The following is a 110,497-nucleotide window of genomic DNA, read 5'->3' as shown; positions in this document are numbered from 1 at the left end:
CACACCAGTAGGCCTTTACCAGCTTGCACATACCTTCCTTCCCAAGATGTGTCAGCCCATGGGCCGCCTCGGCTAGACTAGGAAGGTATGCTCTGGGGGCCACTGGTTTCCCCTGTCCATCTCTCCAAAGTCCGGTGGACTCTTGGCCACATCCCTTCGACTTCCATACTGCTCTTTCCTGTGGGGAACACAAATTCTGCATGTCTATCAGTTTGGATGTGGATACCATGTTCAGTGTACAAAGGTTGGTGGGATGGGTGAAAATATTTACAGGGCATGCGGCCCTTTTCGCTGCCTCATCAGCGCGGCTGTTACCAAGTGACACCGGGTCTTTCTCTGATGTGTGAGCTTTGCACTTGATAACAGCCACTCTGTCTGGAAGCTGGATAGCTCCCAGAAGTCTCCTAATGTACGTCGCATGCGCCACTGGTGTGCCAGCCGCCGTCATGAAATTTCGGAGGCGCCATAGGGCTCCAAAATCATGGACTACTCCGAAAGCATATCTGGAGTCGGTATATATGTTCACTGATTTCCCTTTAGCCAGTTCACATGCTCTGGTCAGTGCCACCAGTTCCGCTACTTGCGCTGAGTGAGGTGGTCCTAAGGGTTCAGCTTCCACAATACCTTCTCCATCTACTACTGCGTAGCCTGTGCAAAGCTCTCCTGTCTCCGTCTGTCTATGACAGCTACCATCTGTGAATAAGGTTATGTCTACCTCACTTAATGGGCTGTCGCTTATGTCAGGACGTGCTGTGAAGGTCTGATTCAGGTAGGTCATGCAATCATGTTTGTCCTCACTCTCACTAAACTCTGCTTTACCATATTCAGCAACATTTCCATCACCCTCCACCCTTTGTGCCTTGGAGGGCACATGAGGAAGAAATGTGGCTGGGTTTAGTGTGTTGCATCTTTTTATGGTAATATTTACTGGGGCCATCAGCGCCAGTTCACACTTAGTGAACCGTGCTGAGGACACATGACGTGTTTGGGCAGAATTTAGGAGAGCAGAGACAGCATGGGGAGCATGAACAGTTAAATCGTGTCCCAGCACTACGTCCTCACTCTTACTTACTAGTTGTGCTATTGCAGCCACACTTCGTAAGCAAGTTGGGAGTGAGCGTGCTACTGTGTCCAGCTGGCCACTGTAGTACGCTATTGGTCGGTTGGCATCACCATGTTTTTGTACAAGCACTCCTGCCGCACACCCACCTGATTCAGTTCCGTACAGTTCAAAGGGTTTCCCATAATCTGGCATTCCCAGTGCTGGGGCCTTTGTTAGGCTCACCTTTAGTTCCTCGAAAGCCAGCTCAGATTCCTCAGTATGAGAGACCCGATCAGGCTTAGTTGAGGAAACCATCTCTTGCAGTGGTAATGCCAGAATAGAGAATCCTGGGATCCAATTGCGACAGTATCCACACATGCCTAAGAACGTACGGATCTGATGTTGGGTCTGTGGCAGTACCATGTTCTGAATCGCTTGGATTCTGTCGTCGGTGAGGTGTCTCAGCCCTTGGGTAAGGCAGTGACCCAGATACTTAACCCTGATCTGGCATAATTGCAGTTTATCCTTTGATACTTTATGTCCTGTCTCTGAGAGATGCATCAGTAGCTGTCTAGTGTCATCCACTGATGACTCCAGTGACTCAGAACACAACAATAAGTCGTCGACATATTGTATCAGTATCGAACCGCTCATGGGTTGAAAGGATTGCAGACAATCATGCAAGGCCTGGGAGAAGATGCTGGGGCTGTCTATGAACCCTTGGGGGAGTCGTGTCCAGGTATACTGTACTCCTCTATAAGTAAAGGCGAACAGATACTGGCTGTCAGGATCAGAGGCGTAGGGAGGGCGGAGCCACCGGAGCTCATGCTCCGGGCGCCGATTGGTCAAATGGCGCCGCTGGCCCGCCCCCCCTCCGCAAATGATCCCCTGCACAAGTAAGTTAAAGCATCTACTAACGGGCAGTGTGCGCCGGCAGCTGCTCTCGGCGCCTGCCTCCTGCCCTGCTCGCCCGGTCCCTGCTGCCAAGTGTCACAGACGGTGAGGCCGGGCGGCGGGCTGACAGTGACACTCATATGTCCTCTCTCCTTGCTGCTGCTGCTCGGTCCGGCTTCCGTTCCGGGCAGCGCAGCGTAGTAGCTCTACAGACTCCTCCCAGATTCACCTGCCTGAGTCTGCTAGGTGTTCTGATGCCGCCCGTTATGCCAGTGGCGGAACATTGGCTTAGGGAACGGACTCAATGTGCCGCCAGCCCAGTGCCCCAATCCAACAAGCTCTTAGCCGGGTCGTGTGTCTGCTGCGCTGGATGTTACACTAGCAGCATGCCCCGCTCCTCATTTCATCTCTCTCTGCTGCTGTTTAGATGCCGGCTCCAGCGCTGTGTGCTGACGTCACACACAGTGCCGCACGAGCAGTCTGCCATGCAGGATCCTGGCTGCGCTGTGGCTGGCTACTGTGCCGGGCATCTGATGTTACGCTAGCAGCACACCCCGCTCCTCATCTCTCTCTGCTGCTGCTCAGACGCCGGCTCCAGCGCTGTGTGCGGAGGTGGTGACATCACCAACAGTGCCGCCATGGACATAAAATGAGGGGCTGTTGAAGCACACCAGAGAAAAAAGTCAGCTTTTCCCTGATTGGAGACTCACAGCCAAACTACAGTGCACTGGACTGGGGGGCGCAACAGCAGTGTGAGTAACCCAAAACACAGCTCATTCCCATTCTGTCACTGCAGGAAATTAAATAATATATCAAATGTATCCCTCAATTCACACCCAGTGGCATAACTAGAAATAATAGCGCAGCAGGTCCCGTTACAGCGTCTTATATAGCGCAGCAGGTCCCGTTACACCGTCTTATATAGCGCAGCAGATTCCGTTACAGTGTCTTATATAGCGCAGCAGATTCCGTTGCAGTGTCTTATATAGCGCAGCAGATTCTGTTACAGTGTCTTATATAGCGCAGCAGATTCCGTTACAGCGTCTTATATAGCACAGCAGATTCTGTTATAGTGTCTTATATAGCACAGCAGATTCCGTAAGTGTCTTATATAGCGCAGCAGATTCCGTTACAGTGTCTTATATAGCGCAGCAGATTCCGTTACAGTGTCTTATATAGCGCAGCAGATTCCGTTACAGTGTCTTATATAGTGCAGCAGATTCCGTTACAGTGTCTTATATAGTGCAGCAGATTCCGTTACAGTGTCTTATATAGCGCAGCAGATTCTGTTAGTGTCTTATATAGCTCAGCAGATTCCGTTATAGTGTCTTATATAGCGCAGCAGATTCCGTTACAGTGTCTTATATAGCGCAGCAGATTCTGTTATAGTGTCTTATATAGCGCAGCAGATTCCGTTACAGTGTCTTATATAGCGCAGCAGATTCTGTTATAGTGTCTTATATAGCGCAGCAGATTCTGCTACAGTGTCTTATATAGTGCAGCAGATTCCGTTATAGTGTCTTATATAGCGCAGCAGATTCTGTTACAGGGTCTTATAAAGCGCAGCAGATTCCGTTACAGTGTCTTATATAGCGCAACAGATTCCGTTACAGTGTCTTATATAGCGCAGCAGATTCCGTTATAGTGTCTTATATAGCGCAGCAGATTCCGTTACAGGGTCTTATATAGCGCAGCAGATTCCGTTACAGTGTCTTATATAGCGCAGCAGATTCTGTTACAGTGTCTTATATAGTGCAGCAGATTCCGTTACAGTGTCTTATATAGCGCAGCAGATTCTGTTACAGTGTCTTATATAGTGCAGCAGATTCCGTTATAGTGTCTTATATAGCGCAGCAGATTCCGTTATAGCATCTTATATAGCGCAGCAGATTCCGTTACATCGTCTTATATATTTCAAATGTAACATGCCAACACATGTTAGCCACGCCCCCAATTCATTCCCGGGGGGGGGGGGGGGGGGCGCGAAATATGGCCTTGCTCCGGGCATCATGGCACCTAGCTACACCGCTGGTCAGGATGCAAAGGGACGGAGAAGAATGCTGAACACAAGTCAATGACTGTGAAATGGGTACAGTGAGGTGGGATTTGCATGAGGATGACAGCTGGGTTTGGCACTACGGGGAATTGGCTCTCAACTACCTTGTTTACCCCTCTCAAATCCTGCACTAGTCTGTAGCCCCTCCCCCCGCTCTTTTTCACAGGAAAAATGGGACTATTGGCCGTGCTGGAAGTTCTAACTAGGATTTCCTGTTGGAGCAATCGTTGGATCACTGGAAATATTCCTAGCTCAACTTCAGGTTTTAAAGGGTATTGCGGTATTTTTGGGGCTATCCTGCCTTCTTTTAAGCGGATTTCTACTGGAGCTACATTTGCCATCAGCCCAGCATCCTGTCCATCTTTAGTCCAAAGGGAACTCGGTATTTGTGCTGTAATTTCAGCTACCCTAGATGGATTTGATTCTACAACAGTGGAACACAACATTAGCCTCTGAGGACTATCCAGCATATCTTGCACTTCTTGTGTAAGATTTCTAGGAGTGTCCAGAAATACCCCATCGGGGGTGCAATAGATGACACATCCCATTTTGCAAAGTAAATCTCTTCCCAGGAGGTTAGTCGGGGCCGCTGCAGCCAACAGAAAAGAGTGTTTGGTATGCAGAGGCCCGATTGTAACCTCCGCTGGTTTCGTCAGTGGGTAATGTTGTATTTTTCCTGTTACCCCAATTGCCGCTACTGATTGGTTAGTGAAACCCAAGTGAAGAGGAGTGTTGAGAACAGATCTGGCCGCCCCTGTATCAACCAAAAAGGTTTGTCTTACTCCAGCTATATCAACCTTCACCTGAGGTTCCTCTCCAAGGTGTTGTGTTAGTCTAACTGGCTGTAGGATACAGGTATGACCTGTTTCCTATGGTCTGACCTGGGTTGCCCTTAGCACAGTGTCAGCCATCAGATGGGGAGGAGGCATGTTGCGTGACCTGTCTGTCTCCTCCCATTGTCTAGGGGCTGGGTATCTCCGTGTCTCACCTTTGTGAGATTCCCATTCTCGCCTATGTGTTTGGTAACTCCTTGGGTTTCCTGACCTACATTGTGCTGCCATATGTCCCTCCTTATTGCAGTTGTAGCAAATAATGGGCTTTCTGCCTGTGTCCCTGGTGTTTCGTTGTTGGTATGCAACTTTGTTTGGGGCATTAGTAAGGGCTTGGATGCTAACCATCATCAGTTTCTCAGTTTGCAGTTCCTTGCGCTTTTTAATGTTGCGGTCGTGGTCCACAGCAGATTCCCGTAGGGCATCCACTGTCATTCCACGCCAATTTGGGAAAGAAGTTTGGACTCTGGTTCTCAGGTTTTCGCTAAGCCCTTCCACCAGCACAGAGACAATCAGCTCCCTCAGGTGGGGGTCGTCCTTAGGCTCAGAGACACCAGTGTACTTTGATACCGCCATCAAACCCCGGTTGAAATATTCGCTAGCTACTTCACCATCTTGTTGTTTGATAGTGAATATCTTGCTATATTCCACTGCTGCAGGAAAATACACTCCTAACTGTAAGTTAATCAGGCGTATATTTTCCTGGTTGATCTCATCATTTATCTCCTTGTCCACTTTCAATCCACTATCCTGAATGAATTTCGGGATGTCAATGTGAGTGGGGAGACAGGCCCTCAACATGATTCTCCAATCCTTGTTGGTGGGCTCATCAGAGTTTCCCAGATCCCTTACAAATTTCCGGCACAGAGCCAGATTTTTCCTAGGATCAGGGAAATCTGTAATGATGGACCGCAGCTCTAACCGTGTCCATGGGTTTAGCATGGTCATCTTTCTGGTAGGTATCACACCCTCTCTGTCTGCCTTACCATAGGGAACCTCCAGTGTGCGTACAGGGTATGTTTGTACCACATTCGCATTACTGGGACCTGCTTGGGAGTCATTTGTGTCTGTGCTGTGTGGTGCATCATTACCTGAGTCCAATACTATGCTGTTGGCATCAGCCGTCTCCTCCTCCTGTGCTGGGGCCTCAACAGCGGGTTGAGCTTTTCCCTCAATCATATTAATTGCATGAGAGACGGCCAGTGCCAACAGCTGCTCGTTTTCCTCTCGGGTTTCCTTGTAAGGGGATAAAACAGGGTACAAGTTAGTAACAGGTACATGATTACTTAGGTCTTTCTTATGAGACATTAACCCCTTCGGCACATATGGGGGTGGGGGAGCTGATTCTAGTGTGGCAGCGGTTGCATTTGCATTTTTATTGTGGCTGATTGCATCAGGTATTGCCAGACCTCTGGTTCCCCATTGTTCCTGTCCTTCCTTCTGCCACAATTTAAGAATATTTATATGCTTCACTCTCTCCTTACGACTGGAGAGTAGGCATATTTCATCTTTTACTGCCGATAAGATTTCTGGATCGAAGCTACCAACACTGGGAAATTCTAACTTGCTGCCTTGTGTCATTTTTCTCCATTTATTTTGGTAAACAACTGCGAGTTCACCGTGCTTCCTGCACATAATAAAAGCAGCCGATCCTCTTGGCCGGCTTGCTTCCTCCCTATCCTGCACGTTATCACAGCGTGACCCGTTATTACCCATAGTTACAGGAATAAACGTTCACAGCTTAATAGATAATCGGTGGGTTATTACTTATCTGAGAGCTCCCCAACCACTCACTTCTCCACACAGCGACACTTCAACGCAATCAAGCGAAAAGCCCACAATGCGAGGTAACTTACTCAATCACCAAGTCTTTCAACTAGCAGCGAACTTCTAGCCAACTTGCTTGATGCGGCACAATTTTTCCAGGGTATAACAAACTTGCTTTCCTATACCCCCAAAAATCGGATTTCTAAAGTAGTTAATCGGAAACAAGTGCGTTCCGATATATCTTCTTGTACCCTCCTAGCGGAATTAATTCCACTGAAGGGGCAGTTCCTATGGGCACGTCGTCACGTGAACCCGGTCCTAACTGGACTGTCCTACACTGGACTACACTGCGCTGAGTCGTGTCGTCACACACCCGTCCGCCTCAGTTATGTTTCACACTGGGCGCTAGTTACACCTTGGTCTTATGCTTATTTTTGAAATATTTCTGTACAGAAAATTTTCCCAGGCCGGTAGCTTTTCACTAGATTCTTATGCAGGTATAAATCCCTTATAATAAGCTATAGGAATCTATTAAAATAATGCTTGAGTTGCTTGCTTATGAAAAAAATGAACAAAAAGAAAAAACTTATTTTCTTTTATTAATCACCGCCTCATTTGCAGTATATTACTATACTGCTTAAATAAAGCTAGTGGTTTAATACTGTTCACCTTTTAGTTCCTATGTGTGCTGCGTGTGCAGTACCAATGAACAGCCACGTGTGTACGTGCGTTGTTCACAGGCCGCCGATGAATCGGCCACCCACGTGTTCTATAGTGTATTTGCAAGGTTGCGCTCGGGTTTCGCTATACGCAGTAATTGCGCCTAAATGTGGAATAAATCCCTTAACTCTGTCCGAGAGTTACGTATCAAGATGCGAAATAAATCCCGTACTTAATCCGTAAACCACGTACAAAGATGCGAAACTTTCCCGATGTGGGCACGTGCGCGCGCACCTTGCGTGATACACAATAGACGCTTTACGTTACTGCAAAAGGCCCAGGACTTGTCGCCACGTGGCGTAGTCCCTGTTTTTGCGGTAACTAACAATGAATAATTATAGTTTTGCACAGAGGGGATCCTCTATGTACTATAATAAACACAGATTCCACGTGTGCGAACCTTATCGCACGTGGTACATATACTATAATAAACAAGCAGCCCAAGACACTATACCCCGTTAAACTACTTGTGGCAGGCAGAAGTACAGTTTACTAAACACTTAGGTATGGTATGCTTTAAAACACGTGGTGGCTTTCACCTATTGTACTCCGGGTTCAGCGCTAGCACTTCCCGAACCCCGCACCGCCGTGGACTCGGCCTATCCAGCAATGGAAACAAATAAATACTTCCACCCTTTTGCTGGTATAGGTCGATCCGCACGCCTGGTACTGAGTTCTGGACTGTGGAGCGGACGGACGAGCCCTCAATTGTTAATGGTGATTAAATTATTACCAGAGATACAATATGTGAAAAGCGCAGGTTACGTAATGTGTCCGTAACCTGCTTACCCTTTATACCTAGCTACGTGCGAACAAAACGTAGCGCAGCGTAGCGTACCTTTTAATTGTATGTTATACACTTAAGAACCAATACCTTGATAAGAGATCCCTTCGCAGGACTTTGTCTCTAACTCTGCGAATATACTTTAAAGGACAGAGTCCGCAATGTACCTTATCGCTATAATGCGAATAACCAGACACGACCACTGAATAGAAGTAAGGAGGTTAGAACTCCATATAAAAGGTTGTATTAAAGTCCCTAATGGACAAAAGGGGGTTACAGAAATAAGAAACAAACAGGTATAACAAGTGATACAATATACTAACAATGAATGCTAACAAACTCTGCTAAGGGGAAAGAATACAATAATACAAGACACAACCAGCCAACAATACTACAAGGATAAATACCGTGAAATGCAACCGTTACCCGTCTCACTCTAGTATGCGAAGCGCCGTCCGGTCAGAGCTCACTATCGTTCAGGAATGAGCGATAGTCCGGTAGGAAGGTCCAGGGAAGTTAGTTGTGCCGAAGTGACCGAGCCTGCTCCGGGTCGCCTATCTTATAGGGTCAGAAAGGGGAGGTCAAAGGCCATTCTCATTGGTCAGAGATCATATGTCCGGTCCACTGTGATTGGAGGTTAGACGCTGTACCTGGTCTGACCAGGTGCAGGGGAGTGAACTTTAAGAGTCCTTTGTTCGGTGGTTTCGGCGTCAGCAAGGATAAGAACCGGTTTTATCTGGTTTCCTTTGTTAACTACTTACAACAGAAACTGTCTCTGGGATATGGAATATGTCCATAACTATCGGACAGTGTACATTGCGAAATATTCGCAATGACCGGAATACTTCGCATAATGAGCTGAACGGAACGGTACTAAACACGATATAGACAGGTGTGTGCAGGGCTAACTAAGCTATGTGTGGCGTTCTAAACCTTTTAACTATATTTCATTTCGTGTAAGTGTGTTATTATGAATTTATATGTGATAGTATGTCTACTCTTCCGGTCCACATTGTCACGCATACTCGGGTATGGAAACTTTATTTGCGCAACTCTGCGAACCAAAATGGCGGCCATACTATCAAAAAATGGCGTGTGTGTACCTAGACTTCCACAGGATTCACAGAAGTTCCAATAAAAGTATTCTTGTTGAACGCCCAGCAGTAGAACTGCAGATAACAGCGAATCCGGAGGCGCCATAAAAGTAAGGGAAAGTTAGCGTACACTCTGTGTCTCTGTACCACCGCAACAAATCAAAAAATAGCTGTAACATTACAATATCTGTGATTTAATTATTTTTATTGGTATTGCATGTTTATTTAAATGCACTTTTACACAGTAACACACCTTATTTATTTTTGTTTAAATATTACAGAGCCGCTTCGCAGAAATCCATTTTTACTATTTTTTATGGCAATAATGATGACTACACAAACCGGCTTTGCTCTTCTCCAACTGTGACTGTCCTGTAGTGACTGTCATTTCTTCTCCTGCTGTGATGAGAAGGCAGGGCAGGAGGCAGCCACAGAGTGCAGAGCAGATAAAACAGTGGGGCATGGGTGGACATGCAGAGCATCATATAGGGGGAAAGATGGACAGACAAATGGGAGGGGGCATAGACTGACAGATGGGAGGGGTAGGAGACATAGACAGACAGATAAAAAGACTGGGCATTATATGGGGGTGTAGATGGACAGAAGGGGGCATAAATAGATGGATGGGATGGGAGGGGGCACATATGGACAGAGAAGTGCCCGAACCCTCTAACTAGGAGTGTGCATCTGCTATGGGGCCTGATGGATTAGGGGGAGTCCCAAAAGAAATGTCACTACACCCTCTAAAAAAAATATTTTTATTTATTTTTTCTTTTTAATGACTGCTGCAGAACAGGGTTTGGGGCCCAGCAGCAGTCAGTAACAGTAATGAGTTGGTGAATTGAGAGGGGAAAAGGATGAGATAAAGTGGGCACAGGGAATGGTAGGTTGCGGGGGGCACAAGGAGGGGTGAAGTGGGCACAGAAAAAGCTAATGGTGGCACAGAAAGCTAATCGTGGCACAAGGAAGGCTAAGGGGGCTCTGGGGAGTGTCAGGTGGGGGTAAAGCTAACCATCACTGAGAACAATCAACCCCCACCCCCAGAATGAGGGGACACACCCTGGTGCCCCATCATGAACAGCAGCATCACCCCATGCACTACTGACCACTGTGCATTTTGAAGCTCAGACGATAGGGATGACCCCAGACCACCTCCAAGCAGGTAAAGACCTGCAGGACGCAGTGAATCGCGTTAGGTGAATCTGTACCCCCATCCCAGCCTCAGGACCCATTGTGAGACCTACTTCATTGTGGACACTTATCTTTTGCTGCTGATTGGAGACTATACTACTAGGCGGACACCGTGGTCCCAGACACCACTGGTCATCAACATCTACACCGGTGAGATCATCCCTGGGTCACGGAAGCCTACTCCCATACTCCTGGACATTGTAATGGTCATATCGCCACAACAACATTCCTCTGGTGTTGGAGACATATCCCATCTGTCTCACACCTCATCATAGAGGACCTATTCCATCTAGCGATCTCTGACCCCTCCAGCGGCACGACAAAATAGCCGCATTCATCGTGAGGACCTAATCAGCCCTGCACCATCATTTGTTCCACAAAGATCAAGAACTTCCAATTGGTAAAGTGCACTTACCTGTTTCTTCCACAAATCAAGTGATCACATCGTTTGCTCACCAATATATGTCCTTTGAGGCGGGATATTCCTATATTAACTTCATTTCCGTTAATTCCAGTTTACTTTTTTATTTCCCCACCTTCTCGATTTTAATTAGTTAATTATGTTTTTTGTTCATTACTGTATTAATATATATTGTGTATATATGCAATTTTAAACCAGTAAAATATTTTGTACCTTTACAAACAAATTTTGTTTCCATTCATTGACCCAAGCGCTGCCTAAACTCGCCTTGTGCGAGTATTTTCCTCTTTTTGTACCAGTGAGGAGTGACTACCCTCACACTCAGGCAGCAGCTTACATTGTAGAAACAGCTCATTGTTTAAGCGCCTGAATATTCCTAGTGAATATCTCTTTTTTCACCTCCAAGCAGTACCATCAGCATCACTAGCTTCTCCTCAGGCTGCAGTCCAACTACGCCCACTTGCTATCAGTGCTCGGGTTGCGCTGCCGGAAGTTCCCCCATCCTCCCTGCACAGCAATGAGCAACTGCTAGTCCTGGAGACAGTGCTTGGGAGGGGGCGGAGTTACAAAAGAGTCAGCCTGTAGGAGAGACCCAGCGGCAACGCTCTGCAGTTAGGCACACAGACGGAGCCCACAGAAGGGGGCGGCACGCACAATAGACGGCCGCGGCTGAGTAACACACAATAGCTATACAGCTTATAGGCGGGCCGCGGCTGGGCTCTGGGGCCCTTCAGATCGCCGGGGCCCGTCACACATGTCCCCCTTGACCCCCCCCTGTCGCCAGCCCTGCTGACACTGACAGCCTGCTGATTATTACAAGTTTAATGAGCAGGCTGGCAGAGGTGCAGGCAGCCGCAGTATAGGGGACTGGGCATCTCCAACGAAAAAAATAATTTCAAAATGGTGGCAGGGGTAGCAGGCCGGGGATCTGCAGAAAATTTTCAAGATGGCCACGGCCATCCTAGCAAAGTCATCACCCTGCCCCCTTGAGCTGCCCACCAGGAGACAGGGGGCAGGCAGTCCAACAGTGAAGGAGGAGCAGAGAAGAGCTTAAGACACTGCAAAAGCCCCCCAAACACCCCCCCCCCCCCCCCCGTTATAAATATCTTATTTTATATATTCATTTAATTTTTTTATTTATGTGTGTGGGACACTGTGGGTTGGCTGGGCGGTAGCGGGAGCTGTGCATCCCACTGCCAATTGTAAACTGAAGGAACGGAGGGGATACTGTCATTGGGTCACAAGCCTGTTGGTCGGCAGTCATTAGGTCAACACCATTAGGTCTACATGCATTTAGGTCGACATGCAGGAAGGTTGACATGAGTCTAGGTCGACATGGGTTAGGTTGACAGGTTAATTAGGTCGACATGGGTTAGGTCGAAAGTCAAAAGGTCGACATGGGGTTTTTCACATTCTTTTTGAGCCGACGTGTGGTATTTCATGCCCTACCATACACTAAGGTGTGGTGGGAGCATAAAATAGTGTGGCAAGCATAGCGAGGCACTATGTTTCAGTGTCCATGTTGACTGTGTCGACGTTCAGGACAATTTTACCCCATTACCACAATTTAAAACCCCATGTCGACCTTTCGACTGTCAACCTAACCAATGACAACCTTTTCACCCTGTCGACCTAGACTCATGTCGACCTTACTGCATGTCGACCTTGACTCATGTCAACCTAATAGTGTCGACCTAATGACTGTTGACCAGCATGCTGGTGACCTAATGATCCACACCCTCACTGAGACAAATGTGATAGGACAGCGGAACAGTCTGTCACACACTGACAGACTGATTCACTGTCCTGCTGCTCAGTGTCAGTCTGACACTGACAGCCTGCTAATTATTACAAGTTTGATGAGCAGGCTGGTAGAGGTGTGGGCAGCCGCGGTAGCTGGCTGTGAATCTCCAAAGAAAAATATTTTTTTATTCAAAATGGTGGCAGGGGTAGGTATGGCCATCGGTGCAGACGCCATCGATGGCGACTCTGCACCCAGCCATCAATAGAGGCAAACTATTTGATGGATAAACATCGATAGTTTTAGCTATCGATGGTCATCCATTATATTTGACTGAATGGCCTGTGGGCCAATCAGAACTCGGGGTGAGACTTCCGGGTGTCGGGGGCAGAGTTATGCTCCGTGTCCTGCCATCTTGAGGGGAAAAAAAGATGGCAAAAGTAGTCAACATCGGCCACAAACCATCAATGACTTTAAATCATTGATGGTCGATAGCCATCCCTAGGCAGGAGTAGCAGGCCGGGCATCTATAAAAAAATTTCAAGATGGCTGCGGTCATCCTAGCTACGTCAGAAGGGGGGACCCTTTTATTTGGGGGGGGGAGCCCCACCTCTCAAAAAACTCCTGGCCTGGGCTGACTAGTTTAGGGTGGGTAATGTTTTGGCAATGGAAACCCATCAAGCATGTCCCCTGGCTATAGCATTACACCCCCTGCTAGTGAAGCCTGGTGCTGGTTCTTAAAAGTACGGGGGACCCCTACTAATTTATTTTGTCCCCCGTATTTTAGGAATCAGGGCCAGCTCTAAAGGTGGTGGGCAGGTGTCAATGTGAGTGCCTCACCAGCCATCAACCTCACCTCACGTCACTGATGTCGATGTTGACCTTATCACCCATATCCTTATGAAATATGCAAAAAAATGTAACCTGCTCCCATTTTTGTAAATTTGCATTCCATTTATACAGTGTAGAATGTAATTTATATAGTTCCTCTTCCTCTTTGTGTCCCTTTCTGAAATGTGGTCTACTGGGTAGTACTGGTGTATGTGAAACTGAGGTGAAGTTCCACATTTGCAATAGTATTGGACGGTCCCTGTGGTATACTGTATAGAGCAACGGTAGACAACTGGTGGACCACGGTCCAACTCCGGACCGCGAAGTACAGGAAACCGGACCCTCTCTAGAATATAGAATAGTGCCACAGCGCTACAGTAGCATAGCAGTCGTGCTGTAATGATGCAGAGAGGCCACCGCATCCATCTTCCTTCCTCCACCATGGTGCCAGTAATATACCGATTGGTTAAATGAGTCACGTGAGCATGCTGACGCGGCGGCCCAGGAAGTGACTGATGTGGAGACTGAGGCTCTGAGTGCATCCCAGTCCTCCATGCACCGCAATGTGGAGGAGCCCCCAGGACCCAGCAAACAAATATAAAGGCACAGGAGATGGACTGAAATCAAGCTACTCAGCAGTGCAGCTCGTTTTAAAGTTTTAAGTCTCACGTTTTTATTTTGGTGCTGAAACTTATACTTAAATTTTAAGGAAAAATCACCTGTGGTAAAACACCTTACTTTTCAATTAACCAGTCCCACAAAGGTGAAGGCAATCCATAAATTAGGGATAGCCATCGAAGCATATTCCATCGATGGTTCCCATCGATGGCAGGTTATGCAGGAACCATCGATGGCTATAAACCATTCTATCGGGAACCATCGATGGTTCCCACCATCTTGTACTTGCGCATGCGCAGAGGAAGAACGGGGTAACTGCCGCCGCCGGGAGGTGCACGCATGCGCAATAGAGCTATACCTGACGCGATGAATAATAATGATTCTTCTGCGCATGCGCGCGCCGCACATGCACCCAGGATGGGTGCTTGCGCGGCACACGCATGCGCAGAAGAAATATTATTATCCAGCGCGTCAGGTTAGTTAGTTCTGTCGCGCATGCGCGCACCTCCCGGCCGGGCACATTCTTCCTCCTCTGCGCATGCTTCCTCCTCTGCATCCGTCCCGACTCCCAGTGCTGCATAATGTCACAGACAGTCGACTGGACTAGGACTCAGAGTAGCCGGGCAGCTGGCCAGCAGCCAGAAGGTAAAAAAATATATATATATATATATATATATATATCGACACAGAGGCGGAACTAGATATTCGTGGGCCCCATACCAAAAGTTTGTAAGGGCCCCCTATATATTAACTGATGGTGATAAATGTATGCAAACCATATTAGTTTGACAGCAAAGATGGGCCCCCTTCAGCTCTTGGCCCCATAGCAGCTGCACCCCTTGCACCTATGGTAGTTACGCCCCTGTATCGACATCGGATGCCATATATCGATGGCATCAAACTATTCGGCCCTCGACTATCAATTTCCAAAACATCGGGCACTAGGTCCCGACCATCGATGTTTTGGAAACATCGATAGCCGATGGCCATCCCTACCATAAATTAAGAGGAAAGTCCAGGATCAGAGCATTGTGTCCCTCTTGGCATGGGTCATGTTGGGAGGTATGTTGATTTTGTGGACCTCGATCAAAATAATTTGAGATATCCAGACTAAAAATTACTTGCCTAGAGGATGCTTTACGGATTACTTGTAACTATTTGAACTGTAGCTAATGTGCAGACACCGCTGGCAGAGGTGGCGGGGGCTGCGGGGACTGTGTATGTGAGTGTATTATGTTATTACAGTGTTATTATGAGCAGCAGCACGCTGCACAGCACAACCCTCCTCAGCCGCCTGCTGCATGTGTTGTGCTGTCTGTGGATCCTCCTCCCCTCTCTGCTCCTGCGCCGAGCAGCTGCTGGTCTACCGGAGAGCCGCTGATCTGCAGTCCAGGAGAGAGCAGGTGACAGCGGCAGGCAGACATCGCAGCACCGGCAGGTAGGGAGGCAAGGGGCGGGGAGGGTAGCGCTGGGTGGCCGGGTGCCGGGTGTGCAACTCATACAGGGACGTGACGGCGAGGTGTGAGTCTCTGACAGGCCGGATGTAGAAGAAAGACAACAGCCAGCGAGAGCTCAGCTGGGAGAGGCTGTGCCGCTGGGCGCTGTGTAAATCGACAGCAGGGATCAGCTGACAATAATTACCTTATACAGGGATGCATGTCACTAGCAGGCAGTCAGTAGTCAGTACTGTATAGTTTGTAGAATAGAAATATTGGGAATCTTAAGGCCCATACACATTAAGCGACTTTTAGCTAAAAGTTGCTCAAAACAGCCCAGTGTGTATGCCCCGGCAATCAGCAGCGAGAGCTGCTGCGCGCTTCCGCATCATCCCTGGGAAAGCCGTTCATCTGCTGGTATTGTCAGCAGATGAGTGGCTTTGAGGATGGCTTTGCATAGCTCTGCACTATGCAAAGTCGTCCTGCTGGCGCCGGGCAGGGGAAAGCCGCTCAGTGCGTATCTACTGAGCGGCTTTCCCTTCCAGCGATGAATGCGATCATCACTGTCCATACACGCTGGGCATAGTCGCCCGGTGTGTATGGACCTTTACATGTATGTGTAGCGAAATACAGTATGTATTCGTTTAACTGTCATTATCAAGTGTTACACATACTAGAGGCTGATGTGAATGTTCATCCTTCTATACTAACCTGCAGTCAGAGGTGCCCGAAATCCAGCAGTGTAACTAGATATTTGCAGGCTCCATAGTAAAAGTTTTTAAGGGCCCCTTTGGACTACACAATCACGAAAAATGTATGTGACAGTCAAGATGGGCCCATCAAAGTTCTGGGCCCCATAGCAACTGTATCCCTTGCACCTATGGTATTTATGCCCTTGTTGAAATCCCATTGTATGCAATGCAGCATTGTTGCCGCTATTGCTTTGTTACTGCCCAGATCAGCAAGTGTGTATACACTTTGCCAATGCTGCTTCCATGGCGGGTCCCCAGCTTAAGCTGGCTACACACTATACAATGTGTGAGAATGGCAGCAGATCCATGCTACATTCTCCATCGGTCTTGCATGTAGGAGGCAAACTTTACATGGGAAATAGGCACTATGCCTGGATTTTTGAAACACAGGATTTTTTGTAATGGCGAGAATTAATCTGGAAGTGAGATTGGAAGAAGGAAGCTTGGGTTTATTTATCAACGAGTGATAAAGCATTTTGCATATGATAAACGGTGATCCAGTCAGTGAGCTCCTATCTGTCCTCTATGTTTTGAAATATGACCTTTGGGAGTTGATGAGGCACTATATATCATGCATAACAAGTTTTGACATTCACAAGGAGTTTTATCCCTCTTTCATAAATAGGCCTTTTAATATTGAAGAACCTATTCATTATTACAATGCCATAACCCCAAACAATTGTTTGTCTGATTCACTGCAGGTTTCGTCTGCATACACGAAACTACCAGAGCAGTTGTCACCATGACATGGTTCCAGTTTATAGTAGGGATCGGCATCGACCATCGGTGATTTGAAATCATAGATGGTTCATGGCCGATGTCAAATACTTTTGCCATCGAAGGGGGAGAACCAGATGGTTTCCCTCCATCGATGGAACAGCAAAACGATGTTTTGCTTTTTTTTTTTCAAAGTGCCGGGGCACGGAGCATAGCTCCTCCCCCGACACCCATGAAGCCCCGCCCCGTGTTTTGATTGGCCCACAGGCCAATCAATTAAACGCAATGGATGACCATCGATATGTAAAAATATCGATGGTCATCCATTGCATAGTTTAGCACTATCGATGGCCAGTTGCAGAATTGCCATCGATGGCAACCATCGATGGCAATGGCAACGATGGCCATCCCTAGTTTATAGACTACAGTGTCTAAATCAGGCATGTTCAAACTATGGCCCACCAGCTGTTGTGAAACTACAAGTCCCATCATGCTTTGCCACAGTTTTGCTATTAGGGAATGCTAAAACGTTGGCAGGGCATGCTGGGATGTGTAGTTTCACAACATCTGGAGGGCCATAGTTTGGACATGCCTGGTCTTAATAGACAGTCAAAAGGTCAGTAAGAGTTTCTCACATTTTTTTTTTTGGGGGGGGGGTGGATTTTCATACTTTACCATTCATGAGGACTTCAGTTGAGAATGGTATAGTGTGCGAGCCATGCGCATGTGTGCATTACACTATTGAAACCTCAACCTTTTCAATGTGTTGACCATGTTGATTTTTGGACCATGTCAACCTATTGCATGTTGACATATTGACTGTCTATCTACACACTGTCTATGTAATAACCCACCCCCCAATTAGCTAATAGGCTCCAATAAAAGTTTATACTTTCAGGCTTGACTCAGCAGAGTAACTGTGGATGCATGAACTGAGTTTACACATGAGCAAGGAGAGGGCTGAGGAAGGTGGAGGGATCCGAATGGAAATCTTTGAATCCCCAACTTCCTTCCAATAAGAAGGCTGAATAACTAATGCCTTCTGAAGATGGCAGCAGTTCCTGCAATTAAACTACTTAAACTTTTTGTTTTCATAGCTTGATGACACATTAATTTGCATTTGCGCAGCGACATTCGCTGTGCAAGCGGGTGGTGGCTGTTCGTGCGAGTGGTGTTTAGTAGTCCCCTAGAATGGCCCCCCCTTGTCTGTTGTATCTAAAGTATTTTAAAACTGTGTGTTGGAACGAGAATTAGGCCACTGCTTGCTTAGTTAGCGAAGATAAGTCAGTAAATCACTCTGCAGAGAATAAATAGGTCACAAATTTAGGATTATTAATGAATAAAGCTCTACAGATAACAAAAATAGTAATTTCCACATTTACCCCCTAACCTATTTATTCATCAGTAACATATAGTAAAATCCATAATGCTGACAAATACATATACAAATGGCATATTATATCTCTGGGATATATAAATATATGTAAACATTGTGCGTTTATAGGATCTAAAAATGTAAATCACTTAGTATTAAATCAGTGGCGTAGCTACTATAAGGCAGACCCCACTGCCGCTTGGAGGAGCAAGCGCTACAGAGTGACGCCTATTTTCTTCTAGGCTATATATATATATATATATATATATATATATATATATATATATATAAATAGGCTGGTATCCTGGGTCCTTGGCAAGGTCCCCTGGAAGGAGGCGGCACTCTCACGACTTTTTTCAAAGTTTTAATGTTAGTTCATAAAGTGCACACGAAAAACAAGGCGTCTACGTTTCAAGACCCTTTGGGTCTTTTCATCATTACGTGCGTTTTTTGAAAGTGCAATGTGCATGTGGAAAGTTTACTTTACTTTCGCGATTGGACCCAATTTTATTTAGTGTGGTGAGCGTAGCGAGCCACCGAGCCCGAAGTGTGGCGAGCGGCCGCGGAATACGAGCCCGAAGCGTGGCGAGCGGCCGCGGAATACATGTTAAGTAATCCGCGTCCGCTCGCCACACTTCGGGCTCGGTGGCTCGCTGCGCTTGCCACACTATATAAAATCAACTCCACGCCGACGTGGATAGTGGGGGTATGAAAAGGTCGGAGGACGCGTACCGCCGCCCCTCGCGGGCTCGCGGCGCTCGCCACGCTTCGGGTTGGAGTTGATAGTGGGGTGGCGTTAACAATGGGGGGGCATTTAACATACTCATTACCCATCAGGGTGGGGATACAATTAAAAATCGGGTCTGGGTGGGGCATTTAACATGGGAATAAGCCCAAATCGGGCATGGTCGCATCGCATCGCATGCCATTATAATGGCATGTGATGCGACACAATATTAAAATTGTATGCTCAGCCTGGGGAAAGGCTGAAATTGGGTCCCATCGTATACCTTAATTAGTGGTATGCGATGCGATGGGTGCCGTGATAATACACAAGTACCAGATATAGTTTATGATATTGGCCGCGAAGTGTGGCAGTTTTAAGTGTACACACTGAACATGATCGGTAAACAATATAAACCTGGGTACTTGTGTATTATCACGGCCTCCATCGTATTTCATCGCATACCACTAATTATGGCATGCGATGGGACTCAATTTGTAGGTTTCCAGGGCCGACATGCACTTAGGTCGACAGTCATTAGGACACCGTTGGGTCGACAGGTGGGAAGGTCGACAGGTGTCTAGGTCAACATAGGTAAAGGTCGACAGGTGGCAAGGTCAACAAGGAGCAAGGACGACATGGGTTTAGGTCGACATAGCATTAGGTCGACATGGATTAGGTCGGAAGGTCAACATGTTTTTTTTTTACTGTTTTTTGAGCCGACATGTGCCGACAGACAGTATTTCATGCCCTACCATCCACTAGGGCGTGGTAGGAGAATAAAATAGTGTGCCCAAAGCACTGCGAGCGATGAGAGGGGCTGCGGTTGGCTTCCAACTGTGTCCATGTCGACTGTGTCAACATTCGGGTCAAAAAACAGTAAAAAAAACATGTTGACCTTCCGACCTGTCGACCTAACCCATATCCACCTAAATCCATGTTGACCTTGTCCCTTGTCGACCTTGCCACCTGTCGACCTTCACCTATGTCGACCCAGACACCTGTCGACCTTCCCACCTGTCGATCCAATGGTGTCGACCTAATGATTGTCGACCTTAATGTGGTCGACAATACGATCCACACCCAGCAGGATAGCTGTTGGAACCAGATGGTGCTATTCATGGAGATAGCACAGGAGTCTTTGTTTTTAGCCGCACCCGGGTCTTCTGGAGGGAGACGCTCCCCCTTTGCAGGGAGCCGGACAGTAGAGACAGAGAGGACAAGCTGCAGCCACAGTACAGCCTCTCTCCCAAGCTCAGCACACGCTGCTCAGTGCCATGTGCTGAGCTGGGGAGAGAGACAACTGCAGCAGCAGCTTATCATCTCTCTCCCTCTTGTTTAATTTGTTTTCACTGGTATGTGGCCAGAGCCGGCCCTAGGCATAGGCAAACTAGGAAAATGCCTAGGGCAGTGGTTCCCAAACTGTGTGCTGTGGCAACCTGGGGTGCCTTGGGGGACTTGCAGTGGTGTCCTGGGTTGGTGGTCCAGGACCAATTCAAGTTTTTTATGTCCATTGTAATAGTCAAATTGTGGACAAACAGAAATGAATCCTGTCCATTACCACATAACTGATCCTAAGGATGAGATAAACATAATTTATTTAACTTAATATTTGTTTCTGACTTTCTCAATAAGAAACCTTTAGCCTAGGGGTGCCACAAAAACATTTCTGATGCTTCAGGGTGCCGTGATTAAAAACTTTGGGAACCCCTGGCCTAGGGCATTTGGAATGCCTAGGGGCACCAGCAGCTTTTGCTGATTAAAATGATATGCAGCATGCCTATATTCTGTGTGTGCGTGAGGCTGTATCTGCATATGAAATAGTGTATTCATGGAAATCACTGTAACATAGCATTCTGTATTCAGGTACAGCCAGGGTCGCACACAGAATATAGGCATGCTGCATATCATTTTAATCATCGGAAGCTCCTTGTGTGTCCTTGTCACATAACAATGCAAATAAGATGAATTTTCAGCAAAAAAGGCACTCAAAAATAATAGAACTGGCCAGGAGCTACATGACCTATTGAGGCAAGATGTATGAGGATACATCTGTATCCAAGCAGAGGCAGAGGTCACAGTGTTAGCGGCTGTGCGAGTACTGTCTGCGTATAATGTTCGGCATATGTGTAAGGGGCATTATGTGTGTCATATATAAATGCATTAATAATGTGGGACATATGTGTAACAGGCATTATGTGTGGCATGTGTATAAGGGCATTAATAATGGGTACTGCTTTCCTAGCACGGCGCCCACGATCTAGATTGTATGTGTTGGGCTGATATCTCAAGCATCTCATGCATCTTATGTGTTTGTGCGGCATAAGATGCATGAGATAATGCGATCGATGAGATTTTTACATTGGAATCAATGTAAAAAGCCCCCAAAACCCCAATTTTAATTGCTAACCCCCCCTCATGGGTGAAATGCCCCCCCCATTGTTAACGCCACCCCACTATTGACGCAAACCCGAAGCGTGGCGAGCGCAGCGAGCCCGCAAGGGGCGGCGGTACGCGTCCTCCAACTTTTTCATACCCCCACTATCCACGTCGGCGTGGAGTTGATTTTATATAGTGTGGCGAGCGCAGCGAGCCACCGAGCCCGAAGTGTGGCAAGCGGACGCGGAATACATGTAAAGTAGTCCGCGTCCCCTCGCGGGGCTCGCTGCGCTCGCCACACTATATAAAATCAACTCCACACCAACGTGGATAGTGGGGGTATAAAAAGGTCGTAGGGCATGTACCGCTGCCGCTCGCCATGCTTCGGGTTGGCGTTGATAGTGCTGGTGGCGTTAACAATGGTTATTGGGGGCTCACGATTTTTTATCTCATGGATCTCATGCATCTTATGAATGCATAAGATCCATGAGATTAAAAGTCGCGTTGATTGTATGCCTTAAGTGCCTTAAACTTAAGGCATACAATCAATGAGACGGGCGCCGTGCTAGGAAAGCAGTACCTAATAATGTGTAACATACTGTATGTGTAAGGGGCGTTATATCTGTCATTATGTGTATGAAGGGCATTAATAAAGGTTGGCATAATGTGTAATGGGCATTATGTTTATAAGGACATTAATAATGTGTGTCATGTGTAAGAGGCATTACTGTGTGGTATTATCAGGGGTGCCAAGAGAAAGGGGTAGGGTGGTACAAATTACCCAGGCCAAAGTCTGATGGAAGGGCCCAGTGGGGGCCCCCTCCCCTGAAGTGACAGCAGCAGCTGCAGCTCTTCTCCTCTTCCCAGCACACACTGCTTTGTGCTGGGTTGCAGTGTGGACAGGGAGGTGCTTAAAATACAATATTTTCTCAGGATTTTTTTTCTAAGGGTATAATTTGAATAATGTGAGGAGTAATGTATATAAGGTAAAGTGGTACTACTGTGTGATGTAACGTGAATAAGGGACACCATCGCATGATATAATGTGAATAAAGTTGCACTACTGTGTGGCATAATTTGAATCGGGGGTACTATTATGTGGCCATGCCCCTTCCCAGCAAGAACACAACCCTGTTTGGTTCGTGCACTGTTTCTATTTAAAATATTGCGAGTAGGAGCACCAAAATGATGACTGCTATGATGAGGGTTGATGGTGCTGGGAAAAGGGAGCAGGGTCAGAGGCGGAACTAGTGGCGGTGCTAGGGGGCACCAGACAAAATCTTCCCTAGGGCGTCATTTAGGCTAGGGCCGACTCTGGATGTGGCAACACGCCATCTGGAGGCCATGTCCTCTCTTTAATTAACCGGGGCCTGGCCTAGCTGTTGACACCCCTGATAATCAGAAATGGTCACAGGCAGGGCCGGTGCAAGGATTCTAGGCACCCTAGGCAAAACTTCTGCCAACTCCTATGATTATAAATAATATGCACTTTTAATGCCAATGTTATCCAATTTGAAATAGAATAGACATATGTTGAACTGAGATTTAAATAAGAAAGTGATTAAGATTTGTGGAGCTATACAGCACCTTCTTACAGTGTGGCACAGCAGCACTAAGTGGAACTAGATTTAAATGTAGACCTACAGATTGCTTTCCCTCTCTTATTTTTACTGGCTTTGAAGCTATTGCCTGATAGATTTGCACCTTATAAAAAATTACGACATTATTACCTACACTGGGTTGGGTATATTAGATAATTAATTCCTTCTTGACAATCTGTTCCTAAATCATATATTAATATTTGTTCAATTACAGAATTATTTCATACAAGTATAACTAACTTCAGTTTGCACTATAATATGCATATCTTAAATAGGCAGATGAGGCCTAAATTATGAATTATAATACAAACATAAAATCAGGATTTGCATTTTGTTAAAAACTTGAATCTTGAAAGTTGACCAGGCTAGGAAACCTATGCACCACTCATCTGAATATATTCCACCAACTGTGTATGGAAGCTTCATTTGCCTTACAGAAATCCAGCAGATGTGCATGTAATGGGACCTACACACGTAAAAATTTTGCTGACTCAAATTAAGTCAGATCGCTAATGCTGTGTACACACGGGGGAGATAGGGGCTATAATCGCTGGGAATATGGTCGCAGGCGACCATATTGCCAGTGATTGGGAGTGTGCCCCGGCGATAAATCGCCGGGTGCGCGCTCTCGTTTTCTGCCCCATTGTAATCGCTGGTCGCAGGAGCTTGCTTCATTTTATTCAAGAAGGAAAACTTAACAAGCAACCGTGGCATATTTTTATTAAGTCATTTATTTTTATAAACTTATAGTACATAATGCTGAGCAGATGCTTGCAGCAGAAACACTATGGAATTTAACCTTAAACTACTGCTGTCAAGCAAAAATAAAAAACACTTGGTTTTACAAGGTGCAAGGATCAGACTCAAAGAATATGAGGCGAAAGGTTCTTATTTTATCTATAGATATTGCCATGTTTAAGCACACATATAAAGTTGGGTTGTTTCAGCAGATATATTATTTACAAGACAAGAATGATTAGTGTGTTTACTGTGTTATTCTGTGAGGTTTATTACACTGCATCTGTCTTCTATTTACTTAACGATGAACCAGAATTGTGGATTAGGTGCAGAATCCAGACTATCTTTATCTAGCTGAGGTACCTGACATTGCCTGGGTTTGGTTGTGCAATAAGCATTACTTGAAGTTTATACTTCTCTTATTTTAAGCTTAACCGCTTAATGTGATCGGCATACACCTGGTGGGCTCCCAGATGAGAATAGTCTTTTTTTCTTAAACCCCATGGGCCAGTTGTATCAAACGTTAAAAAGTGATAAAATGGAGAGTGATAAACAACCAGCCAATCAGCTCCTACCTGTCATTTTACAAACCCAGCCTGTAACATGACAGGTAGGAGCTGATTGGCTAGCTGTTTATCACTCTCCATTTTATCACTTTTTGAAGCTTGATACATCTGGCCCTATGTCCTCTACCCCCTTTATGATATGCAACTCTGCCATATCTTGCATTCGTGACCCACTTTGTAGTGGCAGGACCCCTTTTTGGTCCCCCGGCAATGTTGAGATTGGGGGTCTAAGTGGCCGTGAACCTAATCTGAACTCAATCAAAGTCCTGTACCCAATCTATGTTATGCAACTTTGCCATATCTTGCTTCCCTGACCCACTTTGTGTAGTGGGCAGACCCCTTTTTGGGCCCCTTGTGGGTTCTAGGGGTGTCTTACCCCCACAGTATTTTTTTTCCAGATTGTAAGTTATATATGTACCAAGTTTGGTGTAAATTGGCATTCCAGAGTTAAGCTGGCCATACATCTACAGATTGATTGTCAGATCTGGCTGGTTGGAACAAAAACCCAGTATTATCTCAATGACAGTTTTTGGCAGTTTTCCAGCATATCAAAACAAATGGTCAACTGTCATTTGCTCTCATCCGTTACCAGGATTTTGTTCCAATCAGCCCAATCTGACAATCGATCTGTAGATGTATGGTCAACTTTATGCTGGATATCTTGCTTCCCTGACCCACTTTGTGTAGTGGCCAGACCCCTAATTTTTTTCAGATTGTAATGCTGGCCACACATCAGACCAACTTTTCTCCAACCAACCAACTAGTTGGTTGGATGGAATAAAAACCTGGTACTGGATAGGAGCAAATGTAATTTGTAATGAAGTCATTTGTTTCCCAAATCTGAAAATGGAAAACAACTGTCAGACAAAGTACTGTAATTAGACATAATTGATTTAAACAATTTCACTGAATGTTTTTGTCCATTCTCCTGAGTTTGTAGAATAATTGCTCATTGACATTTGCCCCCATACAGTACTGGATTTTCAGTCCAACCAACCAACTAGTTGGATGGTTGGAGAAAAGTTGGTCTGATGTGTGGCCAGCATAAGTCTTATGTGTACTAAGTTTGGTGTAAATTGCTCCAGGTTAATTAAAAAAAATAAAAAAATTAAAATTATGGAATGGTGTGATGGTCAAATTATCAAACTCTTTCCCTGTCTATATGTATATCATGAATTGAAAAGGCCTTAACTTTTTATCTCTGTTTAGTCTTCATCACATGCTTATTAAATTATTTAATCATCACAAATTCAAGTTTACAATTGCAATGTACTGTATATGCTTGTATACCTGGTATACTGTATGGTTGTAATCTGTGTAAATAGATGCGTGGTGGAGCCATCTACCTTTTAGTTCTCCACACAAAAAACATAAGTAAATCTAAGTAAATGACACCATGCACTCGGTATCCATTGTAGACACACAACTCTGCTATCCTGAATACATTAAACCTTTAAATATGGGTTGGGATCATTTGGTCTACAGCATGATGGTCGACAGTCATTAGGTCGACATGGGAAAAGGTCGACATGGTTCTAGTTGGAAAGGTCATTAGTTCGACAGGTCGTTAGTTCGACAGGTCATTAGTTCGACAATGTCTAGGTCGACAGTCAAAAGTTCGACATGGGGTTTTTCACTGTTTTTTTACCTGAATGTCAACACAGTCAACATGGACATAGTTTAAAGTGCACCGCATACCATCGCATCGCTTGCTGCGCTCACGATGCGTCGAGCACACTATTTTATTCTCCCACCACGCCCTAGTGGATGGTAGGGCATGAAATACCGCCTGTCGGCACATGTTGGCTCAAAAAACATTGAAAAACCCCATGTCGACCTTTTCACTGACGACCTAGACACTGTCGAACTAATGACCTGTCGAACTAGAACCATGTCGACCCTTTACCATGTCAACCTAATGACTGTCGACCATCATGATGTAGACCAAATGACCGCATCCCTTAAATATACACTAATCAACCACGTTGTTCCACAACGATCAAAATAATTCGTTGGGACAGAGCAAACATCTAATGTTTGGTGTGTCCCAACGAATTACTGCATCCCAAAGTTTAAATGTAAACTGAAAGTATGAGAATTTTTTAATTGTAGCAAATTAATTTGGGTCTGAAAAAAATGGCAAGGGCTTTGTTGCAATTTACAACCCACACACTAAATGCTTTTTCTATGTGTCAAAATAATGACCATTTACAAAAATTCTGCAGCATTATAGTATATGTACATTATATTTATTTATTAACAGTTTCTTATATAGCGCTTTGCAGAGAGTATTTGAACATTCACATCAGTCCCTGCCCCAGTGGAGCTTACAATCTATATTCCTCCTTACCACATGTACACGCACACAGACATTCTAGGGTTTATTTTGTTGGAAGCCAATTAACCTATCTGTATATTTTTGGATTGTGGGAGGAAAACGGAGTACCCAGAGAGTAAACCCACGCAACCACGGGGAGAATATACAAACTCCGCACAGTTAGAGCCATGGTGGGGATCGAACCCATGACCTCAGCGCTGTGAGGCAGTAATGCTAACCATTACACCATCCATGCTGCCCATAATATTGCAGAGTAGTTGCTGTCACAACCAGATTGCTTAGTCAATTAAATACAGTATATAGGTCTCTGCAACCCTGGACACATCATTAACCTGCAGAATGGCCATTCTGGACATGCATGCAGCTATCCCAGACACCCAGAACATGTGTATGTATAACCTCAATATAACATTTTTACTGTTTTAATAAACCTCATTTTCATGAATGACTTCCAAAGTTTGGAGTTGGGTGACAAAGGCATCAAACCTTTTAAAGAGTGGAGAAGTTTCCCATAGCAGCCAATCAGTTTATAATTATTATGTTTATAGAATGTACATGCTAGATATAACCTGATTGGTTGCTATGAACAAGTTCTCCACGTGTCTACTTATCCTTTCTTTGGAAGTCTTGGGTGAAATTTATAGGATTAGAGATTCAGAAAGTGAGAGATTTGGTAAGAAATCTCCAGTTTTTTTTAAAGCGGCAATCATTTCCACGGCAAAATCAAACTGGTTTTGCCGTGTAAATGATTGCCGCTTTAAAAAAACTGGAGATTTCTTACCAAATCTCTCACTTTCTGATTCTGTCATCCGATTTAATTTCACCCCTTATCTCTTTTCCTACTCTCAGGGGTATTCAATGCCTATGATGGTGAGCAGTGCTGATAGCTTGCCGTCAGAGTATTCAACTCCCTCCCCTTCACTCGCTATTTCCACCTTGCTGGTTCCTTTCGGCTGAGTGGAAACGGCGAGTGTGGTCAATAAAACAGCAGGGCTTGCCACAAAATGCAGTGATCAGGTTCTGGCCAAACATTGAACATGGCGAGGGGGTTTGACGGCAAGGATGGATGTTACTCGACGAAAATAAGCCATTCTTGCCGGAGAAAACCCCCTCACTGTGGCGCGTTTTAGCATGAGAGTTTTACCTGCTTTTTCCACTGTATGTGGCCATGTTAGAAAAAGCCTCCTGTTCCTGAATAACAAATTTTACTTGTATATTTTGTGTAGTGTGTGCTAGTACTGTATGTGGGTGTGTTTCTTAATTACACAGCATTAGAGTTTTGGTATTGGCTGGCAACATTAAATTGCAGAGAATTCTAGACTGAGAACAACAATTGTATTTATGTGGCAGCCAGCCCACATTCTATTGCAGTAAAAGGTTATTTTGATAAATGTGCTTGTTAAAAGGAGACAGCTATTTGACAAGAATAACTTTCTACTTAACCCCTTCCCGACATTTGACGTATATATACGTCATGGCCGGGATGTACTTCCCGACACATGACGTATATATACGTCATGACTTTAAACTGTCGCCGCGTCTATAGACGCGGTGACAGTTTAAACATGTCTGCTGTCCCTGACAACAGACATGTCCCTGCATGCCCAGGGGGGGCGGCGATGCCTCCCCCCGTCGGCGATCGCTGTGATTGGCTGTTCAATGTGAACAGCCAATCGCAGCGTTTTCCTGTGTTACCGGCGAATCAGACGCTCGGTAACACAGGGATCAATCACCGCCGGGTGGGAGGGGGCGTGAGGGGGTCACCGGTGATGACCACACCTCACCCCACCTGCCCCCAAGGCTGTGATTGGTCCGTCGGACCGACGGACCAATCACAGCCATGGCGCGTGATTTAAACTAACGGTGACTGCGCTGCAGACGCCATTCCGGTCTGGAATTGCGTGCAGAGCGGTCACCGTGCCAATTTGTCGTGATATACTGACCTGATCCTTGCCTGATACTTACCTGATCACCGCTGGTAGCGTGCTGCCAGCAGCTGGATGCTTCCTGGATCTTGTGACTTCCTGTGTGCTGCTGCTGCAGTGTCATAGAGTGACAGATAGTGACAGATAGTGACAGATAGTGAGAGATAGTGCTATATTTTGTGTCTGCTGCCCCCCCTTTTGTGCTGATCAGTATATCTGTGCTGATCAGCAACTTTTTGGGGGTGCAGGGCACCAAAGGTTGTGCTGCCTGTGCAACTGACTGCTGCCCCCCCTGCTGCCCCCCCTTTTGTGCTGATCAGTATAAACTAAGTGATCAGCACCTTTTTTGGGGTCCAGGTTTTTTTTTTTATATATACCCTGTCAGGTTGCACCCACAGTTGTGTGCCTGCTGCCCCTCACTGCTAATCAGTGTTGCATCACTGCATCACTGATCTGCAGGTTTTTTTTTTTGGAGAGTGCAGTGGGGTTTTGTTTTTACACCCACGTTGCTTTTGTGGGTGTCCTGTGGCCGCTGAGCGCTGATCAGTGACGTACATCACTGAACAGCATTTTTGGCACAGGGTTGATATAATTTTTTTTCTGCAGTTTTTTTAAATTGTTTTTTTTTTTGGAGAGTGCTGTGGTTTATTTTTTTTAAATTGTTTTTACACCCACGTTGCTTTTGTGGGTGTCCTGTGGCCGCTGAGCGCTGATCAGTGACGTACATCACTGATCAGCATTTTCGGCACAGGGTTGATCTATTTTTTTTTTTTTTTTTTGGATCAAATTCCTGTTGCCTTTGAGCGCTGTTCAGTGACGGACGTTACTGACCAACATCTGTGCTAAATTTTTGGCGCATGACCTTTTTTTTTTTAACCCCTTCAAGGTTGTACCAAAAGCTGCCTTGAAGTTGCTGAGTGACGTACATCACAGATCAGCATTTTTGCCACAGGGTTGATCTAATTATTTTTTTTTTTATTGGGATCAAATTCCTGTATAAAGTATTTTTTTTCTACACTACATACACACTACACACTAAATACCCCCGTGTTGAAATAAAGTTTGTACCCCCCCTACACTATACACGTGTTGAAACATTACACTTACAGAAACACAAAAATAAAAATGGCATCCCAAATGTCATCCCAAATGTCATCCCAGTCATCCAGAAGAATGTATTCAGCGGAGGAGGCATATGCCATGCTTGCCTCTGACTCTGACACAGCCAGTGATGCAAGCGGGGAATTTGAAGGATTCGTCTTAACCTCATCTTCCTACTCTAGTGATGAGGGACCCCCTCAAAGACGCCCCCGTAGAGCAGCTGAGACCCCCCCCCCCCAAATGATTGATCCCGTATGGACCCCACCACCAGACAATTTTGAGCCCCAGGTTCCTGAGTTTTTGGCCATCCCAGGAATCCAATTTGATTCCACAGGTCTCAGAGAAATTGACTTTTTCAAATTATTTTTCTCTGATGATTTTATAAATTTAATGGTGGACCAAAGTAATTTATATGCCCAGCAGTTTATTGCTCAAAACCCCACGTCATCATTTGCTAGGTGGACCCCTGTAGATGCAGTAGAGATGATGACGTTTTGGGGTCTGGTGTTACATATGGGCATAGTAAAAAAGCCAGAAATTAGGCAATATTGGAGTACAGATGTTCTGTACAGCACCCCACTTTACCGTATGGCCATGACTCGGACTCGTTTTGAGACAATCCTTAAATTTTTACATTACACCGATAATGCACAGTGCCCACCCAGAGATGATCCCACCTTTGACCGGCTATTCAAAGTCAGGCCGGTCATTGATCATTTCAGTGCCAAATTTGCAGAGTTGTACATCCCTGAAAAATTTATTTGTATCGACGAGTCCCTTATACATTTTAAAGGAAGAGTTAAATTCCGCCAGTACCTTCCCAGTAAGAGGGCAAGGTATGGCATAAAAATGTATAAACTGTGTGAAAGCACCTCAGGGTACACCCACAGGTTTAGGGTATATGAAGGGAAGGATTCAAGAATTGAACCGCCAGAATGCCCCCCCTCCCTCGTAGGTGTTAGTGAAAAAATTGTCTGGGATTTAGTGCACCCCTTCCTGGATAAAGGTTATCACCTCTATGTGGATAACTTTTACACTAGCATCCCCCTGTTTAAGGCCCTTGGTTCAAGAGGTACAGCAGCTTGCGGTACTGTGCGCAAGAACCAAAGAGGCCTCCCAAAAACGCACATTGCCCAAGTACTGAGAAGGGGTGAAAGCAGGGCACAATCCACCGAAAATATGTTGTTGGTCAAATATAAGGACAAGAGGGATGTCCTTATACTGACAACAATTCATGGAGACAGTACCACCTCTGTCCCTGTACGAGGTACCAGTACCCACACCTCAAAACCTAATTGTATCCTAGATTACAATAAGTACATGGGCGGAGTGGATCTTTCAGATTAGGTACTGAAGCCGTACAGTCCCCTGCGGAAAACAAAAATCTGGTACAAGAAGCTGGCCGTGTATATCATCCAGATGGCACTGTATAACGCTTACGTGCTATTCCGTTCTACCAGCCAGAGGGGGACATTTATGCACTTTCAAGAGGAAGTCATAAAGGGCCTAATATTTGGGAACCAGCAGGCAGAGGGCCCCAGTACTTCTAGTACTGGCCCCCGTATTGTACCAGGGCAGCATTTTCCTAACGAAATCCCCTCCACTGCAAAAAAGGGCAGGACACAAAAAAGGTGCAAAGTTTGCTATAAAAAGGGAATAAGAAAGGATATTATTTTCCACTGTGAAACTTGCCCCGACAAACCCGGCCTATGTATAAAGGAGTGTTTTAAAATATACCACACATCTATGGATTATTAGGTTCATCATTTCACCGTGCTTCGGGGGTCTTGCTAATGCCACATAGCACCCACCATTCATTCGACCAGAATCTGAGCTGCAAAATCCAAAAATCACTCCTTCCCTTCTGAGTCCTGCCATGCACCCAACTGGTATTTTTTGGTCACATATGAGGCATTGCCATACTCGGGAGAAATTGGGGCACAGATTTTGGGGTGCTTTTTCTCCTTCATACCTTATGAAAATGAAAAAATTTGAGCCAGAACTGCATTTTTGTGTAAAAAAATGTAATTTTTCATTTGCACAGCCCAGTTGTATCAAAATTGGTGAAACCCCTGGGGGTTTGAAATGTACACTATACCCCTAGATGAATTCCCTGAGGGGTGTAGTTTGCAAAATGGGGTCACTTGTGGGGGGGTTCCACTGTATTGGTGCTTTGGGGGTCTTGCTAATGCGACATAGCACCCACCAACATTCCACCAGAATCTGTGCTGCAAAATCCAAATATCACTCCTTCCCTTCTGAGTCCTGCCATTTTTTGGTCACACATGAGGCATTGCCGTACTCGGGAGAAATTGGGGCACAGATTTTGGGGTGCTTTGTCTCCTTCATTCCTTGTGAAAATGAAAAATTTTGAGCCAGAACTGCATTTTTGTGTAAAAACTTTAATTTTTCATTTTCACTGCCCAGTTGTACCACAATTGGTGAAACCCCTGGGGGTTTGAAATGTACACTATAGCCCTAGATGAATTTCCTGAGGGGTGTAGTTTGCAAAATGGGGTCACTTGTGGGGGGGTTCCACTGTATTGGTGCTTCGGGGGTCTTGCTAATGCGACATAGCACCCACCAACATTCCACCAGAATCTGTGCTGCAAAATCCAAATATCACTCCTTCCCTTCTGAGTCCTGCCATGCACCCAAATGGTATTTTTTGGTCACATGTGAGGCATTGACGTACTCGGGAGAAATTGGGGCACAGATTTTGGGGTGCTTTGTCTCCTTCATTCCTTGTGAAAATGAAAAATTTTGAGCCAGAACTGCATTTTTGTGTAAAAAATTTTATTTTTCATTTTCACTGCCCAGTTGTACCACAATTGGTGAAACCCCTGGGGGTTTGAAATGTACACTATAGCCCTAGATGAATTCCCTGAGGGGTGTAATTTACAAAATGGGGTCACTTGTGGGGGGGTTCCACTGTATTGGTGCTTCGGGGGTCTTGCTAATGCGACATAGCACCCACCAACATTCCACCAGAATCTGTGCTGCAAAATCCAAATATCACTCCTTCCCTTCTGAGTCCTGCCATGCACCCAAATGGTATTTTTTGGTCACATGTGAGGCATTGCCGTACTCGGGAGAAATTGGGGCACAGATTTTGGGGTGCTTTGTCTCCTTCATTCCTTGTGAAAATGAAAAATTTTGAGCTAGAACTGCATTTTTGTGTAAAAAATTTAATTTTTCATTTTCACTGCCCAGTTGTACCACAATTGGTGAAACCCCTAGGGGTTTGAAATATACACTATAGCCCTAGATGAATTCCCTGAGGGGTGTAGTTTGCAAAATGGGGTCACTTGTGGGGGGGTTCCACTGTATTGGTGCTTCGGGGGTCTTGCTAATGCGACATAGCACCCACCAACATTCTACCAGAATCTGTGCTGCAAAATCCAAATATCACTCCTTCCCTTCTGAGTCCTGCCATGCACCCAAATGGTATTTTTTGGTCACATGTGAGGCATTGTCATACTCGGGAGAAATTGGGGCACAGATTTTGGGGTGCTTTGTCTCCTTCATTCCTTGTGAAAATGAAACATTTTGAGCCAGAACTGCATTTTTGTGTAAAAAATTTAATTTTTCATTTTCACTGCCCAGTTGTACCACAATTGGTGAAACCCCTGGGGGTTTGAAATGTACACTATAGCCCTAGATGAATTCCCTGAGGGGTGTAGTTTGCAAAATGGGGTCACTTGTGGGGGGGGTTCCACTGTATTGGTGCTTCGGGGGTCTTGCTAATGCGACATAGCACCCACCAACATTCCACCAGAATCTGTGCTGCAAAATCCAAATATCACTCCTTCCAAAATGCAAAATGGGGTCACTTGTGGGGGGTTCCTAACTTTTAGCATCTTATGGTGCCTAGAAACCTACATGGTGCCTAAAAAATAATCTCATAAAAAGGAGGCTCCAAAATCAAGTAGGTGCTCCTTCTATTATGAAGCCTGTGGTTTGGTCAACGTGCACACTAGGGCCACATATAGGATATTTATGAAAACAAAAGAATTGGGGGAATCAATTTTTAGTCACATTTCTCTAGTAAAATCTACTGTGTTCCGTAGAAAAATGTATTAAAATTGAAAATCTGCAAAAAAAATGAAATTTTGAAATTTCACCTACACTTTGTTTTAATTCCTGTGAAACACCTAAAGGGTTAACAAACTTCCAAAATGCTGTTTTGAATACTGTGAGGGGTGCAGTTTTTGAAATGGCATCATTTATGGGGGTGTCTCACATATAAGTCCCTCAAAGTCACATCAGAACTGAACTGGTCCCTAAAAAAATCAGTGTTTGAAATTTTCTTGAAAATTTGAGAATTTGCTATTCATATTTTAAGCCTCCTAGTGTCCAAAAAAATTAAAAGGAGGTTGAAATAATGATGGAAACATAAAGTAGACATATGGTCTATGTTAGTTATTAACTATTTTGAGTGGTATGATTATTTGTCTCACAAGCAGAAAATTTAACATTTTGAAAATTGCTAAATTTTCCATTTTTTTACGACATTTTGGTATTTTTCACAAAAAAACACAGACTGTATCGACCTAAATTTACCACTAACTTGAAGTACAATGTGTCACGAGAAAACAATCTCAAAATCACGGGGATAAGTAAAAGCAAAAAAAAGTTATCCCCACTTAAGTGATACATGTCAGATTTGAAAAAAAGGGCTCTGTCAGGAAGGCAAAAACAGGCTGCGGCGGGAAGGGGTTAAAGATGCAGAGAAAAAATCTAAATAATAACTGACTGATACCATGTGCACTGCAGGTGGGGCAGATGTAACCTGTGCAGAGAGTTAGATTTGGGTGAGTTATTTTGTTTCTGTGCACGGTAAATACTGGCTGCTTTAGTTTTACTCTGCAATTTAAGGCCCATACACACTAAAAGATTATCTTTCCAATCTGGGATATAAATCTGGAAATTTCTGGGAACAAAATACAATCGACCGTTTGCTCCCAAACGCTGGAAAATGGACAAAGCAGTCATCTGCATAAATTTATTTAACCAATTTGTCTGTAACACCACTGTTTGGGAAGGAATATCCTATATCCAGTAACCATACCATATAAAGCACCAGCTCCATTTCCACATTGGAATAATCCACACCAGACCTAATAGGAAGGGACACTAGAAGATCCGTCAGGCTCAGGCACTAAGGGTGACTATTACAGTAACCTCGGGAATACACAGCAACAGAGTTATGCATGTTTATTTTAATATTATTATTATTGAAATAAATGTGTTAATTTGTTTATTACATGCACACCTGGAATGTATTTAGCGCACCCTACTTGTGTTCTTTTTTATCTACTATTATAGTGGTGTAACATGCATGCAGGGAGGGGAGGGGGGGGGGGGAGTACAGTCAGAGAGAGTCAGTCAGTGAGCCCAGGGACAAGGAGTTGGAGTTGTTTGAGCCTGGACCCTCACTGTGCTGAGGACCACCGTAGCCGCACTCGATGCAGGAGCTCCCTCGGATTTTGGCCTGGGGCTTCCTCCGCTGCAACAACAGGGCATGCCGGGTGCTTGTGTGGAATGGGGATTATGCTGTCCCCCCGCCGCTGCATCGGGGAGTGCTCCGCATCCTTCCGCTGGGGGCCTCAGCTGGGGGGGACATGGATGCCCATTGTGCCGCTTGTCCCAGGCCAGGGGGCTGCTGTGCCTGGGGCCATCCACTTCCCTCCGTCCTCACCTGGGTTCTGTGGTGGTGTGGCAGAAGGCTTGTGCAAACCAGCATGATGTGGTGACACTGCGAGTTTGTCCTCTGGCAACGCAACGATGGAGTGCCCCGTCTCCAGGCTGGGGGGCTGCAGCATCGGGGGGTTGTGTCACCACGCTGGCTGTCCTCCATCTCCTCTCCTCCGTGCGATGGTGGAGCGCCTCTTCTCCAGGGAGCCGGGGGTGGGAGCTCCGGGGATGGGAGCCGGGAGCTCCACGTGCCCCACCCCACCAGAAGTTGAACGCCAACAGACAAGATTCACAGGCAGAGGATCCTGACCATAGAGTGATAGATCTTTGGAGCTCCCAGAAACCACTTAGCTGGCTGTGCATTTGTCACATAAGGGGAAGGGGGACCTGGCATCCAAACAGGGGACCGGTCACAAGGCATTATTAAAATCACAATGCTGTATGATTAAAATGCTTTAAGCAGCATTTTCACCTTGTTGCTATCCTAGTGCTGGCTTTCTATTCTGACCTGTCTTCAAATTCACTGTCAACAAAGGAATCTAGCCATTCTATTTACTCCAGTGTAAATAAACTAAACAAAAAAAATCAGAGATCCTTCCAAATATATTGGTATTGTAAAAAGGGGCATATACACAGGGCAATTTCAGCCCAGTTTGTAAGCGATCTGGTTAGATCCTTTAGAAAAGGAGAACAGAACGGTCCATGTGTAATCCCCGCAGCGATGCCGATGCGCAGTCCCACGCGTCAGTATAGCCCCCAGGGAAAGCCGTTGCTTGCACTTGCTTTCACCGAATCGCAGGGCTTTGCCTATTATAAAAATAAGGAAAGGCCCCACTCAGCACGAATGCTCAGTACACAGCATTGCAGTGTGCTGAGTGGGTGTCCCACAATGTTCTGAGCGTTCGTGTTGCAGCACATCGCTCAGCAGAAAAAGCCAGGTCGCCCTGTGTGTATGGGGCTTAAGTCAAGATTTTCTATTAAAATACAAAATATCAAACTGCTTTATTGGGGCCTACACACGGGGCGATTTCAGACCATTTTATAAGCTATCTGACTTAATTTGAGTAGATCGCTTAGAAAATGACCGTACATAGCTATGTGTGTTTGGGTGTCATGGCCATAGCGATGCGCGGGCCTGCACACTGCTATAGCCGGGCGATTAAGATCGTGCATGCAGGATAACGCTAGTCAGATCGCTAGTCAGGGCCAGTGTTCTCACTGGAGAACACTGGCCCTGAAAGATTACGCTGTGTGCTGAGCAATCTAGCATCGCTCAGCAAAGTAGCCCCATGTGTAGGCCCCATAAATCCTATGTATTTTTCTATAAAAAGTGATTCACTGTGATAGTTGTACATGTACTGTAGCAAAGAATTAATTGTATTTATTAGGAAAACTGATGTCTTCTATTATAAGGAGCTAAGAATATGTTGTTATACAGGTCGAGTATCCCGTATCCGTTATCCGAATTATTCCGAAAACCAGACATTTCAGAAAGTGAAAAAAAAATATGTTTTTTGCTAAAAACTCACTGTCCCATTTTTAACAGCATCACTGGGGACATGATATGTAACTGGCACTATATATGTGCAAGACAATGATTGCTTGGCATTCAAATTCAGTGCTGAGATAGTACACACATTTTGTTTCACGTTTTGAAACCTTGTTTTTTTTAACAAATAAAATATATTTGTGTGTGGGGGGCGTGGCCTGACGGGACAAGAGAGAAGACGCAACCCAGGGGAGCTCCCAAACTAAACCTTATAATCTACCACATCCCCCTACCTATACCCCATCCCTGTTGCCCACACCTGCTCATTACCTCCCCTCCTGCACCCCGATATCAGTGGGTCTGCGCTGCGGAGCCGGGGAGCACTTATCAGTGCTCCTGCAGGTTGCGGCCTTCCCACTGTGCTGAAGCCGGGGCCTTGATTTCGGTGCACGCCTGCTGCGACCACCCGGCGGGCCGGAGCTACGCCTGCCGCCGCTGACACCTGACACCTGGCTGACACAGCCAGACGCTAGACGCCCGCTTACACCCCCACCCACGGCGCCAGCAGCGCGGAATAGAGCCCGGAGGAGTGCGGCCTACCTCGCGACTGGAGCCGGGGACTCGACTGAGGACTCTGCCCGGGATTTGAGCTCCGCGGCGGGACTCACGTCCGATCCACACGCGCTGGTGCCCGAACTGGTCCTCAGCCCTCTCATAAGCCGGAGGAGACCTCTTCTAACACGGGCGCCATTCAACCGCCCCCCCTGGATGCAGCACTGATACAGGTGACTGAGACAAAGGGCACACCTGACTTCCAGCAGTGACGGCGGCCATCTTTTTGGTGGTATAAATCCCTTCCTCTCTCCCCTCACAATCCTCTCCTTCCCGCACTGATGCTGCTGCCTGTAAAATAACTGAGCCTCAGCGAGCCCTGGTGCCCCACAGCTAATCAGTCACCTTGACTTCAGCCCAGCAAAATAAATATAAAAATAAAATAAAAATTATAATAAAAAAAGGGAGAAAAGTTAAAAAAAAAAAAAAAAACAGGCTAGCAGGCTTACAGACAGGACGCACTTTTACCAGCTCCAGTGCCCTGCAACCCAATTTGCCTTCTAAATACCCCGGTACCCCCTCCCTCTCTTGCCACCCAGATCATATACCTTCAAGCTTTTGCCCTGGGTCTGGTGTGGGCGCGCCGCGGGGCTGACCCGACCCGGAATATCGCCGAACTGTGCATATCAACCCCCCCGTGCTGGACGCCGGAGTGAGCGCAGAGAAGGGGAATATCACTGAGACGGTGGCCATCTTGGTAAGACAACCACCAGCCTTTATCCTCGCCACCCGACCCCACAGCCCGCACAGACCACTGCTGCACCAACGCTCACCTGCCTAGATTATTACCCCCCACTGTGCAGATTACTCCAACAGCCTCTGCTCTGAATAGGGAACCGCTGCATAAAACTTTTAACCCTCTCAAGCCTCATCACTGAGAGATAGGAGCGAATAGAGACAGAAGGGGGCCCAGGCCCATTTCCCGGAGCTCAAATCCTATCCCCGTACCCTCTGGCATCCCCACCCCCTTTCTTAAAGGGATCCTAGCAGAGCCGCCCCACACAACAAGACACTACGCTGTCACACATTCGGCCACGACCTACTCCGTAATACAGGGTCACCCGAACCCTAGCAGTGTCCCCCTACTGTATCAAACGTCTCACCCTGAGCCCCCCGACCTAGGGGAGCCCGAAGACAGAGAACCAGGGGAAATCCAAATCTGTGACATTCTCCCTATTCCTATCAAAAGCAAACAATACGGAAGCCTCTCCCTGAGGGGGCCCCTGATGCCTACGCCCCTGGCCCATTACTATTTTAGGTCCAGGATCCCTATTCTGATGACCCCCTGAGGAGGCACCCCCACATCCCTCCAGTGGTAACTCACCAGGCCTTATATATAGCTCTATATAGCTCAATTAGGCCCTCCAACAACCCGCTTCGTTATTACACTCCTCTCAAGTTCATCACTCATCATGAACAGAGGAAACACTTCCAGCAGGAAAAGAGGAGGAGTCGACATCTCTCAACATTTTTCTAAAAACGACAAATCCGCATCGAACTCTGGCCTCCCCTCTCCTGGCAGCCCACATACAGATAAAGAAGATTCGCTCTCATCAACCCCCTCAACTAAAGACGATATCTTAGCCCTGCGCTCTCTCATAGAGGACCTGAAGGAGTCACTCGAAACTAAACTAGATAAGGCTATCTCCACCATCAAATCTGATCTATCAACCCTTTCCGCCAGAACAACCAGACTTGAAACCAAGCAGGACTCCCTACAAAAAACCCAAAATGAGACGCTGAGAGACCTCGATCATGTTTTCCAGGATTTGGCAGACCTACGCTCCAAAAATGAAGACCTGGAGAACAGGGAAAGGAGAAATAATCTTAGGGTTCGGAACATCCCTGAAACAATCCCCCCAAAGGAACTGGAACCTTATCTACACAAACTGTTCTCGCACATACTGCCAGACCTTGGGACTCAGCAACTACCACTTGAAAGAGCTCACAGAGCCCTCCGGCCCAAACCACGAGACGGCGATCCCCCCAGAGACGTTATTATGCGCTTTTCCAGCTTCAAAGACAAGGAAAAAGTATTGGCCCCAACGCGGAACAAGCCCCATATCTTGTACGACGGCTCTAAACTAATGTTTTTCCAGGACCTAGCTCCTGTCACCATAATTAAAAGAAGAGAGCTCAAGGACTTAACCAGTGTCCTACGCACAAAAGGAATCCGCTACCGTTGGGGCTTCCCATTCAAGCTTCTGATCGATTTGAACGGAAAGACTATCATCATTCGTGACCCCAAAGAAGGGAAAGACTTTCTCACACACCTAGAAGAATCAAGTCCTTCCGCTGACCCTCCTACAAACGCCTAATCTCGTAACTATATTGATGGTTAATTTAATATACATGTATACCTTTTGAAGTACTTGATTAAGTGCCATACTAACGTTCACTCTGATAAGTAATCTCAAACACCCCCCTCTGAAAGCCTTACTATATTAATGCCCTCTTACATGTTACTATTAAGTCTCCGGAAGATGTTACATCCATGATCATTAGATCAAGACTCTTAATTTCGTGCCCCCCTCCCCCTCCTCACCCCCATCAACACATATATTTGTTTTATTTCTATGTCTTATTTTAAGTGTCCCCTCTCTCTTTCTCCCCTCACCCTCTCCCATCCCCCCCCCCTTTTTTTTTTTTTTTTTTCTATATATTTTATTTTTATTTATTTATTTTTTACCTTCCTCAAGGCACGCCCTTCGTACAGAACTGGTTCAGTTGCTCTTAATAAGATGTTCAAATGATATCTCTATACGTACAAGTTATTTAGTTTAGCCCTCTTAGGGCGATGTACCGGTTGATGACCCTATTTTAGAGGCCAAGTTGCATCTCTATAAGTCCATATCCCACTGGAGGGATGTTACCCTCCATTTCTGTGTTTACTAGTTTTTCAGTTATATCCATTATTCAAACACTGTCTTCATTTCAGCAAAATCACTGTTATTTGTACCACCGAACCCCTCTTTGAGGTAGCTTGGTAATTTCCCCAGGCTGCCTCAATTTGGACCTACAGGTCCCAAACTCTGGGCGTGTTATCCTCCGCTGGTCGTGAGGCCCACTCTCCCAGATCCCCCCTCCCACAAAACCATCGGGAGATTCACTTCTCCATCCCCCCCAACGACGGGTCGAAATCTCTTCTTTCATCTTTCTACATCTATCCTCCCTCTTGCCTAACTAAACATGCCTCTTACAGTGTCCTCCATGAATGTCAAGGGACTAAACACTCCCCAAAAACGCAACACTCTATTTCGCACAGCTCACGATACCAAAGCCGATATTCTACTTATACAAGAGACCCACTTTAAAAATAACTCTCACCCCTCCCTTAGCTCCAAACGCTACCCCATGGTCTTCTACTCATCCAGTCAAACCAAACATAATGGTGTGGCTATTATGATAAACAGTAAAGTCCCCTTCACGCTTCATGCAACCCACACTGACTCAGATGGGCGCTTTATCATCCTTACGGGTATGATAGCCCACCTTGAATGTACGATTGCAAATATATATGCCCCAAACACAGGTCAATCCTCTTTTTTTAAAGCTTTCTTCTCAGAACTAGAGAAGAAACGAAAGGGATGTCTAATTCTAGGTGGGGACTTCAACGCTATTTTAGATATTTCACTAGACAAATCTCGTCCTTCAACTAGCTCACAGACTAACTCTACCTCTCGCTCTCTGAACAAATACATAAAAGAATCAGGATTATTTGACGTCTGGAGAGCACACAACCCCACTTCTAGAGACTATACATTTTTCTCAATACCACATCAGTCCTACTCCCGTATAGACATGTTATTCTGCTGCCCCTCGGTAGCCCCTCATATCCTAAAGTCCTCAATAACCCCCAACTCATGGTCCGATCACTCATTCCTTACCACTTCATTTGATTTTCTAGATACTCCCACCTCCCGCCCATCTTGGCGACTAAACGAGACCCTACTCAAAATCCCTCAATTCCAAGAAAAAATACTCGCAGCCATCAAGGATTACTTCTCCCTTAACACCAATGGCTCCCCCTGTACTCCCTTGGTTTGGGAAGCACACAAAGCCGTTATCAGAGGCCAAATCATAAGCTATGCATCTTTTAGAAATAAGGAACAAAAAGCTAAATTAAACTCTCTTACTGCCGAGGTTAGTAGTCTAGAAGCTCAACACAAAAGACACCCCACAGACACAGTCTATAAACAACTCACTACAGCAAAGGCGTCTCTCAATGCCTTACTAGCCGAGAAGACAGAGAGGGCCCTGCGTAGACTTCAGCAAAAATTTTACGAGAAAAGCAACAAAGCGGACTCTATACTAGCTAATAGACTGAAGGCTCGGAAGGCCCTGACGGCTATACCTGCTATAAAAGACACAACAAACACGCCACAATATAACCCTTCTAGGATCAACTCTCTCTTTAAAACGTACTACGAGCAACTATACAACCTCAAAAACCACTCAGATATGACCCAATTGCACCCTGACTCAGTCCCGGATTACCTTTCCTCGTGTAACCTCCCGAGTATAGATGCAGAAACTTCTGCGAACCTAAGTAGAGCCATCACCGACGAGGAAGTTATATCTGCGCTCAAAACACAAAAACCATCAAAGGCCCCTGGCCCAGACGGCTATCCAATCTCATATTATAAAATATTTCAGCCCCCATTAATTCCTCATTTAACTTCGATGTTTAATCAAATACTGGAAGGAGCCCAGTTTCACCCAGCTACTACAACTGCCACTATCACGGTCATCCCCAAACCTAATAAAGATCCCCAGCTTGTCACTAACTACCGCCCCATCTCATTGCTTAATGCGGACCTAAAGATATTTGCCAAAGTCCTGGCCAACCGTCTAAACCCACTTCTCCCATCATTAGTCCACCCCGACCAAGTAGGCTTTGTTCCATCAAGACAAGCCTTAGACAATACTAGAAGAACCATTGATGTCATCCACTATATTAACACCACCAAGACTCCCTCATTAGTTCTGGCCCTAGATGCCGAAAAGGCCTTTGATAGAATTTCCTGGCCTTTTATGACCCAAACTCTCCAACAATACGGACTCCAAGGCAAATTCCTCACAGCCATACAGGCACTATACCATTGCCCTTCAGCTTCGGTCCTGGCGGGGGGACTACTATCCTCCCCTTTTCAGATTACAAACGGAACTAGGCAGGGATGTCCCCTCTCGCCCCTCATATTTGCGTTAACTATTGAACCTCTAGCTTGCCGCATCAGATCCAACCCAGATATCGCAGGAATCCGCATCAAAGACACTCAATACTCCCTCTCCTTATTTGCGGACGACATTCTCCTCACACTTACCAACCCTCTAATCTCACTCCCGAACCTCTTCCAAGAACTCACAACATTTGGAAACCTCTCAGGGTATAAAATTAATAATTCAAAATCAGAAGCCCTCCCACTACATATCACAGACCAATCTAAAAAACTTCTTCAGACTAACTTTAACTTTAATTGGAGAAAACGCTCCATCAAATACCTAGGGATCCAACTAACTAAATCTTACAGTTCCCTTTATCAAGCCAACTATCCCCCACTTATAAGATCAATCCATAAAGACTTACAAAATTGGCAATCACATTTCCTCTCATGGACTGGCCGCATTGCCGCTGTGAAAATGAATACACTCCCCAAATTACTTTATCTTTTCCAAACTCTTCCAATTCCAATCCCATCGTCCACGATTACGGCCCTACAATCCGCTCTCTGTAAATTTATATGGAACAATAAGAAACCCAGAATTCGCCGAGACATCTTATCTAAACGATCCCTAAATGGCGGCCTTGGCCTCCCCATACTTCAGCGCTATTTAGACGCCACTCGACTAAGCCAGCTCATAGCATGGCACTCCCCCCCTAAGAGTAAAAGGTGGGTGGATCTGGAAAGTGATTTAGTGGGGATCCCTTCCATCTCACATCTCCCCTGGCTGCCGCGTAAGAGCCACCCACAATTCACCTTTGCATCTCCCACAGTAGATTTGACGCTAAAGTCCTGGGAGAAACTCAGTAAAAAATTCAAACTCAAATCATCCCCTTCACCTCTAACCCCTCTGTGGAATAACCCATCGTTCCCTCCGGGACTTAACCCCTCGATGGCCTCTCCCTGGATACGAGCGGGCATCACTAGAATTCACCACATACAGGGGGACTTTGCCCCCAAAACATTTGACGAACTGCAACAAAAATATAATATCTCAAACATCTTAAATTACCAATATTTGCAACTCCGACACTTCACAGCTTCATATCAACCCACACAACCAAGACAGGTTCCCTCCCAACTGGAAAGATTCTGCATGTATAGACCAACTGACAGGGGATCTATCTCACAACTTTATCACTCTATCCTAATAACAGACGCTCCTACTTCAGATAATCATGAATGTGAGTGGGAGAAGGATCTGGGCCGACATCTTGAGGAGGAGGATTGGGAATCAATTCGAAGTGCTATCTCAAAATGCTCAATTAGCGCATCAATAAAAGAAAATTCCTACAAGGTATATTCCAGGTGGTACCTAGTCCCAACTCGCCTTCATCGCATCTATCCCAATTCGTCAGACCAATGCTGGAGAAACTGCGGACAGAGGGGGACATTCTACCACATTTGGTGGTCCTGCCCAATTATAGCACAATTCTGGAAGTTGGTTCTCGCCCTCCTCTCTCAACTGGTGGTCCCCCCCACCCTCATCGAACCCATTAACTTACTTTTATGTGCCCCAATTGACCATCTCCCAAAGGAATCAAATAAGCTGATCCTACACACGGCCTGCGCAGCTAAGCATCAAATAGCCAGCAATTGGAAAAACCCAAATGCCCCTAGTCGACAAGAACTAGTTAATAGAATATGGTTCATAGCTAAAATGGAATATATCACAAGTTTACAAAATAACACTATTCGCAAATTCCACTCTGTCTGGCTCCCATGGTATACATATCACAACACCCCGCTCCCGGGTCAATCGTAACACTCCCCTTCACATGCACAAAACCTATTTCCTTAGATCTAACTTATTTTTTACTATTCTCTCTATAACTTCTTTCTCCCCGTCGTTGGGTCCTCCCCTCCCCCCCATACATCCCTTTAAACTTCACAGCTTACTCCCACACCTATTCCTAGAAGCCAAGTGAGAGTGATGATCCAACAATATAGGCCCATACCGTGCTAAATTATATAACTCTCCAGCCACTTTCCTATCTAAGGAGATGCTAGAGATCACCACCCAACAACACCAAAGATCTCACCTCACTTTTGAATCATCACTAAAGTCATGTTTTATTATGTCTGATCTACTCTGTTCTTCGCAGTGACTTGTTACACTCAGTACTACAATTATCTGCACAACTATATGCCTGTTTTGCTGACTATGTTATGTAACCATATTCTTTCAATAAAATTTACGATTTAAAAAAAAAAATATATTTGTGTGTATTTTATGTGGTAATAAAATATATTTGTGTGTATATTATGTGTTTATACAGCATACATGCAAGATACTTCAAAATACATCATTGAAATATTAAAATATTCCGAAATACGGAATAATCCGTTATCCAAAATTCTCCTGGTCCCGAGCATTTTGGATAAGGGATACTCAACCTGTATGTGTTAATGAAATCTGTTTATCATGCACTATAAAACAGCACACCATACTATTTACATAATAAGCTGTTTAGCATATGATCTCAAAAACCCTGTTAGTGAGAAGCTTATATTTTACAATTGCAAACAAAAGTAATTTAGTCATGTAAAACATTTGTGACTCTTTTTTTTTTTTTCCCCCAACTTCCTCTTGCACAGAGTTCAGAGTCTTCATTTAGAATATCACAAGTGGAAACTGGAGCTACCTGGAGCCTGGCCAATATCATGTGATCTATGATACAATACTTTCGTTTTCAGCCAAGCGAAGTCACACAGGGAATATCTGTGATGACAGTCACAGATCTACAGTGTGAGTATTACAGTTCATGCAAATGTAAAATGTTGCGCATCTTATGTATATATTTTGTATTCCTTTAAGAATCTATTCTTTAAGTTCTTGACTGCAGTGTAAAGTTGGTAGACAAGGGAAAATGGCTCTAAATTGCACACCCTTCAGTAATGAAAGGTGCCATCTGCTGAGAATAAAGTGGTATACACAGAGACAACCCGAATTTTTAGGCAAACAATTAAATTAATCATTCAAAATACAATTTGCACCAATGCCAATATCGATATGTACCGATTTATTTTCATGGGCTAATTGCAAGGACATGTACAGTATGTGTGTGTTCACCTTTGTAAACTTGTGCAAATAAGGAAATATTGTAGTGTAGTCTATGTACACACAGAGATTCCTTTGCCATTTGACTAATGATGTGTACACACGGTGAGATTCCTTTTCTATTCGACTTAAGATTTGAGTGCTATGCAATCTTTGCTATCTCTGTACTATTTACATACAATTCAGACAATCAGCACTAGATTTGCATTATATAGTCATGGCTGCCCTGTCTATCTGGATTTCGATTTGTGCTGTCCCGTGCATGAAAAGGTAAAAAACTTGTGCAATCTGCATGCGATCCTGATGCGATTTTGACTATAAAGTCAAAATCTCATGCTGGATTGTACCATGTGTACACACCGTAAGATTCAATTGCTATGCAATCTTTGATAACTCGTGCTATTTACACACAATTCATACTATCTATATTCAATTTGCACTAAATAGTCATTGCTGCACTGTCTATTTGGCTTTTCGATTTTATGTCTATGTGATACCGATTCAATTTTGACTATGGCCAGTATTCAATGCCTCTGATTCGCCGTATTTTCTGGGGAATCAGGCAATTCGCCGGGTTTACAGGGAATTTTCTCATAGGAAAAACAATTCACCCTATTCAATGGACACAATTCTCTGCAAATGAAGAGCGAATGTCTGGCGATTCTCTGTTTGTGATTCTCCGCGATTCGCCAGTGGTTTTCAATGGGGTTTTTAGTGGAATTCGCCGAGAGTGTATTCAATGCTGAAGTGGAGAACTGCTTTCTCCAGTGATTTTCCCCCGGATTCTCCATTTTACATTTGTCATCTTTTACTGGAGAACTGGAATGTGATCTTTGAAAATAAAGCGTTTTTTTATTTTTATTTTGGTGTCAAAAAATCAGATTTTTTTTTCTGTGAAGGGGCACGCTATTTTTATTAATGTGCTTGCAGCACATAAATATATTTAATTATTATTATTTTTTTTAAACAATATATATTTTTTTTCACACATTCACCAGCAGGGGGCCGAGCCAGGAGCCGCTCATTAATATTCATATATTCATTGCACACTGATCCCGATCATTACACATGCACGATCGGGACCAGTGTGTAGCGGCTCCCTAACACAGCCCCCTGCCAGCTTTGGGGGGCTCTCCCTGTGTCCCCCACAGCTCTCCTTCACCCCCACAGTGTCCGGCGCAGGCAGGGAGGCTTCCATCTCCCTGCCTGCAGCCGTCCCCCAGCTCCCCGGCGGCATTCGCCAGGGTGGTTAAAATTCGCCGCCAGGGGCAGAGAGCCCCTAACGCGTTGAATAGGGCAAACGGGCGGCTTCCCGGCGAATCGCCCTGCTTGGAGAAAAGGGGCGAAAGTGCAGCGAATCCTACACAGGATTCGCTGCCTCCCCCAATACAAGCATTGAATACCTGCCTATATAGTCAAAATCGAATGTCAAATTGTACCGTGTGTACACAGCATAAGTCCACAAATAAATTGCATAAATAAATAATTAATTGTCAGGTCCAGTTATTTGATGATGAACATGATTTGCTTCTATTTATCCACATATTTTATAATTGGAATCCACAAACTCTAGTTTTCCTTATCCATGGCACACAGTTAGGGAACCACTGGTTTTAGAAGATTATTTCTCATAGTCGCTCCGCAAAGCAAATCAGAAACATTTTAATGGAAAAAGCTGCAAAAAGACACCTAATGCTACAGTCATGATGTGCCTAGAAGCCATGGTGTGCCTAGAAGGAGAAAAGATGTACGTGGACACATCTGTTAGTGATACTGTAGAATTAGGCTTTTTAGGCTCTAACAGACAAAATAGGTAATTTTAGGTACTAATACTGATATTCTGAGTGTAATGTTAAGGAGTAAGAATATGTTAGAACCTAAGAATTCTGGTCATAATAATACAATTTCATTTACCTTACTATGACATTTTGTTTAGCAATTTCTGTCACAATTGCCTTCTCTATATATTCATAAAAATGCTGTGTACATTATTTACAGACATGCAGATCTTTTTAAGTAATGATAGAGGAGAGAAGAAGCCGCCCTTGGCACACTCATCATGAACCAGGAGCAAGGTGACATCGAGTACAGTCAAAACAGTGTATTCGGTTCTCACAGTTCTGTGCATGAAGTCCATTCAATTAATAGTGCTGAATTGGTGGCCCGACTTGAATCCTATGAAAGCTCAGGGAAAAAAAGCATATCCGATGTCAGGAGAACGTTCTGCCTATTTGTCACCTTTGACCTCCTTTTTGTTACTCTGCTGTGGATCATAGAGCTAAATGTAAGTTCTTCTCCTCTGTGTCAATATTTGCACTTTTTGTGGCTTTTTTGTTTTGAGTTCTCCTTTACTAGCTGTCATTGACATATGTCCCTTCTTATTTTTAATTCAGTACATTATCTAGTTATATTGAATGTTTATTATTGAAGACTATAATTCGGTTGTACTGGTGGAAAATGATGACAAGTCGACTTTGGCTTCTATGGGTGGGGGTATTCAATCCTGGCCTATATTTCCAACAGGTGGAAATCTTGTCCGTTTCTGACAAGATTACGGCAAATTTACATTCAACCTATTCAATGTCGGGTCACTTCTTCTGACTGTCGGAATAGATTCCAACAGTTGGAAAGTCTGTGGATCGGTGAAAACGGCAGAGGATTCGACAATGCAGATTTTAAACAAAGTGGAATCTGCATAGGAGGAAACGTACAGGATTGAATACTGATGGCCAATATTTCCACTTATCAGCAATACCAGCCAAGATGAAATACCTCTCTTTGTAGGAAACCCAAAGCAGAAGGTCACTTTCTTGCTGACATTTTGATTTATAAAGTAAAAGCAGCCAGGCTCTTTATTTTTTAGGGCAGAAGTTGGGGATAGAGGTATGCGCTATAACCCAAAGTGTTGTTGCTGCTGAGTACAGGTATACTACAAATACCTTAGAAATAGTGTTTTTCTGGTCAGGGGGGTGTACTCTGCGCCACAAAACCGTGTGCCAATAAATGCGATATACCAATGAGTATTTTCAAAATAGAATAACTTTATTAAGAAATAAATGTATGTACATACAATCTAAAAATCGACCGAGCGATCCCCATTTCAACCTCTCAATTCCCATCTCGAGTGTCCGGGACCCTTATTGGCATTTATTATTATTATGTGTGTGTGTATATATATTATATTTTAGTACCTGCGTATATTTTTATATTGATTCAGATTTTTAACTTTATTACAATTGTCCTTATATACATATTTTTAGTAGCTATTTTAGCATATATCACAAATACCAATTTAAATTACTCAATCATCGATTATACCTTTTCGGCATCAACATATATATTAGTTGCATAATTTATGTCTTAATAAATTTCTGAGACCATTTCACATAGCTTTATTGTGTTCTTTTCTCACAGTAACATTACTATTAATTTCACCACCTTTTATTATATTAATTTATATAGGCATCCACAATGTAATTTATATGTTTATATTTATTTATTTATTCATATACATATCTACAAATAGAATATCAAGCTAGATTTTATCTAAACAAGTGTCTATTACCCCATGTGTCATCTATGTTTGTATGTCCTGAATGTTAAACTGTACAACAAACTCCATACTGGCAAATTTGCCAGATTCAAACATGGCGGACATAGCCCCAGGCACCCGTATCATCGGGCTAACACTCTCGGACAACGTAGAGCACAGACAAGTGCAACAAACTGGAAAGAAGCAACTCCCCCTCTCCCCCCGTTTTATGAAAGGAGATGGGCTCTGCAGAAATACGCTACATAGCAACAGAGCATGTTGCGGTACGCGAGTACCGGAAGTGACGAAACGCTGGCATATACCGGCAGATACACAGACCCCCAAAAGGGCGGAAGTGACGCCGAGCGCTCTCCCGCGACAGCAAGCGGGAGAGCGCTCAGACAACACAGGCTAATACCTAACGCGATCACCACACCACTAAGGGCGGAAGTGACGCCGCATACCTAGGGCGGAAGTTATCACCTAAGCCCCAGCTTTCATTACACCACTAAGGGCGGAAGTGACGCCGCATACTCAGGGCGGAAACGAACATTACCTAAGCCCCAGCATCCACCTGTTTAAAGAGAAGTGGCAGAGGTACCAGACCATTCAGCATCCTGAAGAAGCCGCAAGGTGAAACTAGTTGATGACCTGAACAAGGTTTGGATCCCACTGGAACTGTGCATCATCACGCAGCCCATCTGGGAAGTCTGCCGGCAGACCCTCAAGCCACCCACAGCACCCTGGTAAGCCACCAAAATCGGGTGAATTTATAATACAATACGACACTGACTTACGAAAGGGACAAATAAATCCCACAAAGAGACTTTGCAATCCACCACCTACTAAGGAGAAACTACACTGGACTGTTCCTATTTATATTTATTTTTATTTATTTTATTTATTTTATTTATTTATGTTCCTTGTTTGTTTGTCTTGTACTGTCTAAACCTACCCCAGTGTGTATACCGGTATTAGAGTATGGTTTTATTGAGCACACCCAACCAAATGTCATAAATATGCCCCCCATTATAGATCTTTATTTTTTACACTGGTTTTATAACAGCCTCTTTTTGTGTGTTGCATCTTTTTGGGTTATTTGAATTTTTTGAAGAGCATTAGTTTCTTCATGCACGAAGGTTAATTTCTACAGAAATTGTGTATGGATCATAAACACAATATTGCTGGGGCTTAACTGACAGAAAGCTGGTATTTGGGGGTGGAAACCTGACATATTCTGTGAGTGTCAGAAAAAACGCAGATATGTCCAAGTGTTTTAAGGGAGGGCCTGTGACGTCAGCGCTGGCTTCGATCAGCCTGTCTCTGTCGCAGAGTTGTTTAAGGGTCAGGCTTACTCACATCTGCACAGACTGGAAAAATAAATTCATGGCTCGTGAATTGCATGTGGACTTGCGAGTGAATACCGATCCATTTGCAATTCACTCGCAGATTTACACAAGTGGGTTCTCTTTCTGTCTGAGCAGTGGCTATCTACTCACAGTCATCTGCAACTTTGGAGATCGGTGATAAACTCTGAATCAGGCTAATATTGTGGTCCACAATCAGTACCATACGTATCATATCTGTGCTATTACCCACTGACAGCATTCTAATGTGCCTTCCAGAATTTTTTGTTGAACTTGATCAATGGATAAAATATGTGTCATTTGATCTACAACGTGTTTGCAAAAAGTTGACACATACTTTGGGTGATATTCAATGACGCCGGCAAGGGGGTTTGTATGGCGAGGATGGCTTGTTTTTTGTGAGGATAACCAAAAACAAGCCATCCTCGCTGTCGAACTCCCTCGCCGGCTGCTCGCTGTATTCAATGTTCAGAGGAAAACCTCACCGTCAGAGACGAGGAACAGCGAGGTTCACCACGAATTCAGCATGTCCGCTGCATATAGTGGCTAGCCTCGCTGTTTTGACGGCTGCACTCAGCACTTCCACCTCGCTGAAAAGAACCAGCGAGATGGAAACGGCGAGTGAATACTGACCGCAAGCTATGATGGCGAGCTATTGGCACTGCTCGATATCATAGCTCGCCTTAACGGCATTGAATATACCCCTTCATGTCACATATATGAACATTTTGCATCCGTGTATAGTAGTTTGCATTCCTATAATTTAACATGGGATTCCACAAGAATCCTACAGTATGTTATACTTCAGCTGCACCAAACTGATGATATTTTCAGATCCTGATGTTGGTATGTGACCAGCCTGAAATGTGCCAAAACAGGCTCAGGGCTGGGATGAGAAAAGTATCAGCAGTTAATGGACTCCTATTTAAATGGCACTTCAGTATGAACCTCCTAATCACCCTCTGTTTATCAATGTATAACTTTGCATGGTTATGTTTATTTTAACAGAGATGACTCAATTATTAGCAAATGTAAGATAACTGCATTAAGACTACTGTATTTTATGTGTTTCTTAAACACACATTATGGACATTTATGAAATCATAAACTATGGGGTATATCTGGAAAGTGGTGGATTTAAAATCCTGCTGTGAATCTAAAATGGCAATAATCATAATAAATGCAAAAGCACGAGTGATCTGCATTTAATAATGTAGTCCTCTTAATCTCTGTGGTCAGAAGCACCGACAAAGGCCACCACTTAGTAAATATATCCACACTAGTTACCAGCTCATCAAAATGACAGAACAATATAATAGTAATGTCCGTGCCTGCGAATGTGTGCGACCCAACAGAGAAACACTTAAATTGCTCCATCAGACACCATCTAGTGGTGCCTGATGGAGCAAATGGTTTGAACCCCTCCCCACAGAGGTGAGGAGCAGTGTTAGACTTTTATCATATAGGATACAGTATGTCAGCTCTGGAAAAGCTATTGTCGGGTATCACTACATCAGAAATAGGAAGAATCTTTTGACAGTAACTAGTCCAAAACAAAGCCAATTTAGTGATGTATTGTGTATTTATGTATCTGCCGTGAATTGTCTTGTTAAGGGCAATGCTTATGCAAATGTCCACAATGGATATTAAAACTTACAATTTATTTTCACAAAATCAAATAGTTATAAACTTGTATTTCTGCTTAAACAGTTGTACATGAACTTGTGTGTCACTCCCAAAGCGCGTGTCAGAAATATACAGTGACATATTATTATTTTCTCCTTAGGCAAATGTTGATCTCCTAGTGGCCTTGCAGAAAGAAGTTGTACACTATGACTACTACTATTCCTTTTTTGATATTTTTGTAAGTATTTATGTGTGGCAAATTTTCGTTTGCCAAGTCGTTGAAATTCGTCATTTTAAATGTTCACCATTAATAACACATATGGAAATAATGTATTCAGAAATAAATATATTACATATTGTTTTCTGTGTAGCGTTAACACTTCTTTCCTATTTTCAGTTAGCTACACTGCCCTGTAAAATGATATATTTTTTTCTATTGCATGTATATGGAAATGAAAATGTTTGCAACTGAAAACATCACCTGCTGTATTCAATAATTCAAAGTATCAGTTTTCTTATTTCTACTCCTTGATTGGCCAGCATACCGGTCGCAACTATACTTTGGGAATATTTTTTAATTATAAATGTCTTTTTTATTTAATTTTTAAATACATTGGCCTATTAGTGTGCCTTACTTTCCCAACATTATACAAAGGAAGCACTTTCTACAGTCTCCAAATCTGTATTTGTCTGTGGTCATTTTGTGAGGCTTAAATGCCTGCAACACCATATGAATGAAATCTTATTTATTTTTTTCCATGTTTTTTTTTTTTTGCTATCTGTCTGTATTTTGTGCAGCTAATCTTGAACCAAACACAAATAATACTTTCCTAGGGCAGACCATTACTCTGCACAAATTGTACTCCGTTGTTATCGATATGCATATATGCATTCTGTAGAAACAGCCACATGATTTATGCACTCTTGGGGGGGGGGGTATGTGTTATATCTTAGCACTGTATTTGTAGGAGTCTGCACATAATCAGAATAATAATTGATATCAATTAGATACAGAAACCAACATAACTCTCATCCAAGATGATATAACCTATCAATCTGAGGGTTGGTGGTGCTTCCAGAACAGTTCAGAAAAACTTAGTTAGGAAGGGGTAACCTTGCACTAGGGTGCAAGAAAAGACTGAACGTGTCTTTTCTGGCGCACTCTTATTGATGAATTGTAATAGTGTCAAGTTTAAAAGTTAACATTTATTGGTATACCTTAAAAGGAAAGGTGACCTCTGTCACCCAGATACAAACATTCCAAATTTAAATGTATATGTTTGGGAGGGGTTTTTCTTAATACAGGTGCATCAATTCACAAAAATGCCGTGGACCATGTGTCCATCATTCATAAGCTTTGTCCCTCCAGTATTCCAGTTCATGCAATATTCTATGACTTTGTTTCATGCATTCAATTGTCATATATCATGCATACATGTATACATGCAGTATTCTGCAACATTTAATTATAATATACCAAATTGCTGATATCTTTATACAGTATTGTAACTCCAGTTGCACAAATATCAATAACAATTTTATTTTCCTTTCTTGCTGTCATTTAATGGAAAACCTGTCATAATGGCTTTCTGCAGATAAATGGGGCCATCCCGGCTATTAGTCCACTCCTCTATGATTTCTCCTTTTAGGAAATAGTAGCAACTGACAACTGATAACTATCTCTCGTCAGTCATTTGATGCCTATAAGGCAGATGTCAGACAGCAGAATAGATACAGTTTGAATCCCACAGAATGTCTTCGTTTTAAGATGTACGCATGCTGATTGAACTCCTCTCTCCTCACCGGTTCATAGTGAGCTCTCTCAGTCAGACAGCCGAGCGGACACTCTGCACTGCAGAATTGCAACAGAGACTCCCTGAGCAGTCATTACTGACAAGTAGAAGCTAACACTACTCTGGATCTATACCAGGCATTCCCAACCATGTCCCTCAAGGCAAACCAACAGTGCAGGTTTTGTAGATATCCAGGCTGACTTAATTAGTACCTGAGTGATTCTGATTAAACCATCTGTGCTGAAGCCTGGATATCTCTAAAACCTGCACTGTTGGTGTGCCTTGAGGACCATGGTTGGGAATGCCTGATCTATACCCTAGTGCAGGCAATACGGGTAGGTCTCTCTCTCATTCAGTATTCAATTTATATATATGATACTGGAAAGCAGAATGGACCTGCTATGAGATGAATGCACACTGCCTATTTCCCTGACCACACATTCTGTTATAGGACCAAACTGGACTAATCAGAACTGTGCTGTTACTGGTTATATTTTATGTTCTAGAACAGTGCTTTTCAACCACTGTGCCGTGGCACACTAGTGTGTCTTGAGCTGTTCTCAACTGTGCCCCCAGATCTAGAGATGCCCAAATCAGTTTACAGCCACCACCAGTTCAACTGTTACTGACTGGTCTCTTCTTTTTATGTAAAGGGCCAATGTATTTTATTTTGTTACCTGTGGGGACCAGTGTGATTGTTTTTCATATGGGGGCCAATAGGTTTTTTTTTTTTTTCCTGTGATGGCCAATGTGTTTTGCTCTGCGGGGATCTCATGGTGTGCCTTGGCAATTTTAAAATCTTATTTAGTGTGCCGCAAAGGAAAAAGGTTGAAAATCACTGATCTAGAACATTGAGCTGTTCATTCTGAACAAAGATACAAAGTATCCATATAATCCACACTTTCAAACCAAGGCTATACTGCTATAATAGAAAGATATTATATTACTAGAGGTTGCATGTATAAATAAGTGACAGGCACAGGCTGTAGAAAGAAACAAAAAAGGAGTATTTAAACTCCTGGTGATATTCCCTAAAAGGAGAAATCATAGAGGAGTGGACTAATAGCCGGGATGGCCCCATTTATCTGCAGAAGGCATTATGACATGTTTTCCGTTAAATGACAGCAAGAAATGGCATTAACATTGTTTATTGATATTTTTGCAACTGAAGTGACAATACTATATAAAGATATCAGCAATTTGATATATGATAATTAAATGTCGCAGAATACTGCATGTATACATAAATGATATATGACAATTGAATGCATGAAACAAAGTCATAGAATATTGCATGAATTGGAATACTGGAAGGACAATTTGGAATGTTTGTATCTGGGTGACAGAGGTCACCTTTCCTTTTATGGTATAACAATAAATGCTAACTTTTAAACTTGACAATATTACAATTCATCAATAAGAGTGCCCCAGAAAAGACACATTCAGTCTTTTCTTGCACCCTAGTGCAAGGTTACCCCTTCCTAACTATGTGTAAAATCCAGCAAGCATTGTGAGATCTCACATACCTAGCAGCCACAGACCGTAGCTGTAAATGGGGCAGACACCCCACATCTCCTTCTTAATACAGGAGGGAGAAGAGGTATCAGTGTACATGACCACAAGTGAAACACAAGTGTACAGTATATGAACAATAAATTAGCCATTGTATTAATACACATAGTGGATACAAAAAAATAGAAACACCTTTTAAATAAGGAAAACTAAAGGTGGGTACACACTTTAGATAATGTGTGTACCCAGCTGGTCTGATGGGTGGCGGGACCCTGCATCGGGATACGCATACACACTTGCAGGGATCAACAGAGCGGTGGCAGATGTCATGCTGCATATTAGGGCGTTCATACTGTTCAATATACAATGATGTGAATAATACTGTATGTGATTCCAATCCGCTGGATTGTATATTACATCAATGCACTGGCCGATTTGGCTCCTAATATGGCTGCTAGAGGAGACATCAGTGTTTCTAAAAGTGGGTGGGTGCATTAATTTGAAGTGCAAATCAGTTCCTGAAGTAGTTTAATTAAATATGGTCCTACAGTAACTCTACTGGGTAGCTGCGTAGCATATCCTAATGGAAAAGCAGTGTTTAATCATCTTATTGCACTGAGTGGTAAACGGCGGCTGCATGATGTCACACACAGCTGCTTGTAGCCAAAACATGGCTGTGCAGGCATTGAGCTACCCTTGTAAAGCAAACACTTCGTAGCTCTGCCAAAGCACTCACATTTCTGCATTGCCATTGCAAGTATTTTGCAGTTGCATCATGGGGAGGGACCCTTCATGCTGGATGGCCGTGTCCCATGCTGGGTAGCCCCCCCATGCTGGGGAAAGCAGTTGCCGTTTTGCAATATTTGCTTAACAATTGAAGCTGAATTAAGCCCAATGTCTGATTTAATCCTTCCCACTATGTTCTCTTTCAAAAGATAAGTACTTGTGCTGTGCCAATTTAAAGAACTGTACAGCACGGAGTTCACTACAACAGGGGACGGGGGTACAGAGATTTATTGCTCCTGCAATAGCTGCCTTCTTTCTGGATGGATGTGTCCCATCCACAGTGAATGTGTGATGTTGTCAATATTTCACATTAGCAGACACTATAATGAATCCCAACTGAGCATTTATGTTCTGGAGCACCTCCATCATTGCTTCAGTGCTTTATTAGAATAGTGCTGTATCCATCCTGAACAAATGATGTTATTAGATTACATTCCAGGATGCATACTGTATAGGCTGTAGGTGTTTTCACATTTTGTTCACTGCCTGTACATTTCAACTGCATCCTATTTGCAAGATATAAAAGTTATGTTAAATGTAAAATGCTGTAATATAATGTACTTTATTGACAACACAGATGAATATTTCTCATATGACAAATATCATAAAAATATATGTTTGATGAAAATGGGATAATTTTTTTTTATTGACAGTTGCTATCCTTCTTTCGATTTACTGTGCTAATTATTGCGTATGCAGTATGCAAAGTACACCACTGGTGGGCAGTAGCGGTAAGTTTGTATTTATGTTCATTCCTATTAATGAAGAGGACTAGACAAGTATTGAAAATCAATCAGGTCACTAGTGCACGTGTCTAATTTCCCTGCATAAAATATGCAAACCTGCAGCTTGTATTAAAAAGGGGAGATTGCTACTCTTTTTGGGGTCAATTTCAATTTTGAGTTTGTGAAAACAAATTTGATTCATGCAACTTGCATACATTTCATACAATGTATATAGGGGTCACTCAGGTGCTCCTGCACCCATTATTGCAAAGTACAGATTTTCAGTACTTTGCACATGCACAGTGGGTCTTGCAGCATAAGGACACAGGCAGGCATCATACTGTCATTGATTGACAGTGTCATGCTGTTTTTGAGGGGTGCCGGACGGGGTCCCGACTTTCAGGATCCTGACAGTCATTTACCCGACGTCGGGATCCTGACTGCAAAAACACCTACAGACAGGTTCCCGACGGCCACTGGCTATTCTCCCTTGTGGGGAGAATAGAATAGGTGGCAAGCGTAGCCAGCCACCGTGCCCACAACGTGATGAGCACAGCGAGCCCGCAAGGAGCTTTGTTGCGCTCGCCATGATGTCTGAGTCTGGCCAGCCGGGATCCCGACATCGGGCTAATGACTGAAGGGATCCAGACTGTCGGAACCCTATACCGCACTCATTTTGGAGGGGGTAGGGGGTAGGGAGCAGTGACAGGCTATGTTTGGAAAAATAGAGGTGTGTAATACCAGCAGATGAACGCCGGCGATGATGTGGGAGTGCTCATCGACGGAGCGTACGCACTAGGCAGCTGAAACTGCAAAACTGAGCTGCTTTCAGCTCAAAATCGTCCAGTGTACATGGGCCTTTAGGGGTGTTTTTAATTATTCTGTGTTGCGGCTATTAAGTTAAGTTAGGTTCAGTGATCCATAGGGCTGCATAGTGCTCTCTGACTATGCACATTGGCCCTGATTGCAGATAACGAGCACCAAAGACACCACCCATGAGAACGACCGCCTCCCTGCCACCGCCGAATCCCCTTGTTTACAAGCAAGGGAATGTGCAATGTCTGCAGGAGAAATCATTTGATGGTCACTGGTCCATTCGCAAAGTGGAGCTGCACATGCGCATAATATACCTTGCGCATGCGCAGAGCCCCAAACATCGGAACAGAGCCTAATTCGGCCCCATCCAAATTAATTCAAATCACCCCCATTGTGTCAATATTCAACGGATGGAGGTTTTAGAAACTCAGTTTTGTACATGAGTTTCTAAATTGAGTTTGAAAATGTTTTGAAAAATAATGTTCCTACAGTATGTGCTTCTTCTGCAGGTAACCACAGCAACGACGTGTGCCTTTCTGATAGTGAAAGTCATTTTATCTAAGGTAAGCTTGAAGTATAGTCATATATATGTAGAATTGTATGGATTCTGCATATGACATTATAAGTCTTTCATTGTCCTGGTTTGTGTTTCCTAGCTGTTTTCCCAAGGTGCTTTTGGCTATGTCCTTCCTATCATGTCCTTTATCTTGGCCTGGATAGAAGTTTGGTTCCTAGATTTTAAAGTTTTACCGCAAGAAGCAGAAGAAGAAAATCGTGAGTTGCCAACTAACAACTTTTTGTTTTACTTTTTCTATATAAAGTTTAGTATTTCATGGACTGGGCATGATTTTGTCAAGCAAAACCCAAACAAAATCCAAAATTAATTGATTATTTAATTAATTAATGTATATAAAATATAAACTGTTATTTGTCCCTGATTGTTATCATTGTGCATAAGATCATAACCTATTTATGTACATATTTCATTTACTTTTTTTACATTTGTCTCTGAGCAGAAATGCTTTGTTTATTTTGCTGCTGTAGATTGGTATCAAGGAGATGTGTTAATCTCTAGAGTGTTTGCTAGTTACCCAAAGGAATGTTTCTGCTGCCTGTTGTACAAACACATCTCATGCCAACTCTTTACACTTCCACTCAATTTAATAATTGCATCACAAAAGCTTATGCTCTTCGGAAGGCAAGGATTTTATTTGTGTAATGCATTGGCTTTTTTTCATGACAAATATAATAATCCTGATTTTATTATCCTGTCAGCTTTTACCTATATCCCCACAAAGCCATAAAGTTTCTTGAAAACACTGAAGAAATATTCTTTAATAATGTTCTATAATCCAAAGTACAGATGGAGCCAGCCTCAGCCACCTGCCAGCGTGATATATCTATAGCACTGGCGGAGGCTTCCGTCGCCGGCGGACCGGGACGGAAGGGGATGCATGAGTTTCTCACACGCTCGCACACCCCATTGCCAAGAATGGTGAGCGCTAGCGCCTTGTGCGCATGCGCCACATTCTGCTGGGCAAGGCGGGGGCAGCGCATGCTGGCAGAGGATGGCAATCTCTAATGAGAGCGACTCCATCTGTAACATTTGTAGTTGCGTTCTGTTATGCCAATGTGTGTGTTTTTCAGCAGCAAATTTCATTATTATACTATACATTATGGGCCTGATTCGGACATGTTAGCGAGGCTGCAATTTTTTGCAGATGGACAAAAGCATGTGCACTGCAGGTGGGACTGATGTAACCAGGTGCAGAGAGAGGGGGAGTTGTGTTCAGCCAGTATTTACCCTTCATATAAACAAAATAACTCACCCAACTCTTAAGGTGGCCACACACTAGAACAATTTTTTGGCCGCTTTCCGATAAATTGACCGATATATCGGCTGATTTTTACCGATAATCAGTCGAAATCGGCCAATATCAGTCGGATGCACGCTCCTGTGGATCTTTTGCTAAATCTTTATGTGCTGCATAAAAGATCAAAAGATCCATAGGAACGCACATGGGATCTTAAGAGAAATCTTTGGTAAAGATGTGCGCTTGGCCACTTGCCTAAAATCTTTTGTCCAGGACGGACAAAAGATTTCAAGGCTAATTTATGCGCACATCTTAAGATCGCAGATCTTTATAGTGTGTGGGCACCTTTACTCTCTCTGCACATTACATCTGCCCCACCTGCAGTGCATATAGTTTTGTCCATCTCCAAAAATTGCAGCCTTGCTTACAGATCTGAATCAGGCCTTATATTACTGTGTTGAGAGTGAAAGAAATACTGTACATCCAAAACTTGTTGTTTATTAATATTTTGTTTACGAGAATAACTTATTTTATATAGGTTAGAAGGTACTTATGTAGTATCTGGGCTGCCGATTTCTAAATCGGGTACATCGCATCGCATCGCATGCGACCATCGGATGCGATGCGATGCGATGACCCGATTTTTCCATAGGAATCAATGTTAAAATGGACTGAGTCCATTTTAACATGGAATTCAATGGGAAAAAGGGGTCCTTTTCATACCCCTACTATCCAAGTGGGCATGGAGTTGGATATAAACTTGTGGCGAGCGTAGCGAGGCGAGCGTAGCGAGCCCCGCGAGGGGACACAGAATACTGTCCCCTCGCGGGGCTCGCTTCGCTCGCCACGCTTCGGGCTCGGTGGCTCGCTACGCTCGCCACAGGTTTATATCCAACTCCATGCCCACTTGGATAGTAGGGGTATGAAAAGGACCCCTTTTTCCCATTGAATTCCATGTTAAAATGGACTCAGTCCATTTTAACATTGATTCCTATGGAAAAATCGGGTCATCGCATCCGATGGTCGCATGCGATGCGATGCGATATCGCATCGCATCTGATTGTATGCCTTAACTTAAGGCATACAATCAAAAAATCGGCAGCCCAGATACTACATAAGTACCGGTTAGAATATCTTTGATATTCCATTTTATATGGGAATACCATTTTACATGTGAATACAATTCAGTAAATATATATTTTTTATTAATTAAACATAATGCTCCCTTTAATTCGTTTTATTATAGGTCAAATACTTTTTTGACTGGAAGAGCTCTTTTAATCAGATGGTAGTTTTACATTTCATATTTGTACTGTGGTTCCCGAACTATTTTCTCCTTATAAACTGCAATAGTGCTTTTACAGTAGTTAAGTAGTATTGACTAGAAGAGGTAGTTCCTGCAGTTATGTTAGTGTGTGTGTGTGTGTAATCAATATTGTTTAGTGCAGGAAATGTCTGTGTATGTAGAACACTCCTTTATGAAATGCAATGATGCGCTATGGTACATTGGGCCTAATTCAGCATGGATCGCTATATAGGGAAAATGCAGTTGAGTGCAAACAAACTGCCGCCACCCAGAAGGAGAAAATAAACGCCTTTTGTAACATTGCAAATGATTTGCAAATGCACTGCTAATCGCCGTGCATTCACAAATCCATTCCTGGAACATCGAAGGGTATTTGCTGGCTTCTTTTCCGTCAAACTGTGACTGGATTGTGATTGCAAAGTATTTGCCTTTTCAGTCGCAGTTACAGCCCGTGCGCAATCATTCAATTATCGATCGATTTAATAAATTCTCTTATTATCGATCACACTCAATTAGGCCCATTAATCTCATTGTTATTTTCTTATTATAGATTCATTGTACATTCTGATAAGTATTTTACGTAAACTACTGTTGGGGATTTCCGTATTGTTTCCGCCCTCTGACCTAGATACAGATGCACTGCTGTGGTATATAACAAGGTTGTCATTACTGTTGCTGGCCGCACCTTGTTGAATTACAGGAACTAGCAGCTGAGATGCCCCTATTGCTGGTATATGTGATCAGAAAATGGTCCACGAATGGTCACCGTACAACCACAATAAAAATCCACAGTCAGACCTTATTTATGTTCATGTTATGGGTGTGCTGTTATTTTAGTCAATATTCTAGAACAATATTTAGGGCGGCATTTTAATCAAAGCTTTGAGAGACATAAAATTGTGAGAGATACAGTACTAACCAATCAGCTTATAATTTTCACGTTACAGCCTGTGTTTGAAAAATGACAATTAGGAGCTGATTGGTTAGTCATTAATCTCTCAAAAAAAAATTTCAATTCGTTATTATTCCTAAATTACTTTATTCTATGAAATGTAGCATATTTGGTTTATTTATACAGTAGTTGTCACTATCCAGTATTGCAGCTAGATGGCACCATAGCACACAACATACAGTAACTATTGGCCTTGTTAATTAAATCATTTATTTCTGTCACATTTAGGATGGCCTGCACCAAGCCTTTACATGTAATATAACCCCAGGAAAACAGCTTTCAGGGGAATGGGCAATGCATATGGATCCTCATATGTATTAAAAAGGTCTGAAGCAGGGATCTGTGGTGGGACTGTGGCAGAATGCAGTCATTAGATCGACAGTGTCTAGGTCGACCACTATTGGTTGACAGGCAGAAGGTCGAAACATGAAAAAGGCCGACATAGAGAAAGGTCAACATGAGTTTTCATGATTTGTTTTTTAACCGACTTACCATACTTTACCAGCCCAGTGTTCATAGAGGGTTAATATAATACAGTGTTTGTTGTCATCCACTTAAAATTCATTTGAAACATTTCATAATTTGCTTTAGACTAAGAAATGAACTTCCCATATTTCTTCTGTTTTGCCTTCCTTACTCTAGGTCGTTTAATGCTACAAAGTGTCTCTGAACGAGCTGCCCTAATACCACCAGGACCTAGGTCAGATGGACAGTTCTATTCACCCCCTGAATCTCCTGCAGGTACATGTAGCAGTGGCATATGGGCTCACACGGGATGCGGTTAATTTCCCGGCGGTCGGGATCCCGGCGGTCGGAATCCCGACACTGGAATCCCGACCGCCGAAATCCCGAAACTTTCTCCCTCCGTGGGTGTCCACGACACCCATAGAGGGAGAATATAATAGCGTGCCGAGCGTAGCGAGGCACCGGGCCCGCTGCGTGGCGAGCGCAGCGAGCCCGCAAGGGGGGGCGATCCATGTCCCCCCCTTGTCGGGATTTCGGCGGTCGGGATTCCAGTGTCGGGATTCCGACCGCCGGGATCCCGACCGCCGGGATATCATATCGGATCCGCTCACACTGCACCCATGAGTCTGAATTACATACAGTATGCAAACTACTTATGCCGCACATTACACACAGGAAATTTATATAGGAAAAAGAGACAGAGAAAGAGTATCCCTGTGTGGTGCACTGAAGAGGTTTTATTAAAATGTAACTTTTATTCAAAGATGCTTCATAAATTCTTTGACACACAAAAAATATTGACACACATACAATACATGAAAGGCATAAAGGACACAGACAGTGTAAATATAAAAAGGATACTAGATCCTCACACAGTGGGACCCCACCGTATTGCCTTCCCCAGTATTATTGGTATGTCTTAATGGCAGCGTTACCATAACTTTAACAGATAGTCTGTGTGTCCTTATTATTGTCACAGTACAAATATATTCAGGAAATTGCCGTTAATGTCTATAAATGACAGTGTTTTAAAAGTGCAGGCTTTGAATTTTAATATATATAGGGCTTTCCGGTGACCAGATGATTGGCCGCCGGGTATGCTGCCGCTGTACACAGGAGGGGGGGAGTTGTACAGATAAGTGGAGGCGGGGCCCACACGTACTGCACAGTTTATCTGGCGCTGTTAAAAAGATTGATTAATGTATATACTAGATAATGGGTTATTGTATATAAAGGACAATATTTGGCCGGTCCACTGCTGCTGCAGATGGTTTATATGAGTTGGCTAAAACTCATAAGGGTACAAAATGGAGTGTGGGGTTCTTTTAAACCACTTTGCGCTGCTAGTGGATACGTAGAGATTAATATACCACTGGACAGAATGACACCTGACACATTGTTAGAAGATTATAAATATTTTATATATAAAATCAAAAGTACACATATGTATGTATGTTTTTGTGTACTTTTGATTTTATATATAAAATATTTATAATCTTCTAACAGTGTCCGGTGTCATTCTGTCCAGTGGTATATTAAGCTGTACACACGATGCTAGTGATAGCACCTCGGTGCCGATGGTACTCCGACACCTGGGCGCTTCACCGCTCGAGGAAGCAGCTGCAGCCACCTTAGCCACAAGTGGAGACTGGGATCAGGGTATGCCGGCTACTGCCGCTGATCCTCCATCCGCCCACAGTCCCTGAGAGTCGCGGTGACAGACGTAATGCACCGCTTCTCTAATTCTACGGACCCAGTGGAAACTGGCGTCCGTCGGTAATGCTACAGGTATTTTACAGATCAAAGTGCATTCAAGGGGGAAGGGAATGGGGGTGAACACACACTGCGGTGTGACATACTGGTCACCGACCATTGATTGATTTTTCCTGCCTTCGCTAATAGAAGTCAGTGAATTTATTATTTGCATGCAACTGGACAAAGACCCATAGGAAAACCCAACATTTTCATGGGATCACCCATAAAACGCTGGGTATTCCCATGGGCAATCCCCGCCACCGTCCGCCCCTGTCCCTGCTGTGAACGGCCCGGTGAGTGTGTATCTCGCCGCGGACGTTTGCTGTCGGGTTTGCACATGCGTAGAAATCCCAACCATCGGGGCATGGGCCGAATTGAAATCACTGCTAGTGATCAAGAATTGGCCCCTAAGTATGTTATTCCCTGATACATAAAAGGAAAATACAATTTTGAGTGTAATGGGAAAGGATAAGAAGAGTTTGGAACCTAAATATCCTGGGATTTGTTACCAACAATAATGTTCCTATTTGATTGGTAGGTAATGTCTGTGTTATTGGCAGTGAAGTAGATCATTGGACTTTATCATTAACAATATTGTTCAATGATGTCATCGGGTCCCTGCTCCGTACATGCAGTCGTTTCCATATAGTCAGATTGGGCTGCATATACAGATAATTGGGGGGTCATTAACAACCCGCAGGACTGCAAATCATTCATCATTCGTGGCAGACACACTACACAATATTGCGCAGAAGGGCCAAAATGAGCGATATCATTTGTAATATTGCATAGTGTGTACGCACCTCAATGTTAATTTCAGCCCATGTGGTTTCTTACATTTCTTATTTATCCAAACTTGGTTAGTGCTATTCATTTATATACAATAGATGTGTACTCATATCAAATCATGTACAGTGTGTGACAGGTAAACCCTGATGCTCACATGTAGAGTTGGAAATATTCTTTATTAAAAAAAAAATATTAAAATGTACTTCCATACTGCCATAAATACATATGCATATATCTTCAGGTTGGGTTTTATTGTACACCTACAACTCTTCTTTCTTAAACAAGTGGTATCTGTGGGAGTGGAAGGCAGGAGAGGGCAAGGAGAAGGCAAGCATAGGCGAAGCGGTCAGCTCCTTGTCTTGCTTCTGTACGCCCACGTGTTGGGTACTATGCTGAACTTTGGTTGCTATGGGTTACTTAGTGCTAATTAAGCTCTGTTTTCTGTTTACAGATTCTGATGATGAGATTGAGGAGAAACAGGAAAGTGAAAAAGCTTTAGTGTAACACAAAGAGAGTACAGAGGTAGGTTTGTATTAGTGTTCATTCATTTTCATTATCACTTATATCCTGCTCAATATTAATACAATTAAAATATTTTAACAATTATTAAATATGGAGAAAACATAAGACTTGCTTATGCTAGGAGGAAAGGATATGGATTCATAAGGTGTGAAATACAACATAGGTGATACTGGCGTGTGCACTGTTTCTGTAATTTTATGGCTAAAAAAAGGATTTTAGAGTCATTACAGGGGGAATTTAGACCTGATCGCACGGCCGTGAATGTGCAGCGGCCATCGATCAGGGAGACGCCATATATTTCGCCGTGCGAATGGATGTGTACGCCATATAAAGACTATGGCCCTTATTCTGGTTCAAAGGCAAATTCCTTCTCAAATCGACAAAACCATGTGCACTGCAGGGGGGAGGGGCAGATGTAAAATGTGCAGAGAGAATTAGATTTGGGTGAGTTATTTTGTTTCTGTGCAGGGTAAATACTGGCTGCTTTATATTTACACTGCAATATAGATCTCACTTTGAAGTAAAACTACACCCAAATCGAATTATCTCTGCGCATGTTACATTTGCTCCAATGCACATGGTTTTATCCATTTGAGAAGGCATTTGCCTTTGCGAGTGATCCAGAATAAGGGCCTATGTCCAAAACCCCTCGTTACAGACTCGCCATCGAATGATTTTTCCACTAGTCACCGCTCATTGTAGGCTCAGGGTAGCCAGAGACTAACTCGGCGGCTGCGATGAAAACAGGCATATCTGGGCTGTTTCTGATGTCCGATACCCTCCCCTAAAATTGCCGGCGTGCAAATTCACGCCCTTGCGAACAGATCTAAATTGGTCCCTACATGCTTACTCTAAGATACAGATGTGTCCTCATAAAGCAAGCCTCAGTCAGTATGCCATGTGGCACAAGGCACCTGGCTAGAGTGAGTGTGTCTGCTTAACAATGTGATCTTCCAGACACTGCACTGAGACATTTTATATGTTACACTTCTATATCTGTGTGTGGCAGATACGGACTCTATGTATGAAGCATAACGGAATTAGAGAAATAAACACCCCGTGCATGGTAGCATTTATGTTTCCATATTGATCACCAGACAATAGCTACTAAAGAGCAACATCATTTGAAAGATGGTACTCCCCTCTATACAATGTGTGTGCTGTCATGTGTATAGGTGTAGTTATAGGTGTACTGTAAGTCACGGAATGCCCTCCTGTCTATATGCAGACAGTATATATTTTCTGTGTAGCTGGGTAACTTTGGTATTCGCAGCCAGGAGTTGTCAGGGAAGGTGGTAGATCCCCTCAAAGTTCTTGGGTATATGGGAAGGATGAGCCTTACTGCCTTCCTTCACAAGAAAGAGACTTCATTGTTTAGTGGCAGGTAGGTATGGCCATTGGTGTGGTTACCATCGCTGGTAAAATGGCAAATGACCATTGAAGCTTGCAATCTATGCAATAAATAACCATTATGGTTTCAGCAACCTATGGTCATCCCTGTTCTTGTAATGACTGGCCCATGGGCCAATCAGAACATGGGAGCAGGGCTATGCTCCATATCCCGGCATCAAAAAAACATTGGTTGGTCTGTACCATGAATAGTGGGAAACCATATTGTTCTGAATACCAGAAGCACTCATACCCGTGGCAATCAAAAATTGGGTGTGAGGTCTGAAAAACTTTGTGCCCAATTGAATCATTTCACCATCAAAGTAATTGGTTAATTAGCAAATAAAATAATCAACACATCATATAGAGCCACACATAGATAATATAGGGGGAAAGGGGCGCAGAGCCACACATGGCTAATGAAGGAGGGGTGGAGACTCAGGCACACATGGTTATTATTTTATTTTATTCAAGTGCAGTGTGCAAAGGTGTGTACCACTATTGGGCAAGAGGAGACCAGTCTGTTTCGGGGTGTAGTGCACTGAGGGAACTAATATCGTTTGGCAGTCACCTGCATATCCCTGACTGCAGTGCTTCTGACTCAAATGTCGGCAGCCATCTTGCAGCTTCTGGGTGGCTGCTCAGGGTCCTAACAGGCTCTGCCTCTACAAAACATGTGCAAGTGAGACAAACTCTGGTCTAGGTCTATAAGGTTTCTGGTGTCATCGGCACTATGCGAACAGGATCTTTATGCATTAGACTTGTCCGTGCAATCCCATCGGCAATGAAAAAAAAAGAATAATCACTTAGCTACGACCAGTAGGCACTGCCAGTTTCGGTACTTGTGTATTTTGGCGGCGCCCATCGCATCGCATACCATAACGCATGCGATGGTATGCGATGCGACGTGATTTCGTTGGATAGTGTGCGATGGCATACAATTTTCAAATTGTATGCCATTGTACATGGCATACAATGCCATACGATGCGATTAAACATTGTATAAGCACCCTAATGGGTGCTTACAATGTTAAATGCACCCCCACGCCACCCCCCCCCCCACTATAAATGTGAACCCGAAGCGTGGCGAGCGGCGGTACGCGTCCTACGACCTTTTCATACCCCCACTATCCACGTCGGCGTGGAGTTGAGAATAGATTAGTGTGGCGAGCGCAGCGAGCCACCGAGCTCTAAGCATGGCGAGCCCCGCGAGGGGACGCGGATACCTGTGAAGCCCGCGAAGGGACGCGTTTACCTGTGAAGGTATCCGCGTCCCCTCACGGGGCTCGCTACGGTTCGGGCTCGGTTGCTCGCTGCGCTCGCCACACTTTCTATTCTCAACTCCACGCCGACGTGGATAGTGGGGGTATGAAAAGGTCGTAGGACGCGTACCGCCGCCCCACGCGGGCTCGCTGCGCTCGCCACGCTTCGGGTTCACGTTTATAGTGGGGGAGGGGTGGCGTGGGGGTGCATTTAACATTGTAAGCACCCATTAGGGTGCTCAAAAGCACCCTTTAGGGTGCTTATACGATTTTCCATCGCATAAGGGGTCAAAATCGCGTCGCATCGCATGCCATCGGGTACATGGCATGCGATGCGATGCGACGCGTTCATCGCGCGATGCTGAAATCGGGCGCCGCCAAAATACACAAGTACCTCAGTTTCTATATAAAATGTAAGACCATAGAAGTATAATAGCTAGAGTTTTGAATATTTGGGGGTAGCATTATTAGAATATAACAACTTAAAAACTTGCAGTCTTATCACCTCTTTATTTTGTTCACAATATTTTACATTTTAGAAATAATTGTTAATCTTTTCTTTCAGAAAGAATGCACTTTTATTGCATGGAAACCTACTAAAGTGAGCAATGCTCCTACAGAATGTTTTCTCTCAGAGTGCTGTTTACAGGAAGCAAAGCCAACGGGATTCCTTTCCCTCAGGTGCATCTACCGAATCCTGCTGTTCTGAATGAAAGACTGAAAGAATTGGAAGTCAGCAGAGAATCACACACTGCATGCCTTGTATGAGTGGAGATAACGCAAGAACGCCTGCTAATTATCACACAGACAGGAAAAGGCGGCTAATCCGAAATATTCCTCTGAATCTCACCAGTTGTCTGTAGTGTGATATTTCAGTGCCTTTGTGTTCTCGAAGACACTAAGTAGAAGCAACTCAGCTGATGGGTTTTCCCTTTGTGACATATAGTAATACACCTGCAAATCATATAGTATTGCAATTAGCTTATTGTAACATACAAAATAGCTACATGTAACAGTGGATGGCTTTGGAAATTAGCAGTGTAACACTCCATAAATATATAGACCAAAATTAATATTTTGATCCACTCCACAAAGGCGTTTAAATTGGGCAGAATATAAAAAATTAGCTTGTTTCAAAATACTTCTCTGTCAAACTCTGTCAAAGTAGCTTTTCAGTTCACACATTTATTATGGAACTGGTCTTAAAGATCACCGTGCTTGTGCACAGATTGTAATTATCATCAGAATGGATATCCTTAAATCCTGGACTGTTAGGTCGCCTTCTGAACCAAGTTTGGGAACCACTGCATTGTGTGACATTCAAACATAATTGTTTTTTTTCTGCTCCAGTTTTACATCTTGGTTTATCATCAGAATGGCGACATACACATACCGGATATCCAATTCAGTACAGATGAGTCCAAGTGAGTGATCTGATCCCATCAGTTTGTTGATATGCTTGAAGGCCCTTTACGAGCAGCTTACAACCCGTTTTAGCAGATAACCACAATAATATGTTGGCATTCTTCTTACACAGTTTATAACAATATTAGGTACTTGTGAGTTATCCGGGCGTCCGATTTTTTGATTGTATGCCTTAAGTTAAGGCATACAATCAGATGCGATGCGATATCGCATCGCATCGCATCGCATGCGACCATCGGATGCGATGACCCGATTTTTCCATAGGAATCAATGTTAAAATGATTCCTATGGAAAAAGGGGTCCTTTTCATACCCCTACTATCCAAGTGGGCATGGAGTTGGATATAAACCTGTGGCGAGCGTAGCGAGCCACCGAGCCCGAAGCGTGGCGAGCGAACGGTATTCCGTGTCCCCTCGCGGGGCTCGCTACGCTCGCCACGCTTCGGGCTCGGTGGCTCGCTACGCTCGCCACAGGTTTATATCCAACTCCATGCCCACTTGGATAGTAGGGGTATGAAAAGGACCCTTTTTCCCATTGAATTCCATGTTAAAATGGACTCAGTCCATTTTAACATTGATTCCTATGGAAAAATCGGGTCATCGCATCGCATCGCATCCGATGGTCGCATGCGATGCGATGCGATGTCCCGATCCGACCCGATTTAAAAATCGGACGCCCGGATAACTCACAAGTACCCAATATTATTAAAGATGCCTCTGTACACCTCCGCTCTTAATTTGATACATGTGCCATTTCATAATTTAAGTATTTTTTTTGTTTAGTTACCAAGCTGATATAAAAGACATAAGTAAATTTATCATTCGTTTTTTCCGCTCCTGATCTCCCATCTAAAGAGATGGGAGATTGAGGGGCAATAATCACACCTAAACACAGGGGTGTCTCTAACCCGGTGCAGAAGTTGGAATCTATGTTGGTGCCAAAGGTGTTTTCGTCATCTGAGAATCCCAGAGATGCTATCTGCTCTGCCAGTTCCTCTTCAGCGACAGGAGCCAATTGCTGTACATAACAAATATCTCCCAACATTACCCTCTTCAGGAGGGACACAATGCTCTATTTCTGGACTTCTCTCTTAATTTATGATTACCATCACCTGTGTTGAAACACCTTTCTTGGCAATCAACCTGTTTAACACAGGTGATGGCAAACATACATTAAGAGGGAATTGCAGGAACAGAGCATTGTAGCAGCCCATACACGTCCCGATGCGGGCGGGCGTTGTGGGCTGCAATAGCAGGGATCACATTGCATTGCATGTGCATGCAATGCGATGCAATTTGATGAAACCTAAGTACAAAAAGTATGTGCAAGCACATACTTTTTGTACTGTGCGATGAGGTGCGCGGGAGCGCGCACCTCAAAGCACACATCGGCTCAGCACGCTTAGCAGCGTGTATGGGCAGCTTGTGTCCCTCCTGGAGAGGGTCATGTTGGGAGGTATGATAATGTTAGAGTGCAGCATCTGGCTCCTGTCACTGAAAACATCTCAGCATTTCGGTGTAGACATTTAAACTAATTGGCGCGACACAAAAAGTGGTTTGGGCATCCAAACAGCCGACTTTTGGAACATTTCAGCTTACCACCTCAGGAGGATGCGCTCAGAATTATGTCACCCCATGGCTATTCATGCCCAAACAGGGCAACAATAAAATTGCTTCATTGGGTGCATTCTTGTAGCAGTCATGGGTAGTAAAACAACTGAATTCCCCTTATAGAGTGGTATAGTTTGTCACATCACGCTACTGCGACTTCTCCTACAGTACGGGGGATATCACAGCCGATCCAGATGAACCAACCAATTGCATGCAAAATATCATATGCAGTCCTTTTGGATATGATATATCGCACGCTACCCAAGCAAATGCTGTCGGAGGCTGTCCGATCTGACAGATCCATAGTGCAGAACTTGCGATCTAGGGGCGCCAATCAGATGCATGGCTCTAAAACACATGCGATTTTTCACTTTTCCCCCGATTTCTCAGCCCGATGCATAGGAATCTGATAAAATTGCGCAGATCGCATAAGTGTATAGCCATTTTAAGACAGGAAATAACTGTTCGCTCTAGGTAGCCTAAAATGAAAGTCAAATATCTGCTTCCAATGAAAATGAGGCCTAGTACATTTCAGGGCATTAGATGTTCTGCTCTCCTTTAAAAAGCAGTTAAAATGGACTTGGTATAAGTGCTGCATTCCCGACTTCTGATGTAGTGTAGGCCAAAATGTTCATATCAACACGGTTCTAGATATAAACCAAAAAAGTCAGTTGGGTCATTTAAACAAACGATCATTTCTCAACTTTGTTGCAAAATTTAATTGACTCTCCTAATGAGAGTTTGTATTTTTTTGTTAAATCAAATATAATGGCTAGTTAGGTAACATTATAACATGAATGCAAACATTTTGACTAATGTGTATAGTTTTGTATGTAATGTTACCTAGGGAACAATGGGTGCTATTTATAAAAACTGGGGTTCCAGTAACTGCATTTTCTAACCTGCACTAAGACCATGCGTACCGGTACGCTATTGAGGCTGGCGGGATGATATACTGTTACCATAGTACACATCAAATTGATCTAATGATCACTGTTCCATCCCTCATTTGCATACACCATGTCACTAGCCATGCAGCAGGACCAGCCTGGCAATATTGCTAGCTACCGCTGGCACCCGTACATCAGGCATACACACTGAACAATTTGCCCAATATGTCATTCCGTTTTGGCTCTAGAAAAAGAGCCTGTGGTTACTATAGTATACATTACTTTTATTTTTTGCACAGTTACTTAGTATCTAAACTGGTTAACTAAACTTACACCACTATCTTACATTTAGCTTTTTAATAACAGTAATATTTATAACTGCCCTATAATGCTGACCATTTTAACCCACAATTTCGGTTTTTATTATGACTTTTTGTTACCAAACATCTGCTGTATAATACAGGGAAATATATTAAATTGCTTTCAGTAAATGTATCTGTCAGTTTGATGACACATTGTACTTTTTGTTTTGTATGGAAGGTTTTAATGCTTGGAACTTGTCAATGTAAATATCAACATATGCACTATTGCTTAATTAGATTAATTTTGTTGGCTGCTAAGTGATTGTGAGACCATATTTTCAAATGAAATCATCTCTCTTAATAAACTTTAAAAATAAAGATTGCAATGTTAGTGTATTTTTTTATTATTTTTATACAGAATTATGTTAGATTCAAAGGACAGACAAATTAATACATTAAATAAGAACTACTAATAGCATTCACACCATGCACCAATCCAAAAATTACTTTTTATCCAGTAATCAACAACAAAGTATGACCCAACATAACACTCTCCATGAACTTTCCTCTTAATTTATGATCACCTGTGTTTATATAACGTTCTTGTCAATTAACCTGTTCAACACAGGTGCTGGCAATCATATATTAAGAGGGAATTCCAGGAACAGAGCAATGTGTCCCTCCAGTCGAGGGTCCTGTCGGGAGGTATGAACAAAGTACAAAAATATGAAACGACGATATATAATAAAATAAAACACTGCCCTAAACTAGAGATGTGCGCTGGACCATTTTTGCAGGTTGGATTTCTTCTGTGACAAATAAGCTTAAATTGCGTAATGGGCCTTTTTTTGGTACGAGAGTCTTATTAACCTCAATGACATTAATTTCTAGTAAATTTTGACCACATTACACCGATAAATTTGATTTCATCCGCTTTCTCCAAGGCCTGTAAAGAGCTGGCTCACAGAGCAGTGGTACAAATTGCAGTTTATAGCACATCTATAAAATATTGCCACAGCATACTGGGGTACAGTGCACAGAATAGTAAAAACTGTATATAGATCTCTCTCTCTCTCTCTCTCTCTCTATATGTATAAAATTTATTTATTTTTTTACTTTTTTTTTACTTACAGTACAGAATATCTGACAATGAGTCACGCAATACACAGTGTAAAAGCTAGGTATTTCCCTAGCTGTTATGAGTTTCTACTTGAAGTCCACTATACTCCTGTATGTGCAAGTGAAAGAATGAGCTAAATGGCAATGTTCAGCCAATTCACATCAGCTTGGGCTGGCATAGCTATGCACTGATGATAACAAATGCATCTATATGAAATAACAATTATGATCCTGCTTTTTACTTTTTGGAGGATATTCAATCTTGGCCGCTTTTTCCACCGGGGGAAATAGCGGCCACCGCTATTCAATACTGACGTTTCTGGTAGCACTGAAGGCGGATTCCGACAAAACAGATCCCACTTTAAAAAATGTTAGATCTGTTTTGTTGGAAGCGGCCACGGATTGTCGCAATCACGGCCGTTTTTCAGCAATCTGTGGCCGTTTTTGTCGACATGCCCACATTGAATTCCCCTGTTGAATATCTGTCGAGCGGAGCGAAAATGGCCCCGACAGTCTGAATCCTGGATTGAATATCGCCCTTCGTCTGACATGCAGGTGACTGAATCCTTTTTTTTTTTAAAGTCCTAAAGTCCTGATGTCATAAAATTATTTTCATGATTACGAAGTATTTTTAAAGCATAAATAGTTAGAAAGTAAATTCAGAGTTTGTATTTAGTTTTTAATACAAGCAAGTAATTGTTTGAGGTGTGTGTGTGTGTGTGTGTGTGTGTGTGTGTGTGTGTGTGTGTGTGCTTGTTTATGTATGTATATATATGGATACATTTCTTATGAATACATTTATTCCATTTTGTACTTAATGAAAATCACGAGTGGATAATATAAAAAGCTCTTCAAAAGTAGCATGGTGTAGGTAAGTTGTGCTGCTCGGTAGATCATAAGGTTAACACCTATAAAGACATGAAATAATAAAAAAAAACAGTAACTAGTAATTATTTGAAATGCTGTTAAATGATATTTTGACCAAAATGTGACTTTATAGCAAGCGTTAAATACATGATGGTAGATCTCAGTGTCAGGGGTAGATGTAATTCGATGTGATATTTTTAGATCGCTAAAAAATCGCACCTTAGTGCACGTCACATGTGCGACTTTCGTCTGAAAATTTAAAGACAAAGTCAGAAATCACTTGTGATTTTTTAGTAACAGGAATGTGCATTTTTTGTAAAATGTAAAAAAATTGCCATGCGATCCCACGAGCATAACCAGCCATGGCTCTTGGACCGGTCCTGGTTTCCAAAATATGTGGGGAAACAGAGTAGGGGTCCCCGTATTTTGGAAACAGCACTGGGTTTAAGCAGTCAGCAGTGTAATCCACAGCCAGGGGACACTTTTTATACAACCAGGGCATCTCTTTAGTGCAGGAAGGGAGCCGGGACAGGGAACATAGGTTCTAAAACAGATTTGCCTACATATTTCCCAGGGATGGGGAACCTTCAGCCCTCCAGCTGTTGTGGAACTACACATCCCAGTATGCCTTGTTACAGTTTTGCTAAGTGGCCATGCTACAACTGTTTCAGGGCATGCTGGGATGCGTAGTTCAACAACAGCCGGAGGGTCAAAGGTTCCCCACCCCTGTATTATAGTATGATAGAAGGCTATGTTGAGCAGCCATCTGAAGGCACTATTTTTCCTTGTAATTATTATTATTGTTATAATTAATAGTTATTTATATAGCGCACACATATTCGGCAGTGCTTTACAGAGAATATTTGAACAGTCACATCATTCCCTGCCCCAGTGGAGCTTACAATCTATATTCCCTACCACATGTACACGCACACACATTCACTCTTAGGGTATTTGGCTCCCAACAAAATTAACCCATCAGTATATTTTTGGATTGTGGGAGGAAACCAGAGTACCCAAAATAAACCAATGCAAGCATGAGGAGAATATACAAAGTCTGCACAGTTTGGGCCATGGTGGGAATCGAACCCATGACCTCAGTGCTATGAGGCAGAAATGCTAACCATTACACCGTCTTGTAATTGATAAAGTTGAAAGGGTCATCCACTTCTCAGTCAGAAAACTGATAATTGTGTTTTAATACATTAGAGGTGGAGGCATGACAACTAATGGCAGCTTATTAGAGACTGAAGAGTAATTTTATTATCTTTATTATTTTTCTGTTATTATCTTTTTTGTAATATAATAATGTGTACTTGTGTATTATCACGGCGCCCATCGCATCGCATCGCATACCACTAATTAAGGTATGCGATGGCATGCGATGGGACCCGATTTGAGCCTTTCCCCGGGCTGAGTGTACAATTTTAATATTGCATCGCATGCCATTATAATGAGTAATGAGTATGTTAAATGCCCCCCCATTGTTAACGCCACCCCACTATGAATGCCAACCCGAAGCGGCGGTACGCGTCCTCCGACCTTTTCATACCCCCACTATCCACGTCGGCGTGGAGTTAATTTTATATAGTGTGGTGAGCGCAGCGAGCCACCGAGCCCTAAGCGTGACGAGCGCAGCGAGCCCCGTGAGGGGATGCACATTACAAGTATTACGCGTCCCCTCACGGGGCTCGCTGCGCTCCCCACACTATATAAGATCAACTCAATGCTGACGTGGATAGTGGGGTATGAAAAGGTCGGAGGACGCGTACCGCCGCCCCTCGCGGGCTCGCCACGCTTCGGGTTGGCGTTCATAGTGGGGTGGCGTTAACAATGGGGGGGCATTTAACATACTCATTACCCATCAGGGTGGCTGTACAATCTAAAATCGGGTCTGGGGGGGGGGGGGGGGGGCATTTAACATAGGAATCAGGCATCTGGGTGCCTGTACAATTACAAATCAGGTACAATTGCGTTGCATGAAAATTTGCATATCCCATGCGATGCGATGCGATTTTTGGTTGTACAATGCCCTGCGTACACTTGTACGATTGTATGCGATTCATTCTCGGGCTTCGATTACCCTTGATGTCTCTTGTACGATAAATCACACCAGAAGTGCCTTTTCCCTCATACAATCATGCGATAAATAGTTTGCCCCATGTAACCTGAAATCAGGTGATGCAATGAGGGCTGGTCTATATGGGGGTATATAAACACCAAAGATCATACATCGTGTATGCGATAAATCGTATGTGTTAAAAACCCACCTTCAATCATACATATGATTCGATAAATATTATGTGCAGCAAATAATATCTTCAGATATGAGATTGATCAAGGTGCCCATGCATCGCATCAGGTGACATACAATTTGTGTACGATGCATAAAATTTGTCAATACGATATATCGAAATTTTATGATTGTATCTGATAGCCTACAAGTGTATGGGCACAAAAAGAGTAAGGGCCCAAAATCAGTGTCAAATCATATTGACTGTATAACATGAAAATAGTTCAAGAGCATTTAGTGCTGGGTGTAAAAGGAGTATTAATTACCTGCTGTATGGTTATTGTCAATGCACCTGTCATCCTGGATTTCATTATTTGAAACTCCTGTAAAAGAGAATATTTGAAGTAATGTGTTACACATGTTTGTATGTATTATTTATGTATCTGTCCATGTCAGAGGTTTTTTTTTAATAATCTGCTCAAAAGTGATTGGTAGTAACTTTCATACATGCTTTGAAAATAAGAAAGTTTATATGAAAATTTAATATATAGATACATACCATATCACACAATGACAGTGGTGTGGTGTAATATTTTCTTTTTCCCAGCGGTGCACAGCTTATTGTAATGTGCTGTGCATGCCTATGACAATGCCATGAACTCTGCTGCCAGACTAGCCTCCACGGCTGTCTGGGCCCTGCACTCTAGACTTGACAGTTCCCTCAGTTGGGTGCGGTATGGCAGCCCGACGGTCAGGATACCGACATTGGGTACCCAACTGTCAGTACTCCGATAGAGGGGCAAGCGCCTCAAAGCCCCTTGTCGGCTTGGTGGCTTGCTGCACTCGCCACAGGTTCTATTCTCCTTCTATGGGGGTCATGGAGGAAGAATAGCCCCTGAAAGTCAGGATCCCGACTGTCAGGCATTTAACAGTTGGAATTCCAATGTCGGTATACTGACTGTCAGAATCCTGACTCCTGACAGTTTGGAGGTCATCTGGCACCCGTCTGGATGGCAGCCCTTTTGACCTTGTTGACATATTAACCAGCAGCGGCTTTTACCGTTTTGGAGGAGGGGTCTGCCGCAATGCACCCCCCCTCCGCTGCCACTGCTGCACTCCCTGCATTTTCCAGTCCTGGCCGGGGCCAGCGTAACTTCATATATACTGCATTTTCCAGTCCCTACACGGGGCCAGCGTAACTTCATACATACTGCACATGCACTGGCCCAAGCCTCCATGGGCTGCCTTTGCAGCAGCCCCCAGAGGCTTAATCAGGTTTCTGGGTTCAGGTGCATGCGCAGTATGGTCCGCAGTACTGCGCATGTGCATAACTCGTTTTGGGGGCTGCAGCGAATTTGTGCACAGAGAGGCATCCCGGAGGGAGGGAACCGCTTCGCCAAGTCCGCACACACCCAGCGTATGCACATGCGCAGACAAGAAACATCGGCCCCATGCGAAGGAATGCAGATGTGCGAATGGACCTGAATAAGGTCGTTAGTCAACTCCCAGTTGTGTACTGCACACTTGTGCACTCGGTGTGCCTCAGCTCCCAGAGCTCGGTACCATTAATTATTGTCACATCGGCAGATAGTAGAAGCTGCAGCACTACCCCACTCCCATGCACCCAATCTTAAGCTATACAATATTTTTTTTATAAATGCCAGCCACAGGGTATTGAGGCCCCCCTCCTTAATCCGGCCCTGAATATGATTGGTTGCTATGGGCAACATCACCTTTTTTTCATGCAGATGGAAGGAGTGAAATTGGAAAGAATATTCCAAACATTGTTACTCGTAATGGACCATGAGTTAATCTTCCACCTTTTTGGGGGATATTTATCAAAGCTTGAAAAGAGACAATGGGGGAAATTTACTAAAGGAAATTTGTAAAAAATAGGTGTATTTGTATTTAGAAAAACACTTATTTTTGACATTTACTATCCCGAAAATTTGGCAATTCGTAGTCGTATTGATGTGCTATCAATACGAATACGAATTGCCGTATTTCCGGGATAGTAAATGTCAAAAATAAGTGTATTTCTAAATACAAATACACCTATTTTTTACAAATTTCCTTTAGTAAATTTCCCCCAATGTATCAACAATAAACCACTAACTGACATTTTGCAAACACAGCCTGTAAAACAGGTGTTGATTAAAAGGACGACAGTGTCTAGGTCGACAGTGAATAGGTTAATCCCAATAGGTCAATATGGACAAACGGACAAACAGAAGCAAAAGGTCGACACTGGAAAAGGTTGAAGTGACTTTTTCACTTTTTTGTAAGTATGTCAACATCTGTCGACATGGACCCCACTTAGGGCAAGTAAAGAGAGTGATGGGGTAACACTGCTTTAGCCATAGTGCAATTGGCATATTTACTATTTCACACTGCGTGTGACCCAACCCCCCCCCCACTCTGTGCCTCCCAGCTTCCACCTTCACTCAGCCTCCCCTTTTCATTGTTTGTATCAGCCTGGCTCCCTTCACTCTGTTTTCCAATCCGTACCTTCCAATTTTTGTCTCCATAAAATCAAAGGCACACCTAGTCCAAGAAGGGGGCGGTGCCGTAGGAGGGACAGCAGGACAGTCTTCAGTTAGCAGGACTGTTCCATTGTAATCTGGACATTACAATATGCCCTCTCCACTTTGTCTCTCAGCCTGCCCCCTCTTCACTCTGTGTCTCTCAGCCTGCCCTACCTTTACTCTGTTTCTCTCAGCCTGCCCTACCTTCACTCTGTGTCTCTAAAGGTGGCCAATGTGAGTGTAAGATGGATTGTATGCAGATTGTGTGCACATCTTGTGTACACAATCATACAATCAATCAGCAGATGGATTGTATGACTGATTGTAAGAGGGATTGTATGCAGATTGTGTGCACATCTTGTGTACACAATCATGCAGCAGAGGAATTGTATGACTGATTGTATGATGGATTGTGTGTAGATTGTGTGTCCAAAAACCACCAAGGACTGCTGGGGATTTCAAGGGAAATTGTACACAATCATGAGCGCAATCGATCTTAAGATCGATCTTTCTGATGTATGGCCAGCTTTAGCCTGCCCCCTCTTCACTTTGTGTCTCTCAGCCTGCCCTACCTTCACTCTGTGTCTCTCAGCCTGTTCTACCTTCACTCTGTGTCTCTAAGCCTGCCCCCTCTTCACTCTGTGTCTCTCAGCCTGCCCTACCTTCACTCTGTGTCTCTCAGCCTGCCCTACTTTCACTCTGTGTCTCTCAGCCTGCCCTACCCTAACTCTGTGTCTCTCAGCCTGCCCTACCTTCACTCTTTATCTCTCAGCCTGCTCTACCTTCACTCTGTGGCATGTATTCAATGCCGGTGCGATCGGCCGGCGAGGGGGTTAAACTGCGAGGATCGCAGAAAACCAGTGATCCTCGCAGTTTAACCCCCGCGCCAGCCGCTCGTACTAAGCAACGTTCCGGGGGAATCCTCGCCGTCACAGAACAGCGAGGATTCCCCTAAACTGCGAGAGCCGCGGCTAGTGCAGCAAACTCGCTGTAATTAGCCTCGATTCTTGCAGTTTTTGGAGGCACATACGCCAATTCTCCCTCGCTCAAAAAACGGAGCGAGGGGGAATTTGCGTATGAGGGGGGTCAGTTGAATACTGACAGGGTGAGCGGTGACTGCGAGCAAAAAGTCCTGCTCGCAGTCGCCGCTCGCCCACGGCATTGAATATATGCCTGTGTCTCTAAGCCTCCTCTACCTTCACTCGGTGTCTCTAAGCCTGCCCCCTCTTCACTCTGTGTCTCTCAGCCTGCCCCACCTTTACTCTATGTCTTTCAGCCTGCCCTACCTTCACTCTGTGGCCCTTATTCTGGTTCACTCGCAAAGGCAAATTCCTTCTCAAATGAACAAAACCATGTGCACACCTAGTCCAAGAAGGGGGCGGTGCCGTAGGAGGGACAGCAGGACAGTCTCAGTTAGCAGGACTGTTCCATTGTAATCGGGACATTTGGAAGGTATGTCCAATATGCCCTCTCCACTTTGTGTCTCTCAGCCTGCCCCCTCTTCAGTCTGTCTCTCTCAGCCTGCCATACCTTCACTCTGTGTCTCTAAGCCTGCCCCCTCTTCACTCTGTGTCTCTCAGCCTGCCCTACCTTCACGCTGTGTCTTTGAGCCTGCCCTACCTTCACTCTGTGTCTCTCAGCCTGCCCTACCTTTACTCTGTGTCTCTCAGCCTGCTCTACCTTCACTCTGTGTCTCTAAGCCTGCCCTCTCTCTGCACTGTGTCTCTCAGCCTGCCCCACCTTTACTCTAGGTCTTTCAGCCTGCCCTACCTTCACTCTCTGTCTATCAGCCTGCCCTACCCTTCACTCCATGGCCCTTATTCTGGTTCACTCGCAAAGGCAAATTCCTTCTCAAATGGACAAAACCATGTGCACTGCAGGTGGGGCAGATGTAACATGTGCAGAGACAGTTAGATTTGGTGGGGTTTTACTTCAAAGTGAGATCTATATTGTAGTGGAAAAATAAAGCAGTCCGTATTTTCCCTGCACAGAAACAAAATAACTCACCCAAAAGTAACTCTCTCTGCACATGTTATATCTGCCACACCTGCAGTGCACATCGTTTTGTCCATTTGAGAAGGAATTTGCCTTGCGAGTGATCCAGAATAAAGGTATGTGTCTCTCAGCCTGCCCTACCTTCACTCTGTATCTCCCATCCTGCCCTACCTTCACTCTGTATCTCTCAGCCTGCCATACCTTCACTCTGTGTCTCTCAGCCTGCCCTATCTTCACTCTGTATCTCTCAGCCTGCCCTACCTTCACTCTGTGTCTCTCAGCCTGCCCTATCTTCACTCTGTGTCTCTCAGCCTGCCCTACCTTCACTCAATGTCTCTCAGCCCCCCCCCCCCCCCCCCCCCCCCTCAGTGGGGGAAAATGACTTATGCTGTGTACACACGGGGTAATATGATTGCTGGGGATATATTGCTACCAATATATCCCCAGCAATCATATTGCTCAGTGTCTCCTTTTCATCAGCGATGAAAAGGAGACACTGCTACAGGGAGGAGGGGGAGCGTGGGGGGAGCGTGGGAGGGTGGGAGCAGCGGCACGGGGCTGGGGAGATCAACGCTGATCTCCCCGGCGCTGACCTCCCGGCACAGCGATCGCCGGGGAAAGCCGCTGGTTGCAGGAGCATGCTCCTGCGACCAGCGACCATTAGGCAGTGCACACGGGAGTGTGCAGCTGGCGATTTATCAGCAACCATATTCCCAGCAATTTTACATGGAATTGCACCCGTGTGTACTCACCTTACAATGTGAAATAGAACAAATTATTAAATTTTGCCTGTCTTTCCTGCCCTGCCCCCCCCCCCTTGACTTTGTGTTTTGCAGCCTACCTCCCCCCTCAATTTGTGTCTCTCAGCCTGCCCCCCTCACTTTGGGGGGTATTCTATCCCGGACGCTATTTAAAATAACATGAAAAGTGCCCATCAACCTTTTTCATGACGACAAACAGCTGTAGTGTCAAGGTTAGCCATTACAGCCCTAGTGGATGGTGGGGCATGAAATACCACCTGTCGGCACGTCGGCTCACAAAAAAAAGGGATTTTTGTAAGAACTTACCGTTCGAATCCCTTTCTCTGATATGGTCCTGGTGACACAGCTCAACATTGGGATGTAGGAGGGTCCGAAGGAGCCAGGCACCTATCCTAAAGCTTTTAGAGGGTAGGCTCCTCCCCTACTGCATCCCGGACTCTTCAGTTCAATCTTTCAAAGCCACTGGAATACATTAACTCAGTACAAACGCCTGCACATATTATATGCACATTTTTCAACAATAACTTTTAACCATATAACATGAAACATCATGAACCTGGCATACTTACTGAGCGTAAAGGAGGGATCGCTGTGTCACCAGGACCATATCAGAGAAAGGGATTCGAACGGTAAGTTCTTACAAAAATCCCTTTTTCTCTTTCAATGGTCCTGGTGACACAGCTCAACATTGGGACGTTCCAGAGCCGGTCCTTTGGGTGGGTACGCTCAGATCTGCAGCTCTCATCACTGATGCGTCCTCCGACGCGAACTCATGGAACCTATAGAATTTGGCAAATGTATGAACAGATGACCAAGTGGCAGCCCTGCAAAGCTGTTGCCCCATGTCGAACCGCCCAAGAGGTGGCGACTGACCTGGTGGTATGCGCATTAATCCTGGCCGGTACAGGCCTACCAACTTTAGTATATGCAAACGCTATAACAGAACGCAACCACCTAGCAATGGTTAGAAGCAGGCCAAACAATTTTTTGTATGTCATACAACACTAACAAGGTATCAGTCTTTCTGACACTCTTAACTCTGTCCACATAAATGCGTAAGGCACGCACAACATCCAAATTCCTCAATTTGTCTCTTTTTCTTGAACCCTCTGGGGGTTGGAACACAGGCAGAACTATCTCCTGATTTAGATGGAAAGCAGAGACTACTTTAGTTAAAAACTGGGGTACCGTCCGAAGAACTGCCCTATCATCATGAAATATCAGGAAGGGAGACATGCATGATAATGCTCCCAACTCTGACACCCTCTTTGCTGACGCCACTGCCAACAAAAATACCAGTTTCCATGTAAGGAACTTAAGGTCAGCCGACCTTAATGGTTCAAAAGGTGCCTTCTGAAGGCATTCCAAGACCAGAGATAAGTCCCATGGTGCTACTGGTTGTTTGTAGGGAGGTTTCAACCGAGACACCCCCTGTAGGAAGGTCTGTACTTCCGCCAATAATGCAATCCTTTTCTGGAAGTAAATGGACAAGGCCGAGATTTGCACCTTTAGAGACTGAAGGCTTAACCCAGAGGAAAAACCATCCTGCAAAAATTCCAACATTTTTGTCAATTTAAAGCGTGATGTATGTGACTTCTGTCTCTCACACCATCAAATATAGGTCTTCCAGACCCTATAATAATTTGCCGAAGACACTGACTTTCTGGCTTTTATCATGGTGTTAACCACCGCTTCTGAAAATCCTTTATTCCTTAAAATGGCGGTTTCAACAGCCAGGCCGTCAAAATTAATCGAGCTGAATCCAGATGATTAAACGGTCCTTGTCTTAGAAGGTCTGACCTCAGAGGTAGACGCCACGAGTCCACAGACAATCCCTGAAGCCTCGAGTACCAGGACCTCCTTGGCCAATCTGGGGCCACTAAAATCACTGGGATTGCCTGGGCCTCTATCCTTTTCAACACCCTTGCTAGCATTGGAACTGGTGGAAAAACATAAAGGAGATTCCCCTCCCAGGGGATAGTCATGGCATCCACTGCTTCTGCCAGTGGATCCCTTGTCCTGGCATAAAACCTGGGCACCTGATGGTTGAACCTGGATGCCATCAGGTCCACGTCCGGGGTTCCCCATTTCAAGGTAATTTGATGAAATACTTGAGGATTCAGGCTCCATTCCCCTTCCTTCAGCTCCTCCCTGCTCAGGAAGTCGGCCTCTATATTCTCCACTCCTGGTATGAATATTGCTGATAATGCTGGAACATTCTGTTCCGCCCACAAGAGGATTCTGGACACCTCCCACATGGCCAGTTTGCTGCGTGTGCCTCCCTGGTGATTCAGATATGCCACAGCTGTGGCGTTGTCGGTCTGAATCCTTAAAGGGAGCCTCTGTAACCTGTCTCCCGCCAGAGAAATCACCTTCCAGACAGCTCTCAGTTCCAAGATGTTGATCGGTAATGCAGACTCCTCTAGAGTCCACAAGCCCTGCAGACGCAAGTCCAAGACTACTGCCCCCCAGCCCCTGAGACTGGCGTCGGTAGTGACTACCAGCCAGCTCCAGGACTGCAGTGACCGACCCCACTGAAGGGAATCCACGTCTGTCCACCATTTCAGGGAGGCTCGAGTTTCCGAAGACAGCACTATCTGTTCTGACTTCATGGTCTGTGTGTTTCCTGACCAAGCCGTCAAAATGTTCCACTGGAACACCCGAGAGTGGAACCTGGCAAACTGCAGCGTCTCGAAAGACGCCACCATCTTCCCCAGCAGCTTGAGGCACCTCCACACTGATGTGCTCCGAGAGCTGAGAATCTCCTGGACTAAGGCAACCAGATCCCTGGCCTTTGCCTCCGGTAAAAATACCCGATGTAGATGGGTATCCAGAATGACTCCCAAGAATTGGAGTCTCTGTGACGGCACCAACTGAGACTTTTGTAAGTTTAAAAGCCAGCCGTGAGCCTGCAAAAAACTGATGGCTTCTGCCAAGTGACTCTGCAACCTTTCTGCTGACTCTGCTTTGAACAGCAGGTTGTCCAAATAAGGTATCACTATGATTCCCCTCAGCCGAAGCACATCCGCCATTACAGACATTATTTTGGTGAATACCCTTGGTGCTGTGGCCAGACCAAAGGGCAACGCCTGGAACTGTAAGTGCAGGTCTCCAATTGCAAACCTCAACAGGGCCTGATGTGCTGGGTGTATAGGGACATGAAGGTACGCGTCCTGGACATCCATGGATGCCAAAAATTCTCCCTGGTCCAGGCTTAGCAGCACTGACCGTAGAGACTCCATTTTGAAATGGTCTACCCACAAATGGACATTCAGTGACTTTTAATTCAGGATTGGTCTGAAAGACCCGTCTGGTTTTGGTACCAGAAACAGAGTGGAATAAAAGCCTTTCTTCCACTCTGCCCTGGGAACCGGGATTACCACCCCCTTCTCTAACAGAGAGTGAGCCGCTCCCAAGAGAGCTGTACGGAGTCGAGCTTCCTTTGGTAATGCTGTGGGAATGAATCTTCTCGGAGGAAGACCTTTGAAGGGAATTCTGTAGCCCTGGGCTATAATGTCTAACACCCAGGAATCCTGGTCTAGTGATGCCCATGCGTCCCTGAACTGTGATAGACGTCCCCCCACCTTTACCACTGCCGGGCAAATCCCCTGACAGTCATGCGGAGGGTTTGTCCTCTCCTTTGGTGATATGTTTCTTGTGAAAGGAACCAAATTTTGACTTCGGGGCCTTACCCCTGGAGGACTGAAACTTTCCCCTAAATGACTGTCCTCTAAAGGACGCACCTCCTCTAGGGGAGGGCCGAAAGGACGGCCTAAAAGCAGAAAATCTTGATGTCTGCTTGGCTGCGGGGGCAGGCAGGAAGGTACTTTTGCCACCCGTGGCCTGCTTAATAATCTCTTCTAATTCAGAGCCAAATAACAGCTTTCCTTTAAAAGCTAATGTTTCTAAGGCCTCTTAGACTCATTATCTGCCTCCCAGGCCTTAAGCCAGAGTACTCTCCTGGCATTGATAGACACTAGGGAAACTCTGGTCGCCATTTTGAGAGCTTCCTCTTCAGCTTCCAACACATACTCTGCAGCTGCCTTAAGCTTCTCCGCCAGCAACAACACACAAGGATCAGCATGTAAAATGGTGCACAAATCATTGGCCCACTCAATCATGGCCTTAGAGACCCAGGCCGAAGCAATAAGGGGACGTAGGGTGTATCCCACCCCTTAAAATATAGCTTTGAGATTACCCTCCAGCTTTTTGTCCACAGGAGCCTTAAAAGCTGCGCCCCCTTGCACTGGTAATACAGTAGCTTTTGACAGACGTGCCACAGAAGCATCAACTACTGGCACTTTTTCCCAGAGCTACGCATGAGACTCCGGCATGGGGTACAGACTTAAGAACCTCTTTGGCATCTGCAGTCTTTTATCGGGCGTTTTCCAAACCCCTTCCAACAATTCTTGTAAACCTTCATCTGAAGGAAATGTAACAGCTTCCTTACGCTGTCGTTTAAATACACCTTTAGCAGGAGTTTTATCCTCCACTGAAAGTTTTAAAGCCTGTTTTACAGCTGTAATCAAATCCTCCACCCCTGCGGCTGAGGAATCTTCAGAATTATCACCCTGCTCCCAGGGAATGTCTGCATATGCTCCCTCCTCTTCATCTACCAATAAAGGCACAGAGTAAGACCTTTTAGGGGTCCCTACAGCATCAACATCAATCTTGTCTAGCAAGTCACTAAACCTGTTGATCCCCTTTGCAGTATCCTGCATCACCTGTATGAAGGCAGGATCTGCCTGGGTAAGAGGCAAGGAGCCAGAGGACTGCTGAGATGATGACATACCTGTAGGTCTCTGAGATTCTACCAAGGCATCACCCTGTCTGTCCAGCAATTGCACTAAAGCGTTAACCGACCTGCCCAGGGCACTAGCCCACGTGGGTTCAATTTGCTCTGCCCTCTGGGGTTCACTCCCCATGGGTCTCACAGCAGCGCAAGTCATACACAAACCCCCCTTGGCCATCTGCTCAGGTAAAAAAATTTGTGTACAGACATTACAAGCGCTCAATGTATTAAGGGCTCCCTCCCCCAAAACCACAGCTTGTTGCTCAGACATGATGTAAAGTAACCACACAGTGCATACAATGTACAACAGCGCCTATACAGAGTCAATGCACCCAGCCACTTATCTGTCTGTCGGTTTCAGATGCGGGGAAACGATGCCCAGGAAATCCAAACACTCTGTCAGGATCTGTAAGCCAGCTCAGCTCCGCTGCAAGCGTTCCGAATGGCGCCAAAACAGAGTGAGGGAAGAGACCAAGTCCCGTGACTTTTGGCGCCAACCACCCCCAGCCAGCCGCTCCCTTAGTAGGATCTCCTAGTTCCAGTATCTCCCCCTCGGCTGGGGACCACTTGGAACATGCCTGTAACACACTGCTGTCCTCTCATAACAGGAGCTCAGTGTGTAAGCTCCGCAGAAAATGGCCGCCGCCATCACGGAGCGCCTGTCCCCCATGATCCCCACCTAGCGTGAAGCCGGTTTCAAAGCGCTCCGGAGCCCAGGCAGCTTCTTAAAAGAAGCTGTAAGCGCTGCACAGGGAGGCCAGACAGCGTCTCCCCTGTGCACAGTGAGCTGACAGGACGCGCTTCTGTCAGCTCCTGCTGCGCTAGCAGTGTGAGGATTCACTAATGAGAATCCTCACACTGTGCCTACCTAGCTAGAGTGAAAGTTAATACAATAATAAAAATACCCTAACTACTCTAATTCTTCGGCTGCTCCGGCAGCCCTTTAGAATAGCACCCACTCCAGTGGGCACCTAACACGAACTGGAGAGTCCGGGATGCAGTAGGGGAGGATCCTACCCTCTAAAAGCTTTAGGATAGGTGCCTGGCTCCTTCGGACCCTCCTACATCCCAATGTTGAGCTGTGTCACCAGGACCATTGAAAGAGAAAAGTAAAAAACATATGTCGAACTTTTGAAGTGTCGACCTTAGTCATGTCGACCTTCAGTTTATGTACACCTTAGTTGTGTAGACCTAATGACTGTTTCCTAGTTATATATAGAAAAAAAGGAGGAATATTCCATCCTGGAACCGTGGTGAGTGCAACAAGCCATGCGAGGGGACGTGGTACACTTGTACGATGTCCATGTCAACTTATGGCGACATAGACACCAATAAAAGTTAATAAAATCATGTCTACTTTTTTTTTTTTAACTCTTTATTTATTTGAAAAGAGATGTCAGGACAGGTGAGTACAATGATATCAGCAGACAGACATTTTACATCTCTCTATTTTTAGGAACATTATATAACAATAAAACAAAAATGGATCAGACAGAGACAATAAAACGAAACAAAGCAAAACAAAGAAAAAAAAATGTAGGATGGGGAAAAGCTGAGTCTGAGGAAAAGAGTAAAATAAGAGGGGAGAGGGAAGGGTCATATATATAAAAACAGTAAGACAACTGAGGCATAATGGCATGTGAAAGTAGTAGTGGGGCAACTGCTGGGGTGAGTATAACAGATATACTCTAAGGGAGATCATGGAGGGGAGAGGACCCGAGTATAAAACTCTCATTTATTTAGGGACAGTTATAAGGCAGGTGGTAAGTTTTAAGTGGTGTGGGAAGGGAATGCTGAGATCCAAGGGTCCCAGACCGAGTTAAATGTATGACTTTTTGACCTGGCGACATTTCAAATGTTGGCATTTTGACCATGTCAGCATATTAAATGTCGTCAATTTGACCATGTTGGTATATTGACCTTGTCTGTTTTTGACATCGCCCAATGGTAATTGGTATTTGGTATTTTAACCATCTGGATATTAACTGTAGGTACAGATGGAGCCGGCCTAGTTCTTGCAGGGGCTGGCGATTCTACCGCCAGCCCCCACCAATGGCCGGCTCTCTGCAGAGGCGCACGCACAAGACGCTCGCGCGCGCCCCGTGGCTACGGGGATTTCTCTGCCACTTGCCGCCTCCCCCGGTGCCCCTCGCAGCCCCGCCATCCCCCCTATCCCTGCCCATCTCCCTGAAGTGGAGATGAGCAGGGACCCGCAGCGGCGCCGTCCGAAAACTGGGACGTGCGTGCGTGCGTGTGAGACGCACGCACGTCCCAGTCAGATGGAGCACCTCTGCCTCAGGCATGCCGGCGATCCCTGGGCAAGAACCAGGGGCGCTCCATCTGTAAATCATACTGAACCCAGAAAAATTATAAATAGAGAGACAGGTAAATATATAGATATAACAAGAGATAGATAGATAAATACTGTACTTTGGTGTCACCCCGGGTGCATCACACACCCCCATAGTGAGTCGTGACCCACTGATCCCAACCATATTTATATTAAGATTTTTTTTTTTTAATCATACTTTGAAAATAGCAATTGAATGAAATAGAAGGGACTATGCATGTACCACATATGGCCAGATGTACTAAGCTTCAAAAGAGATGGAGATTGAAAAACAACCAGCCAATCAGCACCTGTCCTGCTACATGCTGTTAGATAATCATTTCCTAGATGTCATGTTTCAGTGTGTTTATCACTCTCCACTTCATCACTTGTTTATGCTAAGTACATCTGCCCCATAGGGGTAGGAGGACTAAGGAAGCCAATACCGGGGCATTTTTTCAATCCCGGGATTCGGGGTTGAAAAATGATAAATTCCAGGATTCCCGGGATCCTGGGATTGGCTTCCCTAATAAAGACAAAACACTGGCTGCCCCACATATTTACTTACATTTTCGGGTGCGGCCCAGAGCCAGGTGCGCAGTGGTGCAGTGTGGCCTGCGACCAGGCGGGAAGTGCAGTGCGGCCAGGAGCTGAGTGGGCGGATGGGGGGGAATAAAGAAATCCCGGGAATTTTGAAGCCAATTCCTGGAATCCTGCTGATCCTGGCATTAGCCACTCTAGGGGGGACTATACCCTGCATAAATGGTTGCACTACATGTAGCAGATGTATATGACCTTCATGTGTGACAGATGCCTACATGACCGCACTCCTCAGATTCCTGTGTCCAGTATTCAGAGCCTAATTTGTTTGATAAGCAAACCTAGATTTTAGCGCCCCTCACTGTGGATATTGTGGGTGGAGTATCAAGTGATACCTAAAAGTATGGCTAGAGGCTCGTGGCAAAAATTTAGGCACCAATTCACATTACACCACACAGTAGGGCCCCTTAGACACATTGTGCCAGCTAGAGCCCCTTAGACACACTGCACATCTAGAGCCTCTTAGATACAATGTGCCAGCTTGAGCCCCTTAGGCACACTGCACCATTACACAATGTGCCACACAACGTAATGCCCGTTACACATTGTGCCACACACCATAATGCCAATTACACATTGTTCCACACATCACCAGCTAGAGCCCCTTGGACACACTGCATCAGTTAAATCCCCTTAGACACACTACACCAGCCAGAGCCCCTTAGACACACTGCGCCAACTAAAGCCCCTACTGCAAAATTACACATTGTGCCACACACTGTAATTACCATTACACATTGTGACATACACCATGATGCCCATTACACATTGTGCCACACACCGTGAAGCCCATTACATATTATGTCACACAAGTGCCGATTACCTATATGCTCATTGCTAGGGGTTTCTTGCTCAATGCCAGGGGCTTCATGCTCATTGCCAAGGGGGATTACATGCTCATTGCCACACTGTAGTGAAATGCTCATTGCCAAAAGGGAAGTGAAATGCTTGTTGCCAAGGGGGATTGAGTTGCTGGTTGACAATGGGTTGTGAAATGCTGACGCTCGTAGTAACAAGGACAGCCGGGCAGAATTGAAAGCAGTGACAGCCGGGCAGAGAGCCAATCAGAGCTTACGGTCCGGCAGCCAATCAGGAGCAGCAGTGGTTTGGCTAATTGGCTGCCGGACCAATTGGCTCCCGAGCAGTTGCAAGATTTGAAATAGCCACAAACCTGCTCTAAATACAGCCAGGCAGCACACCGCTCTCTGCCTGGTTATCACTGTTTTCAATTCTGCCCGGCTGGCTATCCCTGTCCTTGTTACCGCGAGCGGCAGCCCATAGTAAGGTACCAGAGTGTAATCAGGGTGCTGACAGCAATGAAGAAGACACTATCAGCTCCCTGATTGCTCTGGTGCCTTACTCAGATGTGTACTCTGTGTAATGGTAGGGCCAGTCCTGTCTGTACAGTGGAACCCCGCTGTCACTGCTGTTCTTTTGCTCTTACCAGCAGCTAGGATCTGCACCTGCTATGAATTAGACTTTGGTTCCATACCCTTTATTACTGCTGGGAAACGGTAACCTCTGGAACCTAGAAGCAGTTAGCCCCTTAGGGCTGAGAGGAAGGAGGGGATGTTAGGGGTGGCCGTCTCTGCAACACTTACAATCATACTTACCAACTTTTACTGTCTCCTCTCTGGAGAAGCCCAGAGAATAGACTGTCAGGGACTAAGGATGGCCATCGACCATCGATGATTAGAAAACATCGATGATTTATGGCTGTCGCATTGTTTTGACATTGATGGTGGAGAACCAGATGGTTTTGCACCATCAATGTCAGGCTTAACTGAATAGTTTCATTATTCTTTTTTTATCTAGGGGCCGGGACATGAAGCATAGCTCCGCCCCTGACACCCATGAAGCCCCGCCCCTATTCCAGGAGGGTAGGAAAGTATGCTTATAATCCAAAGCATGTGTCCCCCTAGTTACTGGCCCTGCTTTAATGCAGAGTTTAAGCAATACTCAGATTCCTGATTCAGTGCTGCACACAGATGTATGCATAACTGCAATTTAATTTGCAGAATACTTTGAGAAAATATTCTAATGACTGCCATTGTAAGCACAGAGGGGTTTATTTACTAAGATGGGAGTTCTATTGAAGATTGGATGTTGCCCATAGCAACCAATCAGAATACGATTTATTTACAACCTTCTACAAGATAATAGATAGAATCTGACCGGTTGCCCATAGAAACATCCCATCTTCAATAGAACTCACATCTTAGTAAATGAACCCCAGGGACATCTGCTGATAACATAATGATTACATAAGATGGAAACATTAGTTGTATCATTGGATCTCTGAGTAACTTGTTGATGTCTCAGTACTTCTCCAAAGACTCTGGATGAAATTTAATAGGATGAGAGATTCAGAAAGTGATAGATTTGATAAGAAATCTCCCGTTTTTTTAAAGCGGCAATCATTTACACTGCAAAACCAGTTAGATTTTTACTGGAAGAGTGTGATGTGATTAGGGATGAGTGGTGCTATCAGTTAATCAAGTGAGAAATAGTGCACATTATATACACATCAATAAATGATGTAACTGACTATCTGTATGAAGACACAGGGCCGCCACTAGAAATGTTGGGGCCCGGGACTGACCTTCAGTCCGGGCCCTCGAGCTAATTAGCTCACTTGTGATTCTGGCCCTTATTCTGATCGGTGCGGCCGGCTCCGAATATGCGGCAGGGACCGTGCGTGCGAAACCCCGCCTTCCATACGGAGCGCCAACTCCGTCCGTACGCGGTAAGAACCTGGCCGAACGGACCGCACGTGTATTTTTCACGGAATACACCTCCTCCATCTCAGGGAACCTCCCCCATCATTCGATGGTCGCAGACCATCGAATGCTGGACCGAGTGTTCCACCAGCTCCTGCAACCTCAGACCACACGGCCATTTTTCTGTGCAAAAGCAGTGATCTGGGCGGGCAGCTGACATCCGGCGATGTCATATGTCCGCCCCCTACACGTGCGTCACGACTGCATTACTATACGTACGCCCAGCGTTTGCATGGGAACGCCCATGAAACGCGGGGCGTATGCATATGGTAATGAGCCCAAATAGCCCTTCACGCCCCTCTCCACCCCCTGTTCGTAGTGTCCACATTTCATGCGGGATTTGGCCGTACGCCCCGCTCGCACATGCACAGAGACGCCTCTGCACATGCGCAGACACAAAACATCGGCGGCACGAACGCACGCGGTTATTACCGCACCAACCAGAATAAGGCCCTCTGTGAGGAGACCTGCAAAACATGCACTGCTGGTAGCTCTCGAGGACTAGGGTTGGCTACCCCAGGTGTAAGCCTTCCATACTATTCCTCTAAACCGGGATACTTATGATTTACACAGGTTCTTTAACCATTTCAGGTCCAATGTCTTGTCAGGCTGAACAGCCCTAGCGCTAATAGCAGATCCAATGGTGAGCAACTTTAAAATAAGAATATTAACATCGTTCAACATTCAATGTAGACCATTTTTGAATAAAATAAATAAATTACAATTCATTTAAACTATAGATGTACAGGTTCGGATTTATCTGGACTTTCTTATTGGCTATCGGCTGTCACATGTTTTGACTCCAAATCATGTGACAGCCAATAGCCAATAAGGTTCCGTTTTGACTTTCCAGTAAATCCGGGTAAATATGGACCTGCACATCTCTAATTTAAACCAGAATGTTTTAAATTGCAAAAAAAAAAATTGGACTGTAAAGGGTTAAAACTATGTGAATTGTAGGCTTGATGTCAGCCAGCCACGAACCTGTATAAGTCATGTGTGTCCCGGTTTAAAGGGCTGGTGCTAAGCCTATAAATAAGAGTTCTGTTTACCTGCAGCATTCACATTATCCAACCATTTTTCGCCTGTAAGAACCTCGTGTTTGTATTTGCATATAAATGGCTTGAAGAGGTCAGATTTGTCCACAGTAATCCAGGTGATCAATGAGTAGCTTTTACTGCTAGCATTGTATAATATTTCTGCCCGCTCTGACTTTAGTTCCTCTTGGCTCCCTTCTTTGTTCCAGGTCACTTTAATTACACCAGGGAAAAAATTTTGCAGGCTACAGAGATATATAGCAATCCCGGTTGTCTCCACTTGCTCCTTGGGTGTTACAAAGGTCATCACTTTTGGTGCTTTCCGGAGTTCATCTAGAAGAAATATTTGAAATACAATTTTTTTTTTTTTAGATCCAGGCAGCAGAAACATGAGCGCATTAAACATTAGTAAAAAAAAAATTTACCCCATGGGCCAATCATGAGCGATAACCAATATTGATATAATAAAATCAAGTTTAATCCAGACCCAGTAGGGTCTGGATCCGCGTCCCCTCGCGGGCTTCACAGGTATCCGCATCCCCTCGCGTCCCCTCATAAAATCAACTCCACGCTGACGTGGATAGTGGGGGTATGAAAAGGTCGTAGGACGCGTACCGCCGCCCCTCGCGAGCTCGCTGCGCTCGCTACGCTTCAGGTTCACGTTTATACTTGGGGGGTGGCGTGGGGGTGCATTTAAGCATTGTAAGCACCCATTAGGGTGCTTAACCCCTTCCTGACACAGCATGTTTTTGCCTTCCTGACAGAGCCCTTTTTTTCAAATCTGACATGTATCACTTAAGTGGGGATAACTTTTTTTTGCTTTTACTTATCCCAGTGATTTTGAGATTGTTTTTTCGTGACACGTTGTACTTCAAGTTAGTGGTAAATTTTCGTCGATACAGTCTGTGTTTTTTTGTGAAAAATACCAAAATGTCGGAAAAAAATGGAAAATTTAGCAATTTGCTAAATGTTAAATTTTCTGCTTGTGAGACAAATAATCATACCACTCAAAATAGTTAATAACTAACATAGACCATATGTCTACTTTATGTTTCCATCATTATTTCAACTTCCTTTTAATTTTTTTGGACACTAGGAGGCTTACAATATGAACAGCAAATTTTCAAATTTCAAGAAAATTTCAAACACTGATTTTTTTAGGGACCAGTTCAGTTCTGATGTGACTTTGAGGGACTTGTATGTGAGACACCCCCATAAATGATGCCATTTCAAAAACTGCACCCCTCACAGTATTCAAAACAGCATTTTGGAAGTTTGTTAACCCTTTAGGTGTTTCACAGGAATTAAAACAAAGTGTAGGTGAAATTTCAAAATTTCATTTTTTTTGCAGATTTGCAATTTTAATACATTTTTCTAAGGAACACAGTACATTTTACTAGAGAAATGTGACTAAAAATTGATTCCCCCAATTCTTTTGTTTTCATAAATATCCTATATGTGGCCCTAGTGTGCACGTTGACCAAACCACAGGCTTCATAATAGAAGGAGCACCTACTTGATTTTGGAGCCTCCTTTTTATGAGATTATTTTTTAGGCACCATGTAGGTTTCTAGGCACCATAAGATGCTAAAAGTTAGGAACCCCCCCACAAGTGACCCCATTTTGCAAACTACACCCCTCAGGGAATTCATCTAGGGGTATAGTGTACATTTCAAACCCCCAGGGGTTTCACCAATTGTGGTACAACTGGGCAGTGAAAATGAAAAATTAATTTTTTTACACAAAAATGCAGTTCTGGCTCCAAATTTGTCATTTTCACAAGGAATGAAGGAGACAAAGCACCCCAAAATCTGTGCCCCAATTTCTCCCGAGTACGGCAATGCCTCACATGTGACCAAAAAATACCAGTTGGGTGCATGGCAGGACTCAGAAGGGAAGGAGTGATTTTTGGATTTTGCAGCTCAGATTCTGGTGGAATGTTGGTGGGTGCTATGTCGCATTAGCAAGACCCCCGAAGCACCAATACAGTGGAACCCCCCCACAAGTGACCCCATTTTGCAAACTACACCCCTCAGGGAATTCATCTAGGGGTATAGTGTACATTTCAAACCCCCAGGGGTTTCACCAATTTTGATACAACTGGGCTGTGCAAATGAAAAATTACATTTTTTTACACAAAAATGCAGTTCTGGCTCCAAATTTGTCATTTTCACAAGGAATGAAGGAGACAAAGCACCCCAAAATCTGTGCCCCAATTTCTCCCGAGTATGGCAATGCCTCACATGTGACCAAAAAATACCAGTTGGGTGCATGGCAGGACTCAGAAGGTAAGGAGTGATTTTTGGATTTTGCAGCTCAGATTCTGGTGGAATGTTGGTGGGTGCTATGTCGCATTAGCAAGACCCCCGAAGCACCAATACAGTGGAACCCCCCCACAAGTGACCACATTTTGCAAACTACACCCCTCAGGGAATTCATCTAGGGGTATAGTGTACATTTCAAACCCCCAGGGGTTTCACCAATTTTGATACAACTGGGCTGTGCAACTGAAAAATTACATTTTTTACACAAAAATGCAGTTCTGGCTCAAAATTTTTCATTTTCACAAGGAATGAAGGAGACAAAGCACCCCAAAATCTGTGCCCCAATTTCTCCCGAGTACGGCAATGCCTCACATGTGACCAAAAAATACCAGTTGGGTGCATGGCAGGACTCAGAAGGGAAGGAGTGATTTTTGGATTTTGCAGCTCAGATTCTGGTGGAATTTTGGTGGGTGCTATGTCGCATTAGCAAGACCCCCGAAGCACCAATACAGTGGAACCCCCCCACAAGTGACCCCATTTTGCAAACTACACCCCTCAGGGAATTCATCTAGGGGTATAGTGTACATTTCAAACCCCCAGGGGTTTCACCAATTTTGATACAACTGGGCTGTGCAACTGAAAAATTACATTTTTTACACAAAAATGCAGTTCGGGCTCAAAATTTTTCATTTTCACAAGGAATGAAGGAGACAAAGCACCCCAAAATCTGTGCCCCAATTTCTCCCGAGTACGGCAATGCCTCACATGTGACCAAAAAATACCAGTTGGGTGCATGGCAGGACTCAGAAGGGAAGGAGTGATTTTTGGATTTTGCAGCTCAGATTCTGGTGGAATGTTGGTGGGTGCTATGTCGCATTAGCAAGACCCCCGAAGCACCAATACAGTGGAACCCCCCCACAAGTGACCCCATTTTGCAAACTACACCCCTCAGGGAATTCATCTAGGGGTATAGTGTACATTTCAAACCCCCAGGGGTTTCACCAATTTTGATACAACTGGGCTGTGCAAATGAAAAATTACATTTTTTTACACAAAAATGCAGTTCTGGCTCCAAATTTGTCATTTTCACAAGGAATGAAGGAGACAAAGCACCCCAAAATCTGTGCCCCAATTTCTCCCGAGTATGGCAATGCCTCACATGTGACCAAAAAATACCAGTTGGGTGCATGGCAGGACTCAGAAGGTAAGGAGTGATTTTTGGATTTTGCAGCTCAGATTCTGGTGGAATGTTGGTGGGTGCTATGTCGCATTAGCAAGACCCCCGAAGCACCAATACAGTGGAACCCCCCCACAAGTGACCACATTTTGCAAACTACACCCCTCAGGGAATTCATCTAGGGGTATAGTGTACATTTCAAACCCCCAGGGGTTTCACCAATTTTGATACAACTGGGCTGTGCAACTGAAAAATTACATTTTTTACACAAAAATGCAGTTCTGGCTCAAAATTTTTCATTTTCACAAGGAATGAAGGAGACAAAGCACCCCAAAATCTGTGCCCCAATTTCTCCCGAGTACGGCAATGCCTCACATGTGACCAAAAAATACCAGTTGGGTGCATGGCAGGACTCAGAAGGGAAGGAGTGATTTTTGGATTTTGCAGCTCAGATTCTGGTGGAATTTTGGTGGGTGCTATGTCGCATTAGCAAGACCCCCGAAGCACCAATACAGTGGAACCCCCCCACAAGTGACCCCATTTTGCAAACTACACCCCTCAGGGAATTCATCTAGGGGTATAGTGTACATTTCAAACCCCCAGGGGTTTCACCAATTTTGATACAACTGGGCTGTGCAACTGAAAAATTACATTTTTTACACAAAAATGCAGTTCGGGCTCAAAATTTTTCATTTTCACAAGGAATGAAGGAGACAAAGCACCCCAAAATCTGTGCCCCAATTTCTCCTGAGTACGGCAATGCCTCACATGTGACCAAAAAATACCAGTTGGGTGCATGGCAGGACTCAGAAGGGAAGGAGTGATTTTTGGATTTTGCAGCTCAGATTCTGGTGGAATTTTGGTGGGTGCTATGTCGCATTAGCAAGACCCCCGAAGCACCAATACAGTGGGACCCCCCCACAAGTGACCCCATTTTGCAAACTACACCCCTCAGGGAATTCATCTAGGGGTATAGTGTACATTTCAAACCCCCAGGGGTTTCACCAATTTTGATACAACTGGGCAGTGAAAATGAAAAGTTACATTTTTTTACACAAAAATGCAGTTCTGGCTCAAAATTTTTCATTTTCATAAGGTATGAAGGAGAAAAAGCACCCCAAAATCTGTGCCCCAATTTCTCCCGAGTACGGCAATGCTTCATGTGTGACCAAAAAATGGCAGGACTCAGCAGGGAAGGAGTGATATTTGGATTTTGCAGCTCAGATTCTGGTGGAATTTTGGTGGGTGCTATGTCGCATTAGCAAGACCCCCGAAGCACCAATACAGTGGAACCCCCCCACAAGTGACCCCATTTTGCAAACTACACCCCTCAGGGAATTCATCTAGGGGTATAGTGTACATTTCAAACCCCCAGGGGTTTCACCAATTTTGATACAACTGGGCAGTGAAAATGAAAAATTACATTTTTTTACACAAAAATGCAGTTCTGGCTCAAAATTTTTCATTTTCATAAGGTATGAAGGAGAAAAAGCACCCCAAAATCTGTGCCCCAATTTCTCCCGAGTACGGCAATGCTTCATGTGTGACCAAAAAATGGCAGGACTCAGCAGGGAAGGAGTGATATTTGGATTTTGCAGCTCAGATTCTGGTGGAATTTTGGTGGGTGCTATGTCGCATTAGCAAGACCCCCGAAGCACCAATACAGTGGAACCCCCCCACAAGTGACCCCATTTTGCAAACTACACCCCTCAGGGAATTCATCTAGGGGTATAGTGTACATTTCAAACCCCCAGGGGTTTCACCAATTTTGATACAACTGGGCAGTGAAAATGAAAAATTACATTTTTTTTACACAAAAATGCAGTTCTGGCTCAAAATTTTTTATTTTCATAAGGTATGAAGGAGAAAAAGCACCCCAAAATCTGTGACCCCAATTTCTCCCGAGTACGGCAATGCCTCACATGTGACCAAAAAATGCCAGTTGGGTGCATGGCAGGACTCAGAAGGGAAGGAGTGATTTTTGGATTTTGCGGCTCAGATTCTGGTGGAATGAATGGTGGGTGCTATGTGGCATTAGCAAGACCCCCGAAGCACGGTGAAATGATGAACCTAATAATCCATAGATGTGTGGTATATTTTAAAACACTCCTTTATACATAGGCCGGGTTTGTCGGGGCAAGTGTCACACTGGAAAATAGTTTGCTTTCTTATTCCCTTTTTATAGCAAACTTTGCACCTTTTTTGTGTCCTGCCCTTTTTTCCAGTGGAGGGGATTTCATCAGGAAAATGCTGCCCTGGTACAATACGGGGGCCAGTACTAGAAGTACTGGGGCCCTCTGCCTGCTAGTTCCCAAATATTAGGCCCTTTATGACTTCCTCTTGAAAGTGCATAAATGTCCCCCTCTGGCTGGTAGAACGGAATAGCACGTAAGCGTTATACAGTGCCATCTGGATGATATACACGGCCAGCTTCTTGTACCAGATTTTTGTTTTCCGCAGGGCACTGTACGGCTTCAGTACCTGATCTGAAAGATCCACTCCGCCCATGTACCTATTGTAATCCAGGATACAATTAGGTTTTGAGGTGTGGGTACTGGTACCTCGTACAGGGACGGAGGTGGTACTGTCTCCGTGAATTGTTGTCAGTATAAGGACATCCCTCTTGTCCTTATATTTGACCAACAACATATTTTCGGTGCATATTCCCCTGCTTTCAACCCTTCTCATTACTTGGGCAATGTGCGTTTTTGGGAGGCCTCTTTGGTTCTTGCGCACAGTACCGCAAGCTGCTGTACCTCTTGAACCAAGGGCCTTAAACAGGGGGATGCTGGTGTAAAAGTTATCCACATAGAGGTGATAACCTTTATCCAGGAAGGGGCGCACTAAATCCCAGACAATTTTTCCACTAACACCTACGAGGGAGGGGGGGCATTCTGGCGGTTCAATTCTTGAATCCTTCCCTTCATATACCCTAAACCTGTGGGTGTACCCTGAGGTGCTTTCACACAGCTTATACATTTTTATGCCATACCTTGCCCTTTTACTGGGCAGGTACTGGCGGAATTTAACCCTTCCTTTAAAATGTATAAGGGACTCGTCTATGCAAATGAATTTATCTGGGATGTACATCTCTTCAAATTTGGCACTGAAGTGATCAATGACCGGCCTGACTTTGAATAGCCGGTCAAAGGTGGGATCATCTCTGGGTGGGCACTGTGCATTATCGTTGTAATGCAAAAATTTAAGGATTAACTCAAAACGATTCCGGGTCATGGCCATACGGTAAAGTGGGGTGCTGTACAGAACATCTGTACTCCAATATTGCCTAATTTCTGGCTTTTTTACTATGCCCATATGAAACACCAGACCCCAAAACGTCATCATCTCTACTGCATCTACAGGGGTCCACCTAGCAAATGATGACGTGGGGTTTTGAGCAATAAACTGCTGGGCATATAAATTAGTTTGGTCCACCATTAAATTTATAAAATCATCAGAGAAAAATAATTTGAAAAAGTCAATTTCTCTGAGACCTGTGGAATCAAATTGGATTCCTGGGATGGTCAAAAACTCAGGAACCTGGGGCTCAAAATTGTCTGGTGGTGGGGTCCATACGAGATCAATTATTGGGGGGGGGGGGTCTCAGCTGCTCTACGGGGGCGTCTTTGAGGGGGTCCCTCATCACTAGAGGAGGAAGAGGAGCTTAAGATGAATCCTTCAAATTCCCCGCTTGCCTCACTGGCTGTGTCAGAGTCAGAGGCAAGCATGGCATATGCCTCCTCCGCTGAATACATTCTTCTGGATGACTGGGATGACATTTGGGATGTAGTGTGTAGTGTGTATGTAGTGCAAAAAAAAAAAAAAAAAGGTCCTGCGCCAAAAATTGAGCACAGATGTTGGTCAGTAACGTCCGTCACTGAACAGCGCTCAAAGGCAACAGGAATTTGATCAAAAAAATTAGATAAAAAAAAATTAAAAAAAGACCCCACAGCACCCTCAAAAAAAAAAAAAAAAGATGATCAGTGATGCGACACTGATTACCAGTGAGGGGCAGCAGGTGCACAACGTTTGGTGCAACTGACAGTGCAACTGGCAGGTATATATAAAAAAAAAACCTCTGCACCCCCAAAAAGTTGCTGAATACCTCAGATATAGTGATCCGCACAAAAGGGGGGGGCAGCAGACACAAAATATAGCACTCTCTATCACTCTCTGTCACTATCTCTCTCTCTCTATCTCTCTCTATCTCTCTCTATCTCTCACTATCTATCACTATCTATCACTCTATGACACTGCAGCAGCAGCACTGACAGTTATATATATAAAAAATAACCCCTGCACCCCCAAAAAGTTGCTGGGGGTGCACAAAAAGAGGGCAGCAGACACAAAATATAGCACTTTCTATCACTATCTCTCTCTATCTCTCTATCTCTCACTATCTACCACTCTATGACACTGCAGCAGCACTGGTATATATATAAAAAAAAACCCTGTGCCCCCAAAAAGTTGCTGATCAGTTAATTTATACTGATCAGCACAAAAGGGGGGGGCAGCAGTCAGTTGCACACGCAGTACAGCTGTATATATATATATAAAAAATATATAGCACAATCTGTCACTATCTCTCTATCTCTCTCTATCTCTCTATCTATAACTCTATCACACTGCAGCAGCACAAAATGTAGCACTCTCTGTCACTAGCCCTCTCTATCTCTCTCTATCTCTCTCTCTCTATCTCTCTCTATCTATAACTGGAACACACTGCAGCAGCACAGCAGCACAACACAGCACAGCACAACACAGGAAGTCACAAGCTCCAGGAACGCTACAAGCTGTGATCAGGTAAGTATTTTGCAAGGATCAGGTCAGTAAAACGGCAGATTGGCACGGTGACCGCACTGCACGCAATTCCAGACCGGAATGGCGTCTGCAGTGCAGTCACCGTTAGTTTAAACCCCCCTCCATGGCTGTGATTGGTCCGTCGGTCCGACGAACCAATCACGGCCTTTGGGGGCGGGTTGGGTGAGGTGGGGTGACACCAGTGTCACCCTTACACCCCGTGGTGATTGGTGCTGTACTTTACAGCACCAATCACCACCGATCCCTGTGTCACCGGCGAACGTTATTCGCCGGTGACACAGAAAACGCTGTAATTGGCTGTTCACACTGAACAGCCAATCACAGCGATCGCCGACGGGGGGGGCGGCATCGCAGCCCCCCCTGGGCATGCAGGGACATGTCTGCTGTCAGGGACAGCAGACATGTTTAAACTGTCACCGCGTCTATAGACGCGGTGACAGTTAAATGGCATGATGTACATTTATGCCATGTGTCGAGAAGTACTTCCCGACCATGACGTAAATGTACGTCAAATGTCGGGAAGGGGTTAAAAGCACCCATTAGGGTGCTTATACAATTTAATATCGTATATGGGTCAAAATCGCATCGCATCGCATGCCATCGGGTGTATGGCATGCGATGCGATAAAAAATCGGGCGACTTATTATCGTGGGCGCCGTGCTAGTACACAAGTATCATGAATAGTTCTTTATTATTTTATGAACCCGGGTTCAATGATACTATGGTTCTCCCAGGCTGAGTTGAAGGAAATAAAGTTACAGGCTTCCATTCCTCATTTCTGAGCTAGCTGTATATCTTAGGGATTGCCATCGACGCATCTTCCATCGATGGTTCCCATCAATGGCTATAAACCATTCTATCGGCAGCCATCGATGGTTCCCACCATCGTCTACTTGCGCATCCACAGAGGAAGAACGGGGTGGGCACCGGGAGATGCGTGCATGCACAATAGAACTATACCGGATGCACTGGATAATAAGGTTTCTTCTGCGCATGTGCACGCACCCGGGCCGGGTGCGGGCGCGGCGCGCACATGCACAGAAGAAACCTTATTATCCAGCGCGTCAGGTATAGTTCTATGGCGCATGCGCGCACCTCCCAGTGGCGGCAAGTAGACGATTGTGGGAACCATCGACCGGCTGGCTCCTGCCCCGGAGTCCGTCTCACTCTCAACTTGTCTTGTTTCCGTGGGAGTGGTACAACAGCTGCTCACTTCCCCGGGCTGCACTGAGAGACCAGGTAGGCCACCACCAGTGCACGCACGTGCACAAACAACTTCAAGAAAGTCCCGACTCCCAGTAGCGCTGCACCGCATGACATGATGCATTGATGACATCATTCATCAATTCAGAAAGAGTGAGTCACAGTCTAGGACTCGGAGAGGGCAGTATAGCCAGGCAGCTGGCCAGCAGCCAGCAGGTGAAAAAAAATCCCCATCGGATGCCATCCATCGATGGCATTTAACTATTCAACCTCGCCTATCGATGCCCAAAACATCGAGCACTAGGTCCTGACCATCGATGTTTTGGGAACATCGATAGTCGATGGCCATCCCTAGTATATATAACCTCTGCTTGTAATATTAGTTAATATCCAACATTGGGGCAGATGTATTAAGCCTGAACAAGAGATAAATGCAAGAGTGATAAAAAGAGATAAATGTCCAGCCAATCAGCTCCTTACTGACTTTTTTCAAACACAGCCTGTAACATGGCAGTTAGCAGGTGATTGGATGGATATGCTGCTAAAAGTTTCCTATAATGTTATCCAAAGGTATTAATCTCTTCTTTAAATAAAATCCCAGTATCAGGGCAGCCACTGTTCTTTTGTATAGCTGTTTAAACCTTGCTCAGGGCTTGGATTACCAGATGGGAGCTGAGCAGCACCAGCATGTACAGATGTTATTGGATGCAATAGAACACAAGTTCTCAAACCTCTGGACCCCACACAGTGCATGTTTTTCAGGTCTCCTCACAGAGAATCACAAATGAAATAATTAGCTCCACCTGTGGATCTTTTAAAATGTGTCAATGAGAGATTAATGCACTTGTGCACCTGCCAGGTGACCTGGAAACCGTGAACTGCGTGGGGTCTTGAGGACCGAGTTTGAGAACCCCTGCAATACAAGATCCTGAGAGATTATTGGTATTGTGAGGTAAATTCTCCTATTGAGTTATAACTATGTTCCTGCACATAGGACATCTCAGTCTGTTGTAACTTGAAGCTACTTAGCCCTCAGATGCTGAAGCTGCATGCAGGCTATTATATAATATATGATCAATGACTGAAATGGTGTATGTCCACTAATAGTTATAGGGCTAATATTATGTCCTCCCCACCATTTAATACTGACTCTTTATAGCTGTCATTAATGTAGCTCTTTTTCTAAAACACTTTTCCTGGTGTTACACCATTAATTGGGGATGCAGGCTCATGTCCCAGCTTTGTTTACTGCTTAACTAACTGTGACTGAAATTCTACACAGCGTTGGTGTGGCTGCTGTAACTTACTAGCTGAGTCCTCTGTGTGGGCTGGAAGCATCCATGAACTACAGTCTAAGCATCTCTGCAGCCTTGCCTGAGTATCTCTGCAGCTGTCACTTGTAATGCTGCATCCTGATCCTGTACTCTGTGGTCAGTGTACTGTCACCAGCTGTACTGTGACTTAAGATGGATGCTCTGGTATCCAGCTCTGCTGCTCCCCCTAGCAATGATCCATCCAGCTGATCACTGCCTGCTTCCCTTCTGAGAGTAGTTCCCTCACACTAGAGACTAGACAATACATGCTGCAGACTCCTCCTGGTCAGTCTCTGCTGTAAATCACGTAACCAGTGAGGGCACCCTAATCACTGCTGAGGTGACCGGACATGAGTACAGCTGGTATCACTCTAATTACCTCATACACAGCACGCCTCTCTTGCTCGGGACAGAGCTGTACTATACTGTAGCTCTTGCTATCAGTTCCCCCTGTGTCTCTCAGTCCACATGCTCCTTTTTTACATATCACTCCCTCCCTGCACTTGGGCAGTCTGAATACTCTACACTAGGTCTTCACATATTGAAATACTGATTTTCTAGTTCTAATCAATTTAAAATACTAACTGTACAGTACATTAAAGTTTAATAACTGTAATCTAAATCAGTAGTTGCATTTTATTACAAAGACTATGAAAACTTAATTATAAGATTTTATATGATAAATAAAATACAAATTAAACTGATTCTAATTAGATTTCAGTGAACTTTATGTTACCAGTATAATAAGAATGTTGTGTCTGTCTTTTTGCTCCACGATGGCACAAAAACGAATAAACCAATTTTAATGAAAATTTCACCATTTTGTAGTGGGAACTTAGAAATAACCTGCACTTTGGGCCTAATTCATGTTGACTCAGCCTGCAGCGTATTTGCTGTGGGGACCAATGGTGCGGCCCTGTGCATGCGTATAGGCGAATATACACATGTGTAGGGCTGCTGTGGGAATGCCTTCGGCAACTATTACAGTTCATGAGGCGTTCGCACAGAGGAGGGCGGGCAGTGGGTGGACAGGGGACTGGTGCATGAGGAAGCCCAGTGATTCCTGGCCGTGCCCTCAAAAACGAAGCCTGCATGTGGCGGGCGACTGATGTTACATGACATACCCCCCTCCCTCCCGTTCTCGGCCATCACAGTCAGTTGCCAGCCATCAAATGATTTTGACCGTACGCTCGCATGCGAATGGATGTGTGAGCATACACATCCATTCACATGCTGCCTGGTGTGCTAGTGGGGTGGCGGGGGGTGGGCGGTGTCAACCCGCTCGCTAAGCAGCGAACGACCACTGCTTAGCAGCCAACATGAATTAGACCCTTTGTTTCATATTGAGCAATCGTTAAGGCTGAGCAATAGCAAAAAGAAAATCACCTAAAGTAGGGATAGACCTGAGAATGGGATGCTGTGGGAACTTGGAAGAAGCTAGTAATTTAATAATAGCAATAATAAAATATCCAAATTGGTAGATTTAATACACAAAATGTATTTGGTCTAGGCATAAACAACATAATATATTTTTTATTGGGAGGCTGATTAACATCCGGTAGGGCCGGGGATGGTCGCTCGCATGTGGAGCTCCCATCCCCGGCCCTGTGAAGGGACACATCCATCGCGCGGCCAGAAAGGGTGGCCAGAGGAGGGAAGAGGAAGGAGGTGAGGACGGTGGAGGAAGGAAGGAAGCAGACGGCCCCCACCATGGTGTGACAGCTTCTCCGGCGTGGCAGCTCCCCCAGCCTGGAGGTGACGACGGTGGACGGTGGTGAAGAGGGAGGTGGATGGCCCCTGGTGCAGAAGCCCCCCCCGGCCTGGAGACAAATGTGGAAGTGCGGGTGGCTGCGACCCCCAGCGGAAGGATGCGGGCCCGGCCCGGACTCTCCCTCACTGTCTCACCCGGACTCTCCCTCGCTGTCTCCCCTTTTCCTTGCATGCTGGCTCCCCCCCCCCCCCCCCCACAGCTGCAGCTCCTGCCAGGGCCTTGAGATGGTCTGTTGAGCCCTTCTGCTGCTGCCTGTGAGCAGCATTATTAAGATGGCTCCGCAAATGCCTGCCTAGGAACTATGCCACTCAGCCATATGTACCCCTGTGTCTCCCCTGTCTCATACACTGCATAGCAACCTATAACTGTACTGTCTCTGCTTAACTGATACCTATCTGGCTGTTGCAGCTCGGCTGGTATGTGTTCCCTTGTAAAAACTGTACTGTTTCTGCTTATATTGTTACCTATCTGGCTGTTGCGAAGACCAGTGGCGCTGCTGATGGCTGCCTAGGCACTGTGCAGCTTGGGGGGTATGTGTTCCCTTGTAATAACTATACTGTCTCTGCTTATAGTAACCTACCTGATTGTTGCAGCGACCAGTGGCGCCACTGATGGCTGCCTAGGCGCTGTGTAGCTTTGGCAGGTATGTGTTCTCTGTTTGAAAACTCTACCGTCTTTGTTTGTATTGTTACTTACCTGGCTGTTGCGGTGACCAGTGGCGCCGCTGATGGCTGCCTAGGTGCTGTGCAGCACGGCAGGTATTTGTTCCCTTTGTGATAATTGTACTGTCTCTGCTTATATTGTTACCTACCTGGCTGTTGCGGCGTCCAATGGCGCTGCTGATGGCTGCCTAGGCGCTGTGCTGCTCAGTGAATATATGTTCTCGGCATCTACAATCCCCAGGGTACATCTAGCGTATACCTGTATGTGTCATGTATATCTGTACTGTCACTGTTTAAGTGTTACCTAACTGGCTGTTGCACAGCAATCCAAATCAGATTCCTAGTATACGCAAGTATACCTCGCCAATAAAGCTGATTTTAATTCTGAGTGGTTCACTACAGGATTTTTTTGTGTTTTTTAGCACTGATCCTACTTATTCCAAATAACAAATGATAAAACATTGAAGTCTATGAAAAAAATGTTCAATGTGATTAACATTAACATGTGTATAGATAATGTAAGGACATGCATGAATTTAAAAAGGTTTTTTTTTTCTGTAGGGTGCATCTCTTGTGGTGTGAAATGTAAAAAAAAAAAGAAAAGTAATTGCAGTGATGGAGGGATTTAAAAAATTAAATAATTTTTTTTAAACTGTCTGTTTGAGAACCGTTGACTATGCGGCACTAAATAGGCAGCTAAATTCAATAAAATGTTCAATTCAATACAATGTATAGAATATAATGCCGAAGATGCGGTAGATTCTGCCACATAGTAAATTGAGCTCCAGTTGTACATTCTATAAGAACTTCTGTAGCCACTTAAGTCATTAAATAATTACTTAACAGTTTCACAAATATATTAATAGATTCAAATATATTAACTACATTAAAATAGTAACTAAATAACTAAATGAACATTAAATAGAGACACCAATAATAATGAAAACCCAGAACTCACTGTACCTGTAATAATTAGTTCTGTGCCTGACCCAAAAACTTTGTCATCACACTGTGAGTTACAGCTTACACAAAAGTCAAAGCTGCATTTACTGACAGAAACAATAAGGGGATTATAGCTGAAGCTACTGTACACCTGTTTGCAAAGTGTATTCTACACATGTTCTGGAGCTGCTGTATACAAGGCACAGGCTTATGCCTTTCAATTGTATCTCCATTTTTGACCGAACGGGCAAAATGTGCTATAATGGGGCATTCTCGCACACGCAAAATTTCACAAGGGTATGCTGATGGCAATACAGGCAAGTATATAGCTGGACATAAGTTGGACTTTCTTGTAAGTCTAGATACATATGTGTACATGCGCTGGTCTTCAAAGATATGTCTGGACCTCTGGACCAGCAGCCCATTTGCACCACACACTCTGCACCTGTTATAGGAAAACCTATAGGCTTGGTACATCACAAAATGCATACAACTCTAGATACAGAACTGGTAATATATGCATTTATTTCTGTGCACACACTGTAATGGGGTTGGGATCATTTGGTCTACAGCATGATGGTCGATAGTCATTAGGTTGACACCATTAGGTTGACATGGGAAAAGGTCGACATGGGTCTAGGTCGACATGGTTATAAGTCAAACGGTCATTAGTTCGACAGGTCATTAGTTCGACAGGTCATTGGCCATGGACACAGTTTAAAGTGCCCCCCCCCAGGTAAAATCTGCCACTGTAGTGAAGCCAGATGCAGTCTGTGAGACTGCACTGGCTTCACTGTGACTAGCAATGACTTCCTATTGGGAGTCCTACCTGCCAGTCACAGGGCAGTCCCATTGGGAGGTGTTCCCTCCCTCCGGGATACATTTCTGCGGGCTGCCGTGCAAAATCAGTGATGACGCATGCGCAGTACCTATATCAGTACATAGCCTCCAAACTTTCAAGCGTTCCCTGAAAACTCACCTCTTCAGGCAAGCCTATCATATTTAAGTTCTACACGCATAACCCTCTGAGGCACTTATGTATTATATAGCTTCCCTTCTGGACTTGTAACTTGGTGGGACTGCTATGCTATTACTGATGCCTGTCCTTGTGTTTCCCTCCTATATACCTATAGATTGTAAGCTTGCAGCAGGGCCCTCTAACCCCCAAGTCTGTCTGTTGTTACCCAGTTTGTTTTATCACTGTCTACTATTGTAAAGCGCAACGGAATCTGCTGCGCTATATAAGAAACTGTAAATAAATAAATAAATAAATTGTATCAGTCATTTGTATTGTACAGGTAACCATGATTCCTTCTAATGGGCTGTTGCCAAAACAGCCCATAGAAGCTGGCCACATGAGGTTTGGACTGCGCATGCACCAGTCATGGCATTTGTCATCATAGCACAGGTGCCGGGCACTCTGTAGGGACCACCGGTAGCCATGACAGGGGGGGGGGGTGAGGTGCCTGCATGGCGGTACCCTGGCTGCGCCCAGAGGCAGCCCCGAGCCCTGAAAAGGTATGGGCCGCCACTGATAGCAACACTTCAGACAGAATGTGGAAAAAAATATACAGCAAATCACATTGTATGATTTTTGAACAATTTATTTGTATATTCTTGCGGAAAATAAATATTTGGACAATCAAAAAGTTAAACTCAATACTTTTTAACACCTCCGGTGGCAATTACAGAGGTCAAACGTTTCCTGTACTGTAGTTCTTGACCAGGTTTGCACACACTGTAGCAGGTATTTTGGCCCACTGTTCCATGCAGATCTTCTCTAGATCTGTTATTTTTTGGGGTTGTCGCCAGGCAACATGGACTTTCAACTCTTTCCACAGATATTGGATTGGGTTGAGGTCTGGAGACTGGCTAGGCCACTCCATGACCTTGAAATGCTTCTTATGGAGCCACTCCTTACTTGCCCGGGCGATGTGTTTGGGGTCATTATCATGCTGGAAAACCCAGCCACATTCCATCTCCAAAGCGATCACAGGGGGAAGAAGGTTTTTGACCAAAATCTTATTATACATGGCCCCATTCATTCTCTCCTTAACCCCTTCACGACATTTGACGTATATATACGTCATGGTCGGGAAGTACTTCCCGACCGTTGACGTATATATACGTCATGACTTCTAACTGTCACTGCGTCTAGAGACGCAGTGACAGTTAGGTGATGTCTGCTGTCCCTGACAGCAGACATCCCCCCTCGTCGCCCAGGGGGGGCAGGGGTGCCCCCCCCGGTCGGCGATCGCTGTGATTGGCTGTTCAAATCTGAACAGTCAATCACAGCGTTTCCTGTGTTACCGGCAGCTAAGCCGCTCGGTAACACAGAAAACGGTGGTGATCGGTGCAGCACCGATCACCACCGAGCGGCAGCACCCCCCTCCCACCCGCCGGGCACTCACCCGGCAGCAGCAGCAGCTCCAGCGGCTCCACCGCTACGTCCGGAGCGCACGCTGCGCTCCCCTCCTCCCCCCTCCCCCCCGCAGCAGCAGCAGCAGCAGCAGCAGCATCATGCTGCTGCTGGAAAAGTTAAAAATAAATTAAAATTAAAAAATGTGCAAATGTGTGTATATATATATATATATATACACACACATATATATATATATATATATGTGTGTGTATATATATGTATATATATATATATATATATATATACACACATATATATATATATATATATGTGTGTGTGTGTGTGTGTGTGTGTGTGTGCGTATACCGCACCGATCACCAACGATCGCCAGCCCCCCCCCCCCTCCCACCCGGCAGCCCCCCTCCCACCCACCCGGCTGCCGCAGCGCCAGCACCCCTCCCACCCCCCCGCCAGCCGCAGCGCCAGCCCCCCTCCCAAAGCTGGTGACCAAAATGGGGTCACTTGTGGGGGGGTTCCACTGTATTGGTGCTTCGGGGGTCTTGCTAATGCGACATAGCACCCGC

General features: G+C 44.6%; 1 protein-coding gene and 1 gene segment (V, D, J or C); one reads left to right on the top strand and one right to left on the bottom strand.

The window, feature by feature from the left end:
• The first annotated feature begins 15,268 nt into the window (after positions 1-15,268).
• On the top strand, positions 15,269-65,482 carry STARD3NL (STARD3 N-terminal like). Its single transcript, XM_083188472.1, has 9 exons — positions 15,269-15,427; positions 45,260-45,410; positions 47,721-48,006; positions 52,408-52,485; positions 56,992-57,069; positions 58,389-58,442; positions 58,536-58,653; positions 62,594-62,692; positions 65,412-65,482. Exons 3-9 carry the CDS (start codon positions 47,782-47,784, stop codon positions 65,462-65,464), a joined length of 705 nt encoding a protein of 234 aa, XP_083044598.1. The 5' UTR covers positions 15,269-15,427; positions 45,260-45,410; positions 47,721-47,781; the 3' UTR covers positions 65,465-65,482.
• A 7,225-nt stretch (positions 65,483-72,707) lies between these two features.
• Positions 72,708-104,476, bottom strand: LOC146080806 (immunoglobulin kappa constant-like). The segment is given in 4 exon segments: positions 72,708-74,387; positions 76,906-76,962; positions 93,414-93,731; positions 104,171-104,476. Coding segments are annotated over 4 exon segments (516 nt in total).
• Positions 104,477-110,497: the final 6,021 nt, after the last annotated feature.

The sequence above is a fragment of the Crinia signifera genome, chromosome 5 (genome assembly GCF_055691185.1).
Source record: "Crinia signifera chromosome 5, ASM5569118v1, whole genome shotgun sequence".
Lineage (NCBI taxonomy): Eukaryota > Metazoa > Chordata > Amphibia > Anura > Myobatrachidae > Crinia > Crinia signifera.
This window is presented reverse-complemented; position numbering and strand designations above follow the sequence as displayed.

What these genes read in the sequence shown, in the direction of transcription:
- STARD3NL (XM_083188472.1), top strand. Translation starts at nt 47,782, where the DNA reads ATGAACCAGGAGCAAGGTGACATCGAGTACAGTCAAAACAGTGTATTC. An exon ending in AGAAGCAGAAGAAGAAAATC is followed by an intron (nt 58,654 to 62,593) that starts GTGAGTTGCCAA and finishes TCCTTACTCTAG; the next exon opens with GTCGTTTAATGCTACAAAGT. An exon ending in ACCCCCTGAATCTCCTGCAG is followed by an intron (nt 62,693 to 65,411) that starts GTACATGTAGCA and finishes TTCTGTTTACAG; the next exon opens with ATTCTGATGATGAGATTGAG.